Genomic DNA, 143,231 nt, shown 5'->3' with positions numbered 1-143,231 from the left:
TTTAAGTAACCAAAGTTCCCTTTATCACGATACATCACAAAGTCTGATATTCAGAATCCGCATCTTATCTATTTGAATACATTCTATTTCTCACCATCTTACATCAACTAATTAATAATATAACATTCTTATTTTCTATTAATTCCCAAACGTCTTAAAGCATCCCCATTATCATGTGATCAAAATTCACGTGGAAAAAGGACTTATGACCGTTTTTCACACTTACGACCGCTGAAGCATCCTCATGATCACATGATCAAAATTCACATGAAAAAAAGATTCATGACCGTTTTTCACACTTACGACCGCTGAAGCATCCCCATGATAACATGATCAAAGATCATACGCTCGGCAACTGACTCATATTTAGGTCATTTGAAGTGTCCCGGGGGGGTTACGTGATCCCATTTTGTGTCCTTCTGACAAGCAAATATGGCATGGAAATGCCATAAAATGGGGCCAAACTCTCTTAACAAACATCTCAGCGACAAAAATTTGGAGCTCAGTTATGGTCGTAAATGAAGGACTGCCTGTATGTTGATGGGGGGAGGGAAGTAGGGGAACCCCATTTGAAGGGTGTTTGTCTGCTGGCCTTAAATCATAGGGACAGAATCAAGATCACGTGAAGAGTTAATACCACTTTACAAGGCCTTGGTAAGGCCACGCTTGGAATACGGCATCCAGTTTTAGTCACCACAATGTAAAAAAGATGTTTGTTTATTTATTTATTTATTTATTTATTTATTTATTTATTTATTTATTTATTTATTTATTTATTTAAATTCCATTTATATCCCGCCCTTCTCCAAAGACTCAGGGCGGCTTACAAGCTTAGCAGTAGCCTTCATTCTATGTATATGCCTGCTTATTAGGGCTTTCACACACACACACCCAAGCGGCATTATTACAAAGTCAGCTTAATTGCCCCCAACAATCTGGGTGCTCATTTTACCTACCTGGGAAGGATGGAAGGCTGAGTCAACCTTGAGCCTGGTGGGATGCGAACCTGCAATAATTGCAGGCAGCTGGTGTTACTTAAGGAGGCATTAGCCCACTGCTCCACCAAGGCTCTTGGTGAAGGAGTGAGACTCTGGAAAGAGTACAGAGAAGAGCAACAAAGATGATCAGGGGAATTGGAGGCTAAAACATAAGGAAGGACCGGTTGCAGGATTTGGGTATGTCTACTTTAATGAAAAGAAGGAATTAGGGGTGACAGGATAGCAGTCTTCCAGTATCTCAGGGGCTGCCCCAAAGAAGAGGGAGTCAAGCTGTTCTCCAAAGCGCCTGAAGGCAGGAGAAGAAGCAACGGATGGAAACTCATCACGGAGAGAAGCAACCTGGAACTAAGGAGAAACTTCTTGACAGTTAGAACTGGAACAACCTGCCTCCAGAAGCTGTGAATGCTCCAGCACTGGAAGTTTTTAAGAAGAGATTGAACAACCATTTGTCCAAAACGGTATAGGATTTCCTGCCTGAGCAGGAGGTTGGACTAGATGACCTGCAAGGTCCCTTTCATCATCATCATCATCATCATCATCATCATCATCATCATTATTATTATTATTATTATTATTATTATTATTATTATTATTATTATTATTATTATTATATTGAAGTCTGGCTTTCAATTCCTTGCCCCTTAAAAACATGTCTCGATTTGGAACTGATTCGCTTTTGTAAAGATTGTCGGCCCACCGAGGGCCTACCGTGACAGATTTCTTCTTGTGAAGGATATTTGGGCTGCTGTTTCGCTCGATCAAAAGCCCGTCGCCTACTTGGCAAAGGCTGTCCTGCACAAGCTCAGACAGGCCCACATGCCTAGAAATTAAATTCTTCCTCCAAGATCAATGGTAGCGGTTCCTTACCTCCTCCGGTAAAGTTGCTTCCTTTGAGAACATCCTTCCCACGACCAAAAATGTACTCCGGGGTAACTCCATGTTTACTTTGGTGTCTTTTCTCCCACCCTGCAGAGGAGACGTTGTGATGGGACATCAGCAACAGAGCTGTGCTCCACCTCAGGGTAATTTATCCAGCAGGAAAACAGAACAGCCAGCTCCGATCATCTTCATGGAGCAAGATTGGAGATGGGGAAAACTCAAACACGCTCCCGGCTTATAATTTCCTGCAGCCACTTTGATAATCCACCAAACTTCGTCACGGAGAAACGGGAAGGAGAGGCACGTTCCAAGAGAAACTGTCAGAAATCGTACGAAAGGGAGGCACCTTGAAAGCGGCATTCCTCAGCCCCCGGGTGCACAACTGAGGAAGCATCATGTGGCGTGTGATGAAAACGTTGTGGAAATGTACCCTCTTTGCGGTGTGTGTAAAAAAAGAGGTGGGGGGGCTTGGATGGCATGGATGTGGCCACCGTTTTGACTTTTCTGACCCTCCCCTTTGCTCATATTATCAGGAAAAATAGAAGGAAGGAGTGCTGGATAGGATGGATAGGGTCTCTTTACGAAGGGCTGAATAGAACTCTAATAAGTAAACCAAGATAATCGTTTCTGTCTTGGTGGTGGGTTTGGGTGGGTTTTCCTTGTGTCCTTCCAGAAAGGAGCCAACCACTGCCATCCTTTTCACTGTGATGTTGTCGTTGTTGTTGTTAACACACAATCTGAGAGAGAGTTCAGTTTATTTTTGGCTACTATCGGATCCTTCCAGAGAATCTGGGATAAAGATACCGTGGGAATATATACATTAGTAAAGGTAAAGGTTCCCCCGCACATGCGTGCTAGTCGTTTCCGACTCTAGGGGCCGGTGCTCATCTCCGTTTCAAAGCCGAAGAGCCAGCGCTTGTCCGAGGACGTCTCCGTGGTCATGTGGCCGGCATGACTAGACGACAAAGGCGCACGGAACGCTGTTACTTCCCACCGGAGTGGTCCCTATTTTTCTACTTGCATTTTTACCTGCTTTCGAACTGCTAGGTTGGCAGAAGCTGGGACGAGTAACAGGCGCTCACTCTGTTACGCGGCACTCGGGATTCGACCCGCCAAACTGCCGACCTTCCGATCGACAAGCTCAGCGTCCTAACCCACTGAGCCATCGCGTCCCTTAAGGTAAGATAAGATAAGATAAAATAAGATAGGATAAGACAAGATGATGAGATGAGATGATAAGATAAGATAAGATAAGATGATAAGATAAGATAGATAAGATAAGATAAGATAAGATAAGATAAGATAAGATAAGATAAGATAAGATAAGATAAGATGACCTTTATTGTCATTTTTTTTTAGTGTGGGCACAACAGCCCACATCAAAAATGAAATTTGGTTGCCTGCTCTCGAAGTGCACACATACATAACACACATTTAAAACATGCTGTATATAACCTATGTATAGACGTACACCCTTACATATAAGTAACATATTAATATTAATCACCATCCACCTTGAATGAATCCACCTCTGTTACGCGCCACTCGGGATTCGACCCGCCAAACTGCCGACCTTCTGATCGACAAGCTCAGCTTCCTAACCCACTGAGCCACCACGTGCCTTTTATATATACATTACATACGTATATATTATGGAATGTATAGAGTAACATGGCTGTGTTTGCTTGCAACAGTCAGGTGATGCTTAGACTGGATTTGCAATTTTTGCCTCCCAGTGACCTCGAATAGGCAGATTTGTTTAATAACATTACGGCTGTCATCGCAGGATGTAAGCCGTTCCAGGTAAAGCTGCCTTTTGCAATTGACCAACGGCGAATTTGTCAATGCCCATGGTGTTCCGAGTGGCGCTCCAATTATTTTGGGATTGCAGCCGAGCTGCTATTTGTAGGTCTTTGTATTTTGTGATTTTCTCCAGTTCTTCCTCTTCTCTGCTGTCTGCAGATACTACTACGGTGTCCACTCTGCAGACTTTTCTGACTTTCTTATTGATCCCTGGTTAAGTCATAGATGTTAGAACAATTAACCCGTGGAACCACCTGCCTCCAGAAGCTTTGAATGCTCCAACACTGAAAGTTTTTTAAGAAGAGACTGGACAGCCATTGGTCTGAAATGGTATAGGGTTCCCTGCCTGAGCAGGGGGTTGGACTGGATGACCTCTAGTGTATTATTATTATTATTACTGCTAAGCTTGTAAGCCGCCCTGAGTCTTCGGAGAAGGGCGGGATATAAATGAAAAAAAATAAAAATAAATAAAATAAATTATTATTGGTTACCATTAGATGCCCCTTCATGGATTACTGCCTTGTCGTGGCGAAGGGGCTTGCGTAATTCAATGAAGCTATGAGCTATGCTGTGCAGGGCCACCCAAGATGGACAGGTCATAGCCGAGAGTTCTGACAAAATGTGATCCACTGGAGAAGGAAATGGCAACCCACTCCAGTATCTTTGCCATGAAAACCCTATGGACAGTACCAAAAGGCAAAACGATATGACGCTGGAAGATGAGCCCCTCAGGTCGGAAGGCGTCCAATATGCTACTGGGGAAGAGCAGAGGGCTAGTACTAGTAGCGCCAGAAAGAATGAAGCGACTGGGCCAAAGCCGAAAGGACGCTCAGCTGTGGATGTGTCTGGTGGTGAAAGGAAAGTCCGATGCTGTAAAGATTTTTTCTCCATAGGAACCTGGAATGTAAGATCCATGAATCAAGGAAAGCTGGACGTGGTCAAACAAGAGATGACAAGACTAAACATTGACATCTTAGGTATCAGCGAACTAAAATGGACAGGAATGGGTGAATTTAATTCAGATGACCATCAGGTATACTACTGCGGGCAAGAATCCCTCAGAAGAAATGGAGTAGCCTTCATAGTCAATAAAAAAATAGGAAAAGCAATACTGGGATACAATCCTCAAAATGACAGAATGATCTCAGTTCGAATCCAAGGCAAACCATTCAATATCACAGTAGTCCAAGTCTATGCCCCAACCACCGGTGCTGAAGAGGATGAAATTGACCGGTTCTATGAAGCCCTACAGCACTTTATAGAACTAACACCAAAAAATGATGTCCTTATCATCATGGGGGATTGGAATGCTAAAGTAGGAAGCCAAAAGATAACTGGAATAACAGGCAAGTTTGGCCTTGGAGTACAAAATGAAGCAGGGCACAGGCTGATAGAATTTTGTCAAGAGAATACGATGGTCATAGCAAACACTCTTTTCCAACAACCCAAGAGACGGCTCTACACATGGACATCACCAGACGGTCAACACAGAAATCAGATTGACTATATGCTCTGCAGCCAAAGATGGAGAAGCTCTATACAGTCAGTAAAAACAAGACCAGGAGCTGACTGTGGCTCAGACCATGAGCTTCTTGTTGCAAAGTTTAGGCTTAAATTAAAGAAAGTAGGGAAAAGCGCTAGGCCAGTCAGGTATGAATTAAATCATATCCCTGTTGAATATACAGTAGAGGTGACAAATAGATTTAAGGAATTAGATCTGATAGACAGAGTACCTGAAGAACTATGGACAGAGGTTCGCAACATTGTACAACAGGTAGCAACCAAAACCATCCCAAAGAAAAAGAAATGCAAGAAAGCAAAATGGCTGTCTGAGGAAGCTTTGCAAATAGCTGAGGAAAGGAGGGAAGTGAAAGGCAAGGGAGAAAAAGAAAGATATGCCCAATTAAATGCAGAATTCCAAAGAATAGCTAGAAGAGATAAGAATGCCTTCTTAAATGAACAATGCAAAGAAATAGAAGAAAACAATAGAATAGGGAGGACCAGAGATCTTTTCAAGAAAATTGGAGAGATGAAAGGAACGTTTCATGCAAAAATGGGCATGATAAAGGACCAAAATGGCAGGGACCTAACAGAGGCAGAAGAGATTAAGAAGAGGTGGCAAAATTACACAGAAGAACTATACAAGAATGAGCTTAACGTCCCTGATAATCACAATGAGGTGGTCACTGACCTCGAGCCAGACATCCTAGAATGTGAAGTGAAGTGGGCCTTAGAAAAGCTGAGCAACAACAAAGCTAGTGGAGGTGACAGTATCCCAGCTGAGCTATTCAAAATCTTAAAAGACGATGCAGTAAAAGTGCTACACTCAATTTGCCAGCAAATTTGGAAAACTCAACAGTGGCCACAGGATTGGAAAAGATCAGTTTACATTCCAATTCCAAAGAAAGGCAGTGCCAAAGAATGTTCAAACTATCGCACCATTGCACTCATTTCTCATGCTAGTAAAGTTATGCTTAAAATCCTACAAGCTAGACTCCAGCAGTATGTGGATCGAGAACTACCAGAAGTACAGGCAGGATTTCGAAGAGGCAGAGGAACCAGAGATCAAATTGCCAACATACGCTGGATCATGGAGAAAGCTAGAGAGTTCCAGAAAAACATCTACTTCTGCTTCATTGACTATGCTAAAGCCTTTGATTGTGTGGATCATAACAAACTCTGGCAAGTCCTTAAAGAGATGGGCATACCAGACCACCTTATTTGTCTCTTGAGAAATCTATATGCGGGCCAAGAAGCAACAGTGAGAACTGGACACGGAACCACTGATTGGTTCAAAATTGGGAAAGGAGTCCGGCAAGGCTGTATACTGTCGCCTTGCCTATTTAACTTATATGCAGAGCACATCATGAGAAAGGCAGGGCTAGATGAATCAAAAGTTGGAATTAAGATTGCCGGAAGAAACATCAACAACCTAAGATATGCAGATGATACCACTCTAATGGCAGAAAGTGAAGAAGAACTAAAGAGCCTCTTGTTGCGGGTGAAGAAGGAGAGTGCAAAACTTGGGTTGAAACTAAACATTAAGAAAACCAAGATCATGGCATCTGGCCCTCTCAATTCCTGGCAAATAGATGGGGAAGAAATGGAGGTAGTGACAGATTTTATTTTCCTGGGCTCCAAGATCACTGCAGATGGGGACTGTAGCCAAGAAATTAAAAGACGCTTGCTCCTTGGGAGGAAAGCCATGGCAAATCACTAAAAAGCAGAGACATCACCCTGTCAACAAAAGTGTGTATAGTCAAGGCTATGGTCTTCCCAGTTGCAATGTATGGCAGTGAAAGCTGGACCATAAGAAAGGCTGAGCGCCAAAGAATTGAAGCCTTTGAACTATGGTGCTGGAGAAGACTCCTGCGAGTCCCTTGGACTGCAAGGCGATCAAACCAGTCAGTCCTAGAGGAGATCAACCCTGACTGCTCTTTAGAAGGCCAGATCCTGAAGCTAAAACTCAAATCCTTTGGCCACCTAATGAGAAGGAAGGACTCCCTGGAGAAGAGCCTAATGCTGGGAAAGATTGAGGGCAATAGAAGAAGGGGACGACAGAGAATGAGGTGGTTGGATGGAGTCACTGAAGCAGTAGGCGTGAGCTTAGATGGTAGAGGACAGGAAGGCCTGGAGGAACATTGTCCATAGGGTCGCGATGGGTCGAACACGACTTCGCAACTAACAACAACAACACCATTAGATGGATTCCATGGATTTTGGCCTGCACGGAGATAAAATAGCTCATTACAGGTAAGTCCTCGGCTTACAACAGTTCATTGAGTGACCATCCAAAGTTACAATGACACTGGGAAAAGTGACTTATGACCATTTTTCACACTTAGGACCGTTGCAGCATCCCCGTGGCCACGTGATCAAAATCTAGATGTTTGGCAACTGACTCATATTTATGACGGTCGCAGAGTCCCGGGGTCATGTGACCTTCTGACAAGCAAGGTCAACAGAATGAATGAATGAATGAACCTTTATTTAATTTAATTTAATTTAATTTAATAACATTTATATACCGCCCTTCTCCCTGAGGACTCAGGGCGGTTCACAGGGCAGAATAAAATAGTGAATACAAACATTAAAAAAGATTAAACAAATTGCCCTAATTAAAACAGTATAAATACAACACTAAAAACCCCCAGAAAAGTTAAAAAAAACAAAAATAAAATAACCCCAACACTCCCCCTCAGGCTAGGCCGGCTTGTACAAACAGAAATGTCTTAAGATCGCGACGAAAGGAGCGAAGATCGGGCGCCATCCGGAGCTCAACCGGTAGCTGATTCCACAGCTCCGGAGCGCCCACAGAGAAGGATCTCCCCCTGGGGGCCACCAATCGACATTCTCTGATCGGTGGCACCCTGAGGAGGCCCTCTCTGTGGGAACGCACAGGGCGCAGGGAGCTTGATGCCGGCAGCAGATGTTCCCTGAGGTACTCCGGCCCCATGCCATGGAGTGCTTTAAATACCGTTACCAGTACCTTGAATCTCACCCGGAAGACAACTGGCAACCAATGCAGCTCACGGAGCAGAGGCGTAACGTGGGAGTATCGGGAGACTCCCAACACCACTCTCGCGGCTGCATTCTGTACCAGTTGGAGCTTCCGAGTAGTCCTCAAGGGCAAAGTATTGTCAAAGTACAACCATGTATACATTGAGATTGGCTGAGCCTCCCTTCGTGCCCCCACCCCTCAACTCACAGTGACAACAAACCCTCCATCTTATTACACCATGTGAGCTAATTGCACAACGCACCGGCCTCGCAAGTCAATCATGCATAAAGTTTATAAAATTATTTCCCGTTCAAGAGCCTAACAGCCCATGGATAGAAGCTGTTCTTCAGCCTGTTGGTACGGCTGGCTATATTCCTATATCTGCTACCGGATGGTAGGAGAGTAAAGAGATACCGTCCAGGGTGTGAGTCATCCCTGAGAATCTTCCTCACTCTTCCAAGGCAGCGAGCCCTGGCGAGGTCATCCAGTGGTGTCAGGAAACAGCCCACAATGTCTTGTGCTGTTCTCACCACCCTCTGTAATACTTTCCTGTCCGCGGCTGTCAGACCAGCATACCAAACCACAATACCATACGAGAGGACGCTCTCTATAGTAGACCGGTAAAAGAGGGTCATCAGCCGTTGTTCTACCCTGTTCTTCCGCAAGACCCTGAGAAAGTGAAGCCTCTGTTGGGCCTTTCTAGCCACCTGGGTTGTGTTAACTTTCCAGGTCAGATCTTCGCAGAGGTAGACTCCTGGAAATTTAAAGGAGGAAACTCTCTCTACACAGTCCTCCCCGATGTAAAGTGGGGCAGGTTCTTCCTTTTTCCTCCGGAAGTCTAACACCATCACTTAACAACCACGTTACTAACGTATTAACTGTGGCGGGTCACGGAAGAACCGTGGCAAGGAGGTGGTAAAATGGGGGCAAAATTCACTTAACAATGGTCTCACTTAAGAGGAGGAAACGTTGGGCTGAATCGCGGTCCTAACCCGAGGACTACCTGTATTTGCAGCCGATGTGCTACGGTTTTAGCACAGGACAAAAAAAAAAGGGGGGGGGATGTTCTCTTTTTTCTTCTCCACTCAGTCCCTTAAAAAAGGCAGCCGAAACATTTTGCCCAGATTGTACCAACTGCAGCCCAGGTGAAACCTATGGAAAGATCTCTGAGGTAACTTGAGCAGGTAGCTGCCAAAGAAAGAAGGGAGGGGGGAGGAAGGGGAGGGAAGGGAAGGAGAGTGGAGGGGAGAGGAAGGAAGGAAGGAAGGAAGGAAGGAAAAGGGAGGGAGGGAAGGAAGGAAAGGGAGGGAGGGAGGGAGGGAAGGAAGGAAGATTAGAGCAAAGGAGGAAAGAAGGAAAATGAAAGAAGGAAGGATAATGGGAGGGAGGGAAGAAAGGAAAGGGAGGAAAAGGAAGGGAGGAAGATTAGAGCAAGGAAAGAAGGAAGGAAAGGAAAGGAAAGGGCAGGGAAGGAAGAGAAGAAGGGGAAAACTCGCTTGCCAGCACATGAAATGCGTATGTCAAACCTTTTGCGGTTTCATGCATCATGTGGTCGCTCCTTAAGCGCCAGGCCTTTTGCTCATCGGCGGAGCCCATCCCGGGTGACTTGAGTGGGAGGGGAGGAATGGCACAGCTGTGAGGAAGCTCTAATTTTTTTATTTTTATCCCATTTATATCCCGCCCTTCTGCGAAGACTCAGGGCGGCTTACAATCTAAGAAGCACAAATCAAATGTGCTTGGCAATAGCCTTCATTCTATGTATATGCCTGCTTATTAGGGCTTTCACACGCACCCCAAGCGGCATTATTACAAAGTCAGCTTAATTGGCCCCCAACAATCTGGGTCCTCATTTTACCTACCTGGGAAGGATGGAAGGCTGAGTCCTAGGCAGAAAGAACGAGGACTTTCAGACCCTTAAACTCCCTTCCGTCCTTCCCAGCAGGAGCCGAGTTACGGGCATTTTATCTAGGCCAGGGGTCTTCAAACTTGGCCCTTTTATGACTGGTGGACTTCAACTCCCAGAATTCCTCAGCCACGGCCAAGTTTGAAGATCCGTGGTCTGGATCCAAGCCCACAGTTTCATCAAAATGGCCGACTGAGGAATTCTGGGAGCTGAAGTCCACCAGTCATAAAAGGGCCAAGTTTGAAGACCCCTGAGAGTCTGGATCCAAGCCCGCAGTTTCATCAAAATGGCCGACTAGGGGATTCTGGGAGTCGAAGCAAGTTTGAAGACCCCTGAGAGTCTGGATCCAAGCCTGCAGTTTCATCAAAATGGCCGACTGAGGAATTCTGGGAGTCCACCAGTCGTAAAAGGGCCACGTTTGAAGACCCCTGGCCTAGGTAGTCCTTGACTTACGACCACAGTGGAGTCTAACGTTTCGTTGTGTAAGGGAGACCTTTAAGTGAGTTTTGCCCCATTTTAGGACCTCCCTTGCCACAGTTGATCACATGGATCCCGGGACATCAAAGTTGATGACATGAACCTGGGACACTGCAGCCATCATAAATATGAACCGCTTCCTGAGCATCTGGAGATTTTGATCACCACTGTGGGGAATGCGGCAACCGTCATGTGAAAAAAATGTCACAAGACACTTTTCCCAGTGCCCCACTGTAACTTTGGTCACGAAACAAATGGCTCCTAAGTTGAGGATACCTGTATATTACATTAAGTCAGAAATAAAATCCCATTAGGGTGAGATGTGTAAACTGTAAACTAGCTAAATGTGCAGACTACGTGTTAAGTGTGTGCTATTGTGATGCCATCTTGGAAATGCTTATCTAGGTGTTTTGTAGGGAGTGCAATTTGTCTGGCCGGAATAGCAATAAACATACAAAATGGTATAGGGTTTCCTGCCTGAGCAGGGGGTTGGACTAGATGACCTCCAAAGTCCCTACCAGCTTTATTATTATTATTACCCATCTGATAAGCATCTGCACGATTCAGGTTCCTTGCGCCAAACAGCTGTAGAATAACAAGAGTAACAGAATTGGAAGAGACCTTGGAGGTCTTCTAGTCCAACCTCGTGCTGAAGTGGGAGACCATATACCATTCTGGACAAATGGCTGTCCAGTCTCTTCTTAAAAACCTCCAGTGTTGGAGCTTTCACTGCTTCTGGAGGCAAGGAGTTCCACTGGTTGATTGTTCTCACTGTCGGGAAGTTTCTCCTAAGTTCTAGGTTGCTTCTCTCCTTTGTCAGTTTCCATCTGTGGCTTCTTGTCCTGCCTTCAGGCGCTTTGGAGAATAGCTTGACTCCCTCTTCTTTGGGGCAGCCCTTGAGTTACTTGAAGACTGCTATCATGTCACCCCTTGTCCTTCTCTTCATTAAATTGGACATCCCCAATTCCAGCAGCCGTTCCTGATATGTTTTAGCCTCCTGTTCCCTGATCATCCTTGTTGCTCTTCTCTGCACTCTTTCTAGAGTCTCAACATCTTTTTTACATCGTGACCACCAAAACTGGATGTGGTATTCCAAGGGTGGTCCCACCAGTGCAGTATACAGTGGTATTAACACTTCACATGATCTTGATTCTATCCCTCTGTTAATGCAGCATATGACTGCCTTACCCAAAAAAGAAAAACAAATAAGGCCACGGAGGTTTTCTCAGTATCCATACAAAGAAAAACATTTTCAGACATTTAAATACTACTATACTCAACTCCCTCCCTCCACCACCCCCCCCCAAAAAAATCAGAGCAAAGTTTCTATGGTCTGTAAGATTTTATTTGTCATGTGGTTTGTACACGATCCTGCCAGCGGTCAACCCGATCCCATCACGGTGAGAGCTAGGTCCTCAGGAACCGTACATTCTCAGTACACTCAACTCACACATATTTTTAAGTCTCTGGGAAAAATGGAACTCGAGCAATACGGTATCCTGGCGCACAGAACTTTCTAAAAAGTTTTATGCTTCAAAGGTAGACAGAAAAGTCGTGACAATTTCCTTCAACTTGGCTTCTGTTTCCTCAGAGATCTTCCCTTCGGTCCTGTCAAAATAAAAGAAGAAATACAATTTCAACTCTCGCCAATCCACCGTAGTCACGAAAGTCTTGCGTGACGGAGGGGTGTACCGGGCAGGAAGCAAACTTTTTAAATTTTTGCGATCCACGTTGCCCTTACCTGATTGTGGTGAGCAGGGGCTGGTGGTTGCTGAGCACGTGGGCCAAGAAAGCCTGCTCAAATTTGGTGATCTTGCTAGGATCCACCTTGTCCAGATGGCCCCTGACCCCGGCATAGATTACAGCGACTTGTTCCTCAATCGCCATGGGAGCTAAGACAGAGAGAAAGAGAGAAGGTCAAATCCACAGCAGCAAAGCTTGGCCACAAAGCAGGAAAAACCACATCCTGAAATGTGACTGGACCCAAAAGGCGATAACGTGGTCAGGTGGAAATTAAACAGGAATATTTGTTGAGTTCAAAGCTCAAGAGTTTGTATTGCTACCTATACCCAAGAATCTAGTCTGCTAACAGTTGAAGCTAAATTGGCACTAGGTAAGTGGGTTAGGTGGCTCAGTGGGTTAGGACGCTGAGCTTTGTCGATCAGAAGGTCGGCAGTTTGGCAGGTCGAATCCCGAGTGCCGCGTAGCAGAGTGAGCGCCTGTTACTCGTCCCAGCTTCTGCCAACCTAGCAGTTCGAAAGCATGTAAAAATGCAAGCAGAAAAATAGGGACCACTCCGGTGGGAAGGTAACAGCGTTCCGTGCGCCTTTGGCGTCTAGTCATGCCGGCCACATGACCACGGAGACGTCCTCGGACAAGCGCTGGCTCTTTGGCTTTGAAACGGAGATGAGCACCGGCCCCTAGAGTCGGAAACGACTAGCACGCATGTGCGGGGGAACCTTTACCTTTAAGGGTCAATGGAATTCACAGAAGGGAGGGGGGTGCTAGAGTTAAGTCTCTTGTGGCTTTATACATATACATATACACACATATACATATACATACACACACGTTAAATGCTTAACTATCCCTTTAATTCTGTTAGCAATCTAAAAATTTACATACATACATACATATATATATATATGTATATGTATATGTATATGTGTGTATATGTATATGTATATATGTATATGTGTGGATCTTTGGTCATTCGGGTTTTTTCCCCGCGTAGAATTGAAGGTGTAGGAGCAACGTTTCGACGGAATCCCATCCGTCATCATCAGGCTGGTGGCTTCAGCTTCCTTCTTCTGGGAGATGTGTGTGTGTATATATACGTGTGTGTGTGTATAGTCTTCCATCGTGGTTCAGTCCAAGCCAGGAATACACAACATGGCGACTGCTTTAGGAAGAAGGTTGCAGTTTATTGAAGAGGAGAGCCAGACAGGAAGATGGCTCTGGAAGCAAAAAGAGAGCGAGCACATGGAGGGAGTGGGTTTTTATACCCTCTGGAGCCTTTTGTTGGGAGTTGTTTCCTGTTCCTGTTTGAGGCTATTTCCTGTGCCGTGTATTTTGACCTGTGTCCCTTTGGCATCTGTGAGTTAATCCCATAATGTCCAGTCTTAGACTTTGGGTGGGGTTTGTAGATTTTAGGGGTCTTTGTCTTCTTAATCTTCTAGCTGGAGGCCTCCAACCTTCCTGAATGGATGATCACATCTGCATTTCTACAGAGCTGGTTTCTGCTGGGGGAGGGAGACTTGGGGCTATTAAAAAAAACTGGGCATGCTTTTCTGCCTCTTTGTGGGCTGACTTCCCACAAAAGTAAAAGACAAAGCAAATAGGAGGAGACAATGGGGAGGAAAACGGGAGAAGAAAGGGAGGGAAAAGGGAAGAAAAGAGACTGACTTGCGACTTCCCCTGTTGCAGTAGAATAGAGTGTTAATGTTGAGCCTCAACTTTTTACTTTTTCACAATAGTAAAAACTAGCCATTTCTGTAACAACAGATCAATCTAATCGGCGAAACCCAGAATCAAAGTTTCATATATATATTTTTTTCCACCTTAAGCACAGAGTCCAGAAGCGGTCTCCATATAGAAACAAAGGTATTTTTTTTCCTCCATCAAAACAGTCAATTTTGCCATCTCTGCCAGCTCCCTCAGCTCCTGTAACCATTCGTCCATAGTTGGAGGCAACGCGCCGATTGCAAACTGATGACACGCTTAACCCCTCCTTCCTGCTCAGCCTGCTCTTCTCCTACGTACATAACGCTCACAAGAGAGATCCAGGGATATCCCACTCCTCACGAGCCTGTTTTTGTGCCTGATCCCTTTGCCGCACAGGTAACACAGAAACACAGGTAGCCAGGCTGTGTCTCATTTATAATTGTGCAAACCCACAAGGCATAAAACCACAATTATTTTGGAGTCCAGCGACATGCTAAACCAGGGATAATGGTAGAGAATTGCACAGGAAGGATAAGGATTGCATACAGGTGGTCCTCGACTTACAACCCCAAATTTCCATTGCTAAGTGACAGTTTAAACCAGGGGTCCCCAACCCCTGGTCCGTGGACCGGTATTTGGTTGAAGCACACCAGCAATCGGTCCACATGAACAAGCGAAGTCCCATTTGTGGAATGCAGGCAACACACAAAACCATGCACTCTCTGGTCCGTGGAAAAACCTCTCTCCACAGAACTGGTCCCTGGTGCCCAAAAGTTTGGGAACCCCTGAGTTAAATGATATTTTGCTCCATTTTATGACCCGCTTCCTTAATAATCACTGCAGTTGTTAATAACGTGCTTGTTAAGTAAATCTGGCTTCGCCACTGAGTTGGCTTGTCAGAAGGTTACCAAAAGTGGCCCCGGGACATTGCAACCATCATAAAGTACATGCCAGTTGCCAAGTGACCAAATTTTGTTCACGTGACCACATGATCGTTAAGTGGGGAAAACGGTCGTCTCTTTTTTCTGTGCCGCTGTAACTGTGAACGGTTGAAAAGTTGAGGACCACCTGTAGTCAGAGAAATGTCCTGGGCTTGCTTGCACACTTTCTGTTCTCAAGTGTATATATTTTTTTAAACGCAAGTTAATGAGGACTAGAATTCTGAATGGCAACTGGACACGGGGTACACCAAAGGAGTCCTCCTTACCGTATTGCCCTTGTTTAAGCAGCTCGGTCAAACGGACCCCACGGTTGAGCAGCTGTTGAGTCGCGGCATCCAGATCGGACCCGAACTGGGCAAAAGCAGCAACTTCGCGGTACTGGGCTAACTCGAGCTTCATGGTTCCAGCCACCTACGCGATAGGACGATGCACTTAAAGAAAGAGTTCCAGGCAGAGCCTTTTCAGTGTAAATAGCTGCCGCTACTCCTGGAATTGCTAGCCTGTTATCCTCCCAATCAAGTCTTTCCCAGCCAACTGCCTTTCCCCAACTTCAAAGCCTGTCCCTCTCGTTTCAGAACCGTTACAAGAAACATGGAGCATGTTACACCTTCCTTGCTCAAAGCATGTTTGCCTAGAACAGTGGTGGTGAACCTATGGCACGGGTGCCAGAGGCGGCACTCAAGAGCCCTCCCTGTGGGCACCCGCGCCACGTCTCCGAGGTGGCAACTTTCCCTCTTCAACCAGCCGCCCCCCACACAGGTGTCCCTCCCCACCAGCGACAGGTGACCACACCCAGCCAATCTTCCACAATCACCAGAGCCACACCCACCCCATAGGCCACGCCCACCTGGCACCCAGTGATAAATAAGTGGGTTTTGGGTTGCAGTTTGGGCAGTCGGTCTCTAAGAGGTTCGCCATCACTGGCCTAGAAGCCTCCATTTATTCTTTTATGGAAGCAGCTGTTACTAGGAGGACCCAGATTGTTGGGGGCAATTAAGCTGACTTAATTATTACAAATGCCGCTTGGGTGTGTGTGTGTGTGTGTGTGTGTGTGTGTGTGAAAGCCCTACTAAGCAGGCATATACATAGAATGAAGGCTACTGCTAAGCTTGTAAGCCGCCCTGAGTCTTCGGAGAAGGGCGGGATATAAATGGAATTAAAATAAATAAATAAAAATAAAATAAATAAACTAGGGGAAATTGCTTAAAGCTTATTTATCAGAACGAGGACCGTTCTTTTCCTTTCCTTAACTTTTTTTTTTTTTTTTTACTGAGGAGTCTTACTTGAAGCATAAAAAGTCTGGCCTGATGTCATTCTTGCCAATTTTTATACTGTCCCAATTGTAAAGAGTCTGGGAAACCTGCTTGGAATGTTTAAGTTGTGTCCCAAATACATTAAGTGGGTGATAATAATAATAATAAGAGTTGGAAGGGACCTTGGAGGTCATCTAGTCCAACCCTCTGCTCAGGCAGGAAACTCGGTAGCGTTTCAGAGAAATGGTTGTCCAAGTCTCTTCTTGAAAACGTCCAGTGTTGGAGCATTCACAGCTAACCGTGATCGTTTCACATGTACCTGCTTCATGGCCCTTGTCTGGGCAGCCGAACCGACACGAGACACAGACAGACCCACGTTGATGGCTGGACGGATACCTTTGTAAAACAGTTCTGTTTCCAGGAAGATCTGCCAGGAAAGAGATAGTATTTATTTAATTCCCACCTTTTATAATTTTTTTTTATAAACGACTCAAGGTGGCAAACATACCTAACGCTTGATCCTCCCGTTTTCCCCACAACAACCCTTTGAGGGTGGGTTGGGCTGAGAAGCCACTGGGCCAAGGCCACCTAATCAGCCTTCGCAAGCGGGGACTAGAATTCACAGTCAACCCAGTTGCGCCAATTATGACCAAAGACACCAATTTATTTATCAGGTGCATCAGATGTATCTCCTAGTTCAGGGGTCTTCCAACGTGGCCCTTTTATGACTTGTGGACTTCAACTCCCAGAATTCCTCAGCCAGGCACACTGGGAGTTGAAATTCACAAGTCATAAAAGGGCCACGTTGGAAGACCCCTGGTCTGGATCCAAGCCTGCAGTTTTATGAAAATGTCAGACTGAGGAATATATATGTATATGTATATGTATATGTGTGTATGTATATATGTATATGTGTGTGTATACACACACATACATGTATGTATGCATGTATGTGTGTGTGTATATATATATATATATATATATATATATATATATATATATATATATGTGTGTGTGTGTGTGTGTGTGTGTGTTTAAAAAATAACGCTTTTAATTTCTTGTATAATGCCACTTACTCCAAAAGAAAAGCAGGACCCAATCACTCTTCTTACAGGTAGTCCTTGGCTTATAACAGTTCATTTAGCGACCGTCCAAAGTTACAACGGGACTGAAAAAAGTGACTTATGACCTTTTTCCACTTACGACCGTGGCAGCGTCCCCATTGGCCACGTAATCAAAATTCAGACGCTTGGCCACCGACTCGTCTTTATGACGGTCGCAGCGTCCCAGGGGCGTCACACGATCCCCTTTTGCGACCTTCGGACAAGCAAAAATCAACGGGGGGAAGCCGGATTCACTTAACAACCGTGTTGCTAACTTAACAACTGTATAGCAAGAAAGGTCGTAAAAGTCAGAAAAATCTCACTTGATAACTGTCTTGCTGAACAACAGAAACTTTGGGCTCAATTGGGCTCGTAAGTCGAAGATTACCTGTATAAAGCAGATTTAACTATATCCCCCACTTTTTTTTTTAAAAAAAAATGTTTTTGACTTACTATTCCTTCCTACCTTACTGTGGACTTTGTGTAACACTGCCAAAAGAGAAGTATAGCCCAGTGCCTATTGAGACTTTTCAGCCATCTGAGTCACAGTCGTCCCAAAGATGCTTTTTCACGAGGCAAGTGGACTTCTTCGTTGCAACAAATCAATGACCCCTTTTCTTGTAACTGCTGGTGGGATCAATCTTCAGAGTCTCAGACATGGCAGCGCCCCTCAGAAGACTGTTCACCTTGGTGTAGTCAAAATAAAGTCGGAAGGGACCTTGGAGGTCCTCTAGTCCAACCCCCCCTGCTCAGGCAGGAAACCCTGTACCGTTTCAGACAAAGGGCTGTCCAGTCTCTTCTTAAAAACTTCCAGTGTTGGAGCATTCAGAGCTTCTGGAGGCAGGTTCTTCCACTGGTTAATTGTTCTAGGTGTCAGGAAGTTTCTCCTTAGTTCTAGGTTGCTTCTCTCCTGGATGAGTTTCTATCCGTTGCTTCTTCTCCTGCCTTCAGGGCCTTTGGAGAATAGCTTGACTCCCTCTTCTTTTGGGGGGCAGCCCCTGAGAGACTGGAACGCTGCTATCCTGTCCCCCCTCCAGGTCCTTCTCTTCGTTAAACTGGACATTCCCAATTCCAGCAACTGTTCTTTATATGTTTTAGCCTCCAGCCCCCTGATCATCTTTGTTACTCTTCTCTGCATTCTTCTGTGCTCAGGATGATTGCGCAGCTTCCTTTATCAGGATGGTGACGTTTGGGTCACCTTTCTTGAATTGTGAGGCCGGAAGAGGGTGTTTTGGCCCTGCCGAGGGCTGCAGATACCGTCATCCTTAATGGTTCTGCCAGTTTACTGTCCCCAATGGCTGACTCTGTGACTGTGAGGAGATCTACGATTGGTAAGATGTTCTGGTGTTGCTGCAAAATCCAGTCCTTTGGCTAAAACATTATTTTCTGCTTGGGGTGAGCTCTCCGTCGTCCTTTTCCCCAAGACCTGTCACCGTCCCTTCACTCGTCCAGTTTTGCCTTGTGAAAATGCATCTTTGGGGGAAGCAGCGCTGGGTTTTTAAAAAAGCGACACCCCGCTGGGCCCAATAACCGCTCCTCTTGCCAGCTGGCGTGTCATTGGGGAGCCTACCTGCCCATCGGTGATGGAGATCACGTTGGTGGGAATGTAGGCCGACACGTCGCCCGCTTGGGTCTCGATGACGGGGAGGGCGGTCAGGGACCCGCCTCCAAAGGCATCGTTCATCTTGGCTGCTCTTTCCAGGAGGCGAGAGTGGAGGTAGAACACATCGCCCGGGTAGGCCTCGCGGCCAGGGGGACGGCGCAGCAGGAGAGACATCTGACGGTAGGCCACGGCCTGTTGATCAAGAGAGCAGAGTTGCCGTGTCTGTCGCAGAGAGACCCCTTCCCCTTAATTCGGAGGCTCCCCTTCCCCTTGATTCAGAGACCCCTTCCCCTTAATTCGGAGGCTCCCCCTCCCAATTCGGAGGCTGTTGAGCAAGAGAGCAGAGTTGCCGTCTGTCGCAGAGAACCCGTCCCCTTAATTCGGAGGCTCCCCCTCCCCTTAATTCGGAGGCTCCCCCTCCCCTTGATTCGGAGGCTCCCCCTCCCCTTGATTCGGAGGCTCCCCCTCCCCTTGATTCGGAGGCTCTCCTTCCCCTTGATTCGGAGGCTCTCCTTCCCCTTAATTCGGAGGCTCCCCCTCCCCTTAATTCGGAGGCTCCCCCTCCCCTTGATTCGGAGGCTCCCCCTCCCCTTGATTCGGAGGCTCCCCCTCCCCTTGATTCGGAGGCTCCCCCTCCCCTTAATTCGGAGGCTCCCCCTCCCCTTAATTCGGAGGCTCCCCCTCCCCTTGATTCGGAGGCTCCCCCTCCCCTTGATTCGGAGGCTCTCCTTCCCCTTGATTCGGAGGCTCTCCTTCCCCTTAATTCGGAGGCTCCCCCTCCCCTTAATTCGGAGGCTCCCCCTCCCCTTGATTCGGAGGCTCCCCCTCCCCTTGATTCGGAGGCTCCCCCTCCCCTTGATTCGGAGGCTCCCCCTCCCCTTAATTCGGAGGCTCCCCCTCCCCTTAATTCAGAGTCCCCTTCCCCTTAATTCGGAGGCTCCCCTTCCCCTTGATTCGGAGGCTCCTCTTCCCCTTGATTCGGAGGCTCCCCCTCCCCTTAATTCAGAGGCTCCCCCTCCCCTTAATTCGGAGGCTCCCCTTCCCCTTAATTCGGAGGCTCCCCCTCCCCTTGATTCGGAGGCTCCCCCTCCCCTTAATTTGGAGGCTCCCCCTCCCCTTAATTCGGAGGCTCCCCCTCCCCTTGATTCAGAGTCCCCTTCCCCTTAATTCGGAGGCTCCCCTTCCCCTTGATTCGGAGGCTCCTCTTCCCCTTGATTCGGAGGCTCCCCCTCCCCTTGATTCGGAGGCTCCCCCTCCCCTTAATTCGGAGGCTCTCCTTCCCCTTAATTCAGAGGCTCCCCCTCCCCTTGATTTGGAGGCTCCCCCTCCCCTTGATTCGGAGGCTCCCCCTCCCCTTAATTCAGAGGCTCCCCTTCCCCTTAATTCGGAGGCTCCACCTCCCCTTGATTTGGAGGCTCCCCTTCCCCTCAATTCGATGGCTCCCCTTCCCCTTAATTCGGAGGCTCCCCCTCCCCTTAATTCGGAGGCTCCCCTTCCCCTTAATTCGATGGCTCCCCTTCCCCTTAATTTGGAGGCTCCCCTTCCCCTCGATTCGGAGAGACCCTTTCCCCTTAATTCGGAGGCCAAGCCAAGGTTCCAACCTGCTTAGATAAGTCATCGTAGATGATCAAGGCGTGTTTGCCATTGTCTCTGAAGTATTCACCCATGGAACAACCGGAGTAAGGGGCCAAGTACTGGAGGGGGGCAGCATCAGAGGCTGTGGCCGAAACCACGATTGTGTACTTCATGGCATCTGAAAGAAGAGAGATGACCAAGGTCAATGAAGATGGAGGCAGCTTCGCCAGGAGAGGAACTCCCCACCCCCCAACATATTTGATTCCTTACAAGTCACTTTTTGGAACCGAGGTCCAAAGATAATCCAGTTTCTCTCCTTGGCACTCAGCAGCGTTTCATGCTGTCAGTGTCGGGCACAAACAACCGGGGCGCCATTCATAGGCTTGCAGCAGTGAACATTTATTCAAGCCTACACAGGAGAACCCGGCCACGAGGGAATGGCCGAGAGCTCGCAGTGCGACTGTGGGGCACTGGTACAAACTATAAGACATATAGTTCCAAGAATGTCCTCTCAGGAAATTTCTAAGCACCTGGGATGAGCGCACTGTGGTCACACCAGAAGCAGTTAGACCGTAAAGGTCGAATTGTAACACCTATCCCAGAGGTAGACCACCTTGGCTCCTTTATGACTGGTGGACTTCAACTCCCAGAATTCCTGAGCCAGCATGGGGGAACTATGCCCCCCTTCACATGTGGACAACTCCCAGAATGCCTGAGTCAGCATGGGGGAACTATGGCCCCTTCATGACTGGTAGACTTCAACTCCCAGAATTCCTGAGCCAGCATGGGGGAACTATGGCCCCTTCATGACTGGTGGACTTCAACTCCCAGAATTCCTGAGCCAGCATGGGGGAACTACGGCCCCTTTATGACTGGTGGACTTCAACTCCCAGAATTCCTGAGCCAGCATGGGGGAACTACGGCCCCTTTATGACTGGTGGACTTCAACTCCCAGAATTCCTGAGCCAGCATGGGGGAACTATGGCCCCTTCATGACTGGTAGACTTCAACTCCCAGAATTCCTGAGCCAGCATGGGGGAACTATGGCCCCTTCATGACTGGTGGACTTCAACTCCCAGAATTCCTGAGCCAGCATGGGGGAACTATGGCCCCTTCATGACTGGTGGACTTCAACTCCCAGAATTCCTGAGCCAGCATGGGGGAACTATGGCCCCCTTCATGACTGGTGGACTTCAACTCCCAGAATTCATGAGCCAGCGTGGCTCAGCTTGGAAACCTCTCCCTTTCCAATCAGCGTGGCTGGCTCAGGAATTCTGGGAGTTGAAGTCCAAGAGTCATAAAAGAGCAGAATTTGAAGATCCCTGCTCTATTTAATTGGAACAATCACTCTTACAATTCGTTAACTACCCCCATCTTCAACACTTTACTGACCCCCAAAAGCATTATTTCATTACGCGAGCTAAGCCATAAACTAGGTGTGCCCAACATTTTGGCTTGCCTGGCCCACAACCAATGAAGAGGAATTGTCTCGGGACACAGGTAAAATGTTTAATCTAAGTTTGTGTGTAAATAAACTAAAGGTGTATAATCTTGTGGAGTTGCTGCCAAGGCTGGATGTGGCACATAGGACACAGGTTGGACACACCTGTCTTGATGACAAGCCAACCTGATAAAAAGTGAACTTTACAGACATGTTTGAGGAATAATGCCGGTCAACCTAGAACTTTTATATTTAAGGAAAACTCAGAAGATGGAGCCTAAGGCTGCTCTGGACACTACACACTTCGGCAAGCCCAAAGTTTTGGGCGAACGAAAGGCCGCTACCTGTGTCGGTGAGCCTCTTCACCAGCTGAGCAACGGTCGATCTCTTCTGACCGATGGCAACATAGATACAGTACAGCTTCTTCTTCTCGTCGGTCCCCTCATTAAACCGTTTCTGGTTAATTATAGTATCGATCGCAATGGCAGTTTTGCTGCAAATTGAACACGTTCACAGTCAACGTCTCATCGCCCCCAAATTAACTTGGCGGGCTACACGTTCGGTTTCAGGAAAAACTGAGGATCCCCCCCTATTAATTTTGCGTTACAACGACGATGTTTTTGAATCCGATGCCCTGGGGCAAGGGTAGGCAACCTCGGCTCTTTTGACTCATGGACTTCAACTCCCAGAATTCCTCTGGGAGTTGAAGTCCATGAGTCATAAAAGAGCCGAGGTTGCCTACCCCTGCCCTGGGGGATCCCTGTGTAAAGAAAGATTCCCAAAGCTAAGAATTCACAATAGCCGGGGCGACTTCTATTTCTTACCCAGTCTGCCTGTCTCCAATGATCAGCTCACGCTGCCCACGGCCAATGGGCACCAGGCTGTCTACTGCCTTGATGCCAGTTTGCATGGGCTCACGGACGGAGATCCTGGGGATGATCCCGGGAGCCTTCAGACCAACCCTCCTGCGGGTTTTGGAAGTGATGGGGCCCTTTAAAAAGCAAGGCGACAAGAGTCACGCTTTCACATCCGCTCCTCACCAACGGGCCCCCGACCTCAACAGCCACCTGCTTCCCGCACCTACCTTTCCATCGATGGGATTCCCCAGAGCATCCACCACGCGCCCCAGTAGCTCCTCCCCGACGGGCACGTCCACAATGGCCCCGGTCCTCTTCACAATGTCCCCTTCCTTGATCAACCTGTCGTTGCCAAAGACTACCACGCCCACGTTGTCAGGCTCCAAGTTCAGAGACATGCCCTAAGCAAAGAGAAAACTCAAAATGGAGGGGGGTGTCCATTTAGGAAAACCCATAGGAGAGAGATCCAGTGGGACACCTTCCCGAGAAGCCCAGATTCGTGCCAATAAGAGAAGCGGTACATCATAGGTAGTCCTCGCCTTATGACGGTAATCGAGCCCACAGGTTTGCTTGCAAGTCTTGCAAGTCACGAAAGCTAGAAAGCAGGTCGCCGTGTGACCATGCCGTTTTGTGACCGTTTTTTGGGGCGGCTGTTAAGCAAACCGTTGTTCACTCTCCGGGAGTCCCCCCCCTCCCCCCAGAAAGCAGAGGCAAATGTCGGTTTCCAGAAATATCATCATAAATGGCAGCCATGTAACCACAAGACACTGAAAATGGCCAGAGTGGACACACATGAATGCCACAACTTCAAATCCAGGTCTTGAAGATTCGTCTTCAGGATCTGTTCTAGTGTAAGGGTCACTAAGCAGTGAGAAAGGAGAATATTTGTAAGGATCCTTGGTGCTCTCTGGCCTTGGTTGTTTTCTGGCAGACGTTTCATGACCCAAAGTAGGTAACATCATCAGTGCTAGAAGGGAGGGGGGCTTGAAGAGAGGAGGAGGAGGAGGAGGAGGAGGAGACCTGTGGGGTCCTTGGTGCTCTCTGGCCTTGGTTGTTTTCTGGCAGACCTTTCATGACCCAAAGTAGGTAACATCATCAGTGCTAGAAGGGAGGGGGGCTTGAAGAGAGGAGGAGGAGGAGGAGGAGACCTGTGGGGTCCTTGGTGCTCTCTGGCCTTGGTTGTTTTCTGGCAGACCTTTCATGACCCAAAGTAGGTAACATCATCAGTGCACTAAGCAATCTGTCATAAGTTAAGGGCTACCTGTACATTATAAAATATAAGCGAGCACTGCCTTGAGGATATAGTTCCGCAAATATATTCTGCGTATATTGTCAAATGAAAATATTAACGGTTAGCAATCAGAGGTAACACCCAACACCCAAAGGCATCTTCAGACACTAAAGGGGCAAAGCTCCTCCTCAATGTGTTGCTTTAAACGGCATTTCCATCACATTCCTTTCGCACAGTAACAAAATGGGCAGAGAAAAAAATCATTACAATTAAGTTTTCTTAATGCAAACTTGGATATGAAGACTGACCTTCAACCCGGATGAGAATTCCACCATTTCTTCTGCTTGAACATTTTTCAGACCGTACACACGGGCGATGCCGTCGCCGATGGAAAGCACGCGGCCAGTTTCCTGCAGTTCGGCCGATGTGTCGGCCCCCAGAATACGTTCCTCAAGAATGGAAGATACTTCGGCAGTGCCTAGAAGAACACAGACCGATATTAAGGCGGACTTTTAAACAGCCCTGGTTCAAATCGCGTGTTTTGACAGTCAAGGAGCAGGCAGTTCCATCCAACAAAAGAAAACAAAATCAAAGATGGAAGATGAAAAAGTTCCTACAGCAGGCAAACATGGAAGTTTTACAAAGTGGGTCCTGTTTGCTTTCAAGCAATTGTTATAAAAAAAAATCTGAGAACTGGAGATTTTCTCTCTCTCTCTCTCCATCACATCAAATTATATAGCTTCAATAAAGGTGCACATTACGCACCTCTATGAAAGCTATGTACAGTTACTAAAATGAATAAGCTAATTGAGATCATTCTCATTTACACACAAAAAATATATATTCCAATTTGGTATTTTCAAGACAGCCAATTTCTCTGCAGAAGACACCCGAATGTAGAATAAAACTAAATGTGGGCAAGCTGAATAGGGTACTTAAGCTAATACATACTTTATTAGCTTTATCTATTTATTAGCTTTATCTCTTAAGTCTACAAAGCTCACAAGTATTAGCAATACTCAGGATGTATTGCAGTATTTTTGCCTTGGTTAGCTTTAAGAACTGAAGTGCAGTCTATCCAAGCCAGAAATTCAAATAAATTCCAGCAAACTGTGGGATGGTGAACAATTAGCGAGTGAACACAGCATGGCAAATTCTGCTTTGCTTTGGTCATTTAAAAAACAGTTTCATTTCACTCTTGCTGGGACATGAATCCAACCAGCACCCATACTCTGCAACGTCAGGGAAAGTCACTCGGTTGAATTGGGCAGTTATAGAAATTGAACGAAGGAATGAATACCAAAATGTCAAACAACTAAAAAGCTGCAAGAGAAACACATTTAATTTAGAGATAAAGCCAAGAGCTATTTTATTATCAAAAGCAAGACCGCACACTGTTTACCAGTTTTCTGTAGAGTCGTTTTGGAGGCGTGGAAGTTCCTTGTTGCTACAAATGATGTGCCCAAAGCATTCCTCGACACCTAAGACAAAGAAAAACCACAGGGTCTCCCGTTTGAAACTCAGATCTTATTTTTCTGGAAAATTTTTGAGTTAAAAGTTATCATTTATGACCGTACTGCAATACATTATTTATATACAAAACTACACAGTAAGCATTCTTTAAAGCAGCTGTGTGTTTTATGAGGCTCATCTGTCTGCCCTCTGTCAAGGATGCCAGGAAAAAAATGAGGTGATTTTAAAGAGTGGCCCTCAGCTAGGATTTCTCTCCAAAGACCTTTTTAGGAATCAAAAGAGATTAAAGTTGTATGATTTACTTTTAAAAAGCATTTAATAGCATCTCCCCTTTCTGCAAAAGCTTGGGAACAAAGCTTTCAGGTGCATTATTTCCAAATGCTGCTCATTTACAACCCTCATCCTGCAGAAGCTTATTCATAGCCCTCATTCTCTGCATTAACCTTCAGGAAAAAAATCTTACTAATATCCAAACAGGGATCTTAAGGCTCCCTGTGTCTAAAATCTAAAGTGTACCTGTTGTCAGGACCCACCCCAAACCACGTCTTAGGAAGACAAAATTCTTGGAGTCAAATCTATTCCAAAAAGAATCTTTACTATGACATGCTTGGTTGTAGGAAATGAGACAGGACTTAATATTATCCCACGAAGTAAACCCTTATAAAGAGTTCCCGGTTTAACCCCCCTTAACCCCATTTGGTCAGTCCCCCATCCTTTCTCTCATATCATCCATCTCGTGGGAAAAAGGAATTTAGGACCCTTCATGTTTATTGCTCTCTTCCGTGACAAAAGCCAAATGCTAGCCCCCCCTTTTGTTTCCCCAGTTCAAAAGGCTTCTCCTTTCCTTTGAAATGCCTAATACCGGTTCAATACACATCTATTCTCTTCTCTTCGGGAGATGGCAGAATTCCATGGAATAATGTTTGAAACATTCCATTTATGAATATGATATAAATGGATTCTGCCACCTGTGCAGTTTTTGCTGCGCTCCCATTTAAAATGTATTCCAAACGTTTGCTGCTGCTTTAACAATGTCAAAAGCAGTGTCTTTTTAGAGACCAACAAACAATTCAATATACTATGTTGCTGCACTAGACCAGTGGTTTTCAACCTGTGGTCGACACATCCCTGGGAGACCACAATGTCATCACATAAGGGGGCGGCGGTCCGCAAAGGCTTCATACAGTCTACGGCTTTAAAGTATTTAAAGGGGGGGGGGTCTGTGGCAAAGAAAAGGTCAGGAATCACTAGACTAGTCCAATAACATAGTATACTGAACTGATGGTTAGTCTTTAAAGATGCTACTTCTCCACTGCAATAGCTGGAGAAAACGAGGACAGATGCACAGACTTTTAAAGTCGTGGCAACCACCCGAAGGGATAGCGCTAACAAAACCCCTGACTAAATTGTAGCAGCAAAGTCATCGGTGCGAATACTGCCTTAAGTCAAAATTGCACCCAAGGTCAAAAGAAGCTCAGAACTCTCTTCATTGAAGATTTCAAGCCAAGGCTTCCCCTTCCCCACTTCCAGATTTTGAAAGGAAAGAAGCAAATGCTTCCAAGGGCTGCAAATCGGACTTTTCAGGGGGAGACAGCAAGAGGACAAGCCTGCAATGCAGACCCGTCTCCCCCCACCCTCCCAATGCAGAGGGGGGAAAAAATTCCTTTATTTCATTAGAAAATGTGGGTTATCTATGATCCATAGATAACGAATGGCAACAGTAGCAGGTCCTCTTGCCTGAAGACCTCCAAGGTCATCAAAACCCATCAGGCAGTGTTGCGCCTGGTACAGACAGTCCTCAACATATGGCCATGACTGAGCCTAAAATTTCTGTCGTTAAGCGAGACATGGAGCTTTGCCCCATTTTGCAGCCTTTTTTTTTTTTGCCCCCGTTAAGTGAATCACTGCCGTGGCTATATTAGTAACCCGGTTGTTAAGCGAACCTGGCTTCCCCCCCATGACTTTTTACTTGTCAGGAGGTCACCAAAGGGGATCACGTGCCTTGGGGACGCTGCAAACCGTCGTAAGTATGAGTCAGTTGCCAGTCCCCAAATGAGGAGTTACTGAGATTTTAGGATCTGTCTTGCGACAGTTGTTACAAGTTAGCAACACGGTTGTTAAGTGAATCCTCGCAGTGGTGTGAAGTTAGCCACATGGTGGTTAAGCGAATCTGGCTTCCCCCCAATGACTTTTTACTGGTCAGGAGGTCGCCAAAGGGGTATCACGCGACGTGGGGACGCTGCAAAGCGTCGTAAGTCCGAATCAGTTGCCGGGGGGGGGGGTGGGGTGGGCTCTTAATTTTGGTCATGTGACCACAAGGGATGCTGCAAAGATCGGAGAGTGTGGAAAAAAAAAAACGGTCCTAACCAAGTCGCATTTTTCCTCCCGGGCTGTTGTAACTCTGGACGGTCGTTAGAAAGGAACGGTCGTAAGTCGAGGACTACCTGCAGAAGAGGCGCGCGCACGAATGGAAAGTCTCCTTTCCTCCATCCAGCTAGCCGGGAGCACAAGGCCCATCAGCCACGGCGAGAGATGGAAAGCGGGGCAGCCCCAAGCGAGGCTGACCTTCCTCTGACAGAGACGGCGCAGGGACCCCCGACCCCAGCCCAGAAACACGACCCGGGGGAGACGAGCAGGCCTCGCTCAGGCTCTCAAGGGGCTTCTCCCTCCCTCCCGCCCGCCCAGGCTCGCCGGCTGCAGAGGAGCCCGGCGGAGGGATGACCTTGCCGGGGTCACCGCCAGGCCGAGGCTAAAGGCCCCGGGGCGCCGCGAGGCCCAGAAACGGCGAGAGCCGCGCGGGGAGAGGCCGGAGGGCAGGCCCGGAGCAGCAACGGAGGAGGACGACGCCGCCGCCGCCGCCGCCGCCTCAATGTCACCGCCAGGCCCGAGCCCAAGATGGCGGCGGCGGCGGCGTTAGCGGCGTCAGGACCGGCCCTTCTCGCCCCGTCGCTCACCATGCCGGCCTGGCGGGGCAGGGCCCGGGCGAGCGCGGCCACCACGCGCACGGAGAGCATCGTCGCGGCGAGCCGGGCGGAAGAAGAGACGGTGCGGATTCTCGGCTCTCGCTGCACCCGCCGCGGCCTCCGGCTGGCGCTGAGGCACAAAGCAAAATGGCCGCCGCTCCGCCCCCTCTCGGCGGCCGGCTTTACCTCACGCACATAGACCCCCTCAGGCCACGCCCCTTTCCTCCCCGGAAAGTTGCCGCGGCGACGACCCGGAAGCACTCCTGTCCCCTCTTCCTCCTCCTTCTTCGACCCCGCTTTAAAAAAAAAACGCTCGTGAGGATGTCTGTTTGACTTTTCGCCTTTTTTTATATTTTTGTTCGTGTCAAAGTGAGGGAAGGAGGGTTTTTTTAAACATAAAAAATAGCGTTTTTAATAGAAGGACGTTCCCCTCAAAATGGATGGCGCGGAAAAGCCGTAGGCCTCGCGCACCAGGGAGAAAAAAAAAATCGGACACTGGGAAGGGGCGTGGCCCGAATGACGTAAGGGCGGAGCGGGGAAGGCCGCGCGTCGTGGCCACGCCCCCCGAGGCGAGGAAAGAGATGGAAAGGAGCACGTGGGCCGGCCTCCTGTCAACCGCGGCGATCTGCTTGCGCAGCCGCCTGTTCTCAGAAGGTAGCTTCTGAGCATGCGCAGAGATCGCCCTCTCCATGGTTGCTGGTGTTGCTGCTGCTGCTGCTGCATAAGCTGCCTTCCTTTTTTTTCCCCCCTGCAAAAATGAACGATTTTTCTTAACTTTTCCATCCAAATGACGCTCTAGCTCAGAGGTCTTCAAACTCCGCCCTTTTATGACTCATGGACTTCAACTCCCAGAATTTCTCAGCCAGGCATGCTGGCTGAGGAATTCTGGGAGTTGAAGTCCATGAGTCATAAAAGGGCCGAGTTTGAAGACCCCTGCCTAGCTCAATGCTATGCTGTGCTGTAATGCTTTTATTCTGATTGCAGACCACACCTGGAATACTGCAGCCAATGTTGGTCACCATATTGCAAAAAAGATGTTGAGAGTTTGGAAAAAATTCAGAGAAGAGCACCTAAGACGATCCAAGGCCTGGAGACTAAAACATGAAAAACGGCTGCAGGACTTGGGTCTGGCTAGTCTAGAGAAAAGAAGAAATAGGGAGACATAATAGCAGCATTCCAGTATCTGAGGGGCTGCCACAAAGAAAGGGGGGGGGAGAAATCAACTTATTCTCCAAAGCACCAGAGGGAAGGACGAGAAACAATGGTTGGAAACTGATGAAGGAGAGAATCAACCTGGAATTAAGGAGAAACTTCCTGACAGGACAATTAACCAGTGGAACAGCTTGCCACCAGAAATCGTGGGGGCTCCATCCCTGGAGATTTTTAAGAAGAGACTGGACAGTCACTTGTCTGAGATGGCATAAAGGGCTGACAAAATCTTGGTTTCTGGAATGAAAATAAAAAGTTTTTTCTTCCACCACCTATTCCGGCCCAGAACCTTGACTCTTCCCTTTCTTTTCCTCGCAGGGGTTATTTCAGCCGGCCTACGACTCCCAGCAGCCCTTGCGCCTGATGACGTCATTGGCCAGCGACCGAGGAAGGGGAGCGGGAAGTTCGCACTGCAAGCGAAGCCAACGAGCAATGGAGGAAAAGATAGCGAAGGTGAGCGGGGCTGGGACCCTTCGGGGTTATGTCCTAAGAAAGAATGATAATAATAATAATAATAATAAAAATTACAAGGATCGGAAAGGTTTTCCCGAAAACACACACACACACCCATCCTCTGCTCTCTCTTTCCTGGTTTGGGGCCAATTCTCTGCAACTTAAAGCTCCTTGGATTGTGCAGCTCCAGCGTAACAGATAACAACATTTAGCAAATGACGCTCTGCGAGGCTCAAAGCTTTTGGGTGAGATCTGTGGGGATGTAGAAGATTTATCTTTGTTAGAGGAGAGATCTCCCTGTTCACTTCTTCCTTATGCTGGCTGGGTGACTTTGAGTCAATCACCAGGAGACGGTGAGTTCTAGTCCTGCCTTAGGCATGAAAGCTGGCTGGGTGACTTTGGGCCGATCACTAGGAGACTGTGAGTCCTAGTCCTGCCTTAGGTGGAAGGCCAGCTGGATGACTTTGAGTCAATCGCCAGGAGACAGTGAGTTCTAGTCCTTCTTTAGACATGAAAACCACCTGGGTGACTTTGGGCCGATCACCAGGAGATGGTGAGTTCTAGTGCCACCTTAGTTATGAAAGCCACCTGGATGACTTTGGGCCAATCACCAGGAGACTGTGAGTTCTAGTCCTGCCTTAGGCATGAAAGCCACCTGGGTGACTTTGGGCCGATCACCAGGAGATGGTGAGTTCTAGTGCTGCTTTAGGAGTGAAATCCAGCTGGGTGACTTTCGGCCAGTTACTTTCTTGTCAGCTCAGTCCACCCCGCTAGGTTGTTGTTCTTGTGGGGAAAAGAGAAGGGAGAAGGGGGGTATTATGTATGTTTGCTGCCTGGAATTCTTTATAAAAAATAAAAATAAAGGCAGGATAGGAGTAAATACATTAATAAAAATTCTAAAATGCCGTGACGTTGAAACGTGACTCTCGGGCCTACTTGCTTTTCCAAAATGCATTCGTACCCCGGAAGCAGAACGGAGGAGAAAGACGGCTATTTTTTTCCTTTCTGCGACAGGTCACTTCGTGGTTGAAGAAGCTTTTTGGGGACCAGCCGGTTCCTCTTTACGAGGTGAACGCCCGGACAGTGGACATTTTGCATGAGCTGGCCGAATGCAACGAGTCCAGAGATGGAGATGTCAACCTGTTAATCGAAGACATGAAGCAGAAAGCAGTGGAGTACGAGTCAGAGGGTGAGATTGATCCATTTCCCACCTTTCGGGGTTTTGATACATACCTGAAGGTGGTAAACATACTTAATTTTCCCCATTTCCCCTGTAACGACTCTCCTGTGAGGTAGGTTGGGCTGAGTGGCCCAAAGTCACCCAGCCAGCTTTCGTGCCTAAGCCCGGACTAGAACTCACAAGTTGCCTGATTTCTAGCCCAGTGCTCTAACTACAGGTAGTCCTCAACTTACAACCATTTGTTTCATGACTGTTCGAAGTTACAACGGCACTGGAAAAAGGGCCTGTTTTTCACACTTAAGGACCATTGTACAATATTTGTATATGAGTAACATATAAATATTAATCACTGTCCATGTATTCAAGGTGGACTGATTAATATTTATATGTTACTTATGTAAGGGTATATAGCCGGGGTCTTCAGACTTGGCCCTTTTATGACTTGTGGACTTCAACTCCCAGAATTCATTCTATTCTATTCTATTCTATTCTATTCTTCTATTCTATTCTTCTATTCTATTCTATTCTATTCTCCAATTCTTATCCTATCCTATCCTATCCCATCCCCGCAAGCCGAGAGTATCTGTCCTAGATCAAACTGGCTCTCTAATTAGAGTAATTGTGTCAGTCTCAGGCCAAGCATGTGAGGTTTCCTTAAACCACCTGCTGTCTTACCTTTTGTTTCCCCAGGCCTCTTCCTGCAGGAACTTTTAATGGAGAGTCTGAATCTTTCCCTCAGCGGCCTATCGAAAGCCAGCACGAGCTACCTCAATAGCCTAGTGGATATTGCCCTGGCTCTGGAGACAAAGGACACATCTCTGGCAAGGTGGGGTAGCTCTCTTCCCAAGGCGTTTCTGAATGCTGCAGTGCCAGCTCTGAGGAAGGCATTGCAGGCCCTTCAGGATCATGGATGTTTTTTGGAGAGAAAAGTTGGAGAGAATTTAATCCTTCCTTCCTTCTGTCTGTCTGTATCTATCTATCTATCTATCTATCTATCTATCTATCTATCTATCTATCTATCTATCTCATCTATCTGTATCTTTTTATCTACTATCCATCTGTCTGTCTGTATCATCTATCTATAATCTGTCTCTATCATCTATCTATCTATCTATCTATCTATCTATCTATCTATCTATCTATCTATCTATCTATCTCATCTATCTGTATCTTTTTATCTACTATCCATCTGTCTGTCTGTATCATCTATCTATAATCTGTCTCTATCATCTATCTATCTATCTATCTATCTATCTATCTATCTATCTATCTACCTCTCTCTCTCTCTCTCTCTCTCTCTCTCTCTCTCTCTCCTATCAATCTATTTGCTATCTATATCAATCCATCTACCGTCCATCTATCTGTTTGGTATCTCTCACTCACCATCCATCCGTCTATCTGTCTCTTTACCATCCATCATTCTCTCTCTCAACAGTTCTAGCTTTAAAACTTTATTGAAATTCAGATAATCTCTGGTCCGGAATTTGTTTATTGTTTCAGCTTAGAGGTTGAAATCACTTTGGTAGAATCTAGTACAGATTTATTTATTCATCTGTTTCCATTTAGAGGCTTTCCTTCTCAAAATGGTGGCTTATACTTTTTAAAAAATAAAGAACAATAGAGGAAAAGAATCGTCTTCAAACTTATCACATTTTATTTATTGTGGGGTACATATTAGTCTTTTAACGGCTTCTTGCCGACTTCATGACTGAGATGAGAACATCCGATTTTGCAAGCAATTCTAAATTTTTATCCGTTTATTTATTAAACTTTTATGCTGCCTATCTCACCTTAACTCCCTCAGAGTCTAATTGTGACTAGTCGCTAAATACTATGACAGCTCTCAATGTAAAAAACAAAAAACAAATCCTGATTAATTGACCTTTTTGTCCTTAGTTTTATTCCGGCCATCAACGACTTGACTTCTGATCTGTATGGAGCACAGTCCAAAAACAAAGAGCTCGAATTCGAACTCAGCACCCTGAGGAGAAAGCTCACATCAGCGCTTGTGCTGGAAAAACGCCTTCAGGAGTAAGCATACTTGGCGGTTTTTCTTTCTTTGCCTTTCCTTCCTTCCTTTGCTCCCAAAGGCTTTTGCAGAGTTTCAGGCTTTAGAGCAGGGCTCTTCAAACTTGGCCCTTTTATGATTGATTGGTGGACTTCAACTCCCAGAATTCCTCAGCCAGGCACATTGGCTGAGGAATTCTGGGAGTTGACGTCCACCAGTTCATAAAAGGGCCAGGTTTGAAGACTCCTGAGAGTCTGGATCCAAGCCCGCAGGTTCATCAAAATGGCCGACTGAGGGATTCTGGTAGTTGAAGTCCACCAGTTCATAAAAGGGCCAAGTTTGAAGACCCCTGGTCTGGATCCAAGCCCCCCGTTTCATCAAAATGGCCAACTGAGGAATTCTGGGAGTCGAAGTCCACCAGTCATAAAAGGGCCACCTTTGAAGACCCCTGAGAGTCTGGATCCAAGCGCACAGTTTCATCAAAATGGCCGACTGAGGAATTCTGGGAGTCGAAGTCCACCAGTCATAAAAGGGCCACGTTTGAAGACTCCTGAGAGTCTGGATCCAAGCCCGTAGTTTCATCAAAATGGCCGACTGAGGAATTCTGGGAGTTGAAGTCCACCAGACATAAAAGGGCCAGGTTTGAAGACCCCTGGTCTGGATCCAAGCCCGCAGGTTCATCAAAATGGCCGACTGAGGGATTCTGGGAGTTGAAATCCACCAGTTCATAAAAGGGCCAGGTTTGAAGACTCCTGAGAGTCTGGATCCAAGCCCGCAGTTTCATCAAAATGGCCGACTGAGGAATTCTGGGAGTTGAAGTCCACCAGTTCATAAAAGGGCCAAGTTTGAAGACCCCTGCTACAGAATTTCAGCTCTATTGAGCTGAATCCGTCTCAATTGAATGGCATGCTGCCTTTTTTTGTTTTCCAATTGTATGCTATTCTGGGTTCTAGTGATTCAGATGGCCTTGCAGAACCAAACATTGGTGTTAAATATCAGCTCAGAAAAACAGATGGAGGATACTGCTTCTGAAAGCGCCCAGCCTTGGTTGCTAGTGCTAGCAGTGTCAGTCATGTTACCTAGTTGGGCAATGAAACATCTGCAAGAAAACAAGCAACCTCAGAGAGCACCAAGGACCCCACAGTCGTCGTCGTCCTCCTCCTCCTCCTCAAACCCACTCAATTCTCAACACTGATGATGTCACCTAGCTGGGTCATGAAACGTCTGCAAGAAAACAACCAAGCTCAGAGAGCACCAAGGACCCCACAGTTCTCCTCCTCCTCCTCCAACTCCATTCCCTTCTGACGATGTTACCTAGTCAGGTAATGAAACGTCTGCAAGAAAACAACCACGCTCGGAGAGCACCAAGGACCCCACAGTTCAGTCCTGAGCTACAGATCCTTCCCCACAGTCGTCGTCGTCCTCCTCCTCCTCTCCTCCCCAAACCTCACTGCCTTCCAGCACTGATGATATTACCTAGTTTGGTAACGAAACATCTCCAAGAAAACCAACCAAGCGCGGAGATCATCAAGGACTCCACAATCCTCCTCCTCCTCTCCACAAATCTCACTCCCTTCTAGCACTGATGATGTTTCCTAGTTGGGTCATGAAACGCCTGCAAGAAAACAACCCAGCTCAGAGCCTTCTCCCCCCCGCCACAACTTCAACCCTGAGCTACCGATACTCTGTTCTGTTGTAGGGACGTCGTGAAAACCGAAGATCATCTGATAGTGGAAAGAGCGAAAACGGAAAGCCGAACGCAGTATATGAAGTTCCTCATTGAGAAATCCGAAGACATCAAAGGCCAGATTAAATCCGCGGAGGTAAGCCCGGGCAAAGCCGCTAAGGTTTCTGAGGAATGAAATTGATATTTTGGGGTGGGGTAGGGTGGGGAACTGATGGACTGACTTTAAAAAGTATATTTTTAAGTTCCTGCCGGTCCCGATCCCGCCGTCTGAAATTGGGTAGGGAACCTCTGTTTAAAGAGGAGAATTGGAGGACAAACGATTACTCTCTAGCTCTTGCTTGGATTTTGAAGGGAAAAAAGCACGTGCCTTTTTTAGGCTGTACTGCTTCACGTTGGAAAGAACGTCTTTTTATTTTTTTATTTTTAATCCCATTTATATCCCGCCCTTCTCCGAAGACTCAGGGCGTCTTACAAGCTTAGCAGTAGCCTTCATTCTATGTATATGCCTGCTTATTAGGGCTTTCACACACACCCCAAGCGGCATTATTACAAAGTCAGCTTAATTGCCCCCAACAATCTGGGTCCTCATTTTACCTACCTCGGAAGGATGGAAGGCTGAGTCAACCTTCAGCCTGGTGGGACTCGAACCTGCACTAATTGCAGGCAGCTGGTGTTCCTTAAGGAGGCATCAGCCCACTGCTCCACCAAGTCTTTCTCCATTAGAAAGGGCTAGCCTCCATTCCTAGTGTCTGTATACGTGCATCCAGGCCTTTTTTTTTTAGTGGGGGGGGGAAACAATTTTATGGAAATGGTAACCTCCCAGCCATCTACTATCTGCCTCTGGTTCTTTTTTAGCTTTGAAACTCAGACAATCGATAGGAGAGAATATTTGTACTTTGGGATTGAACTGTGGGGTCCCCTCAGAGCTTGGTGGTTTTCTTGCAAATATTCCATTACCCAACAAGGGAACATCCTCAGTAATGCTCAGAGAGTGCCAGTGACTCCATAGGTCAACCCTGAGCCCCAGATGTTCTCTTGTACTGCCTTTCCCTTCCCTTTCCCCTTCCCTTTTCCTTCCTTCCCTTCCTTCCTTCCTTCCTATCTTCTTCCCTTCCCTTTTTCCTTCCTTCCTTTCTCTTTCTTTCCTTTTCCTTCCTTCCTTCCTTCCTTCCCTTCCCTTTTTCTTTCCTTCCTTCCTTCCTTCCTTCCTTCCTTCCTTCCTTCCTTCCTTCCTTCCCTTTCCTTTTCTTTCCTTCCTTCCTTCTTTCCTTTCCTTTCCTTCCTATCTTCTTCCCTTCCCTTTTTCCTTCCTTCCTCTTTCTTCCTCCACCTGCTTCTTCTTCCCTTCCCTTCATCATTTACTCCCTTCCCTTCCCCATCCATTTACTTCCTTTCCTTTCCTGTCCCTTCCCTTCTGCCTTCCCTTTCCCTTTCCCCTTTCCTTCCCTTCATTTACTCCCTTCCCTTCCCATCCATTCCTTTCCTTCTCCATCCATTCCTTCCCTTCCCCATCCATTAACTTCCTTTCCTTGTTTCCTTCCCTTCCCTTCATCATTTACTCCCTTCCCTTCCCCATCCATTTACTTCCTTTCCTTTCCTGTCCCTTCCCTTCTGCCTTCCCTTTCCCTTTCCCCTTTCCTTCCCTTCATTTACTCCCTTCCCTTCCCATCCATTCCTTTCCTTCTCCATCCATTAACTTCCTTTCCTTGTTTCCTTCCCTTCCCTTCATCATTTACTCCCTTCCCTTCCCCATCCTTTCCTTCCCTTTCCTTCCCTTCCCTTCCCTTCTTCATCCATTTACTCCCTTTTCTTCCCCATCCATTTACCTCATTTCCTTTCCTTTCCTTTCCTTTCCTCCTTTCCTTTCCTTTCCTTTCCTTTCCTTTCCTTTCCTTTCCTTTCCTTTCCTTTCCTTTCCTTTCCCTCTCCTTTCCCTCCCCTTCCCCTTCCCTTTCTCCTTCACCCGTCTTTCCTTCCTTCCTTTCTTTTCTCCCTCCCTCCCTGCTTTTTCCAGTTCCATAGCAAAGGGTAGAAGGGGCTTTGACGTCTCTCCGTTTCCTATGAGTAATTCTGTCTGCTTTTGCCCTTCCTTCTCCTCTCCCGGCAGGAACAGCTGTCTGCGAGTGGGCTGGATGCTTCCCTGACACACGAATCGCTGGTGACGCTTTCGGAGGTGGGTGGGATGCCACGCGTGTTACACTACGGCACCAGCTGGCTGGTATTTAACTGGGGCGGCTGGAGGAGACGCTATTCGGCGACGTGGACCCGGGATCCGAGCCTGCTGACTTTAAGCTTTCGATGCCTCTCCGAAGCGTTCAGCGTTCCAGGGGCAAATGCGTCTTCTGCCCAAATTCCTGCGGTGAAATCGGATGCTGAGAGAGAGGGAGGGAGGGAATAATTCGATGGAAACGCTAAAACAAAACGAAACAAGAAAAGCCAAACGGAATGCAAAGGTTTTTCAACTTAACCGTCGTAATTGGGATCAGAATTTCTGTGGCTGGGTAAGGTGAGCGTGAAGAAGTGAGCCAACCTGATCTTACTACAGGTAGTCAGTCCTCAACCTAGGACCGCTATTGAGACCCAAATTTTGGACGCTTAAGAAATGTGAAGTATAAATGAAAGGAAATGAAATAAAAACACAGGTAATCCTCGACTTACAACAGGACATTTAGGGACCGGCGCTGGAAAAAAGTGACATAACCGTTTTTCACACATATGACGGTTGCGGCATCCCCATGGGACACGTGATCAGAATTCAGAGGCTTGGCAACTGACTCACATTTATGACTGTCGCAGCATCCCGGGATCACGTGATCCCCTTTTGCGACCTTCTGAAAGACAAAGTCAATGGGGAAAACATTAACCAGTGGAACGACCTGCCTCCAGAAGTGGTGAATGCTCCAACACTGGAAGTTTTTCAGAAGAGATTGGACAGCCATTTGTCTGAAATTGTATAGGGCAGGGGTCGGCAACCTCGGCTCTTTTATGACTCGTGGACTTCAACTCCCAGAATTCCTGAGCCAGCTATGCTGGCTCAGGAATTCTGGGAGTTGAAGTCCACGAGTCATAAAAGAGCCGAGGTTGCCGACCCCTGGTATAGGGTTTCCTGCCTGAGCAGGGGGTTGGACTAGATGACCTCCAAGGTCCCTTCCAACTCTGTTATTCCATTCTAACCATGACACTAACCTGCAGTGATTCCCTTAACAACTGTAGCAAGAAAGGTCATAGAATGGGGCAAAATTCACTTAAGAAGTGTTTCACTTAGCCACAGAAATGTTGGGCTCAACTTTAAGTTGAAGACTACCTGTGGAATGATAAAAGAACATGAAATAAAAAAAATAAAATAATTATTTCCTCAGAAACTGGCAGATTTGAAGAAGCAGGCAGTTCCTTTAAAGAAGAAACTCGAGTCTTATCTGGATCTCACACCGGTAATTAATTTATTTCTTTCCTTCCTTCCTTCCTTCCTTCCTTCCTTCCTTCCCTTCCCTTCCCTTCCCTCCCCTCCCTCCTTCCCCTTCTTCCTGAGTTTGTCCTTCGTAGACAGGTGTCCTGCACCCATTTTATGGCCACTACAAAGTGAGGCTAGAAAGGAAAGGAGATGAGGACGGACTAAGGGGAACTGGGTTCAAGGAGAGTGAGAAGACAGAAGCAGAAAAAGGAGGGACGGCAGCATTGTTAGTAGCAAAACTATGGCCCTCTTAGGAGTTCTGGCACAGCACAGCTGCCTGGGGGATTCTGGGAGTTGAAGTCCACTCATCTTAAAGCGACCAACATTGAGAAGCACTGTACTAGAGTGTTGGGTATTTAAGCAATGCAGGGAAGCGCTCTCTTTGAATTTTGGGGAGGGGGACCCTAACTCGTGGCACGTTGGAGGGAATCCTGTGTGTGTCGTCTTTACAACTGTGTCTTCCTGTTCTTTCCAGAATCCTTCCCTTGCTCGAGTGAAGATTGAAGAAGCCAAGAGGGAGCTGGTAGGTCTTTCCCTTGGCATTAGAATAGAAGCTGGAAGGGACCTTGGAGGTCTTCTAGTCCAGCCCCCTGCTCAAGCAGGAGAACCTATACCATCTCAGACAAGTGACTGTCCAGCCTCTTCTTAAAAATCTCCAGGGATGGAGCGACCACGATTTCTGGAAGCAGCTTCTCTTCCACTGGTTAATTGTCCTCACTGTCAGGAAGTTTCTCCTTAATTCCAGGTTGCTTCTCTCTTTGGTCAGTTTCCAACCATTGAATAGAATGGAATGGAATAGGAGCTGGAAGGGACCTTGGAGGTCTTCTAGTCCAGCCCCCCCGCTCGAGCAGGAGAAGCTACACCATCTCAGACAAGTGATTGTCCAGTCTCTTCTTAAAAACATCCAGTGATGGAGCGCCTGCAATTTCTGGTGGCAAGCTGTTCCACTGGTTAATTGTCCTCACTGTCAGGAAGTTTCTCCTTAGTTCCAGGTTGCTTCTCTCTTTGGTCAGTTTCGCCATTGCCAGCAATGGGGTGGGCATGGCTTCCGGATGATGCATCCGGCCCGTGGGCCAGCAGTTTGACACCCCTGGTATAGGGTCTCCTGCTCAAGCAGGGGGATAATGAATAATAATAATAATAGTAATAATAATAATTTGGAAGGGACCTTGGAGGCCACCTAGTCCAACCCCCTGCTCAGGTAGGAAACTCCTCTCCCATTTCAGACAATTGGCTGTCCAGTCTCTTCTTAAAGACTTCCAGTGTTGGAGCACTCACAGCTTCTGGAGGCAGGTGGTTCCACTGGTTAATTGTTCTCACTGTCGGGAAGTTTCTCCTTAGTTCCAGGCTGCTTCTCTCCTTGACGAGTTTCCATCCGTTGCTTCTTGTCCTGCCTTCGGGCGCTTTGGAGAATAGCTTGACTGCCTCTTCTTTGGGACAGCCCCTGAGATATTGGAAGGCTGCTATCACGTCACCCATCGTCCTTCTCTTCATTAGACTAGACATCCCCAATTCCAGCAACCGTTCTTTGTAGGTTTTAGCCTCCAGTCCGCTGATCATCTTTGTTGCTCTTCTCTGTACTCTTTCTAGAGTCTCGACATCTTTTTTACATCATGGAGACCAAAACTGGATGCAGCATTGCAAGTGTGGCCTTAAAAAGTTACAGAAATTCGGGGCTCTGTTATGGCTGTTCATTCTCCCTTTTGCCAGAAAGAGCTTCTCCCCCCCCCTTTCATGCAAATAACCTTATGGATGCTGTTTTCCCCTTTGCAGGAAGCCCTGGAGGCCGAGTTTTCGAGGAAATTGGACATGACTGCACTGTCAGTAACTTAACCTACCAAGCGAGCATTTGTGTAATCATTCTGGGCCAACATAACATACCGTATTGTATATAAATTCATTTTCCCCCCCCTCCCTCCAGGACTATGTTATAGTAGTCCGTCTTTCTGAATAAAAACTTTAACGTAAGCATTTGTACAAGCAATTGGGTCGGGCCATTGCCCCATCGCGTGCCTGTGAAATGTTATTGTATCTAACTGGTTCGTAGCAGGATGACTGTTAAGTATCTCATTCCTGACAATAGTGTGTTATTTATAAAATTTATTAGCCGCCCACCTTACCTCTCCGTTAACTCTGAACGGCTTACATTTTTAACGACAAAACTGCATAGAACCTAATTGTTTCAATACGATACCGTAACAAGTCAATCTTGGCTAAAAAGAATTAGATTGGAATTAATTATTCTGTTCATAGAATTAATCAAAAAAAAATATTGAAGGGAGGGGAATAGTTTGGAAAAGTCTAGAAGAGACTATCTTCCATGGTAACTTTGGGTGGCTTACAATATTTTTAAAAAGGTACAAAACCTTTTTTTATCGGGGTCTTCAAACTTGGCCCTTTTATGACTGGTGGACTTCAACTCCCAGAATTCCTCAGCCAGCATGCCTGGCTGAGGAATTCTGGGACTTGAAGTCCACCAGTCATGAAAAGGCCAGGTTTGAAGACCCCTGGTCTGGATCCAAGCCCGCAGTTTCATCAAAATGGCCGACTGAGGAATTCTGGGAGTTGAAGTCCACCAGTCATGAAAGGGCCAGATTTGAAGATTCCTGGTCTGGATCCAAGCCTGCAGTTTCATCAAAATGGCTGTCTGAGGAATTCTGGGAGTTGAAGTCCACCAGTCATAAAAGGGCCAGGTTTGAAGACCCCTGGTCTAGAATAAACAGAATACCTTCCAGATGGCATGAAAATCTCACTTGCTCCGATTCTTCCTAGGAGAGTTAGTCCCATTACTGGAAATGGTTACACATAGAGATTTTTCTTGCAGGGGACCGTTAACCACACTGAACAAATCAAAATTCTTGATTTTGACAGATTCCAAATGCCACGAACATAAGGATTTTTAAAATGTGATTAATCCAGACGTATCAGCCGGGTGATGCTGTGTTCAGGTTTCTGAATTAGGGACTTCACCGCATGAAAATGGTCACAGCTGTTCATGCAACCCTAAAATGTCAGATTAATGGTTTTATTGTGCAGATAGTCCTCATTTAGCAACTGCCTCACAAAGTGATTGCAGCTATGACAGCGGTGAGAAAGTGACTCTGCAACCAGTGCTCACCTTTAAAACAACTTTCATAAACCGGTAAAGAAAACTGAAGTCAGATTATAAAGCACAATTGCAGTTTCACTTAGTCACTGCTTTGCTTAACAACCAAGTTGTTGCTCCTGGTTGCCACCACTAAATGAGGACTTACCAGCATTGGCTTCATTTTAAGATCGTGAGACACTAATTTCATCATCTTTAGAACAATCCTCTGCTAGTTGAACAGATAAAGGTGCTATAAAGTTAATTGAAGAGTAATTAAAAAGCAACATTTTGTGCAATTTCCTTCAACACAAGACAGTTGGTTTAGGTGCCCCAATCAGTGACTCCAAGAACTTCCAACTAGTATATAAATTTCAAAAGCAGGGATAGGATAGGATAGAATAGAATAACAGATTTGGGAGGGACCCTGGAGGTCATCTAGTCCAACCCCCTGCTCAGGTAGGAAACTCCTCTACCATTTCAGACAATTGGCTGTCCAGTCTCTTCTTAAAGACTTCCAGTGTTGGAGCACTCACAGCTTCTGGAGGCAGGTTGTTCCACTGGTTAATTGTTAATTTCCACTGTCAGGAAATTCCTCCTTAGTCCCAGGTTGCTTCTCTCCCTGATGAGTTTCCATCCGTTGCTTGTCCTGCCTTCAGGTGCTTTGGAGAATAGTTTGACCAGGGGTCTTCAAACCTGGCCCTTTGATGACTTGTGGACTTCAACTCCCAGAATTCCTCAGCCAGGCACGCTTGAAGGGCCAAGTTTGAAGACCCCTGAGCTAGATCATTGACAAGTTGGAGTTGAGTTGAAGGGATCCCAAGTGATAAGCATTAGAAAAGGGCCAGTTGACCTAAGCTACCACCACCGACAGGCATGTATCTTGATCCACCTGGGTGACCCACTGGCTGTGTAATCTTTTAGATGGGGTTCACGGTTGTCCCCTTTTACGTTCTTGACTTAAGAAGTCTTAAGCTGCAACTCCCATTGCCTTTTGGGTAGGCTGACTCCAAGGTGCCTGGGACTTGTGCTGCCACATCGACTGGTCCTAGGCGCGTGGGAATTGTAGTGCTGCCACGTTGACTGGTCATAGGCTTGTGGGAATTGTAATGCTGCCACGTCAACTGGCCCTAGGAGTGTGGGGATTGTCACGTCGAATGGTCCTAGGCGTGGGGGAGCTGTAGTCCTGCCACGTCTACTGGTCCTAGGCTTGTGGGAATTGTAGTGCTGCCACGTCGACTGGCCCTAGGTGTGGGAATTGTAGTGCTGCCACATCGACTGGCCCTAGGCGTGTGGGAATTGTAGTGCTGCCACGTCGACTGGTCCTAGGCTTGTGGGAATTGTAGTGCTGCCATGTCAACTGGCCCTAGGTATGTGGGAATTGTAGTGCTGCCACATCGACTGGCCCTAGACGTATGGGAATTGTAGTGCTGCCACGTCGACTGGTCCTAGGCTTGTGGGAATTGTAGTGCTGCCACATCAACTGGCCCTAGGCGTGTGGGAATTGTAGTGCTGCCACGTCGACTGGTCCTAGGCTTGTGGGAGTTGTAGTCCTGCCACGTCGACTGGCCCTAGGCGTGTGGGAATTGTAGTGCTGCCACATCTACTGGCCCTAGACGTCTGGGAATTGTAGTGCTGCCACGTCGACTGGTCCTAGGCTTGTGGGAATTGTAGTGCTGCCACATCAACTGGCCCTAGGCGTGTGGGAATTGTAGTGCTGCCACGTCGACTGGTCCTAGGCTTGTGGGAGTTGTAGTCCTGCCACGTCGACTGGCCCTAGGCGTGTGGGAATTGTAGTGCTGCCACATCTACTGGCCCTAGACGTCTGGGAATTGTAGTGCTGCCACGTCGACTGGTCCTAGGCTTGTGGGAATTGTAGTGCTGCCACATCGACTGGTCCCAAGCAATAGGAAGAGCACGTTACAGCTGACCGGTATCCAATATTGGCCCTGTATGCAAGATTATTTCTCTCCATCCAGTGGTTTACTCTCTCCTTTTGCTTTCTTTGCAAAGTGGTCCCAGGCCGATATCCTTGTTCACACAACTCCTTAATCTGGGTCAAGCAAAACAACCACCACCAAACAGCTGGCTCCCGGTTAACCCCGCCTGCTTCCTTTCCTTTCCTTCCTAACGCGCAGGCGCAGTCGCCTTTCGAACGGCCGCCAGCCGTTGGAAAGGGCGAGCTCTAGCGCCCCGCCTTTCTCCCCTCGTTTTCCCGCCCAATCGCCTCCCTTGCCCCTTGCAGGGGCAGCCGGGAGCCGCCAGGCGGCGCGCGTGCCCAGAGCGCGCCGCCGCCTCGCGCCCTCCGCCGTTCTTTCCGGCCGCGCGCCCGCTTCCTCCCTTGGCGCACTTCCTCCGTCGGGCAGCGCCGCTGTTGCTTCCGGAAGTGACGTCGGGAAAGCTCGAGCTGAGGCGATCCCAGCGGCCTCCTTTCTGAGGTGACATTTTTTTTCCCCCTCCCCGCCGCCGCTACCACCACCTTCCTCCGGCTCCGTTCTTTTCCGGGCAGAGGCAGCGGCGCCGGCCACGCCGGGGGAGGAGAGAGGAGGACGAGGAGCCCCGGCCCCTCATGCTCCAGCTGGGCCTTCCCGCGGGGCCTCAGGCCGGGGAGAGCCTCGGAGGCCGCGGCGGTGGCGACGACGGCGACTCTGGTGAGTGCCTCATCTCCCCTTCTCCGTCGCTTAAGCCTCCCGGAGCGCCTCGGCCTACGGAGGCTGAAACCCCCCCTCAAAAAAAACACCCCACAACGCTTCCCTTCGGTCGCCTCGCTCGCCTTTCCCCCCTCCTCAAGCCGGGCAACCCCCTCCCCGGGCTTCCCTTGCTGTGTTCTCCCTCCTTCAAAGCTCCCGATTCGGATCGCCCCGTCTGAGGCCTGGAGAGCCACTCAGCGCGTTGGGCCGGCCGGAAAACTGGGGGGGGGGCAGGGAGGGGATGAAGGCATAAACTAGGGGCCTTCAAACTTGGCCCTTTTATGACTTATGGACTTCAATTCCCAGAATTCCTCAGCCAGGCACGTTGGCTGAGGAATTCTGGGAGTTGAAGTCCACGAGTCAAAAAAAAGGGCCGAGTTTGAAGATCCCTGGCATAAACCGTGGTTAGTTTAAGAACGGGTGAGCGTGTGGCGCCAATGAGTCACGGGAAGGACGCTGGCGACGGAAGGGCCGTCTGTGGTCCAGTTAGGGCGGGGGGGGGGTTTCTTCCAACTTGGGCCCCTTTTTTATGACCGGTGGACTTCAACTCCCAGAATTCCTCAGCCTGCCTGCCTGCCTGAGGAATTCTGGGAGTTGAAGTCCACGAGTCAAAAAAAAGGGCCGAGTTTGAAGATCCCTGGCATAAACCGTGGTTAGTTTAAGAACGGGTGAGCGTGTGGCGCCAATGAGTCACGGGAAGGACGCTGGCGACGGAAGGGCCATCTGTGGTCCAGTTAGGGGGGAGGGGGGGTTTCTTCCAACTTGGGCCCTTTTATGACCGGTGGACTTCGACTCCCAGAATTCCTCAGCCAGCCAGCCTGCCTGAGGAATTCTGGGAGTTGAAGTCCACCGGTCATAAAAAAAGGGCCCAAGTTTGAAGACCCCCTGTCCTAGACTTTTCCAGACAATTTATTTTATTTATTTTAATTTTATTTTAATTCCATTTATATCCCGCCCTTCTCCGAAGACTCAGGGCGGCTTACAAGCTTAGCAGTAGCCTTCATTCTATGTATATGCCTGCTTATTAGGGCTTTCACACACACCCCCAAGCGGCATTATTACAAAGTCAGCTTAATTGCCCCCAGCAATCCGGGTCCTCATTTTACCTACCTCGGAAGGATGGAAGGCAATTCCCCTCCCTCCAGTGTTGTCAATGTGATTAATTCTATTACCAATTAATTCTAATCGCTTTAATAACGCTTTTTAGCTAGGTTGATTTTTGCAGCATTGTTATTTAGATCAGAAAAAGCAGGGGTCTTCCAACTGGGCCCTTTTATGACCGGTGGACTTCGACTCCCAGAATTCCTCAGCCAGCCTGCCTGCCTGAGGAATTCTGGGAGTTGAAGTCCACCGGTCATAAAAAAAAGGGCCCAAGTTGGAAGACCCCCTGTCCTAGACTTTTCCAGACAATTCCGCTCCCTCCAGTGTTGTCAATATGATTAATTCTATTACTAATTAATTCTAATTGCTTTAATAGCGCTTTTTAGCTAGGTTGATTTTTGCAGCATTGTTATTTAGATCAGAAAAAGCAGGGGTCTTCCAACTGGGCCCTTTTATGATTGGTGGACTTCAGCTCCCAGAATTCCTCAGCCAGGCACGTGTGCCTGGCTGAGGAATTCTGGGAGTTGAAGTCCACCTGTCATAAAAGGGCCCAGTTGGAAGACCCCTGCGTTAGGTCTTTATAGTTACCAGCATGAGCTAACCCCTTGAATTGTTCTTGGAAGCTTATCAGCAATCAGTGCTGCTCACAAAATGTGTTTCATGGGCACGGCTAGGCTTGCCTGTTGCTTCATTCTGGCCCAGTTGTGGCTTTTTTTTTTTTTTTATTGAAAAGTTTTACAATACAGTTTTCCTTTTGAATGGTCTTCCGGAGCAGCGTAGACCCCATTGCAGTGATCAAAGCGGGAGTAACTGCAAGGAAGGTCTCCTCGTCCAGGCCTGATTGGTGCACAAGTGTGTGTGTGTGTGTGTGTGTGTTAGGGTTTGTATAACAGCTTTCCTGGGCACCAGCTGTTTCCAAATACTTCTCAAGCAGGTGCTAAGAGTTTAGGAAGACAGGCAGATTTGCCCATTAGACCTGAAAAGGAAATGCAGCCCATTTAAGGATGAAGATCCTCAAACCCAAAACTTTGAAGCAGCCATAACCGCTCAGTCTTCCTAGGTTTGAGTTTGAACCTGTGTTTCCCTACTCAAGACTTCAACAGCCCCCAAACGGTCAGGCAAGTCCTTCACGTATTGATACTTGACTCCAAGCTGAAGAATTACTTCCCCGAGTGACTCTTCGTAGGTATTAAGCAGGAAGGGTGAGAATGTTGACCCTTGTAGCACTTGGCAACGCTAACTTGAATCAGCCACAGTTCTTCCTATCGGTCCTATTTTCCCCACAGCTAGTCCAGAATAATACAAGCTGCTGAAAGATCAAGGAGGGCCGGGAGAACGTGGCAGCCCTCACCTTGGCTCGTTCACAAGTGCAGCCTGTGCTGACTGGGGAATTCTGGGATTTGAAGTCCAGAGGTCTTGCCAGGGTTGGGGACCCCTCCTGTACTATACTCAGCCTGAAACTCGACTGAAAAAGGTCTAGCAGTTGTTCACTAGGATGGTCAACTTTAACTTTAACTTTTAATTTAATTAAGGTACTGGACAAAAACCTTGAGAATATGGCTAGGTCCGTGTATGAACAGAAAACACCCTATACGTTGGCGATACATAGGGGTTGTTTTTTGCTTGCCAGTCACAGCTCTTTTTGTTGCATCAAGTGCAATAAATCAGTGGTTTAGAAATGGATGTTTTGGGGAAGTTAGAGAATTGCAGCGGAAGTTACAGCAATGTAGACAACTCCTTGGACTGACATATTTCCTTGTTTATGATTGACAACCCTAACCTGTCAATTTGCATTAATGAGGGGCAGAGTGGTGAAGTGGTCAACGTATTAGAGTAAGCCAGGGGTCTTGAAACCTGGCCCTTTCATGACTTGTGGACTTCAACTCCCAGAATTCCTCAGCCAGGCACGGGTGGCCAAGTTTCAAGACCCCTGGATTAGGACAACTCAGGTTCACGTTTAGCCTTGTTCAGGGGTAGGCAACCTTGGCTCTTTTATGACTCATGGACTTCAACTCCCAGAATTCCTGAGTCAGCTGACTCAGGAATTCTGGGATTTGAAGTCCATGAGTCATAAAAGAGCCGAGGTTGTCCTTGTTCATGGAAGCTCAGTGGGTGATACAGGTATAATCACTATCTCAGCCTAACATCTCACAGAATAAAACTTGAAGATTGTATATTGTACAGTACAGAATGTTTTGCGATAAAATCCTAGGAAAAGGTATTTAAATTTAATAACCTCTCTATTGCTTGATTTTGCTTGAATGATATTTTTGTTTGAATGATATTCAGGCTTATAATTTGGCTGTGGATTTTTTTTTGAGACATACACTTTTGAATAATTTATGAAATATTTAAGAGAAATAAAGTTTAAATTTGGGTAATAGTTCGGTTTGAACAAACGTTGCTATTCTGGACAGTCAAGAGTCCATTGAAGTGGAACCGCTATAAGAAATCAAATAAAATTAGTGAAGGGGTTTTATTTATACTTACTATCTTAATAAGTTGTTTCAGTTACACTCTAGCCTGCATTCAGATATTTTCAGTTGCATATCCTCAACTGTGTGATATTTTTTAGTGTCCATGGCACAGTATGAATAGTTTTCTATCTCAGCAAGATCATCTCAGTAGATTTATTCAAGAATGACAAAAATAAGCTTGAACAATATTTTCATGGGTGGAGTTCATTTGATGATGACTTTGTGTAAAAGCTTTCTTGATGTGAAATCAGTGTGAAAAACATAGATACATGTAGAGCTGCTTTGGCACCCGTGACCTACCTTAATGCTTGTGTTTTTAATATAAGAATGGATGTTGTTTTTGTTCTTTTATACAAATTGGTTATAAAATTTGGACAGCATTTAGAGCAATAGATATATAGTTTACTAAAGTGGAGAAATATTAAAATTGAGGAAAAACTTAGAAGAAAATTAAGGAAAGTTTAGGACACGGGTGTTAAACTTGCCACGTCACATGACGTGTCTCAACGTATTGCAATATTTTTGCATTGCCGGCAATGGGGTGGGCACAGCTTCGGTATGAGGAAACCGGTCCCCGGGCCAGCAGTTTGACACCCCTGGTTTAGGAGCTCATTGGTTAATATATAGATACCGAATAATACTTTTATTTTTTCTTAAATGTAACTATTTGCCATCTAAATAACAAAAACATCTACTTCGTAATTCTAATCCTGTTTTTTTTTTTTTGCTTGTATATCAAATACACACTACCCATCTTTCTGAATGATTCTGGGGAGTTTATAGATTAGAACCGTGAAACCTATGTTATAAAAGAGAGCGTTAAAAACACAGAGCTAAAACCAAAAAGGTGGAAAGAGCTCTCTGAAGCCACCAACCAACCCCCAGGGTTGCCTACCGTTGTTGGATCTGCACCCGAGTTGAGAGAGCCGGTTCTTAATGCTCTGCTGGAAAGCCAGAAGCTCACCTCTGGGGCAAGGCATGCCATTTGTCAGGGGCCATGAAGCTTCCTCCTTCCGTTATGTATTCAAGATGGACAGGGATTAATATTTATACGTTACTTATATGGAAGGATGTAGGTCTATACATGTGTTCTCTATAGCACGTTTATTTGTGTGTGATGTATGTGTACACTTTGAGAGCAAGTAGCTAAATTTCATTTTTAATGTGTTTCATTGTGCCCACAGTAAAAAAAATGACAAGGTTGTCTTTCTGTCTGTGTCTATCATCTGTGTCTGTCTGTCTGTCTATATCTGTCTATGTCTCTCTGTCTATATCTATCTATCTATCTATCTATCTATCTATCTATCTATCTATCTATCTATCTATCTATCTATCTATCTATCAGAGTAGGCTCTTTCTCTAGACCAGGGCTTTTCAACCAGTGGTACAGGTACTACCTGTGGTACATTGGCATCTGGCAGGTGGTACGTGACCATCCTAGAAAAGTGGTAGCGGGGGAGGGGAATGAGCTGAACCAGTGGCAGCACCGCACAAGCCTAAGTGAGAGACGGCTGGAGCTGCAAGGTTGTCAGGGCTCAGCGGAAGCGCCAGGATCAATGCCAGGATCCAGCTGGAGTTCAGCGCTGATCCTGGCGCTTCTGCTGAGCCCAGAAGAAGCGCCAATCCACTGGAATGTTGCAGCATGTCCAGGGTCTTGTGATTTACATTCAGAGGCTTGGCAACTGATTATTTACGACGCTCACAGTGTCCCAGGGTCATGTGAAGTGACCAAAACCTGCTGCAACCACCCAGCAGATGGGAGGAATAAAAACCAAACACCTCCCACCCCACCCCTGCTGCCAATCCTCAACAGAAATACTCACAAGAATGAAAACCTCGGACAGGAGGAAGAGCGCCCCCGGGCGGGCAGGCAGGTGTCTTGCTCGTCTGTGGCTTGGGGGGTACTTTTTTCAGTGCCATTGTAACTTCAAACAGTCACTAAGCGAACTGTTGTAAGTCGAGGACTACCTGTACTTCACTTTTTTCCTTTTGGGGGGCGGGTCATCAAGTTTTTGACACCTTGCTAGGCGACTGGTAGTACTCGGATGTTTCCATATCCTAAAAGTGGTGCAATGGGTGAAAAGGTTGAAAAGCCCTGCTCTAGACCAGGGGTAGGCAACCTTGGCTCTTTTATGACTCGTGGACTTCAACTCTATGATGGCTCAGGAATTCTGGGAGTTGAAGTCCACGAGTCACAAAAGAGCCAAGGTTGCCTACTCCTACTCTAGGCGTTGTCAGTTGGAATTCTTTAACTTTCAGGGTCTATAACAGGGGTCTTCAAACTTGGCAACTTTATGACTTGTGGACTTCAACTCCCATAATTCCTCAGCCAATAAATAAACCACTGGTTTATTTATTGACCATTCAAAGTTACAACAGCCCTGAAAAAAGTGACTTGTGACCGTTTTTCACACAACCCTGGCAACATTCCCACGGTCACGTGAACAAAATTGTTTGGTAACTGACTCACATTTATGACGGTTTGCACTGTCTTGGAGTCACATGACCACCTTTTGCGAACGTCTGGTTAAGCCAAGTCAGTGGGGAAGCCGGATTGACTTCACGGCCGTGTTTATTAACTTAACGGCTGCAAGTGATTCACTTAACAACTGGCAAGAAAGACCATAAAACAGAGCAAAATTCACTTAACAAATGTCTCTCTTTAACAACAGAAATGTTGGGCTCAATTATGGTCATAACTAGGACTACCTGTATTGTAAAACTCATGCTTTTTATCGTGGATGGGGTGCCAATCACAGGTGAAAATCACACAATATAGCAGAGGTCTTCAGCCTTGGCCCTTTTATGACCTGTGGACTTTAGCTCCCAGTTATGTAAGTTACATAGGCTCAGCCACTCTCATTAATAAACTGATTTAGGGCTTACCATATCATATGACTCCAACCAAGCCTGCTTTAAATGATCAAATAATCAAGCATAATTAAAATAAACCATACTTTAGCTTTCTTTGGGACTATAGCAATTTGTTCACCCCTGCTACTGTAGTTGTCATGGGTTAGTAAAAAGGCTCTTCAGACTTGGCTCCTGCCTGGCTGAGGAATTCTGGGAGTTGAAGTCCACCAGTCATAAAAGGGCCAAGTTTGAAGACCCCTGGTCTGGATCCAAGCCCGCGGTTTCATCAAAATGGCCGACTGAGGAATTCTGGGAGTCGAAGTCCACCAGTCATAAAAGGGCCAAGTTTTGAAGACCCCCGAGAGTCTGGATCCAAGCCCGCAGTTTCATCAAAATGGCCGACTGAGGAACTCTGGGAGTCGAAGTCCACCAGTCATAATAGCGCCATGTTTTTGCAGACGCCCTGCAGTAAATATAGGCTTCAGTCAGAGGAATATGATGCGGTTGTATTTGGGAGCAAATAAATGTAAGAGTTTCCTTGCTCAGTTGCTTTCCTGCGTAACGAGAATGACCAAGGTTAAGCTTTTAAACCACTCAGTGCAGCTCAAGCAACCCTTTTCTCCTGGAAGATTCCTTTTTTTTCCCCAATGAGTTTGGCGTAATCGCTTAGCAGCATGACTGAGCCCGTAGGGAGAAAGGTTGAAAGTCACAAATTCTGGGTCTGCCTTCCATCGCCCTCCTGCCTGGGTGGAGCCAGCTGGAAGTAATTGCCTGTCCCTCACCTGGCACCCTTCCCCATGGCCCCAACACGGTGGGCTCCCATAACCGAAAGGTGCTTTTCTGGCAGACTGAAAAGAAAAGAGAACAATGTTGTTTTTTTTTAAACAAATAAAAATAAAAACCTACCGTGCGCCTCCCTGGCCCTGAAGTATTGAGGCGCCCAGCTAGACAAGCCAGCTCTCCTTTTTCTCCTCTTCGGGATACAGACCAGTCTTATAAGAAGAGGTAAACAAAATCGAAGGAATTGAAAGAGTTTAAAAATGTCCTTTCGTAAGGAAATACTCAGCGCTGGGGAAATAAGTAAGAGCCGTTCAAATCAGATATTGTAATGTAAAAGTATTTCCCCTAGGGAAATAAATACAAAGCTCCGTGTAAGCCACAAACTGTTGCTAGTCATTCCTAACTAGACAAACCTCTCCCACCGTAAAGGAATTCCAAGTGAAACAAAACACGGAGTTGCTCAGTTGGTACAAAGAAAATAAATATCAGAGACAGAATAGTAGGTTTAGGAGCACATAGCAACTGAAATTAAACTTAACCCGTAATTCCCAGCTAGGCTTCTTCGTTATTTCTTAGAATAAAGTGCTCCTTAGACGCCTTAGCTTTCTGGGGCTTTTGTCGTATCTTTCAGATATTTATTTTATGTTTTATTTTATAATTCTTCTCAGTCCCCGTACTTCGCTTCCATCTACTTGGCTTCAAAAGGGATCAAAACATTTTCTGCATAGCATAAAAGGAGTGGTTGGGGAATATTCTGTCTACCCACAAGATCCCAAGCCAATCCTCACCGGAGAACACGATGCGGAAACAGAGCAACGTGCATTCCTTGTCTGGAAAGCAAGCTGTCATTCCTGGCGATGCCAGGTGGCATCACACACACAAAAAAAGGGCACTGCTGATAAAATTAAATTTAAATGTCAGATGAATGTAATAGATTCTGGGGAAAATGAGTAATCTATAGTCTTTGTAAATCAGCAGCAATGGATTGACTGATTAGGTGCTGTTTCTCAAATATTTTGGTAGCATCTATTCTAGCTTGGCCTCTGCGTCATGTTCTCATCCCCCCCACCCAAATTCATTTCTGAATTATTAGAATGTTGCGGTTCTTGGTATGTGTTAAGTAGTAGCCACTGTAGGTAGTTGGAGATGATTTTGGTCGTCTTAATTTAACTTTTGAAATTGTATGAAATTATGAAAAGACATTTAAAACTTAGGGCAGTTGGACACACCATTTAGAGGCAAAAGAGCTGTACGTACTTTTACGATAAATTAGGCAGTTAATTCCATGTTGTTTCAGAAATTATGTCGTCCCTTTTAGCCAGCATTCATCATTCATTGAGATGGTTTGAATCTTTTGTTCGTTTGGTGGCTTTCAGAGTTTGATACGATGTTATCCAAGGAAATGCGAAAAGGCTGGAGTGAAGGCTGTTATCTAAAGGGTATAGCTTATCTTTGATGAGTTGTGTTTGAGATAACAGTAGCACTTATATACCGCTTCACAGTGTTTTGCAGCACTCCCTAAGCTGTTTAAAGAGTCAGCATATTTGCCCCCAACAATCTGGGTCCTCACTTTATCGATCTTGGAAGGCTGGAAGGCTGAATCAACCTTGAGCCGGTCAGGATCGAACTGCTGGCAGTTGGCAGAATTAGCCTTCAGGACTGCATTCTAACCACTGCACCACCACGGCTCGGGTAGTTTTATTATGTGAAATGGTGGTTTTATTATGTTAATTAAGAAACATGCACACACATCCCGCCTGAAATTAATGAAATGAGATCCGTGCCTAATTCATTAAGCATAAGTGCTAAAAAAATAAAGAGTCAGATAAGGGAGCCTTCTTATGTTTGCATTAGTTCCAAAAAGATTCCTGCAGAGCAACCAAGAGTGCCTTGTTTCAGGGTGTTTTTTAATTTCTTTATTTAGCGTACAGCCCTGAAACAATTATATTTCCCAGAAGAGTTTATGGTGATAATAGAAATGCTGGCAGTCTGTAAAATAGTTAATACAGGTGATATAATTAAAATGCAAAGCTGTGTAGTTTGAGCCATAAACGTAAAGCTGGGTTGTTACTGAGTAATTTTCCAAGTAGTTATTCAGCAGTCTGAACTTTTGTGATGCAATTTGGATGGCTAAAAAAATGCTGTTTCAGTGAGTTTTGAATGCTCCCCTTTTTTCCTATTTTTTCCTTTTATTATGGTTATAAATCTTGATATATTGGATTGCTTTAATACATATACAATAACATCTGTACAGTATTAAAATATTTCCCTTTCTGATGACCCATCTGGGCCTATGAAGAATGCAGGATATTAGTAGCAAATGATGCCAGTAACATTTCTCCCCAGCACTTATATATTGTTTATTTATCGAATTCACAGCTGCTCTCTGTAAGTACACAGGTGGTCCTCAAGTTAGGACTCAATGGACCCCCAAAATTTCTGTTGCTAAGCAAGACAGTTGTTAAGTGAGTTTTGCCCTATTTTACGACTTTCTTGCCACCGTTCTTAAGTGAATCACTGCAATTAATTTAATAACACAGTTAAGTGAATCTGGTTTCCCATTGGCTCTGCTTGTCAGGAGGTCTCAAAAAGTGATCACATGACCCCCCGGGACACACTGCGACCATCATAAATATTGCTAAGCACATTGATTTGTGCTTTAGATTGTAAGCCGCCCTGAGTCTTTGGAGAAGGGCGGGATATAAATGGGATTTTTAAAAAAAATCAATTGCCAAGCGCCTGGATTTCGATTACTTGACTATAGGGATGCTACAACAGCCTTCAAGTTTGAAAAATGGCGATAAGTCACCTTTTTCAGGGCTGTTGTAACTTCCAATGGTCGCTACGCAGTTGTAAGTCGAGGACCACCTGTGTCTAAAATCATACACCCATCTACCTGAAGAGACTTGGCCTCTCGAGTTCCCTTTGAGGTTTACCTCGGTTGAAGGAAATGTCTTCATCGTGGTTCAGTCCAAGCCGGGAATAAACAACATGGCGACTGCTTAAGAAAGAAGGTTGCAGTTTATTGAAGAGGAGAGCCAGGCAGGAAGAGGGCCTGGCTGGAACAACAACAACAAAAGAGTGAGCACACGTAGGGAGTGGGTTTTTATACCTTCTTGGGCTTTTGTGTTTGGAGTTGTTTCTGTGGCATGAACTTTGACCTTAGTCTGAGTGTGCCTTTCTGGTATTCTGATGGTGGTGTGTTAATCCTATTATGTCCCAAAGGTCGTATCCTGCTTCCCTGGGGCTGTGGCTGATGACTCTTAGATTTTTGGTGTTGATTCTAGGGATCTTTCTTCCTAATCCCGGTTTCCTGGTTCCGGTCTTTCTGACAAGATTATCACATCTGCAGAGCTGGTTTCTGCTTGGGGGAGGGAGACTTTATTTTTTATTTTATTTTATTTTATTTTAATTCCATTTATATCCCGCCCTTCTCCGAAGACTCAGGGCGGCTTACAAGCTTAACAGTAGCCTTCATTCTATGTATATGCCTGCTTGTTAGGGCTTTCACACACACCCCAAGCGGCATTATTACAAAGTCAGCTTATTGCCCCCAACAATCTGGGTCCTCATTTTACCGACCTGGGAAGGATGGAAGGCTGAGTCAACCTTGAGCCTGGTGGGATGCGAACCTGCACTAATTGCAGGCAGCTGGTGTTACTTAAGGAGGCATCAGCCCACTGCTCCACCAAGGCTCTTGGGGCTATTAGGAAAACTGGGCCTGCTTTTCTGCCTCTTTTAAGATCCTTTGAGGAAATACATTTTTCTGCCCTTTTAATATTTCCTTCTCTGGGGGGCTGACTTCCCACACCTCCATTTGTATTTCTCTTATCTGGAGCGGCCATAATGAAGCTCGTAAGCCAGGGGGTAGGCAACCCCTTGGCCCTTTTATGACTTGTGGACTTCAACTCCCAGAATTCCTGAGTCAGCAGGGCCAGTTCAGGAATTCTGGGCAAGTCATAAAAGAGCCAAGGTTGCCTACCCCTGCTCTAAGCTAAGTTAGGCAAGTTTTAAATAAATCCAGGTTTATCACTAAGCTGACAGGAGCAAACCTGTGCGTCCTGTTTGGATCTGTGGTTTGCTGGTGGTATATTATTCCTATGCTCTTGCATGGAAATTACAGGAACAAAGAAGTGCTGTTCCGTACAGATTTTCTCTCTTAAGTTTGTAGAAAACTATTCGTGATACCAACCTGGTCTTCTTTCATTTTTCCCTGCACCATTGGGGATATATTGTTTGAGATGCACTTGAAGCGAATCTGAAGTTGCAAATTTCAGTCCAAATCAAATAACCACTGTGCAAGTTTGCTGGCTCTGAATAATATACAGGTAATCCTTGATTTACGACTCTAATCCCTGCTCTCCCTGTTGCAGTCTTTAAGTGTGCCTCAGAAGTGGAAGGGGCCCTGGAGGCCTAGTATATATATTATATATTTTATATTTATTATATTTTTATACCGCCCTTCTCCCGAAGGACTCAGGGCGGTGTACAGGGCAATAAATATAAAAACAGAATACAAAAGTTAAAAACGATTAAATATAATGCCCAAATTTAAAACAATAATTAAAACATATTAAAACCCCTCCCCTACCCCATCAAACCAGGTCAGATTGCTAAAATAAATACGTTTTTAGATCGCGCAGGAAGGAGCGAAGGTTGGGGCCCAGGCTGCAGGACCTGCCAGTTCACATGTGTCTTTTTAACCATTATCAAACAAGCCAATTTTGCATTTTCCCCCTTCTTCTTCCCAGCAATCTTTTAAAGTCCCATATATCAAATGATTAACTTCTGGGGTTTTTTTTGGGGGGGGGGTGTTTATCATCTCTCAAAATCCTTGTCATCTTTATCAAGTTCCAGTTGTACTTTGAAGGGTTGCCTCTCTAGCAAAGTCTGTCATATTTTAATTTTAATAAACAATCCACGACGTACTTTGTGGTATCTCTTATTGTTTTTAAGTAGTCCTCCAGTTTGTAGAAGCAGTATCTCCATCTCTTTCTTATGGATTATAATTTTAGCGTCCTTTACTTTATGATATCCTTTTAAATTTTATTGAGAGCAGCCTGATTCTCTTCAACATTTTTTTTGGTTGCAATATAGTTAACTAATTCACACAGTTGTAAATTTTCTTTAACAAGGCCATCTGGCAGTTTCCTAAGCCTTCAAAGCCTTCCCAGCAATTTATAAACACAGACCCCCTTTCCCACAAGATAAGATATTTTTAGTTGACTTGCACATCTTTCTATAAATCAGTTTCATCCATATTCTTAGTATTTACGAGCTAAAACACTATAGTCCCCTGTGCTGTATATTACCAAAAAAAAAAAAGAAAAAAAAATCTTACAGTGTTGGGAGGCACATATTTTTCTTTCTTTTAAAACAGATTAACTCGCCCAGCAAATACTAGTGTGACAACTTTTGAAAGCCTTTCAATCTTAAAGAAATAGTAAAAAGAAAATTAAACTCCAAGGTGACTTAAAAAGTGAGGCTAGGACAAGCTTTGAGTCCTCAAAAACCCTCCTATATTAACGGCTCGGAGCATGATGGAAACTGTGATTTCCAGCTGAACATAAGCAGCTGGAAAAAACTGTTTCTGCTGTTGAATTACAGACCATCTCTTCCCCCCCCTCCCCGCCAGCTGTTTAGAACAGGGGTTGCCCAAACCTGGCAACTTTTAAGACTTGTGGACTTCAACTCTAGCTGACTGAGGAATTCTGGGAATTGTGGTCTACAAGTCTTAAAGTTGCCAAGTTTGGGACACCCCCTGCCTGCTTTAAAATACATGGGGATGATCTCAGAATTGTCTTTCCTCCCGAGAAAATTATCCGTTGTCTGGATTCCACCCCAAGCTACCTTTTGGCCACAATATCCTCTACAAAATGCAGAGCCTCTTTCCCCCCACTTTATTATAATCCCCAAATGCATTTTCATTCCGTACCTCCCCCCCACGTTGTATAAACTAACCCAGGGCTAGGCAACCTTGGCTCTTTTATGACTCATGGACTTCAACTCCCAGAATTCCTGAGCCAGCCATGCTGAGGGAAAACGGAGAGGATTCCAAGCTGAGCCATGCTGGCTCAGGAATTCTGGGAGTCGAAGTCCACGAGTCATAAAAGAGCCGAGGTTGCCTACCCCTGAACTAACCTATCAGTCTTCAGCTCTCCTCGTGAATCATCCGAGGTCCGATAAAAATGAAAAGGCATGCCTAACAACATAAGCATATCTACCTTTCTGTCTAGTTTAGTATAAATCCCTCTCATTCCTCTCTTTAATAATAAAAGTCTAATTCCATTTAACAATGAACGCAAACAATGAATTAAGCATTACAGGAAATAGTAATGGCTTATTTATGCGCTAAAAATACTGTAGATAATGCAAATAATCCATTGGCCCAATGAAACATTTCCATAAAATAAAAAAAACCCTATCCAGTCAAGATGACCATTAAGCTTCAGACATAGCAATTCATTATTTAACTATAATCCAATAAGCCAATTTTATATTTTTCTTCCATCCAGCCATTTTTAAGTCCCATAGATAAGACTATAACTTCTCTTTTCTTCTTCTCTCTTCCTCTGAGCAGAGTTTAACTGGATGGAATTAATTGTAACCTGCATTTGGCATCTGTACGGGTAGTCCTCAAATTATGACCAGAACTGAGGCCAAAATTTCTGTTACCGACTCAGACATTTGCCCCAGTTTACGACCTTTCTTGCCGCCATTCTTAAGAGAATCACTGCAGTTGTTACGTTAGCAACACGACGGTTAAGTGGAATCTGGCTTCCCGCATTAACTTTGCTTGCCGGAAGGTTGCACAGCGTCATAAATATGAGTCAGGTGCCGGGCAACTGAATTCTGATGACGTGATCCCCTGGGGATGCTACAACCAGTGGTCATAAATGGTGCGAAAAACGGTCCTAAGTCACTTTTTCACTTTTTTTCCCCCCAGTGCCGTCGTAACTTTGAACAGTTGCTAAATGAACTGGACTACCTCTATTACTCAGACTTTAAAAAGGGTTGACCATTTAATTTCTAGTCGCGTGACATTCCTGAACTGCAGCTTGAACTTTGCCAATAGAAAGAGATTCCTGTTTTTAATTGCTGTGTGCATAACAAGGATAATGGGAAATGGATTTAGAGGAAGAGATTATACTGAAAAAGCAGATCACCACCATCAACTCTTCCTCCTCCTGTGTCCTCTCCCGTGTAAATGCTCCTCTGGGTCAGAATTAGACATTTTGTATTTGCCATATTGGGTTTCACTATAAGATATTGATTTTTTAAAAATAAATAAATAAAGATGCTTGTTCAGGAAATGCCCCAAAGATGTCAGCTGTATAATACAGGTAGTCCTCAACATATGACTACAGTCGGACCCAGGATTTATGTGTTGCTAAGTGAGAAATTTGTCAAGTGAGTTTTGCCCCATTTTACGACTTTTCTTGCCACATTGGCTAAGCGAATCGCTGCGGTTGTTAAATGAGTCACACGGTTGTTAAGTAGATCCGGCTTCCCGTTGTCTTTGCTTCTCAAGAGGTTGCAAAAGGGGATCACACAACACCCCACCCCCCCGGGACACTGCGACCGTCATAAATTGGAACCAGCTGTGCCAAGTGGATGAATATAAATCACATGACCGCGGGATGTTGCAACAGTGAAAAATGGTCATAAGTCGCTTTTTTCACTGCCGTTGTAACTGAACATCTACTAAATGAACGTAAGTCGAGGACTACCTGCGGATAATTCATTTCATCAAAATTTGCAAGTTCATCTTGCTACATGATTTCCTTCACACACACACACACACACACACAGACCCTGTTTTAAATAATATCTCTCAGAAGGCAGCGTGAGCAACTGTTTTGTGTGTTGCTTCCCAGCCTGGGGCCAATACAACTAAAAGGCCGAGTTGCTGATTTCCATGTGTCTCACGGCTACGAAATATAATCCTCTGTGTATTTATAGCACGTTTTCAAAAATAGACTAACAAATCAGGGTGAAATAGGTTTACCTAACATAGTTATTTATTTCTTGTAGTAAAAAAAAAAACCACCATTGAAATAATTGTGTAGGATTACAAAGGCTGCACAGTACCTTGAGTAAATGGGTAAGAGGTAATTGTGTGCAATTGATCTGGGATTAATTAGTAAGGCTATACTCCTTCCTTCTGTACCAGCACAAAAGCAAACCACTTTACTAGCCTTTAAATTACAGAGTACAGGTAATTTATAAGTGTACTTTTTTTCCCCCCCCCTTGGCTACTTCATATACTGAATTTGGCCTGGCGACTTGCAGAAGATATATAGCAAAGGGAAGTTAACCTGGCTTAGAGTTGTGAACAAAGTTTTGTCCTTTACGTTCCGGGACTTTTGTTCTCAGACTATTTTCTAAGAGTGCTATATTGTTTTCCTTTTTGAGAAGTCAACTTGGGTGAATCTCCCTGTATTTTCAGTTGTTGTCCTTTTCATTGGCTGCCTCATAGATGAGTGCTGTAGCCCTGTATATTAGTCGTAATAGGAAAGTTTGATAAATTCTATGCTGACTGTAAACTATTCAAATCAACTGAATGCTGCCTTTGAAGGCTGAAGTGCCGTGTTGCTGTAAACATTTGCCTACTTTTCATCATTATAGGTGGCATAATAATAATAATGATAATGATGATAATAAAGTTGGAAGGGACCTTGGAGGTCATCTAGTCCAACCCCCTGCTCAGGCAGGAAACCCTATACCATTTCATACAAATGGCTGTCCAGTCTCTTCTTAAAAACCTCTAGTGATGGAGCATTCATCGCTTATGGGGGCAAGGAGTTCCACTGGTTAATTGTTCTAACTGTCAGGAAGTTTCTCCTTAGTTCTAGGTTGCTTCTCTCTTTGGTTAGTTTCCATCTGTTGCTTCTTGCCCTGCTTTCAGGTGCTTTGGAGAATAGCTTGACTCCCTCTTCTTCTTTGGGGCAGCCCCTCAGATGCTGGAACTCTGCTATCATGTCCCCCCTCATCCTTCTCTTCATTAAAGTAGAGATGCCCAATTCCATCAACCATTCTTCATATGTTTTAGCCTCCAGCCCTCTGATCATCCTTGTTGCTCTTCTCTGTACTCTTTTACAGTCTCAACATCTTTTTTACATCCTGGTGACCTAAACTGCATGCAGGATTCCAAGTGTGGCCTTACCAAGGCCTTGTAAAGTTGTATTAACGCTTCAGGTGATCTCAGTTCTATCCCTCTTAATGCAGCCTAGCACCGTGTTGGCTTTTTTGGCAGCTGTAGCACATGGCCATGCACAGTTAAGCTTACCTAATTTTATACCTTCAAAGTTACGAAATAAAGACTCCTGGTCAATGCTGATTCAAAAGTAGGTATTTCATTTCATCAGCTCAGCCAACCCCAATCGGACTATCACACTTTTCGAAATACTGTCTTTAAAAAAAAACATTGAAAAATGGTGCAGTCGGTTATCAGTTTGGCAGACGCCTAAAACGCCAAGGATTTTACGAATTCAGGACGCTACTTTGGGCTGGCTTTTGCAAAACTGCAGCCGTTGTCCACGTTGCCTTCTGAAACTTATGCTTCTATATTGTGGGAAGCTACAGCTGATATTTATTGTAGTTAAAATGTTCTTCATAAACCAGGGGCACTTGGATTGCTTCCTCCCAGGGTGGATTTGATTTAAACCAACTCGATTTAAATTGTAATTTTTAAAGAGCAGCTGTCATCTCTGACCCACTGTTGACTCACCGACAGTCCCACTCACTTTAATGGGGCGGCTGGTGATGCGGCAGTGAACACCACAAGGTGAGGGACGTGGCAGGCAGCAGGTGAGTGGATGCCTGCTAACAGGCATTGCCATGATGGATCTGAAATGACAGGTGCTCTTTAAATGTAAGGACTTCATTCTTGCTGGTAGTTAGAACCTTTAATGTTATTATTTGCAAACAAAATGAAGGTTTCCTATTTAGAATAATAAGCTGTCAGGTTAGTAAAACAGCGATATCGGAAACGATTTTAGGTTAATCGGTTAATCACACACTGTTGGAAAACTACTCAAATTCTTTTATTTAATTAAAACACTTGGAGCCTGGTACAGATGCATTTCTCTTCAAAAAAACAAACAAACAAAAAACATAGTCTGTAGTGTACGCAGATTTGCAAAGCAATGGGATAAAGGAATATTCCTGAACTTGGTTTTATGATTTGTCTCGTGGTTTACTGTGAAATTGTGTGAATGCATCAGTGCAGTGCGCAAGTTATCTCAGCTTGCAGAGCTTGGATTCATTGAATAGTTTACCAAAAACTATATAACTACATAACTAAGCTCGATTTCATGCTGAATAAACTAAGTTATTAATATATATTAAGTAGAAAACTATCCTTAGATAGATTTTTTTTACTCCCAAAGCGTTTTATTAAAATAAATTTGATAAAAATTTTTAAAAAATCCAATTTCAATAAAAATCCTTTTTAACAAAAAATATCATTGATTATTATCCACCCTGATTCATCCCGATAAACATGGATAGTATAGAAAAGTCTTAAGTGGGCAAAGCAAGATATTATTTGTGACTCCTTGGAAATGAAGAAAGGCAGCCGAAACTTTGTTTTAAACTTTGTATACATATCCATATTAAGAGGCAAGTGGTATTGCACCCTCTCCAAGAATATTGTCCTAAAGTTGCCTTCTCCGGTCATGGCCATAACTTCCTCTTCTTTTGATTGTGGAGTGGATCGGTATAAGGATAGTATAATAACAGCCCTCGCATATCGAGCAATCAGTTATTGCAATTGTTCCCAGCAGTCCCTTAGCAGATCCTTCGACCGTGTCTGACTCTAGGGGACCGGTGCTCCTCTCCGTTTCTTAGCGGAGGGAGCCAGCGTTGTCCGAAGATGTTTTCCGTGGTCACGTGGCCAGCATAGCTATATGCCCGTGGTGGCGAACCTGTGTGGGCACACGCGCTGTCGCCCCAGTCCTAGGCCTTTCAGCTGGGTTTTATAAAACCTTTTCACTTTAGGCCTCCACCGCTGTGTGCAAAAAACAAAAAAAGGTTCAATCAATCAATTTCAACTTCTCGTGGGGAAAAAAAAGATCTCACAAAGTTGGAATTGATTGAACTTTTTAGTCCCACCCAGTCTGCCGTTACCACCTCAGCCACACCCACCCAATGGGCCACGCCCACACAATGGGCCATGCCCACCCAGCACCCAGCGATACATAAGTGGGTTTCGGGGTTGCAGTTTGGGCACTCGGTCTCTAAAAGGTTCGCCGTCACTGCTATATGCCAAAGGCGCATATAGGAGGGCTGTTACTTTCCCACCAAAGTGGTACCTATTGATCTACTCGCATTCACATGCTTTCGAACTGATAGGAGGGCAGAAGCTGGAGCGAGGAAGAGGAACTCGGGTTGCACCCAGGACTCGAACCTGGCTTGTTAGCTTTCCAGCTGACAAGCTCAGCATCTTTAACTGCTAAGCCACCAGAGCCCCCAATGTGGGTATTATTGTTGTTGTTAGTTGCAAAGTCGTGTCCGACCCATCATGACCCCACGGACAACGTTCCTCCAGGCCTTCTTGTCCTCTACCATCTTCTGGAGTCCCTTTAAGCTCACGCCTCCTGCTTCAGTGACTCCATCCAGCCACCTCATTCTCTGTCGTCCCCTTCTTCTCTTGCCCTCCACCTTTCCCAGCATTAGGCTCTTCTCCAGTGAGTCCTTCCTTCTCATTAGGTGGCCAAAGTATTTGAGTTTTAGCTTCAGGATCTGGCCTTCTAAAGAGCAGTCAGGGTTGATCTCCTCTAGGACTGACCGGTTGGATCGCCTTGCAGTCCGAGGGACTCACAGGAGTCTTCTCCAGCACCAGAGTTCAAAGGCCTCAATTCTTTGGCGCTCGGCCTTTCTTATGGTCCAACTTTCACAGCCACACATTGCAACTGGGAAGACCATAGCCTTGACTATACACACTTTTGTTGACAGGGTGATGTCTCTGCTTTTTAGTGTGCTGTCTAGATTCGCCATGGCTTTCCTCCCCAGGAGCAAGCGTCTTTTAATTTCTTGTCTGCAGTCCCCGTCTGCGGTGATCTTGGAGCCCAGGAAAATAAAATCTGTCACTTCCTCCATTTCTTCCCCATCTATTTGCCAGGAATTGAGAGGGCCGGATGCCCTCTCAATTAGTAACGTTATTTTGAAGAGCGTAGGGTGTTGTCCTAGTGCAGGGGAAGGGAACCTCGGCTCTTTTATGACTCATGGACTCCAACTCCCAGAATAGCTGACTCAGGAATTCTGGGAGTTGAAGTCCATGAGTCATAAAAGAGCCGAGGTTGCCTACCCCTACACTAGTGTGATATTTCACTGGGAAGCATGGGGTGGAGAGAGAAAGAGACAGACAGACAGATAGAAACCTAACCTCCTCCACTTAATTTTTTCCGACAATCTGTTGGATTGGAAATAATAAAAAGGCCTGAATATTCTGAGGCTTCTTCAATAAGAAGTATCCAAATCCTTATTTCGTATTTTTTTTAATTCCACGCTGTCATTTTTGGGATTGGATAACCAGAACTTTGATTGATGGGGTAGCCTGAGTTATGATACAAAGTGATTACCGCTTGACAAACCAAATCTTTCGTTAAAGTGGAAAGAAGAGATTTGGTAAAACCGATCTGTTGCTCAGAATTTGAGAATACTTTGGACTGTGAAGAAGACATAATTCAATATTGAATGAAGTAAAACTTTTGAGTATTCACTGGACGAACTAAACTAAAATGAAACCGGACACCTAATGTGAAGGCCAAAAACATAGGAGAAGACCTTAATAGTTGGAAATAATCAAAAGCAATTGGAAAAGAGGCAAACAGAAGACAAAATAGTTAGATGCCATCATAGATGACGTAAATATGAACTGTTAGAATTCAAAGAAGCAGTTATTGACCATTTCTCTCCCCCTCCCCTTTTGGGTCACAAAGAATTGGAAGCTACAAAAGGACTTGGAACATCAAAAACAGCAAAGCTGTTTCCAAAGATCATTATTATTATGTACACCATTACGCGTGCTTCAGTTTTATAAAGCACCCCGAAAGGGATATAGGTTTTAAAAACAGATTTTGACTGTAGTGTATAATTTTTACTTTAAAAAAAAATCAGTCCATTAACCAGAATAGTAACAGGATGTAGTAACAACAGATCTTACCTCCCCTCCACCCCACCCCTCCCTACATGTCATCAGATTTTAATGTTTAGTTATAATTTATGTTTTAATGTTCTGCATAAATACATTTTTATGGCTGTAAGCCACCCAGAATTACCCTGTGGCAAGAGGAGGAGCGAATGAATGAATGAATGAATGGCTTTTTTCCTCCCCAGTTCAAATTTTATACTCTGCTTTCTCTTCAGATTATATAAATCTACCCTGTTGTATTGTGCTATCTACCATAATATGGTTCTTTTCATGCTGCCATCCCCCTGTATATCTATCCCTTATACATTTTCTTTACTATATTCTTATTTTTTTTAAATTTTTTCTATTTCTTTTCTCTTCTGTACCTTTTTATTTTGGGTTCTTTTTTTGTACTAATTTAACAAAATTATTATAAGCATTACGGACAGCTCTTTGTTGCTTGTGAAACTCAGCCTTTACTATTTGGGAGGTTTTGGTTTTCGCTTTCATTACTAAAAGAGCAGGTAATGTGCGTGTCTGCTTAATGTAACATGGAATTGGATTGAAATGCATGAAATCTTTTGTAGGTTGCCACACTGTTTCTTCTGACCTTACAAAAGCATCATTTAAATTGAATTTATTGTAATTTTGAACAATATTTACAGTACAGAGTTGACTTACAGGGAAGAGGAAGTAATTTGTGCCAGGTTCTGCATGTAAGCAATGCAAAGAAGAGAACATGTAGAACTACCTGTAATATCTTTTCTGCAAATATTATTTTCTCTATATAAATTAGGAAAAACGTGAACAGCACTCATAAGCACTAGTAGCTAAGTCTTCCAGATGTAATTTTTTTTGGAAACATTTTTCTAAGTTAATTTATGCATATGTTTCTTTGTTTAGAGAATTTGGTGGGAAACAGCCAGAATGACAACTTTGGACACTCAAGTTTTCTGTCTACAGAGCAGTGACAGCCGAGGCTGAAAAGTAAGGAATTAATTCAACCATATATTCATATTTAAATGCATGCAAAATTTCACTTGCAAAAGCTTTTTATTGGTTCACAGTTCATGTAAGGCAACCCTTTGGATCTGCAGATACCTATGTGCGTCTGCCACGAATCGCTAATTAAGTAATCACTTATCCAATTTAGGCACTGCCCATCAGAGTTACTCTGGTCAGTGTATAGGTAAAAGCATAAAACTCAAGATAAAACTAAAATGGGTCAGTAAAATGGGAGCTGGGTAAAACAAATATTGAATAAGTTAAAAGTTTAAAAAGGCGGGGGGGGCACAACCCCGAGAGTTGCATGCCACTCTGTGAGCCCCCCCATGAGCTGGCAGATAATTAACTGATAATTCAGTTAATAAGTTGATTCCCACCTGCATGCGCCAGCCACTCCGTCTCTCAGAGAGAATAGAATTGAATAATAAACTTCATTGCACATACTTCTCAAACAAAACGAAAGCAAACAGGCTGGTGATGGGATATAGCAGTGATGGCAAACCTTTTAGAGACCGAGTGCCCCCCAAAACTGCCCCCCAACCTGCCTGCTCCACCCTGCCCGCAGGGCCACCCACTGCCTCCACAGCCCGCTGTAGCAGATCGCCCAGGCAGCCCAGCAGCGCCACGGCAGCCACGCCCTTCGCCCCCCCCTGCAAGCATCAACTGCGTGTGACGGGACGCGAGGGCGGAGTCTTGTCCCCACTGCCCGGCTGCCATGTCCTTGGCCGCGCTGCTCTCTGGGCCGCGGTGGGAGGCGGGCTGGGGCAACGGGGCGTGTGCCCACAGAGAGGGCTGTGAGTGCCGCCTTTGGCACGCGCGCCATACGTTCGCCACCCCTGGGATATAGGAAGTAGCGACTGCCTTGTAAAGAAAAAATGTGGGGAAAGAAACTGGAACTGATGTAATAGAAGAGGTATCTTCATGGCGGCGGGGGTGGTGGTGGTGGTAGTCGGAGGGCTGAACACCATTTGTAAATTATCATGAGCAGATTTGCTCAAGATTAGAAGAAGGACTTTATGCCCAGTGGTGTGTCAGAAGGGAGAACCATTGCTACTGTTGAGACTGCATTTCCTTAAATATAATAATAATAATAATAATAATAATAATAATAATAATAATAATAATAATAATAATAATAATAAAAAACAACAACAACAATAATAATAATAATAATAATAATAATAATAATAATAATAATAATAATAATAATAATATAAAGTTGGAAGGGATCTTGGAGGTCATCTAGTCCAACCTCTCTGCTCAAGTAGGAAATCTAAAGGAGGCCACTTGGTTAGTGAGATTGAAGAGGTAAGAGGCAACAGTGAGGAGAGACCAGTGAATGACAACAGGTAGTCCTTGAGTTATGACCACAGTTGAGCCCCAAATTTCTGTGGCTAAGTGAGACAGTAGTTAAGTGAGGTTTGCCCCATTTTACGACTTTTCTTGCCAAAGTTGTTAAGTGAATCGCTGCAGTGGTTAATAATAATAGTAATTAATAATGATGATGATGATGATGATAATAGAGTTGGAAGGGACCTTGGAGGTCATCTAGTCCAACCTCCTACTCAGGCATGAAACCCTATACCACGGGTTGGTAACCCACGGCTCTGGAGCCTCATGCGGCACTTTCAGCCTTCTGCAGCTCCCAGTTTGCACAGAGAGAGAGACAGAGAAAGGCTCTTGCACTTCCCTTCTCTCTCTCTCTCTCTCTCTCTGTGTGTGTGTGTGTGTGTTTGTGTATGTGTGTAACACGCTGTTCTCCGAGAAGCCGACAAGATTATTGGGCGGGGCTCCTGCCTTTGCTGCGTCTCCACAGGAAGCAGGAAACAGCAGGAGAGCCAGCCCAGTAAGAATGTGTGTCAGCTTGTCAGAGAACAGCGTGAAGCCAGCTTGCTAGGTGAGCAGAAGATCAGACAGAGGGAGAGGGGGGGAGATGGAGGGAGAGAGAGGGAGGGAGGGAGAGGGAGGAAGAGAGAGAGAGAAGAGAGAGAGAACTCATGCACAGCAGCCTCTATTTCTTTTTAATTAAACTCTTCAATCAAGTTCCCCCCCCCCCCCGTGAGTGCACACACGTTTTGCGGCTCCCAGTGTTTTTTTTCTCCTCTGGGAAACGGTCCAAGTGGCTCTTTGAGTGTTTAAGGTTGCTGACCCCTGCCCTGTACCATTCCAGACAAATGGCTGTCCAGTCTCTTAAACACCTCCAGTGTTGGAGCATTCACAGCTTCTGGAGGCAGGTGGTTCCACTGATTAATTTTCCCAACTGTCAGGAAGTTTCTCCTTAGTTCCAGGTTGCTTCTCTCCTTGGTGAGTTTCCATCCGTTGCTTCTCGTCCTGCCCTTCGGGTGCTTTGGAGAATAGCTTGACTCCCTCTTCTTTGGGGGGCAGCCCCTGAGAGACTGGAAGGCTGCTATCACGTCACCCCTGCTCCTTCCCTTCGCTAAACTGGACATGCCCAGTTCCAGCAACCGCTCTTTATATGTTTTAGTTTTAGGTTAAGTTAGTTGTTAAGTGACTCTAGCTTCCCCGTTGACTTCTCAGAAGGTCACCAAAGGAGATCACGTGACCGAGAGACCGTCACAAATGCATCTCAGTTGTCAAGTGTCCGGATTTTGATCACGTGGCCTCGGCGATGCTGCAACTGTTGCACGCATGAAAAATGGCCAAGAGTTACCTTTTCTTCCAGTGCCATTATAACTCCAGTCACTGAATGGATAGTTACAGGGCTTCTTCCTGTGTCCATCCAGCATAATTCTTTTCCTTCTTTCTGCCAAGCAGTGAAGAGATATATTACCCTTTCCGGTAATCTAATCATGTCGCGGAGGAACTTTGAAATTAAACAAGTCGCCCGTCCCTGCCGGCGTACAGAGTGTGGTGTATGTTGAGTCTCTCTCTAAATCTCACCGAGGAATCCTGATTAGCAACATTAGCCCAAACATTTTTATTATGAAATGCTTGGAGGAATGGGTCGTTAATCGGAAGGATGGTGGCTTGTTTTTGTTTTTTTGCCTTAGATTTTTGGCAAGCAGAGGGAAAGCCTCCTCGGGCCCAAGGGGCATGTAAATATTTATTTGGTTGCCTCACGTCTACACGCTTCTTCTCAAAACCTTTTCTGCATGGAACCTCCTAACTGTTGTTTCTGGATACGTTGCTTGAAAATAATTGTAATTGATGAGCAAGGAGTGGTTGCAATTGGCAGAGAAGACAAAGGCTCCCCTTGGCTATCTGTTCTTGTAGCACGAGCCGGGGGTCTAAGAGGACCCCTAAATTGTGCGCCAGACCTATAGGGGGGAGGGTTAACCTGCCCAGAGTCCGGTATGTTAATTCTCCTGACCTGTAGGGGCCGAAACCTAGAACTTCTGTATTATTAAGCTTGAGTTGCAGCTGGTTTCTCGCCATCCAGGCCCTTACAGCCTCCAAGCATTGACTCAGTACCCAAATGGCCTCTGTTGCCCAACATGGCATAGAGATGTGTCATTGGGTATCATCAGCATATGGATGATACCAAACACCATGCCAGCAGGTGTCCTCTCTCAGAGGCTTCATGTAGACATTAACTAGGAGAGGAGAAACGTTCTGTAATTCTATCCTATTCCATTCCATTCCATTCCATCCCATTATTCTATTCTATTCTATTCTATTCTATTCTATTCTATTCTATTCTATTCTATTCTATTCTATTCTATTCTATTCTATTCTATTCCATTCCATTCCATTCCATTCCATTCCATTCCATTCCATTCCATTCCATTCCATTCCATTTTTCTATTCTATTCTATTATTCTATTCTATTCTATTCTATTCTATTCTATTCTATTCTATTCTATTCTATTCTATTCTATTCTATTCCATTCCATTCCATTCCATTCCATTCCATTCCATTCCATTCCATTCCATTCCATTCCATTCCATTCCATTCCATTGCAATCCGTTCAATTCCAATCCATTTTTTCTATTCTATTCTATTCTATTCTATTCTATTCTATTCTATTCTATTCTATTCTATTCTATTCTATTCTATTCTATTCTATTCTATTCTATTCTATTCTATTCTATTCTATTCTATTCTATTCCATCCCATTCCATCCCATTCCATCCCATTCCATCCCATCCCATTATTCTATTCTATTCTATTCTATTCTATTCTATTCTATTCTATTCTATTCTATTCTATTCTATTCTATTCTATTCTATTCTATTCTATTCTATTCTATTCTATTCTATTCTATTCCATCCCATTCCATCCCATTCCATCCCATCCCATCCCATCCCATCCCATCCCATCCCATCCCATCCCATTATTCTATTCTATTCTATTCTATTCTATTCTATTCTATTCTATTCTATTCTATTCTATTCTATTCTATTCTATTCTATTCTATTCTATTCTATTCTATTCTATTCTATTCCATTCCATTCCATTCCATTCCATCCCATTCCATCCCATTCCATCCCATTCCATCCCATTCCATCCCATTCCATCCCATCCCATTATTCTATTCTATTCTATTCTATTCTATTCTATTCTATTCTATTCTATTCTATTCTATTCTATTCTATTCTATTCTATTCTATTCTATTCTATTCTATCCCATTCCATCCCATTCCATCCCATTCCATCCCATCCCATCCCATTATTCTATTCTATTCTATTCTATTCTATTCTATTCTATTCTATTCTATTCTATTCTATTCTATTCTATTCTATTCTATTCTATTCTATTCTATTCTATTCTATTCTATTCTATTCTATTCCATCCCATTCCATCCCATTCCATCCCATTCCATCCCATTCCATCCCATCCCATTATTCTATTCTATTCTATTCTATTCTATTCTATTCTATTCTATTCTATTCTATTCTATTCTATTCTATTCTATTCTATTCTATTCTATTCTATTCTATTCCATCCCATTCCATTCCATTCCATTCCATTCCATTCCATATTTTCTGTTCTGTTCTCTTCTGTTCTGTTCTGTTCTGTTCTATTCCATTCCATGCCTCATTCTCTCTCAGTCAAGCTCCTTTTTGAAGTCCTTGGTGCTCCTTGAGTTTGGCGGTTTTCTTGCAGATATTTCATTGCCCAAGCTAGGTCACATCATCAGTGCGCTTTGCATAAGGGCTTGGGGGCTTGACCTCTCCTTCCCCACCAACACTGAGTGATAATGGCCACGGAGAAAGGAGAACCACCGTAAAACAGTGGCCCCACTTCCAATTCCTGGAGCTGGTCCAGCAAGGTACCATGGTCAATAGCATTAAAAGCTACTGAGCGATCAAAATATTCCAATTTACCTGTGGCTTTTTCGTTTTCCCATCACGATTTTTCTGCCCCCACAGAGCCTTTATGTTGGACTCCTTTGTTCACGTCGTCAGCATAAGATTTTTTCTGTTTTTGCAAATCTTGGGTTCTCTCAGCTTAAAAATCTCTCTCCATTAATTGTCTGTAGCTCCATTTTAACTACATTTAGCACTATGAACAGGTACCTGAAGTTAGACTTGGGGACTATTGACTAACTCAATTCAAGTTGCAGTTGTAGCTTTATTATTAGCTTTAATTCTTCTGTTCTACTTGCCTTGTGCACCTGAGGTGTGGCTTTTTATAGCTCTTTCTTCTTCTGGTGGGAGCTTCAGAAGACTTGACTTAATACAGTATATGGCAAGGTCTTCAACTACATCCACTTTATATTTTTATGTCCCCTTTTTGCGTTGGGCAAAACGGTGTGCAAAAATTCCCAGCGTTTTAAAGCAAAGGTGGAAAACAACTCTGCCTGAAGCTTGGAATGTATTTGCCAGTGACAATAAAGTTCCTAAATAAAGTTTGTTGTGATTAGTACGACAATGTAGTCAAGGAATAGTTTAGACAGGAACAAGTTGCCCTGAAAATGAAAAACCCACATGTCTATATGCTTTGATCATGTCTATGTAAATGAAGATTTTCTTCTCAATACAACATGCTGGCATTGCCAAGAATAGACCTAGAATGATGTCACGTCTTTTGCCACACAGAAAAACAAGATTCTCTTTACAGTTTAAGGATGTACTGTGATAGGTTATTATCATCAAGTACAGAATGAAGTTAAATTAATTTTTACACTGGTAACTTACAACCTGTGAATAGTTAAAAAGAAATCTAAAAACCTTAATAACATTGTTAGTAGTATTTAAGTAATGCATGAGGGACGCAGTGGCTCAGTGGGTTAGGACTCTGAGCTTGTCGATCAGAAGGTCGGCAGTTTGGCGGGTCGAATCCCGAGTGCTGCGTAAGAGAGTGAGCGCCTGTTACTCGTCCCAGCTTCTGCCAACCTAGCAGTTCGAAAGCACGTAAAAATGCAAGTAGAAAAATAGGGACCACTCCGGTGGGAAGGTAACAGCGCTCTGTGCACCTTTGGCGTCTAGTCATGCCGGCCACATGACCACGGAGACATCCTCGGAGAAGCGCTGGCTCTTCGGCTTTGAAACGGAGATGAGCACCGGCCCCTAGAGTCGGAAACGACTAGCACGCATGTGCAGGGGAACCTTTATCTTTACCTTAAGTAATGCATATAGTTCATTTTCTTTCTTTCTTTTCCTTTCTTTCTTTCTTTCTTTCTTTCTCTCTCTCTCTCTCTCTCTCTCTCTCTCTCTCTCTCTCTCTCTCTCTCTCTCTCACACACACACACACACACACACACACACACACACACACACTCTTTGCATACACCTGAGAGCCACCAGTCAATAGAAGAAAGTATTGTGTTAAAAACAGCACAACTTATGCTGTCTAGTATTATTGTATACCATACAGTTCTGCTCTGTGGACCAATCAAGGCAGATTACACAATATAGAAATAGAATGTAAGAAAGTACAAGCATAGTTAAAAATTATTTTAAAATTTTAGCATTTTAAAAATGCTAACATCTTTTTAAAAAATCTTAGCGTTTTAAAATGCAAACATCCCAGCAAGCCTTTAAAAAGCAGCAAGTTTATATAGCAGACAAGAACTTTACAAAAACATGCTATCTTATATCCACTTTGATCCTGGTGGCATTCATAATTCTCATGCCCCCATCGACATCGTTATTGTAGGCAGACGTGGGAATTTATTGCATTGCTTGATCAAACTTTGAAAAGACAGCATGCTCAGTTCTAAGATTTCGAGGCCTCTGCGTCGTTTTGAACCATTCTGTTGCTACCTTTTCAACAGGTATATGGAATAACTTGGTTACTGACAGACTGAAGATGGGTAGGCTTGAGTGAAGCATTACTTGATTTGTTACGCCATGACCTGGAAAAAAGAGTCCCTCTGCAGCAGATGGGTGGTTTAAAAACGTAATAAATAAATAAAAATAAACAGAAGTACCTGGATCAGTTTCCAGTTTTTATATCAGACGATATATATCGATCCAAATTGTTTTAACAGCTTCCATTGTTCATTTTTCTTTCTTCTAGGGCAGGGGTAGGCAACCTCGGCTCTTTTATGACTCATGGACTGACTCAGGAATTCTGGGAGTTGAAGTCCATGAGTCATAAAAGAGCCGAGGTTGCCTACCCCTGTTCTAGGGGGCCTAAAAAACCAAGCTTTCCCCCCTATTCTGCTTCCCAAATGCTCCTTTGCTAGAGAATCTAGGCTAAAAAGTGCTTAAAAAGTGCCCAATTTTTTAGAGGCTATGAGAACAGGGATAATGGGTACATTATAATTTCTTGAAATGAATATCTGACAAACTCGTGGGCTATTTAGAGTCTATGAGGGAGGGATTTTTTTTCTTTTTCTTCTAGTTGTAGGTTTCCAGTTAGCTCCAGGGAAACTGAATGGAAAAAGCTGATAGTACCGTACATACAGCTTTTCAATGGTGATGCATGAATTTGGAATAGACTCATCTGATGAAATTACAAAAGCAATATATTTCTTGACTCTTAAGCACCACTCCACCCCATTGTAAAAATAGAGGTAAGCGGAGAGAGTCAGTATTGAAATTATACCCTGTAGAAGAAACAGGTCAGCAACAATCGAGAGAACTGGAACGCACCTGAGCTACATTTCAAATGTTGTTGCAAAAAGTCTGAATACTTATGCTAGTGTGATATTTCATCCCCCCTTTTTTAAATAAATGTATAAAGGTAAAGGTTCCCCCGAAACACGCATGCTAGCCGTTTCCGACTCTAGGGGCCGGTGCTCATCTCCGTTTCAAAGCCGAAGAGCCAGCGCTTGTCTGAGGACGTCTCCGTGGTCATGTGGCCGGCATGACTAGACGCCAAAGGCGCACGGAACGCTGTTACCTTCCCACCGGAGCGGTCCCTGTTTTTCTACTTGCATTTTTACGTGCTTTCGAACTGCTAGGTTGGCAGAAGCTGGGACGAGTAACAGGCGCTCACTCTGTTACGCGGCACTCGGGATTCGACCCGCCAAACTGCCGACCTTCTGATCGACAAGCTCAGCGTCCTAACCCACTGAGCCACCGCGTCCCTAATAAATGTATAGACATTTCTAAAATTCTCTTTTCACTTTGTCGTTACGGGCACTGAACGTAGATTAACGAGAAAGAGAGAAAAAATGAATTTCAACCAATGTGGAATCAGGCTGCAGCAGAGCAAAATTGCCAAAAGTGAAGGGGGGGGTCTGAATACTTTCTTTAATGCACTGTCCACCCTCTGACTTAAGATGGTGAGAAATAGAATATATTCAAATAGATAAGACGTGTATCCTGAACATTAGACTTCATGAAGAATTGTGATAAAGGGAATTTTGGTCACTTTAAACATGGAAATTATAAATGTTAAATTTAAATATTGATGGGAAACTAAAAATTGGGAAAAAACTAATTAGGACATCGCTTGTCCATAAAGACTGAATATTAAAATAACCAAGATATGTATAAGCTAAAAAATGATTGAGAAATGTAAGGATGTTATTTTCATTTAATTAATATAACATGAATGGTATTGCTTTAAACATGAGACGACAGTAAATACTAAGGGGAAAAGAGAAGAAATATTTAACGTGGTACTTTGAGACTTGTACTAAAGAGGCTTGTGTGTCATTGAATTTTCAATTAACTCAGCCACCACGTTGCTTTTTAAATACCTGAATGTAAAATTAGAAAATCAAGAAAAAAAATTTTTTTTTAAATGCACTGTCTATCCTCACAGACCTACCCTGCTCTGTGGGATGATCAGCCTGCTGCTTTTGTATTTTGCGAAATATTGCCCAAAATATTTGCCCTCGTGACCAGCTCAGTTACGTGCTCTGTGTGTGTGTTTTCCCCCCCTTTAGGTTGCTTTCCTTCCGAAGCCGTAGGTGAGTTTGCCCTTCCCCCCCAAAGCTGTGGGTCCATCCTCTGAGACCAGGAGAGACTTAAAAACTCTGAAATGAAGATGGAGGCGGCAGACAGAACAGAAGAACCCATTGACTCCGAAGCCCCACCCAAACTCTCCGGGAAGCAAGAGCCGGCTCTGGGCGAAGAGGGCTCTATAGAACTGGACCTGCCTGCTCCGAAGGAGAGCCGGGCGCCCGGCGAGGATTCCACCGTGCTCGCCTCCATGCCTTGCTTGCTGATGGAGCTGCGGCGGGACTCGTCCGAGTCACAGCTGGCCTCGACGGAAAGCGACAAGCCCACGGCCGGTCGGGTTTACGAGAGTGACTCCTCTAACCACTGCATGCTCTCCCCTTCGTCCAGCGGCCACTTGGCCGACTCTGACACACTCTCCTCGGCGGAAGAGGCCGCTCCCGGCCGGGCCGAGACGGCGGTCGAGGGGGACCCCTCCGCCGTCTCCCTCTCGGCCCCGGGGAGGAAATCGAGGCGGTCCCGGTCGGAGAGCGAGACCTCGACGACCATGGCCGCCAAGAAAAACCGGCAGTCGAGCGACAAGCAGAACGGCCGCCTCGCCAAGGTCAAAGGTCACCGGAGCCAGAAGCACAAGGAGCGCATCCGGCTGCTGAGGCAGAAGCGGGAGGCCGCCGCCCGCAAAAAATACAACCTGCTGCAGGACAGCAGTACCAGCGACAGCGACCTCACCTGCGACTCCAGCACCAGCTCCTCGGACGACGACGAGGAGGTCTCAGGCAGCAGCAAGACAATCACGGCAGAGATACCAGGTAGAGGATGTTTTTTAAACTGAACTGCCCCCACCCCCCCCCCCACCCCCCAAAAAAGAGGCTCCTGCCACCGTTTCTCCGGCTGTCTGTCGTGTTAAATTTAGAAAAGAGCCAAAAAACACAAACAAACCCGTAGAGAAATAATTCGCGAGGAGAAACAAGAGAGCTCGGTGTAAAATACGAGGGCTGCTGCAACCTTATTTATAACGTGACTTTTTTTTTTTCCCCCAAAGGCGGGTAAGGAGGGAGGGGTTTTCCCGGTCCTCTTATTTGCACGATAGTTCACCTTAAAAAAAAATAATAATAATAGCAGTAATCGTAATCCAGACAAATCCTGATAGATGTCGAGTTGTCCGTTGTCGCCTGCCCGTGCTCCACCTTAGATTGCAAACTCTGAAAGAAGTCTCCTTGGCCCGCTATTCCCGTCCTGAACGGGGCTGGCTGCCGTTCTCACGGGCTGCAGCTGTGTGTGTGTGTGTTTTTTTTTTTCTTCCTCTCCTCTCTCCCCGCATCTGAAATTTCAGGAGGCATCTTAACTGCTCTTGCGAGGAGCCCCGCTCCCTTGTTAATGTCGCACTTTCTAGCTCCCTTTCCAACGCACGAAAATATAAGCTTGGCTCGGCTTCGCCGCGGGTTTTCTAAACGGGCAAATAGGTCATTTCAGAGCCCGCGTCAGGAATATTTTGCACACGAGATTGCAAATTCGTATCCCTCCCCCCCCCACCTCTTGCTATCCCACAGTTTCAGAAGAGAGAGAACGCGTTCTGCTGTGTGGATTGCACAATTATCAATTCTGAGTCCTTCGGGAGAAGGGCGGTATAGAAATAGTATTAAATAAATTCCCCCCACCCCACCCCTGCTGCATCTAAATTGAGAAGAAAAATATTTTGGCTGCTCTCGTAAAATAACAGAAGGTGTGTTATTTAATTTTTTTTAAAAAAAAGACTGTTAAGGCCTACATCATTCCTCTAGCTGAAACAGCATGATCAGGAATATGTATCGAAGTACTCGGCATATGGTTATTCTAAATAATTGCATTTATAGCAACCTTAAAATAAAATACTGTTTCAAAATCCTCTGGTTTGCTAATCTTTTATGGGTGAGCACGCATTTATTTCTTTACACAAAAGGAGGTGAGTTTTGTAATTGCAGCCGGTGTTCTAAGTAAATCTGTGCTGGGTAGGTAGACTGGGAAGACTACAATTTTGAGCCCCCTTTCTCGCATGCTTGACGGATTCTGCCTTTGCACGATGTGCGGAGGGATCTGGAAGTTTCCTTTTGAAATGGTTATTTATTTGATGACAGACTACACAAGTCTTGACAGTTGTCTTGATTAGTACAGACCATGATAGTGTATCTCTTGCTGGGCTTCTACCATTTCAGATTGTAAGTCACACAAACTGTTGGTAAGGCAACCCAGTGGGGTACAGTCTCAGATGTTACAGCCCGCCACAAATAAATTCAGTATGGTTTCTGCTGGACCGGTTTTGTTTGAACGTAATTCAGTGTAGCCTTCATTCAAACTGCAGGCCAGGCTAGCTAATTTTCTCTTTGCCTTATGCGCAACGTTGGCTAGGTGTAATAAATTATGTTTGCCTCAGAAAATTCTGAATAGGAACAGAGCTAAAAAATTTTGCCACTGAATAAGGGGCTCTATTTGAACCTGTTTAATAAGACAAAATCTATATTCATTTGTTCATTTCTAATAAGTGTATGAAACAGACCTCAAAAACCTTATAATAATATAGTAATATTCTGATAGATAAAGTACATATAATTCTGTACTATTTATCTTAGTTGATTGAATCTTAGCAAACCTACTTAGTATATATTTTTCTCATTGGCAGATTCAGAAATCGTCCCCTTGGCTTTTTTTTTTAAAAAAATTTCTTTTACATGAAAACTACAGGTGGAATTGTGATGTTCTTCGAAGTGTAAGTCTATTGTATGGAGAATTGTTTTGCTATATAACAAATAGGATGAGGTTGAAATAGGAGACTGTAAATTCAAACAAATGTTGGTGAGCAGGCAATTCAAAGAAACATACCGCCGCATCTTAAATACTATATTTTACATGCTATATTTTCAGCATATGAAGAGACTCCCTTCAGGTGATTGAGCAGGCTGCTGGCATTGAGGGAAATGAAACTGAAAAAATAAAGTGCAAAAAAGCATGTAATCTATTTTTATTTATTTATTTATTTATTTATTTATTTATTTATTTATTTATTTATTTATTTATTTATGGGATTTATATCCCGCCCTATCTCCCGAGGGACTCAGGGCGGCTAACAACAACAGAACTTCAAGGTCTCTGTACAGTAAATTAAAAATAAAAATTTGAAATAAATTAAAATAAATTAAAGAATAGAGTTAGAGTTGTAAACATAATTAAAATCCCTGTCAGTCTAGGTCAGCCAGGTGGAAAAGGAGTGTTTTGAGGCCGCGGCGAAAGGACTGGAGATCTTGGGCCATCCGAAGCTCATGGGGGAGCTGGTTCCACAGGGCTGGTGCTCCCACAGAGAAGGCCCTGCCCCTGGACATTGTCTAGCCGACGGTACCCTGAGGAGGCCTTCTCTGTGTGAGCGTACTGGGCGATGGGAATTCGTTCCCGGTAGCAGATGGTCCTGCAAATATCCCGGGCCTAAGCCAATCTATACCTATTCATTTACATTTTAATATTTTCCCTATAAATAGGAAAGAAATGTCCCCTCCTAAAGTAATCCTGATTAGATTACATTTGGAAAAAAAAGTGATAAAACATGCATGTTTAGTTTTGGATGCTAATATTTTATCTTCTGGGGAGGTACGCATCATAACGTATTTTTAAGGATAAATAAGTTTTGAGTTTTGACAGTAGCTAAAACGGGAACAACAGTGTTAATACGAACTAGTATGAGTTGCTTTCATCATGCAGAGTTTTATCAGCTGGTAGAAATTAGGATCGAAAGCTTTCAACTGCCCTTGGCACAAATAGAGAAATGAGTCTACGGCAATTTAGTTTTTAATAAAAATGACATTTTAAAGGGTAGAAACATTTAGCAACAAGAAATAGCCAGAATTCAATGCTGTCAGTTTGGAAGCATCACAGCCTTGCTGAGAAACGCGGACATCTGCCAAGGGGATGCTAGGTAGGGTGTGCATAATGACAACCTGGGCTTCTTGTGACCGTTATTTACTGCTCAAAAAAAAATAAAGGGAACACTTAAACAACACAATGTATTGTATTTATTAGTAGGATGTCTTATTTTCTGTTCCCTTTATTTTTTTGAGCAGTATATAAATGCCAGAACTTACGTCAGGCCTCTGACGCCAGGACTGAGCGTGGCATTTTGGGCGATGACCTCATTGCACTCACACCATCACGTTGGCGCCATCGCGATTTGTGTCACAGCTCGGGAAGGGTGGTAGACGTGGACTTGGATCTGTAGCACAGGGAAGATGGAAACAGCATTGACAGCGTGCGTAAGGTTTACCCTTCTAGATCCAGGTTAGAGGGAGAAGGCTTCCATCGTCTTCGTTGGAATATAGGCAGTGGTGGGATTCAGCGGGTTGGCACCGCTTCGGCAGAACATTAGCTAATTTTTTGTTGCCGAGGCCCAGAATGGACTTCCGGAAGGGGCATCCACACAGAGAACCGGCAGTTCACTTATTTCAATCCCATCACTCCTTCCTTCCTTCCTTCCTTCCTTCCTTCCTTCCTTCCTTCCTTCCTTCCTTCCTTCCTTTCCCCTCTTCCATCCACCTGTCTTCCTTCCTTCCTTCCTTCCTTCCTTCCTTCCTTCCTTTCCCCTCTTCCATCCACCTGTCTTCCTTCCTTCCTTCCTTCCTTCCTTCCTTCCTTCCTTCCTTCTTTTCCCCTCTTCCATCCACCTGTCTTCCTTCCTTCCTTCCTTCCTTCCTTCCTTCCTTCCTTCCTTCCTTCCTTCTTTTCCCCTCTTCCATCCGCCTGTCTTCCTTCCTTCCTTCCTTCCTTCCTTCCTTCCTTCCTTCCTCCCTTCCTTCCTTCCTTCCTTCCTCCCTCCCTCCCTCCCTCCCTCCCTCCCTCCTATCCATGCTCTCCTTCCTTCCTTCCCCTCCCATTTGTCTTCCTTCCTTCTTTTCCCCCTCCCATCCACCTCCCTCCCTTCCTTCCTTCCTTCCTTCCTTCCTTCCTTCCTTCCTTCCTTCCTTCCTTCCTTCCTTCCACCTGTCTTTCTTCCTTCCTTCCTTCTTTTCCCCCTGCCATCCCTGCTCTCCATACAGAGAACCGGTTGCTCACCTATTTGAATCCCACCACTGAATACAGGTAGTCCTCGATGTGCGGCAGTTTTTGCTTAGTGACCATTCAAACCGGCAGTGGCACTGGAAAAAAAAGTGGCTTGTGGCCGTTTTCCCCGCACTTAAAAACACGGCAGCATCTCTGCGGTCATGGGATACAAAATCCAGATGCTTGACAGCTGACTCATATTTATTGATGATCGTCGGAGTATCCAGGAGTCCTTATGAAGTTAGTCGTTACTAACTTCACCGCTGCAGCGATTCGCCGAACCGTGTCAAGAAGGTTGCTAAGATGGGGCAAAACTCACGGAACGGTCTTGCTTAGCAGTAGAAAGTTTGGACTCCCATCATGGACGTAAGTTGGGGACTAGCTGTGATAACCTTTTCTCTTTTAAGATGAGAAGATAACAAGAAAAGACAGCAGGAGACCTTTTTTTTGGCGGGGGGGTACATGCTAGCAGGGGTAGGCAACCTCGGTTCTTTGATGACTCATGGACTTCAACTCCCAGAATTCCGTAGGCAACCTCGGCTCTTTGATGACTCATGGACTTCAACTCCCAGAATTCCGTAGGCAACCTCGGCTCTTTGATGGCTCATGGACTTCAACTCCCAGAATTCCGTAGGCAACCTCGGCTCTTTGATGACTCATGGACTTCAACTCCCAGAATTCCGTAGGCAACCTCGGCTCTTTGATGGCTCATGGACTTCAACTCCCAGAATTGCGTAGGCAACCTCGGCTCTTTGATGGCTCATGGACTTCAACTCCCAGAATTCCGTAGGCAACCTCGGCTCTTTGATGGCTCATGGACTTCAACTCCCAGAATTCCGTAGGCAACCTCGGCTCTTTGATCGCTCGTGGACTTCAACTCCCAGAATTGCTGACTCAGGAATTCTGGGAGTTGAAGTCCATGAGCGATCCAAGAGCCGAGGTTGCCTACCCCTGGAGCAGAGCTGAAGCATTCGCGCCCTTGCAGACAACGAGGCAAGCAAACTCTGTTTACTTCTATTTTGAATGAGGTGAAAGGCTTTATTATACCTGAGATGCAGTTGGGACTTTTTGCTGACGGATGGAGATCAGTCATGCCTTCTCTGTCCTTTGATAACTCTTTTATCAGGAAAGGGTGGTTTGGAGGCAGGTGTTAAATCCTGGCTTGTTCCGCTGGGACACCGAGGTTGACGGATGATCAAATTTGAATATGGAGAAGGATGAGAGATCGTTTGCCTTTGACTTGGTTGTGGCCAACAAGCTTTGGTTGACCGGCCTGTTGAGCCCAAGTTTGTAAAAACACCTGAATATTGGGCCTTATCCCCAGAGGCACTTTGATGTAGGTATCCAGGGACCGAAAGAGAAATAGGAAATGTGGTGGTTCTTTTACTCTCTGCCTTGTGCGAAAAGATAATTCAGAAGAATGAAACGTAAGCGCACAACGGAAGGTTTAGTAGTCGCTTTAGTTTCCTACAGTTTTTCTTTCTTTCTTTTTTTTCTCGAGCTGACTTATACCAAATTGCATTTGTGTTACGTTTCCAAGACGTGTTCCTTTTGCAGACTGAAGTTTTGTGGTTGGGATTAAGGTAGAATTGTGTCTACGTTACATTCCCTGTGTCTTTGCAGGGAAATTCAGGGTTGATGCTTCGTTAAGTTTCTCTTGCCTGAATACAGCAGCAAGGCTTGTCATTTTGAATTCAGAACAGAATGTGATGATCTGGATTTTTTTCTCTGAAATACGTATCATGGTTTCAGGAGCCATCTGAAAAGTGTGCCTGATGCTCCTACTATTCTTAGCTCAAAATGCATTCTGGCTCAACAGCAGTTCTCCAGATATGGTTGGAGTATGGTTTCATTAACTATGAATAATAATTTGCTAGTTTGTCTTTGGGGAGTTACATTAAAAAACACACACACCCTAGGAGGGCTATAGATCAGGGAAGGTTAGCCTGAATAACAACAACATTTCTTGTAACATACCAACCTTTTGTTGATTTTCTAGATGCTTTCATGGAATTTTATTGGTAGCACTAGAGAAATGGTTTGTCATTGCCTTTTACCAAGTTATTTTTTATTTTTCAATCTATTCTACATTCTGAGATTTCTCCGTAGTCTCCTATTGTTAATTATTCATTCTAACCGTCTTTAACTTTTTTTTTGACAAGACCAAAGTTGACTAGATTTGCTACGGCGTTAGTCTTATATGGACATGTCTTTACAACTGTATACTGCATTAATTTATTTTTGCCTCCTTCGATTGTGCTTTTTTGATTCCTACTTTAGCCTACTGTCCTATATTTTCAGAATAGAATGGAATGGAATGGAATAGAATAGAATAGAAAATATGGAATGGAATAGAATAGAAAATATGGAATAGAATAGAATAGAAAAAATGGAATGGAATGGAATAGAATAGAATAGAATAGAATAGAATAGAATAGAATAGAATAGAATAGAATAGAATAGAATAGAATAGAAAAAATGGAATGTAATGGAATAGAATAGAATAGAAAATATGGAATAGAATAAAAATATGGAATGGAATAGAATAGAATAGAAAATATGGAATGGAATGGAATAGAAAATATGGAATGGAATAGAATAGAATAGAAAATATGGAATGGAATGGAATAGAATAGAAAATATGGAATGGAATAGAATAGAAAATACGGAATGGAATAGAATAGAATAGAATAGAATAGAATAGAATAGAATAGAATAGAATAGAATAGAATAGAATAGAATACCCAGTTTAGCTTCTGAGCCAGATAAGTCAGCCAGATAAAGTTATTTGCTGATCACCCGGCTGCTAAATTTGCATGCCTACATCTTGCCCATTTATTTGATAAAGTTACCTTTATATCAAATGATATATTACCATTTGGCACCCCCCCCCTCAAAGTTCATCTAAATAACCCAATTCTTCAGTCTCTGTGATTTTCTGGTACATCCGCTTAATGGACAATGTACTGTACTCGCTTTTTAACATCTGCAGAAGGCTGTAGCAAACTCAGCTGTAGATTTATGTGGAAAAACACATTCCTCTGCCTTCACTATCATGGCTTTATTTTATAATAGAGAAGGTTAGATTTTTAACGTCTCTAAAATAAAAATGTTAGCTATTACTGTCTCAGATAAAATATGCAGATGGTATGTATATGAAGCCCATACCAAAAGAATGCTGGAAAATAATTTATAGTAACCACTGGAAATAATTAGTGTATTTCAACTTTTTCTTCATTGTTCACTGTGTTCCTCCTGTTTTTCCTCTCTACCCATGCTGATCTGCTCTGTCCTTAGTCATTTTAGTCCCTGACAAAATGCCATGAATTTAGGCAAAGCTCTAAATATCACCAGTAAACAACTTGAAAGTTAAAATTTGTTCACATTTCTGCGAGTGTGATATTAGAAAATTGCATCAGACTTAGTCTTATTTAAAAATCTTGATTTCAGTGGCCATATTCTAATTGTGCCTTAAGTCTGTTAATGTTTCTTTGGGAAGGTCTGGAATTGTGTAATTGATAACTTGTGCGGCATCATAATAACTGCCTCCAGGAGCAGTTTCCCCCCCCCCCCAGAAGTCCACAGAGCAGGTCTCCCAAGATTTGGGATTTAAATTTTTCTCCCATCAGAGTGGTGATGGGCTACCAAATTAGAAGCTTTTAAAAGGGAATTAAGCAGTTCAACAGGATATCAAAGGCCGCTTACTCATGACGACACGGTTGCTGAGAGACAGAATTGGAAGGATAATTTCACGTCTTCGTCATAAGCTACGAAGGGATCTCTGAGGCGCCTTGGTGGGAACCGAACGCAGGACTGGATGGGCTTTGGGTGTGAATGTCTTACTTTCTTTTTAAAGCAGTGTCATTAAAGTTGCTTTGACCCAATTAGTTGTGTACCGCTTCTCCTGTGGATAGTTAAGCCTTTTTTTAAAAATCTTAGAGGCCTCGAGAAAGACAGTGGCCATAAGATGAACAAAACTCTCATGTTTATGGGTAATACGTTGAGGAACAACCAGGAGTGGCCTGTCACCCTCACAACTTACTAACTTCCAAAGGTACTCACCAAGGGATTAATGCAGGGATCTCCAAACACCCCCCCCCCGGTCCGTAAACCTGTACCGGGCCACGACATGCCAGCAACCGGGCCGCACAAACAAGCAAAGCCCCATCCGCGGGATGCAGGCAGCAGACAAAACTACGCACACTGCGGCCCACGGAAAAACCTCTTTTCCACGGAACCGGTCGCTGGCGGCCAAAAGGTTGGGGACCTCTGGATTAATGGATGTGGGATGCTGAACTTGATATCTCTGATTTGCTTTGGGAGGGCTTCTTGTATGTTAAGAAAAATACGAATACAACCTAGATTTGAGATTGTTCTAATAGAATAGAATAAAAATAGAATAGAATTAATAGGATAGGATAGGATAGGATAGGATAGGATAGGATAGGATAGGATAATATGGAATGGAGTAGAGTAGAGTAGACTAGAATTGAATTGAATTGAATTGAATTGAATTGAACAGTACAGAATAGGAAAGAATAGAACAGGAAAGAATAGAATAGAATAAAATAGAATTAAAATAAGAATAGAATAGAATAGAACAGGAAACGAATAGAATTGAAATAAGAATAGAAAAGAATTAAAATTAGATTAGATTAGAATAGAATAGAATAGAATAGAATAGAATAGAATAGAATAGAATAGAATAGAATATATGGATTGGAATGGAACAGATTAGAAAATATGGAATAGTATAGTATAGTATAGTATAGTATAGTATAGTATATAGAATAGAATAGAATAGAATAGAATAGAATAGAATAGAATAGAATAGAATAGAATATATGGATTGGAATGGAACAGATTAGAAAATATGGAATAGTATAGTATAGTATAGTATATAGAATAGAATAGAATAGATAGAATAGAATAGAATAGAATAGAATAGAATAGAATAGAACAGAATAGAACAGAGCTGAGTTGGAAGGGACCTTGGAGGTCTTCTAGTCGAGCCCCCCCCATTAAGCAGCAGAACCTACACCATCTCAGACAGGTGATTGTCCAGTCTCTTTTTAAAGATCTCCAGTGATGGGGCACCCACGATTTCTGGGGGTGGTTTTATTATTATTATTGTTGTTGTTGTTATTTGCTTTCTGTAACGAAGGCTTAAACTGTATACGGGAATTGTGTTAACTTCACTTTCCGAAAATAATTTCGAAAAGTCCAAAAAAGGGTTCTTCTCCTTAACGTTGTGGGGTGGTTTGCGAACGCTTGGCTGAACACGGCGTCGTCTCTGAGGCGTCGTCCCTCGGATCAGCTAGCGCAAGGGTCTCTAGCCGCTTGGCACCAATGCTCGCATGCCTTAAATGTGTGGATGTGAATGACCTTCCTTTGAACCCTGTCTCACGCCATGGCCTCCGTGTCTTTCAAGCTGGCTTCAGTCGTGCTGGGGGATCTGGAGGAGCGACCCGGGAAATCCCAGGATTGCTTGACGGGGGCGGCACCGTGTGGGATAGGAACTGCATAGGCAGCGTCCTAGAAGAGGCCATGAACTGCTTTGCCGAGATGCAGAGGCAGACCGAGGAGAAATTCCGCATGTGGATAGAGAAACTCACCGGCCTCGACACCGACGAAGAAGGCAAGCAGCAGCCGGAATCCAGGGAGTCTAAAGTAGCCTTAGATGGCCAAAGAATCCCCTCAACTCCTCGGGCAGGGATTTTTACGCGGGTGCCGGATGGCCAAGGCCTTCCGCAGCAGCCCTTTAACTCTTCTTACGCCAGCCGTCAAAATCCCGACGCGGCTTTCGAGCTTCCGGAGACTTTGAATAACAATTTCCCAGCTCTCTTCCCCGAAAACGGGAATATCGTGGAATCCGGTTTGAACCCGTCGCCAACTTAACAAGACCCTCCAGCGGCTACGGGTTAACCCACAGATCTCGCCGGAAAAGAAAGAGGGAAAAAAAAGCTGACCGTTGTAAACCAATAACACGTTTTGGTTCCTCCTTTAGGCTTTTTTTTAAAAGCAGCATTTAATTATTTTTTTTTCCCCGTCGCCTTCTCGAGAAAAGAGATGTAATATTTTGGGGGGTTTTTTTGCCGCTGAGGTGCACTTCCTGGCTTTCCGTCGGCAGAGCGTACAAGTTCGGAACCTTTTTTTTTTTGTCTGTATCTTGACTTGCCGGGCCACTCCGTGTGTATCCCTCATCCGCTCTTCTTGCATGCCGGAACTGTTTTATTTGTGAAAAGGAAAAAAAAAAGAAATTGAAATTGAAAGACTCGTAGACCAAATCAGTACATCCTGTAAATATTTTCTTAAAAACAAATGCTAGAGCATCTATAGCGTGCATCTTAAAACAGAATTATAATACTGCTTGTGCCATGTTTGGTTCCTCCATCGCTTAGGGTGGAAATGGGCTGATTTGTGAATTGGAAAGTTTTGGTAAATCATTCACTATTCTCATTCGCTTTCATTCCAGTTTTTGTATTCACAGTATTTATGTTTAGGAGGAATCTTACGTTTTATTTAACAAAACAAAAAAAAGACAACTTACTAATCCTAATGGCCAGAGGAATTGTGAGAGAGGAAAAAATAATAATAGATCTGTCTCTCCAAGGGTTAAATTGATTTGGGAAAATGGAATGAAAGAGATTAAGTGAATGTTTACTACAGAAGCATGCTTAAGAACTTATGCCACCTGTCAAAACAGAATAGTTGTCAGTGTGGCTGTGTTTCATACAATCAAATTGTAACTTTATGCTATCAATTCTGGGCTGTATTGTGAAATAATAGCGGGGCTAGTCTTGAAATTTGGCCAGATGTAAATTACAGATTGAAAGATGCTCTCATTTGCAACCCATTAAAAAAAAATAAATGATCAGGCACTCAATGAACGAATTCGTAGCCTGATCAGTTTGAATTGCTTTTCTTTTAGTCGGCATTTCTTGTGCTGCATAACAAGTCCCTTCCCTGCTTTTTTTCTAATCTTGATGCCAAATGACATTGTGAACAATTCAAGCATTAACAATTGTTATCCTCTTTCTATTGTGTGGTTTATAATTGACGTCCTGGATTGTTTTCCCGGTACCTGCATTGGCTTCCATGTTGGTTCAGATAATGGTAAAAATTTGGACTCTTAAACCCATTTTAGGCTAAATCAGGGGTAGGCAACCTTGGCTTATTTATGACTCGTGGACTTCAACTCCCAGAATTCCTGAGCCAGCATGGGGGAACTATGGCCCCTTCATGACTGGTGGACTTCAACTCCCAGAATTCCTGAGCCAGCCTGGCTCAGCTTGGAAACCTCTCCCTTACCCCTCAGCATGGCTGGCTAAGGAATTCTGGGAGTTGAAGTCCACGAGTCATAAAGCGGCCTAGGCCTAGGCCAAGCAACCTTGGCTCTTTTATGAGTGGTGGACTTCAACTCCCAGAATGCCTGAGCCAGCATGGGGGAACTATGGCCCCTTTATGACTGGGGACTTCAACTCCCAGAATTCCCGAGCCAGCCATGCTGAGGGGAAAGGGAGAGGTTTCCAAGCTGAGCCATGCTGGCTCAGGAATTCTGGGAGTTGAAGTCCACACATAACAATCTAGACCAGGGGTAGGCAACCTGGGCTCTTCTTTGACTGGTGGACTTCAACTCCCAGAATTCCTCAGCCAGCATGGGGGAACTATGGCCCCTTCATGACTCATGGACTTCAACTCCCAGAATTCCTGAGCCAGTGTGGCTCAGCTTGGAAACCTCTCCCTTTCCCCTCAGCCTGGCTGGCTCAGGAATTCTGGGAGTTGAAGTCCACCAGTCATAAAAGAGCCAAGGTTGCCCACCCCTGGGCTAAATGATCAGGGACGCTTCTATCTGTACATTTAAGGCAGGGCTGTTCAAACCTGGCAACTTTTAAGTCTTATGAACTTCAACTCCCAGAATTCTGGCTAGGGAATTCTGGGAGTTGAAGTCCACAAGTCTTAAAAGTTGCCCAGTTTGGACACCCCTGATTTAAGAGTTTAAAATTCTTCTGTGCCCTGAATCATCCCTGCTTCCAGAAGACCTACCTCTGGAAGCAGCATAAGGTAAGATTTTGTTTTGTTTTCCAAATGTTTGCTCAGAGTTTGTTTTCAGAATATCCTTTATTATCTTAATCTTTATCTTTATTAGACTTATATACCGCCCTTCTCCCGTAGGACTCAGGGCGGTTCACAAGGTTTTTTAAAATAACAATACAACAATTACAAAAATTTTATCCCGTCTCCTTGATCTACAAAAATAATCATATTTTCCTGAGTATTTCAAGTAAAAGCGGAAATGGTGTATAGGGACACGTAAGACCCGAAGTAAGTGGCTTTTGCTGCTCTTCCTTTCGTGTTTTTATTTTGTATTTTTAGAAGCATTTTCTAAGTTCTCGTTTTGAGCTATCCCTGAACATCCTTCCCCAGTCCTGTGAGTTGAGTTTAAAATTCAGTGTTCAGTTTACAATTTTCTTTGATGCCTGGGAAAGGCTATTAAGTAAACATCCGTTACAAGTTAGGTTTGTTCTCAAAAGGAAGTCAAAAAGTTCTGATGGTTCCTTATTTGGGCTTTCATGTGAAAGTAATCTATTTTTTAAAATATATATATATATATATATATATATAGAAGCGCTCCTTCAGTATGCTAAAAATTAAAAGATTAAAAATGTCGTGTGTAGTTCAATCTGGTTAAATTTGTGCTGGAAGACTTTCCACAGTTAATGCGATCCTAAGCATGTTTACTCAGAAGTAAATCCTACACAGGTCACTTAACAGCTTTCTGGGTTTAGAAGTTTGCCATCTAAATTTTCCATTGTCAAAGTTGACGGAGAATTAGCAAAAAAAATTGTTTGAGTACTTCCGTATGACTATGCTGTGTGTTTTTCTCAAGGCTGATCCTACCCCGTGGAAAGCCATCCGTGAGACCAAAAAGCCCTTTGCACGCAGTTTGAAACGGCACGCAGCGAATCGATACGCATTCAAAAAGATCTCTAAGATCATGATATTTAAAGCAATACCTTGGATGCCTGTATTTTATAGATATCTTCAGCTATTGCTCATTGATCCATCTTGTTAATTTTGTCTGTGAATGTTTTTTTTTAAAAAGAAAAGCAATTTTTTTTAAAAAAAAAATTAAAAATATGTAAACTGGTTTACTCTACCCTCTCTTCTACGTGACTTATCTTAGGAGAAATAAAGCAGCTTTTTAAAAAGCTGTGTTGTCAGGGTATCTGTTCAAAAGGCTATGCAGGAAATAATATGTGAAACAAATGTGAATGGTTTCTAAAAAAATAATAATAATAAGTTTGGTGTTAATCGTTTTCCATGTATCATATTGATATGGATGTGAATTTGATGCCTTCCTAACCTTAAAAATGTATACATTGAACTGCATTGGTTTTAAACAGTAGGAAATCTCTTTAGTATCTTGACAAGGTCGGTCTGTTTTTTGTTTTGTCTTGAATAAAGCATACATTTGCCATTCTTTTACAAATTAAGAACGTGTAGCGTTTATTGTATTGCAGTTGCTTTGTTTTGCTCTTTGAGCTACAGGTAAGAATTTAGGATTAAATCCAGAGGAGGCTGCCAGCTATCTCTGTCTTCTCAAGCATGCAGAGACCTTGGTTTAATACCATTTTATTGCCTTAATCATGTTCTGAAACATTACGGGAGTATAAGAAATTAGAAACGGTTTTATTGGTAGATTTTTCTCCCCCCGCAATATATAATTTCTGATGGGATTCTAAACTAACATATGAAAGAAACACCTCTCGACAATAACCTTCCCAACTTTTACCCTCTAAAAACCGTTGCAAAACAAACAAACAACGGTTTAAAGGTCGTATTTGCTTCCCACAAGGCCGGTGCAATGTTCCTGTTGGTGCCAGCGAACTGGGTTTTGTTCAAATGCTGCTCTGCAGGTTGTCTCCGACACTTCATTTAGCGACCCTTCAAAGTTACAACGTCAATGGGGGAAAAAAAAGTGACCCAGGACCATTTTCCACACTTAACGGCCACGGCAACATCCCCACGGTCACCTGATCCAAATGCAGAGGCTTGGCAACTGGCGTGCACCTGTGACGGGTGGCAGTGTGCGGGGATCACGCGATCCTCTTTTGCGAGTTCTGACAAGCAAAAGCCAGTGAGTAAGACTGGACTCGCTCAGCAACCGTGTTACTAACTCAACCAGGGCCACGGTTCCCCTCACAGCTATGGCAAGAAAGCATATCTTAAGGCTTTTTTCTTCTCGTTCTCTGGGGTGGGGAGGTGCCAAGACACCCCCCCCCCCAATAACTATATCTTAATTTCAAAGGATATCAGCCGATGGCACGAGCAATTTAAAATTGCAGATGCAGCGTAGCACATGGAACAACCACTCTTGGTTAATCTCGCGAGGATTTTTCCCCCTCTTTTTTTGTGAACATGAAATGGACAATAGCTAACGGATTGCAGAAGGAGGAACCTGCCCAGTTGATGAAATTGGCAGCAAACAAGCAGCTTGCCAGTTTGGCTCCCAGTAACTTGAAGTCTGATTTCTAAAGAAATCTATATTTTATTTATTTATTATTTAGATTTATATACCGCCCTTTCCCGAAGGACTCAGGGCGGTTTACAGGGCAGTTTACAATTTAAAAAGATTACATCATTCCAAGAGAAAAATAAAACCCCCAGTTAAAGTTAAAAAAAAATGCTGAATGACCTGAACAGATGTGAAGAACTAGGCCTCTATGACCTGTGAACTTCAACTCCCAGAATCCCCGAGCTAGCCACTCAAGAATTCTGGGAGTTGAAATCCTGTACAGTCAATATTTCCCCCCCTACCTTCAGAACTATGGCTTATTTTTGCCAATAGTCAGTCAATAGTTTACTCTCCCTTTGTCTCCTGCAAATTCCTCTTTGTGCTTTTGTGTGTGTGTGTGTGTGTGTGTGTGTGAGAGAGAGAGAGAGAGAGAGAGAGAGAGAGAGAGAGCGCTGTTTCGCATCTTGCCCTTGAGCAGCCTCAGAAGATCCAAGATGGTGAAAGAAGACCTGGGTGCAGATCCTTCCGAATTCATCCCCCTTCCCCCCAATTGATAAAATGTTTGGAAGGAGCCCCATCCAGATTTTTCTTCCCGTTGTCTGACGTTACCAAATAGCCATGCCCAGCTTTTTGCAGGGACACTGAATTCAGTAGCGGCTTACCTCTAAGTATTAAGGTTGTCCTAGTAAGCCACGAGTTGAGAACAACACGGAGATGCTTTTTGCAAGTTACAGGCCCGACTCGATTTGCAATAACCCAGAAAGTTTTTATTTCATTGAGTTGGGTTCACAGACAATGGTATTGTCTTCGTCATTTCGGTTTTGCGTGAATCCGGCCAGAAGGACTTAAATATAACTGGAAGAAAACATCCTGTATGATATACTTCATTACCGGTTGCCCAGTCCTGTCAGGTAGGACTCTGGTTTATGATGATTAATTGGAATAGTCAGTAGCCCAGTAAGAAATGCGATCCCCCCAAAAAAGAGTTGAAACACAGATCTTATGCTGAGAAATGTTTTGGGGTTTTTTTGTATTGCCTTGGTTCCCATATTTCACTTAACAACTGCTTTAACTGCAATTTGCTAGTGAGTTACAGTGACTGGTCACACGTCACACAAAGCTGCAGCTCAGAGGAATTTGGGCTTTGCATGAATCTGGACATAATTTGTAAGCTGTGGCTTAACACAAAGTATGAACGGATCCCACTGGTTTACTTGGGAAACTATCATGCACAATGTATGTGATGTATGTTCATACATCACGCTAAGGCAGAGGTCTTCAAACTTGGCCCTTTGATGACTGGTGGACTTCAATTCCCAGAATTCCTCAGCCTGGCTGAGGAATTCTGGGAGTTAAAGTCCACCGGTCATAAAAAGGGCCAAGTTTGAAGACCCCTGCACTAAGCCATAACATGTCTTATATGTAGTGAACAGAAGTTAAAGTATGGTTTATTTTAATTATGCTTGATGATTTGATTATTTAAGGCACGCTTTGTTGGAGTCATATGATATGGTAAGCCCTAAATCACAGTTTATTAGGGACAGTGGCTGAGCCTACGTAACTTACTGCACTAAATTTAAGAGGGGGGGGGGAATCACATGGTTTAGTTCAGTACGCAGATTTAGTTATTGGCTTATTGTCTGCTCCTGACACTTTTCTGCTTTGGCACGCTGAGCATAGTTCACAGCAAAAGGCCTTTTTGAGATGATGGTTCAAAGTCCCGTGATCCCCAGCTGCCTAAGGTTAAGACGTGCAAATTTATTATGTCCCTATACTTTTTAGCATTATTAGAAACGCAGAACGCTGATAGCGGGAAAAGATGTAGCACTCCATCAAATCTTCCCTTCGTGCTTGTTGGTTGGTTGGTTGGTTTTCTTTTTTCATTTGTTACTTCTAATTATTGTTTTTATGTTTTCTTCATTTTTAATTTTTGTCAGATGATGGACATGTGGTTTATCCCAAGCATGTTTAAACTCAGTTCCCGATGATGCACCCCACTCCCTTGCCTGGAAATTGGTCCTATCAGTGGTAACATGAAATAACGGGGATGTTGTTTTGAAAACGTTTCTGAAGAAGTAGCATTTCCACCCTATCAATACAGTTAAGATTATCGTATATCCATTTTAAAGATTTGGCTCGAAACCGTAAAATTGACAAAACTTTTATTTCTTCTGAACGACAGGTTAACAAGCATCAATGTGTTAACACGGTTTGAGTCCTTCGGCAGGCTGTTTCTGCTTGTCTTAATTATATCATGCTAATAATTTTGCATTTGTGAGTCTTTAAAAAAATAATCTGAACAAATGTGAACATGAAGAGTTAAATCTTGAGTTCTACCTGGTGGAGGCCTCCAGATAAAATATTTCCCAGTTTCTAATCATGTTACTAGAGGTGCCCATCTCAAACTCAGATGCCCCCTTTCCTCCCATCGCCATCTTTTCCCACCCATTTTAATCTTTTTCATGGAATTTGTGTTACCTCTGTGCCAAAGGTAAGGCTCACGGTTTCAAAGCCAATTTGTAACAGCTGACCATAATTTTAAGTAATGCAGTGCAAACTTTCCTTCCAAAAAAAAACAACAGAAAAAAGGAAATAGTGGAGAGCGCAGATTTCCGGAAACATCAACACGGACTATCCTAAGTAAACACAATCGTCAAGGTTACGCGCACACTCTCTCAAATGTCAAGACCTCACAGGCACAGTGAGATAGGCTGCAAATACATTTAACAGATAAATAATTTTAGAGAGCTGGTAAATTATGGAAATGCATTTTTTTTAACCTCAGCTAGGCAGATGTCCTGCAGCTTTTGCTTCGTATCATCATCGTTGTCGTCGTCGCTTTCATTTGTTACTGGAAAAGGTCCGTTACCAAACCAAGACGTCCTTTCCCTTTTGCCACTTAGTATAGGTACCTGTTTATAGTGAATTAAAAGGAAACGGTATCCTTGTCGGTCCTATACAACTCTGGGGCACGATGCTCACCTCCGAGGACAATTTCCGTAGTCCAGCTGGAGCCAGGAACGGGAGCTCGCCCCGTTGCGCGGAGCTGGGGTCTCAAACGAAGTCGGCCTCTTTAACCACTGAGCCATCATGCCCCCGGATGACTGAACACCCCAGTATAAATCCCTGTGTCCTATCTGAGCAGGTATACCTTCACCCACCGGCCCCATGGCTAAAGAAAAAAGAGAAATTGCTCTCATTTCGATCACCCTATATAAATGGAAAGTGGCTTGAGATGTCTGGTACCCCACAAACGGCGTTGCAGGAGAATGCTTGACGCCTCTGAGGACCAACTCTCCCTGCTAAGATTGGTGAGAGTTAGAAGCCCAAGAGTTGTGGGGCTGTAGCCCTCCTTGGGGTTGGTTCTTAACAACAACAACAACAACACAATATAACAAACATAATAATAATAACAACAACAATAGTAGTAGTAGTAGTAGTTTGGAGGGACCTTGGAGGTCATCTAGTCCAACCCCCTGCTCAGGCAGGAAACCCTATACCATTTCAGACAAATGGCTGTCCAGTCTCTTCTTAAAAACTTCCAGTGTTGGAGCATTCACCACTTCTGGAGGCAGGTGGTTCCACTGGTTAATTGTTCTCCCTGTCAGGAAATTCCTCCTTAGTTCTAGGTTGCTTCTCTCCTTGATTAGTTTCCATCCGTTGCTTCTTGTCCTGCCTTCAGGCGCTTTGGAGAATAGCTTGACTCCCTCTTCTTTGGGGCAGCCCCTGAGATACTGGAACACGGCTATCATGTCACCCCTCACCCTTCTCTTCATGAAACTAGACATACCCAATTCCAGCATCTGTTCCTTGTATGTTTTAGCCTCCAGTCCCCCAATCATCTTTGATGCTCTTCTCTGTACCCTTTCTAGAGTCTCGACATCTTTTTTACATCTTGGTGACCAAAACTGGATGCAATATTCCAGGTGTGGCCTTACCAAGGCCTTGTAAAGTGGTATTAGTACTTCACGTGATCTCGATTCTATCCCTCTGTTAATGCAGCCTAGCACTGTGTTGGCTTTTTTGGCAGCTGCCGCACACGGCTGGCTCCTATTTAAAGGATTGTCCACTAGGACTCCGAGATCCCTCTCACAGTCACTACTATTGATCAAGGCACCCCCTATACTATACCTGCGCATTTGGTTTTTCCTGCCTAAATGTAGAACCTTACTTTTTTCACCATTGAATTTCATTTTGTTACATAGCGCCCAGTGTTCGAGTCTGTCCAGATCCTCCTGTATCTTAAGCCTGTAACTTCTGCAGTGTCGGCTATTCCTGCCAGCTTGGCGTTGTCTGCAGATTTGATGAGTTCCCCATCTTTCCCCTCACCCAAATCCTTGGAGGTTTTTCTTGCCTAAATGTAGAACCTTGATGGACAGCTCACTTCAGCTGACCCAGGGGTAAGGTTAGGACTTCTTCGTAAAAGTGTTGGAAACGGTCCAGACATCCCAAGAGGTTTTTAACGTGTCGTGTGCTGAGAAAGTTACGGCATCCTTATTCCCATCTTCAGTCTGTATTCTACATATTTTTCTCTCATCGGAACGTGCAGGATATCCAGCAAGGGTTAAAATACAGATCAAAGTACAAAACAAAGAATTAAAAAGTACAAAAACAAGATAGTTCTCAATGGATCCCAACATTTCTGGTACTAAGCAAAACAGTTGTGAATTGAATGTGCCTTGCCCCATTTGGCGACCTTTCTCGGCATCGTCATTAAGCGTTATCGGCGTAGTCATTAAGTCAGTAACATGGTTCAGAGAATCGGGCTTCGTTTGACCGAAGGTCCAAAAGGTGATATCCCACACTCTAGGGCAGGGGTCTTCAAACTTGGCCCTTTTATGCCTTGTGGACTTCAACTCCCAGAATTCCTGGCTGAGGAATTCTGGGAGTTGCAAGTCCACAAGGCATAAAAGGGCCAAGTTTGAAGAGCCTCTGGTCTAGGGATCCTCAAACCGTCATAAATATGGGCCAAGCGTTGCCAAGCTTCTGAACTTCGATCAGGTGGGGATGTTGCAACGGTTGCGTGTGTGAGAAACGGTCGTAAGTCAGTTTTTTTTTTCAGCGCCGCTGTCATTTCAAACTGTCACTAAACGAACGGTTGTGAAGTTGATCTACCTGTAAAACAAATTAGTATATAAAAAAATAATAATAACAGTATCCATGACGGCCGTTCCCTTATGAAATTTAAGTGGGGGGGTGTGCTGTTATTTTTTCACCTAATGAGAGATTTCAACAAACCAACCGAGTGTTGTGTCAGGAATGTTGGTCTCTTTGGACTGGAGAAAATAATGTTAAGTGGGATCGGCGGCCGCAGGCGGTAAAATTGCCTCAAATAAGAATATTACGGCATTCTACAGGGTAGAAAGCCATGTCTTCTTGGGTTTGTGTGTGTGTGTGTGTGTGTGTCTAATTGATTTGACCGCCAGCAAATGTCTCTTTAGCTTTTCCCTTTTGTTGTTCACTGTGTTGCTTTCCCCTGTTCTCTGATTTGTCATAGTCACGACACATCCTTTGGTTGTTCCCACTTAGGATTGGGGGTGAAATAAACCTCGGGATTTATTTTTTATTTATTTATAAAATTTACAGGCCGCCTGTTTTAACTTCAAGGTAACTCTGGACGGCTTACCCAAGTCTTGCTCACATTTTCCTTCCTTCCTTCCTTCCTTCCTTCTCCCTCCCTCCCTCCCTCCTTCCTTCCCTCCCTCCCCTTCCTTCCTCCCTCTCTCCTTCCCTCCTTCCCTCCCTCTCCTTCCTTCTCTCCCACCCCTTCCTTCCTCCCTCTCCTTCCCTCTCCTTCCTCTCTCCTTCCTTCTCTCCCACCCCTTCCTTCCTCCCTCTCTCCTTCCTTCCTTACCTCCCTCCCTTCCTCCCTCTCTCCTTCCCTCCCTTCCTTCTTTCCTTCCTTCATTTCTATTCCAAGGCATGGACACCAATTTCATGTCAGGATTGGTGATGCCTGCAGCACATGCAAAGTCTTAGAGAAGGAAACAAGGGCAGTAATTATCAGCCAATTCCCCTTGATGAGAGAGAGACTTCCGTTTTACTTTTCCCTTTTCTCCCTTCCTTCCTGGAAACATTGAATTATTTGAGAACTTTCCTCCTCATGAATGGACTAGATAGAGGTGCCCTAATTTAACTGCATGGACCCCCAGGACGAGTGGAGCCAGTCCATCCCCTGCAGCTTTTTTCTTTCCTCCGAACAGTTTATGGTCAGTGAAGGTAACAGAATTGGAAGGGACCTTGGAGGTCTTCTAGTCCAACCCCCCAGCAGGAGACCCTGTACAAATAACAACAACGATGACAATGATGATGAAGATCCACTGAAATTAGTATATCAGGAAGGCTCATTGACTACTGGAGAGACCAAACTGGCCGACGGGAAAGACCAAATGAAGAACAGAATAGAGGCGTGGGAAGACAAACCACTACAAAAAATAGCTGGAAAAGCAGATAATAACAAGACCTGGCAACGGCTAAGAGCAGGAAAGTTGAAGAAAGAGACGGAGGGACTAACTCTGGCTACACAAGACCAAGCCTCAAGGACAAACACGTACAAAGTCAAAATGGAGAAGACAGCAACACACAGTAAGTGCCGCCTCTGCAAAGAGGCTGAAGAGACAGTGGACCACCTGGAAAGCTGCTGCAAGAAGATCGCAAGGACTGGCTACAAGCAGCAGAACGACAAAGTAGCAACAATGGTGCCTTGGAAGATCTGCAAGAAATATCATTTGCCTGTAAGCAAGAACTGGTGGGATCATAAAATAGAGAAAGTCGTAGAAAATGATAAAGTTACACTGCTCTGGGACTTCAGAATTCAAACAGACAATCGCCTACAACATAACACCCCGGACTTAACAATTGTTGATAAGAAAGACAAAAAAAGTCTGGATAGTGGACTTGGCAGTGCCTGGAGACAGCAGAATAGATGCGAAATAACTGGAGAAGACAACAAAATACAAAGACCTACAAGTAGAAATAGAAAAACTGGGGCAAAGGCAGGCAAGGGTGGCACCAATAGTAAGAGGCGCCTCGGGTGCAATCCCAAAACAACTGGAGCACCGCTTGAACACCATCATCAGCATTGACAAATTGGCCATCAGTCAATTGCAAAAGGTGGCCTTACTAGGAACTGATTCCATCCTGTCATGATATATCCTGTAATGCCATCAAACATCCACATCTGCCTATCCCAGGTCCTTGGTAAGGACTCGATAGGTAGACAAAAATGCCAAATCCAGTCTGAACATCTGGCTGACTGTGCGATGATCAATAATAATAATAAAGTTGGAAGGGACCTTGAAGGTCATCTAGTCCAACCCCCTGCTCAGGCAGGAAACCCTATACCATTTCAGACAAATGGCTGTCCAGTCTCTTCTTAAAAACCTCCAGTGTTGGAGCATTCACCACTTCTGAAGGCAGGCTGTTCCACTGGTTAATTGTTCCAACTGTCAGGAAGTTTTTCCTTAATTCCAAGTTGCTTCTCTCCTTGATTAGTTTCCATCTGTTGCTTCTTCTCCTGCCTTCAGAGGCTTTGGAGAATAGCTTGACTGCCTCTTCTTTGGGGCAGCCCCTGAGATACTGGAACACTGCTATCCTTTCAACCCTAGTCTTTCTTTTCATTAAACTAGACATCCCCAATTCCAGCAACCGTTCCTTATATGTTTTAGCCTCCAGTCCCTTAATCATCTTCTCTGCTCTTCTGTGCACTCTTTCTAGAGTCTCAACATCTTTTTACTTCATGGTGACCAAAACTGGATGCTGTAGTGTTTTTCAGACAAGTGGTTGTCCAATCTCTTCTTAAAAAAACAAACCTTTTGGGCTGTGTGATCGTTGGATCTCTTTATCAATCTACTCCTTTTGTTGCCTGGGAAGAGGCACTGCTTCCGTCATCCCAGGAAATAAAAGGCAAAGATTCAGCCTTCCTTTTCAAGGAAATTTAGAGATCTTTGAAGGGAATCAGACCGTAAGGCGCGAAAACTACACAGGTGGTCCTCAACTTAACAACCGTTCATTGAGCAGCCTTTCAAACTGGGCGGGGGGTGGGGGAGAAACACACCTGACTTGGGACTGTTTTTTTTTTAGACCTAGGACCGTTACGGCATTCCCCCGTGGTCACATGATCAAAATTCAGAAGCTCGGCAACTGGCATGTACACGTGACGGTTCATGTGATCGCTTTTCCCGACTTCTGATGAAGCCATGGGGGACTCAACCGCCGTCTTACTGACTTAGCAACCGTCTTGCTGAACGACGGCTAGTTTGGGCTCAATTGTGGTCAAGCGTTGAGGATTTACCCGTATGAATTCTCCATTTTCAGTGGCGACATGCCGCTGAACGTCAACTGGGTGGAATTCGGCAGCTCTGGCGTCTTAACCGCTTTTATGCCTTGTTTATATGTCTCCAGGAAGCTCGCTTAGATGGTTTTTGGTTATTACTCTTTATTTTCCTCTTGTAAATCTGTTTTTTTTTTTATTTTACCCACCCCTCCCCTCTCCTTACTGTGTTTCTATTGAGCTCCAGTCTCGCTCTCCTACCGTTGCACCATATATTCATAATTTTTAAGTTATAGAAGCCGGTAGAGACCCAGTCCCCAAGGCCTTCTCTTCCCTTTTTGAGGAAGTGTTGGCTTCCCTTCATTTTCTCTGGAAGGCTGGTTTCCTCCAGCCAAGCGACTGGGGAATGTTCATCACAGCGTGATTGGATTGGGAATGTAGACCTGGGCAACAGGAAGAGAGTTGGGCAAAGCCTTCTTTTGGTTTCCTGAATAATTTTTATGAACGCAACGGAAACACGTGGAAGACTAAATCAGCTTCCTTTGGCATCATCCTGGATTTCTTATTTTAGTTTTATTTTATTTTTTTCCCCCCAAAACTCTCTGGCGGCTTCTCAGAGGTGCTCTTCAAAAATGCACCTGGACGTCCTTGGTTTTTTGGTTTGTTTTTTTTTCTTGAAAAGATTTAGCTTCTAGTTCAAGAAGCTTCTTCAGTTCAGCTTTCTCTCCTGCAAGAAAGATTTATTCTGTGCAGTTCAGAGTCAGATTGTTGGGGGCAATTAAGCTGACTTTGTAATAATGCCGCTTGGGGTGTGTGTGTGTGAAAGCCCTAACAAGCAGGCATATACAGTACATAGAATGAAGGTTACTGCTAAGCTTGTAAGCCGCCCTGAGTCTTCGGAGAAGGGCGGGATATAAATGGAATTAAAATAAAATAAAAATTAACACACATTAAAGGAGACATCCTCCTAGTGGCTACGTTCAGAATGAGGAAAAACAGCAAATCTGGAAAAGTTGGCTTGTGGTCTGGCCGAAGGGTGCCCTTTTGAGAAAGTGCTGAACCGATGCATTTCAGGACCACAGGATCCCAAACCACGTGTGTTTGCTCAAAATACAATAGGAATAATCCCTAATTACTACAGTGGAATCATTCTATGGTAATGGTAGCCTTGAAATGCACTATAGGTAAGAGAACACTACAAATAGAATATCCCAAAGGCAGCATTCAGAGGTACACACAATTCCCTGTAAGCAAAGGCTTATTGGTAAGTTTCCTGCCTGTTTTACTGAACCCCCTTTTTTGTAAACTGTAGGAACATTTGTGCAGAAAAGTGATGATGATGATGATGATAATAATAATAATATAATTATTATTAAGGAGATACCTGGTTGATATCTAGGATGCTGGCAGCAACCCATGTCAACTATTAGTGCCAGTCAGTTTGAGTGTTCAGTTGACTGAGGTTCATGTTTAATGAATAAAAGTTTAATAATAATAATAATAATAATAATAATAATAATAATAATAATAATAATAATAATAATAATAATAATATAAAAATAACATAACAGTGTTGGAAGGGTTAGAGGTCATCTAGGACAAATGGCTGGCCAGTCTCTTCTTAAAAACTCCCAGTGCTGGAGCATTCACGACTTCTGGAGGCAGGTGGTTCCACTGGTTAATTGTTCTAACTGTTAGGAAACTTCTCCTTAGTTCCAGGTTGCTTCTCTCCTTGGTCAGTCTCCCTCCGTTGTTTCTTGTCCTGCCTTCAGGCGCTTTGGAGAACAGCTTGACCCCTTAACCCCTTTGTGGCAGGGTCTTAGAACCTCATTCAATGACCCCTCATGTCTGAATTCTACCATATATTGAATACTGCCTGAATAGAATAGAATAACAGAATTGGAAGGGGCCTTGGAGGTCATCTAGTCCAACCCCCTGCTCAGGCAGGAAACCCTATACCATTTCAGACAAATGGCTTGTCCAGTCTCTTCTTAAAAACTCCCAGTGTTGGAGCATTCACAACTTCTGGAGGCAAGGAGTTCCACTGGTTAATTAATTTTTCTCACTCTCAGGAAATTTCTCCTTAGTTCTAGGCTGCTTCTCTCCTTGATCAGTTTCCATCCATTGTGCCAGATATTCCAGCCTTGTGTTCCTCTTTGCTTCTTTGCCCCTCCCTCCAAGAGGACCTAAGATTTTCTCATGTGTTTTCATCTTACTTGCGAGTCAGAATTTTTTTAAAAAGCAGCATTTTTCGTTCCATTCACCGTGCGAAGGCATGCATTTTTGGTTTCTTTCCTTGTTTGAGTTGAAAACGTGAGGAAAAGAAAAAAGCCGTTGCTATTTTTTCTTAACGGATGAGTCTTAAATTGTTCAGCATGTGAAGTTGTCACTGTTTTATGTGTGCTAAATTTAAGCTTAAGCTGTGTAAGGTTTGCGGTTTGGAAGTGTGGAAGATACAAGAGTTGGCGCCACAGATAAGCAAGTTTATGCTTGTATTTCCTACTGACGGAAGACTTTCACCCAAGTTATTCTCTGGGTAGGTGATCCACTCTGCATGTATATGCATTTTATTCCACATTTTTGCATGATTATACATGTTGAAGTGGTACAATTTTGACTCGGTTCTTATCGTTGACTAAGCCTAATTCGGCCTCCAGAAATCCGTTTGATTCTACTTTGGATAAGAAGTGCTGATCATTAAAGACCATCCACTGAGAAATTGATAAAAGGAGTTACGAACAGCACCATCATTGGCTAGGTAATAAAACAGTCAATATTGTACTTAACCCTCGTATCTTCTGCACTTAAACCTTTTTTTTTAATTGATCATGCAATGTCAGTTGAAGCCCAGTTGCACTGAACTCTGATGACTCGTCAAGGGGAGAAATGGCTTTCATTTTATTAACATTACTCAAACCTGGAGGTCCCTCTTGCAACCTCAACTATTACTTCAGTATAGTTGCCTGCAACATTTAGACAGCCCATATCGAAATGCCATTTTTTTTTTTTGGTTTTGTTAAAGGCTTCTCCGACACTTTGTAGTCATCAGCGTTTATTGCAAAAATCATCCTTTTCCCCTCATCGCCATCTTCACACACCTTCTCATATTTAAACATTCATTTATCCTTTTTAAGTAAAAGTGCTGCTGTCATTTGTCGGAAGTGCATATTTTCAGGAAAAAAAAACCATGTTTGGAAAGAAGTGAGATTTGACTTTCTTCTGTACCTTTCTTGAGTGTCAATTGCAAAAACTGATCTCGGATGTTCTGTGCATCATTTTGCCCCAGAATTTTTTTTTACCTGCCAAACATTTTGAAAGGGACCGGCAAACTCTGGATTAAAATTTTGATTCTTAAAAAAAAAAAATTCATCAGCTAGATCAGGGGTAGGCAACCTTGGCTCTTTTATGACTCGCGGACTTCAACTCCCAGAATTCCTGAGCCAGCTATGCTGGCTCAGGAATTCTGGGAGTTGAAGTCCGCGAGTCATAAAAGAGCCAAGGTTGCCGACCCCTGAGCTAGATGGAACGTCAATGTTTACAGGTTCCATGCCCAAATATCTTTTCTTTCTCAAAGGAAAAGGCTTTTGGGGGAAGTATAAGAGCCCTGGTGGCGCAGTGGTTAGAACGCAGCATTGCGGGCAAACTCTGCCCATTGCCAGGAGTTCGATCCTGACCGGCTCAAGGTTGACTCAGCCCTTCATCTTTCCGAGGCCGGTAAAATGAGGACCCAGGGCCAAATGCTGACTCTAAAACGCTTAGAAGGGGCTGTAAACCAATATGGAGCAGTATCCCTGGCTGAGGAATTCTGGGAGTTGAAGTCCACCAGTCATAAAAGAGCCAAGTTTGAAGGCCCCTGGTTTAAGAGCTGTTGCTGTTGGGTCATCCTCTACTGTAACAAAGAGAAGACTTTGGTTTGATCCAGTAGATCTTCAGCCTTCAAGCCCTTTTCTTATAATACAGTTTATTCTCCATATCATCTCTAGTTATATCAGGCTGAAGCTTAAAAGCCATTCTAACCTTAAAAGTTAGTTTTTAAAGGGGTAGTCTCCAGCTTACCCCAGTTCGTTTGGTGACTGTTCAAAGTTGCAACGGCACTCAAAAAAAAAGAAAAAGAGAGTGACTGACGACCATTTTTCATATTTATAACCTTTGCAGCATTCCCCCTGGTTTCCCTGATTGAAATTCAGACGCTTGGCAACTTAACACACGTTTAGCGTCCCGGGGTCATGTTGTCATGTTTATCCTCCTGCCAAGCCAAGTCAATCCCGGGGGAAGCCGGTCTCGCTTAAGAGCCGTGTCGCTAACTTTAAAACAGTCGCAGGGATTCACTTGAGAGTGGTCGTCAAAACGGGGCAAAATTCACTGAACGACTGTCTGGCTTGGCGACAGAAATCTGGGGCTACCTTGGGATTGTAAATTGAGGGCTAGCTAAGCGGAATCGATCTGAACCCGGTTCTGTGTTTCTTCCCGCGTATGCGATCCCCCCTTTGGCAGAGGCCATCCCCAGCTTTGTGTTGGGAGCCCGTTTTTATGCCGGGATTCTGAGGAAACCATGAGCAAATGTGATCGCTGCCATCTCCCAAGTGCCTACAAGCCACAACTGAGTGAGGGTTAGGGTCTTCGTGAGACAGCAGCGGCTTCCTCTTTCATTATCTGCAAAACCGTTTTATGAGCAGGGCGAGGGCGATACGCTCCAGACAGCTGCTGGTTTCAAAATATTTATTTATTTATTTATTTATTTTATTGGATTTATATACTACCCTTTCCCGAAGGACTCAGGGCGGTTTACAGAGTATTTAAAACCAAGTCAATACAAAAGTTAAAAACAATTTAAAAAATAATAATAATATGCATTTATTATTATTATTATTATTATTATTAATTTTATTTGTATACCGCCCTTCTCCCGAAGGAGGCAGGAGATGAATCCATGGAGGGGAATTACAAACAATGGTTAGTGATGATTCTTTGTCAGTGGCCGGAGAGCAAACAGCACAGGAGGATCACAGGCTCCTATCCTGCCTGTGTGCTTCCCAAAGTGAATTTGATCACGGTGGAAAGCAAGGATGCTGTCCTCTTATAGTCCTTTCTAGTCAAGTGATCAATTTGGTATGCCCATGGATCCAGGGTGCCCAGCCTTGGCAACGTTGAGATTTGTGGGCTTCAACTCCCAGAATCCCTCTAGCAGGAGGACCTATACCAGGGGTGGGCAACCTCGGCCCTTTTATGACTCGTGGACTTCAACTCCCAGAATTCCTGAGCCAACATGGGGGAACTAAGGCCCTTTCATGACTCGTGGACTTCAACTCCCAGAATTCCTGAGCCAGCCATGCTGAGGGGAAAGGGAGAGGTTACCAAGCTGAGCCAGGCTGGCTCAGGAATTCTGGGAGTTGAAGTCCACGAGTCATAAGGCTCTTGCCTTGAGCAGCGGGGTGGACTAGAGGGCCTCCGAGGTCCCTCCCAACTCAATTGGGAGTTTCAAGATGGCGGACGTGCTTGTCCGAGCTCCGTGAGCTCCGTGAGTCCCAGTTTGGAGGTGTCCTTTTGGAGCCCCTCAGGAGCCTTCGGGCTGCCTGGGATGTGGATTGGGGGACGAGGCAGCTAACCTGCGAGCTTTTTCATCTGTCTGCCTTCGTTTGCCTTCTGCCTTCTGCCGCTTGCCGCTTGCCGCTTGTCTTTTTTTTTTTTTTTTTTTTTTTTTTTTTTTTTTTTTTTTTTTTTTTTTTTTTTTTTTTTTTCGGGCCGCCTCTCAGCTGTTCGTCGCCGCCTCCGGCGTTCCCTGCTGTTCTTGCTGTTCTCTGCTGTTCCCTGCTGTGCCGGACCGGTTGGGCTGCTTGCTGCTCTCAGACGGGTTCTGGTCGGCGAGGAGGACGAGGAGGACACTTGCGGGTGCGTTTGGGGTGGCGGTGATGGCGGCGGCGGCGTGGGCGCTGGCGCGGCAGTTTCTCGGGCTGCGCTCGGTGCGGCGCTCGGTGGCGGCGTTTTTTGCTTCCCCGGGCCGTTTCGGGCCGCCCTTAACATCTTCGGGCTGCCTCTGGTTGCCGAGAGAGACGCCTGTGGGTCCGACTTGGCGGCGGCGATGGCGGCGATGGCGGCGACGGCGTGGGCGTTGGCGTTGCCACTGGTAGCGGCGTCTCCTGGGGCCGCATTCGACGGCAGAGATGGCCTGCATCCGGCGACGACGGCGGCAGCAGTGGACTTGGACCGTTCTCAACGACCAGCACTAAGCGGTGGCATTCCTGGGGCCTCTTGGCCCGAATGGCAACACTTGACCTGTTTTTGGGCCACCTCGGCGGCATCAGTGTTTTCTGGCCTATTTGGGCCGCTTGTGGAGGCCAGTGACTGGCTGCGATGTTTCTCGGGCTCTCGGCCCCTCCCGCCGGCGGTGGTGCTTTCATCTCACCCCAGACTGCATCAGGCTGCTTTTAGTGACGCTATCGTCCTCGGGCCGTTTTGGCGGCGGAGAGGGCGACTGAGAGTTATCCTAGCAGCGATGATGCTTCCTGTGCTGCCTCGGACCGCTTGTGTTGGCAACGGCGTCTTTGGACCGCTTCAATGGAGCAACAGGCGGTCTTTATACCACCTTTGGACCGCTCTAACGGCAGTGACGCTTTTAGACCATTTCGCCCATTTTGGCCCGTCTACTCTTCTGCCTGAATATATAATTTTGTCTGCCTCCCCCTCTCCCCTTTGGATTTGGTCGGTCCTGGGTATCAGCCATGGTGGGAGAGTGGCTGACTTTTACATCTGCAGCCCCATAGAGGTGGGAGCTCTATGGGGCATGCCTACCCAGAGTATATCTTTGACCATCCCCAGGTACAGAGTTGCAACTTGCCGTGAGAGGGCGGGGGTGACCTGTTTACTGGGGCACCCAGCTAAGTGGCAGTGCAGCTGGGTGTGGATCCAGATATTTTCTTTTCCGGCCTTCGACCCTCCTATGGACTTGATCATCTCCAGGACTACCTATTCTGGACTTGCTGGACTAACATGCGACAATATACTAGCACGGACTTGCTCGCCCTCAGGGGTGCCCCCCTCGCCTGGGTGCGACCCGCCTCTTTAAATTCTAACCTCGATGAAGGGCCCGAGTTCTGGGTCTCTGAGAGATGGCTGGGTAGGGGTAGGGGCCGTCAACATAAATGTAACAAGAGGCCCCTGATTTTGTTTTTATCAAAATTTTTTACGGGGTTGGGGAGGGGGGTGGGTGATAGGGGTTGTTTGGTTTTGGGGGGCGGCCAATCAACCATAGTTCAGGCCAGACTTGGGTCTGACCGCGCGGGGGGAGAACGAGGGGTCGTTGTCTCCGGGGCTCATGAGCGGGTCGTGGGATTACCAATTCCCACGACGGGGAATGGCAGCAGGCGGATAGACAGGGGGCCATATCGTTACCGGGAGCGCCGTTTCCGCTATTTGCAAGCGGTGGGGCGCTCCGACCCTCTGCTTCTTTCCCGAGGTTCCGGGAGCGAGGATGTGCAGCCTCCTGAGCTCCGGCTGGTGTACCTGAATGCCAGGTCCGTGGTCAACAAAGCTCCCCTTATTAGGGATTTAGTTGAGGGTGAGCATGCGGACCTGGCTTGCATCACGGAGACTTGGTTGGGGCCAGAGGGTGGGGTCCCTTTGGTTGATCTTTGCCCACCAGGCTTCCGGGTGCTACACCAGCCTCGAGCTCAGGGTAGGGGTGGGGGAGTGGCGGTGATCGTTAGGGAGACCTTATGTCCGCGGGAGACCACCGTTCCTCAGATAGTCGGGTGTGAGTCTCTCTTTATGAGATTTGGCTCTGGGGCGCAGTTGGGCTTGCTGCTCGTGTACATTTCGCCTAGTCGCGTAGCGGCAGCCCTGCCCGAGCTGCTCGATGTCCTCTCAGGGTTGGTGGTTGAGTTCCCCAAACTTATAGTTTTGGGAGACGTCAACCTACCATCCCTGGGAGGTTCATCTGAGCTTGCTCGGGAGTTCATGGCTTCCATGACGGCCATGGACCTGACGCAGGTAATTTCTGAGCCAACTCATGAGGGAGGCCACACCCTTGACCTGATTTTCTTATCTGGACGGTGGTTGGATGATCTTGGTGGGGGCTTTCCACTTACTATGCCCCTGTCATGGACCGATCATCACCTCCTGCGGCTGGTCTTCCATTTTGCCACCCCTCGCCGTGGAGGTACGGAGCCAACTAGATGGTACCGCCCCAGACGCCTAATGGATCCTGAGAGATTCCAAGCGGCGCTGGGGTCTCCACCTGCCTCCATTGCTCACAGCTCGGCGGATGCCTTAGTGGAAGCCTGGGAAAGGGCAGCCACTGAGGCACTCGACCGGGTTGTACCCTTGCGGCCCCTGACCCGGCGCAGATCCCAGCGAGCTCCATGGTTCTCCGCGGAGCTCCGGGAGATGAAGCGGCGGAAACGGGGCCTAGAGAGCTGCTGGAGGTCCAGCCGATCTGAACCCGACCGATTGCGGTTAAGAACCTATATTAGGTCTTATCTCGCTGCGATGAGGGAGGCGAGGTGTAATTACTTCTCTACCCTCATCGCGTCCGCAGACAATCGCCCGGCCGCCTTGTTTAGGGTGACTCGCTCCCTTCTTAATCAGGAGGTGAGGGAGGATCCCTTGCAGGGTCGTGCCGAGGAGTTTGGTCAACATCTGTTGGATAAAATCGCTCGGATTCGGACCGGTTTGGACTCCAGCTGGGCAGAGTCTGACGATCAGGACACGGGCGGTCTTGTCAATGTTATCTGGGAGGAGTTCGATTCTGTGACCCCTGATGAAGTGGACAGGATTATGGGGAAGCTGAGTTCCACCACATGCTTATTGGACCCGTGCCCTTCTTGGCTGGTTTACGCAGCTAGGGAGAGGACACGAGGCTGGCTCCAGGCGGTTATATCTGCTTCTTTGAGTGAGGGTTATTTCCCCACCGTCTTGAAGGAGGCGGTGGTGAGACCTCTCCTCAAGAAGCCTGCCTTGGACCCAGCTGTATTGAACAACTTCCGTCCAGTCTCCAACCTTCGCTTTCTTGCGAAGGTTGTTGAGAGTGTGGTGGCGCATCAGCTCCCTCTGGTCCTGGATGAAGCGGATTATCTGGACCCTTACCAATCGGGTTTCAGGCCCGGGCACAGCACGGAGACGGCATTGGTCGCTCTGGTGAATGATCTCTGGAGGGCTCGGGATAGGGGGTATTCCTCTGTCCTAGTCCTATTAGACCTCTCGGCGGCTTTTGATACCATCGACCATGGTATCCTGCTGCAGCGTCTCAGGGGATTGGGAGTGGGAGGCACGGTTTTTCAGTGGTTCTCCTCCTATCTCCTGGGACGCTCGCAGTCGGTGTTGGCAGGGGGGCAGAGGTCGACCCCTAGGACTCTCGCTTGTGGAGTTCCTCAGGGGTCGGTCCTCTCGCCTCTCCTGTTCAACATCTATATGAAGCCGCTGGGTGAGATCATTCGTGGTTTTGGAGTTGGGTATCATCAATATGCTGATGATACCCAACTTTTTATTTCGACCCCAAACCACCCCAGTGATGCCCTCGCTGTGATGTCCCGTTGCCTGGAGGCGGTTCGGGTCTGGATGGGGAGGAACAGACTTCAACTCAACCCTGACAAGACTGAGTGGCTGTACATTCCGGCTTCCCGAGATACCTGGGATGTTCCACCTCTTTCTATGGGGGGTGAGCTTTTACCCCCTGTGGATAGGGCTCGCAACTTGGGAGTCCTCCTAGATTCACGACTCACTTTGGAGGATCACATAGTGGCCGTGACTAGGGGGGCTTTTGCCCAGGTTCGCCTGGTGCGCCAGTTGCGGCCCTATCTGGATCGGGAGGCCTTGTGTACGGTCACTCATGCGCTCGTGACCTCTCGCCTAGACTACTGTAACGCTCTCTACATGGGACTTCCCTTGAAGACTACTCGGAGGCTCCAACTGGTACAGAATGCGGCCGCGAGAGTTGTCTTGGGAGTTTCCCGGTACTCCCATGTTACACCTTTGCTCCGTGAGCTGCATTGGTTGCCAGTTGTCTTCCGGGTAAGGTTCAAGGTTTTGGTTATGATCTTTAAGTCCCTACATGGCATGGGTCCGCGATACCTCGAGGACCACCTGCTGCCGGCGTCAACTCCCCTCCGCCCTGTGCGCGCCCACAGAGAGGGCCTCCTCAGGGTGCCTCCTGTCAAGGAATGTCGACTGGTGGCCCCCAGGGGGAGGGCCTTCTCTGTGGGTGCTCCGGCGTTATGGAATCAACTGCCGGTCGAGCTCCGGATGGCATCAGACCTCCGATCCTTCCGTCGCGGGTTGAAGACCCATTTATTTGAACTAGCGGGTCTGGCCTGATGGGGGTACTTGGGTTTTTTATTGGTTTGTTTTAGTATTCTGGTTTTAACTTGGGCATTAATTTAATTATTTTTTAATGTTTGTATTGGTGTTTATATTTATGCCCTGTGAACCGCCCTGAGTCCCTTTGGGAGAAGGGCGGTATAAAAATCTCAATAAATTAAATTAAATTAAATTAAATGAAGGGGCCATAGTTCCCCCATGCTGGCTCAGAAATTCTGGGAGTTGAAGTCCACGAGTCGTAAAAGAGCCAAGGTTGCCTACCCCTGGCCTACACCATCTATTTTTTCTTTTCTTTTCTTTTTTTGGATAGACATCATCCAATTCTCTAATTCCCTTGACAGAATGAGGGATCTGTGCTTTGATGGGAAGGATAACTTGTCTTGTTTCATATATTCATTTCCTAAGTTTTTACGTTAAGCATTTTATTCATGTGCATATATACCATTGCAACCGTTCATGTTGGTGTTCTGTTCATTTTGAAATGCTCGCGTCAAACTGCAGTAGATCTTTCCCGCGTGTCTCTTTTGCAGTGGCGTCACTGATCCCCGTAGCTTTCCTTTCCTTTCCAGATGGACCTCCGGTCGTGCCCCACTACGACATCTCAGACACGAACTCAGACCCCGAAGTGGTGAACGTGGACAATCTTTTGGCAGCCGCCGCCGTTCAAGAGCACAACAGTTCGGTCGTTAAGCAGGACGCCGAGCCAACATGGAGGTCCAGGGGGCTGCTAGAAGAGCTGAACGCTGAGACAAGTGGGTAGAACGCATTTGCGTGGGTCTTGCCGGGATCCTAAGTATTACGATTCTAAGCATTATAATATAAGTATTAGTACCGCTTTATAAAACCCCAGTGAGGCCACACTTGGAATACGGCAGCCAGTTTTGGTCACCATACTACAAAAAAGATGATGAGAGTTTGGAAAAAGTTCAGAGAAGAGCCACTAAGATGATCCAAGGCCTGGTGGCTAAAACATGCGAAGAACGGCTGCAGGACTTGGGTTTGGCTAGTCTAAAGAAAATAGGAAATAAGGGAGACATGATAGCAGCGTTCCAGTATCTGAGGGGCTGCCACAAAGAAGAGGGGGGGATCAACTTATTCTCCAAAGCACGAGAGGGAAAGATGACAAACAATGGTTGGAAACTGATCAAGGAGAGAAGCAACCTGGAATTAAGGAGAAACTTCCTGGCGGTGGGGACAATTAACCAGTGGAACAGCTTGCCACCAGAAATCGTGGGCGCTCCATCACTGGAGGTTTTTAAGAAGAGACTGGAGAGTCACTTGTCTGAGACCGTATAGGTTCTCCTGCTTGAGCAGGGGGCTGGACTAGAAGACCTCCAAGGTCCCTTCCGGCTCTGTTCTGTTCCATAGCAGCCTCTGATACTTCCCTTTCCATGCGGAATCACATAATCCCAGCCTACCTGCTCGACTAATACCTGCAGAGAAAGACATCTGTCTACCTCAGGGGTCTTCAAACTTGGCCCTTTTAGGACTGGTGGACTTCAACTCCCAGAATTCCTCAGTTGGCCATTTTGATAAACTGCGGGCTTGGATCCAGACTCTCAGGGGTCTTCAAACTTGGCCCTTTTATGACTGGTGGACTTCAACTCCCAGAATTCCTCAGTCGGCCATTTTAATGAAACTGGGGGCTTGGATCCAGACCAGGGGTCTTCAAACTTGGCCCTTTTATGACTGGTGGACTTCAACTCCCAGAATTCCTCAGCCAGGCACACAAGTCCACAAGTCATTAAAGGTCCAAGTTTGAAGACCCCCTGACATAATGTGAGGGGAAAATAATGCTAACTCAGAAAGAGCTAAACTGGTGTTTCTCAAGCACGGCCATTTTAAGAGGTGTGGACTTCAACTCCCAGAATTCCCCAGCCAGCTATGCTTTGTCCTCAACCTGCTCTTCTACCTTGTGGCATCACATAATGCAGGGGTCTTCAAACGTGGCCCTTTTATGACTCGTGGACTTCGACTCCCAGCATTCCTCAGCCAGCGTGCCTAGCTGAGGAATTCTGGGATTTGAAGTCCACAAGTCATGAAAGGGCTGAGGAATTCTGGGAGCTGAAGTCCACAAGTCATGAAAGGGCCAGGTTTGAAGACCCGTGATCTACCTGCAATACAGGCAGTCCTTGACCACAATTGAGCCCCAACTTTCTGTTGTGAAATGAGACAGTTGTTAAGTGAATTTTGACCTTCCTCGCCACATTTGTTAAGTAAATCCCAGGAGTTGCAGCCAGTTTAAATGAGCCTCAAGGTTTATTGCAAGCTTAAGCTCTGTACAAGAATCTGACCGACTAACAGTCAAAGGACACGAGCGGGAGATAAGAGAGTCATTCAAGGTGGGCTGGATTTCCTGTAGATCTCTTGCGGGCGCTTAGGGACTAGTGACTTATGATGCGTTTGAGTCCCTCCCTCGGGCTCAGCCTGGTCATCTCCTACAGTTAAAAGTTAACCGCACGCTAATCTGGCTTTCCCCATTGTCTTCGCTTTTCAGAAAGGTCACAAAAGGGGAATCCTAAGACCCTGGGACATGGCGACCGACATACATATGAGTTAGTGGCCGAGCATCTGAATTTTGATCATGTGGGACCATGGGGATGCTACAATGGTTGTAAGGATGAAAAACCGTCACAGGTCACTTTTTTCCCCCCAGTGCCGTTGTAACTTCCAACAGTCACTAAATGAACTGTTGTAAGTCAAGGACTATCTGTGAAATGGCATGCCTTTCAACCCCAGAAGGTGTGAGTCATATAGCTCCATACTGCTGAATTCATTCAACTCGTTCAGGGCTGAAGGCCGGGACCTCAGAATGACGTCTGTGGTTCAAAAAGGGGAAGAAATTAGTGCAGGTTCGAGTCCCACCAGGCTGAAGGTTGACTCAGCCTTCCATCCTTCCCAGGTAGGTCAAATGAGGACCCAGATTGTTGGGGGCAATTAAGCTGACTTTGTAATAATGCCGCTTGGGGGGTGTGTGAAAGCCCTAATAAGCAGGCATATACATAGAATGAAGGCTACTGCTAAGCTTGTAAGCCGCCCTGAGTCTTCGGAGAAGGGCGGGATATAAATGGAATTAAAATAAATAAATAAAAAATAAATTCAAGAGACCCTGACGAAAAAAAATAATGGAATGGAATAGAACAGAACAGAACAGAAAGGAATAGGAATAGGAATAGAATATAGGAATAGAGAATAGAATAGAACAGAATATAGAAATAGAATAGGAATAGAGAATAGAACAGAATAGAATATAGGAATAGAGAATAGAATAGAGCTGGAAGGGACCTTGGGGGGTCTTTTGGTTCAGACCTCTGCTCAAGCAGGAGAACTTGGATCTAATTATATAATTAAATTGACAAAATTACAGTTAATATTTTTTTTAATATTTTAATTCCATTTATATCCCGCCCTTCTCCGAAGACTCAGGGCGGCTTACAAGCTTAGCAGTAGCCTTCATTCTATGTATATGCTTGCTTATTAGGGCTTTCACACACCCCCAAGCGGCATTATTACAAACTCAGCTTAATTGCCCCCAACAATCTGGGTCCTCATTTTACCTACCTCGGAAGGATGGAAGGCTGAGTCAACCTTGAGCCTGGTGGGACTTGAACCTGCACTGATTGCAGGCAGCTGGTGTTACTTAAGGAGGCATTAGCCCACTGCTCCACCAAGGCTCTTTGAATATGATCCTCGCCTGTACTTAAATCATCCCTTTGGTCACGTTAAAAAGTTACCCTCTGGGAGAAACCTTTGGAGGACCTCCAGGGGCTGCAAAAGAGATCCTGGGCAAGTCCCTGGGCTCTGCGCTTTAGTCCAAACATTGAGTAGGCTTACTTCAGAGCCTGAGCTGAGTATGTGTGAGGGAGGACTGTACGTTTCTTCCCTCGCTTTCAGGGCAGCGAGCTCCCCCAGGCTTATCTGGACATGTACTTTTGTCCATATGTTTGCCCGGCCTACTTCTCCAGAAGCAACCCTTCAAGGTTGCAATAACAGGAAATACCAAGATTATTTTAAAAAGCAGGAATGTCCTTGAGTCAACTTAGGCCGTGCCTATTATGCCGAGCCGAGCTTTCTTAAATAACGGTCCATTTTGGTCCTCCCCTGCTGCAGAGGAGAGGCAGAAATAGCAATCGCACTTAAGACTTACATACCGCTTCACGGTGCTTTACAGCCCCTCTCTAAGCAGCTTATAGAGCCAGCGTCTTGTTCCCCCAACCATCTGAGTCCTCATTTTACCGACCTCGGAAGGACGGAAGGCTGAGTCAACCTAGAGCCCCGTCAGGATTGAGCTCCAGACTGTGGCCAGAGTCTGCCTGCAGTAACTGCATTCTAACCACTGCACCACCAGAGAGGGACGGAGGGAGGGAGGAAGGAAGGAACAAAAAGGGAAGGAAGGAAGGAATAACTGCATTCTAACCACCGCACCACCAGAGAGGGAGGTGTTCTGTACCAGCCTACTACCGGCCCTGCAGAAAAGGCAGGGACAACCCCTTTACAAAACGGCAAGAGGCTGGAACTAAGCCTGCCAAATTTATTAACATAAAACAGAGCAGACAGAGCAAACATAAACCATGAAACAGGAACTATTCAAACGGTTGCCTTCAGCAAACCAGCCCTCCCACACATTCCCCTTTTAAACAGTTCAGGGCGTGGCTTCTCTCTGCCTCCTTCCCAGGTGCCCCATTGCCTTCCTCTGTTTACTCCTGATTGACTGCCTCCTGCGTCGGGCGTCCTTGAACAGGGCCAGCTGTGGGTCATCTTCATCCACGCTGTCAGGCTCACACAGCTGGGTCTGCGTCGTAACGAGATGGGAGGGAACTGGCTGCGGGCTCTGTGGAGCCTCAAGGCTATCCTCAGCAAGCTCTCCAACACCCCCCTCCTCCTCTGAATCGTCCAACCCAACTGCCGAACCCACAGGCTGACCCTGAATCACAACACTATCCCACACCATAGGGCCCTTCCCCCGGGTCTGCCGATCTGGATGCGGTCGGGATGGAAATTGTTCATGAAAAGCGGTCACCAAAGCAAGGGCATGAACGGCGGTCACATCCTCCCAGGTGAACTCCTCTGGTTCGTAGCCTTTGCATTCAATCAGGTACTGGAAACGACCTTTCAGCCAACGGGAGTCCCTGATGCTGGCGACCTCGTACTCGGGGGTGCTGTCTCCATCACGAGGTCCTGATGGGGGAGGTTCCGCTCGGCGGAGTGGACAGGCCAGTTGCTCGGGGACCAACAGAGACCCATGAAAAACTGGGTGCACGCGCAGGGAACGTGGCAGAGTTAAGCGATAGGCAACTGGATTGATGACAGCCTCGATTGGGAACGGTCCTAAATATCGGTGATCTAACTTTCTCATCGGCCGTGTTGACGGTAGGTTCCTGGTGGACAACCAGACCCAATCTCCCACTGATAGTGGAGGCGTATCCCGCCTTGACCGATCAGCAAACCTTTTGTAATCGGCCTTGGCCTTCTCTAACTGACGTTGCACCAATCAATGGATCGCCTGTAACTCTGCCATGAAGTCGTTCGCTGCCGGCTCCGGTGAGTCCACGGGAGAAAGGGGGAAAAACCGGGTGTGATATCCCACATTGGCCAAGAACGGTGTCATCTGTGTGGAGGTGTGCTGTGAATTGTTGAATGCAAACTCAGCTATGGCCAGATAGTCCACCCAATTGTTTTGCTGCAGATTGACATAGCAGCACAGATATTGTTCCAGAATACCGATGACCTTCTCGGTTCCCCCGTCAGTTTGAGGATGATGCGCAGACGAGAGGCAAATCTTGATATCCAACGCATGCATCAACTCCTGCCAGAAGCGGGCTGTAAACTGGGCCCCCCTATCAGAGACGACTCTATCAGGGAGGCTGTGCAGCCGAAACACCTGCTGAATGAACATATGACTAGTGGCGCGGGCTGACGGTAAGCCTCGACAGGGGATGAAATGCGCCATCTTGGTCAGCATGTCCACCACCACATACACTGTCATAAAACCAGAAGACGGGGGTAAATCCGTCAGAAAGTCCATGGACACAGCCCCCCAGGGTCTTTTGGGTGTTGGCAAGGGCTGCAGTAATCCAGGCGGGGCCCCTGTCGCTGACTTGGCCTGCCTGCATGGGATGCAGGAAGCAACATAGGACTGGACGTCGTGTCGGACCCGGGGCCACCAGAAGGTACGGGAGACCAGGTTCAGGGTCTTGAACAGGCCAAAATGCCCTGCCGCCGGGTTATCGTGACACTGGCTGAGGATGAGTCCCCTGAGTGGCCCTCCCGGAACGTAGAACCGGTCACGATAATACAAGAGTCCATCCGTGACCGTCCAAGGAGAATCTGGCCCCACCTCCTCCTTCCGCTGAGCCACCCACACCTCCTGCTGCTGTGCCTCCCGGATCCGAGCCCGTATATCAACTGGCTCCCGCACTGCAGCAAAAGACTCGACGGGGATCACTGTCCTGGGCAGAAGCTTGTCTTCCACTCGGGAATATTCGCGCTTCCTGGACAGAGCATCCGCTCTTTGATTGTGCCTGCTAGGTATGTACTGAACTCGGAAGTCGAACCTCGCAAAGAAAAGAGACCACCGGATCTGGCGTTAGTTCAAATTCCGAGCGGTCTGCAGGCTTTCCAAATTCTTATGGTCCGTCCGGACCTCGATTTGATGCCGCGCTCCCTCCAGATGATGCCTCCGGGCCTCAAACGCCACTTTGATGGCCAGCAGCTCCTTCTCCCAGATTGTATAATTGCGCTCCGAAGGGTTCATTTTTCGTGAATGGTACGCGCAAGGGAAGAGGGTACCGCTGGGCGTCGTTGCCTGGAGTAACACCGCCCCAATGGCAATGTCGGAGGCGTCCGCCTCCACGACAAACGGCCGTTGCGGGTCAGGATGCTTCAAGATGGGCTCCTTCATGAAGGCTTCCTTCAAGCCTGGAAAGCCCGTTGTTCTGGAGCGTCCCACTGAAACCGAGTCTTCTTCTGCAGGAGCCGAGTGAGGGGGGCTGTCAGGGTAGCAAACCCAGGGATGAAAGCTTGATAATAGTTGGCAAACCCAAGAAGTCGCTGAACATCCTTCACATGACGTGGGGCTTGCCAACTGCAAAGACTCGACCTTACTCGGCTCCATGACGATGCCCTCAGGAGAAATGTGATGACCCAAAAAATTGATGATCACCTGGTAGAACTGGCCCTTCTCCAATTTAGCATACAGCCAATGTTCTCGGAGTCACTGCAGGACCTGACGGAGATGTTGATGGTGCACCTCTCGCGATGGGGAGTAGATCAGGATGTCGTCCCAAGTAGATCACGACAAACTGATCTAACAAGTCCCGGAAAATATCGTTCATGAAATACTGAAACATGGCGGGGGCGTTGGTCAGTCCAAATGGCATCACCGTGTATTCAAAATGTTCATATCAAGTACCAAACACCGTCTTCCACTCATCACCCGACCGAACTCTGACAAGGTTGTAATCTCCATGCAGGTCCAGTTTCGTGAAGATCTTAGCCAGTCCAAGAGTTCGGGTCAGTCCAAGAGTTCGGGTCAGTCCAAGAGTCAGTCCAAGAGTTCGGGGATGAGGGGCAGCGGATAACGATTGTGCACTGTGATGGTGTTTAATTTTCTATAATCGCAGCAAAGCCGCAATTCACAAGACTTCTTTTTGACGAAGAGCACGGGTGCAGACACTGGCGAGGACAAGGGCCGGATGAAACCCCAAGCCAAATTCTTCTCCAGAAAGTCCCGCAACGCAGCCAACTCAGGGTCTGACATGGAGTACAAATGCCCCACTGGGAGAGGTGCATCAGGTACTAAATCAATGGGGCAGTCATAGGGCCTGTGTGGGGGTAATTGATCCACCTCCGTCTCGCTGAACACATCAGCAAATTCAGTAAGTTCGGAAGGCAAAGAAACCCCTGGGGAACCCTCCATCTGGCCAGCACAGATAAGGTGGATGTGGTCCACGCACTGCAAGCTTGGGAAGGTGACCAAGTTCTGTGACCAATAGATCTGTGTGTCATGTGCCCGGAGCCACGCCAGTCCCAAGACCACGGGGAAATGCAGATCTGAAGTAATATAAAACTGTATGGCCTCCTCATGGGAACTGATGGCCATACATAACGGTTGCGTGGCAGTCTTAATTGGCCCAGACAGGAGCACTCGACCATTGATAGTCTCCACTAACATGGGCGGTTCCACTGGGCACTGGGGAACAGCCCATTTGGCCACAAATGCTGAGCCCATAAAATTTGTGGCCCCAGAGTCAATTAACGCATGGATTGGAATCCCCTTCGGCTTGCCGGGGAGGATCAGACGTGCCTCCAATATCAGATGCCGTGGAGGTCCACAGGCAGCATCAGAAGGACGTCGCTTGGTGTTGTGGGACGCCTGACCTAACACACCTTTTAGATCGGGCTCGGGGCATTTTCCCAACAGAGGAGTAGGGGGCTTTCTCGGGGCAGACTCGGTCACTGATGTCCGTTGTCGCTTCTTTGGGCAGAAGGCAGCCAAATGCCTAGGGTCCCCACAGTAAAAACAAACCCCCCTCGAACGTCGCCTGTTCATTTCTGCCACCGATAGACGAGGCCTAGCAGCACCTAGCTCCCTTGGCTCCTCCCTTTGAACTGGGGTCTCATGCACAACAGGGGCTGCAGGGGTCTCTGGGGTGGCATGGCGACTCCTTTGCTGCTGCAGCCGAGCGTCGATCTGCAGACAGAGATGGATCAGCCCATTGAGATCTGAGGGAATATCCAAATGGGCCAGCTCATCCAACATCTCCTCCGACAATCCATCCTGGAATGCATCCACAAGCGCAGCCTCATTCCAGGCGGAATCCTGGCTAAGCAGCCGAAAATCGCTGATATAGCCCTGTAGGGGGCGTTGACCCTGCCTCAGAGCTTTCAAGCATCGAGTAGCGGTCTGTGTCTTTATAGGGTCCTCATACATCAGACGCATATGATCACAAAACCCCACAAAGTTGTCCAACAATGGACTAGGTTGAGCCAGCAGAGGCGTGCCCCAATGAGCTGCATCACCAGAGAGAAGGCTTAACACAAACCCCACCTTATCCCGTTCAGTGGGGAAATCAGCTGCTCTCACGCTGATAAAGAGCTGGCATTGCCCCAGGAAAGCAGGAAACATCTCTGGATTGCCATTAAATTTATCCGGCATCGCATCTTGGCATTTTCTCCTGGATGGTGGTTGTGGTGGTGCAGCATGGATCTGTGCTTGTAATTGAGCCACCTGAGCTGCCAACAAAGCGAGTTGCTGGGTGAGCTGGGCATTCTTAGCACGTAGCTGCTCCATAATAATAGTAAGGGGTGGGAGGCTGAAGGCAAACTGTTCTGTTCCAGCCTATGACTATCAGGGACAAACCCTTTTTATAATCAACAGGCTGGAAGTAACCCAACCAAATTTATTTACAAAAGTTAAACGAAAAGTTCAAACAAGACTTAAACCAAAAAGGTTAAACAAGAGTTAAACAGTAACAGACCAGGACTTTCGCAGAAGCTCTTCAAACGGTTGCCTTCAGCAACCAGCACCTCCCACACATTCCCCTTTTAACAGCAGTCCCAAGGTGTGGCTTCTCATTGCCTTCTCCCGAGTTGCCTCATTGCTTTCCTCTGCTCAGTTCTGCTAGATTGCCTCCTGCTCCTAGCGTCCCTGAACAGAGCCAGCTGTGGATCATCTTCTTCCAATCCTTCATGCTCACGCAGCTGGGTCTGAGGAGGAAAAAGACGGGAGGGGCCAGGCTGAGAGTTCTGCGGTGCATCAGAACCTTCCTCTGACACCGAAGGCTCTCCAAACCCCTCCTCCTCCTCCTCCTCCTCTTCAGAATTGTCCGACTCAGCTGCCGAAACCACAGGCTGACGCTGAATCACAACAACGTCACAAAAGGGCCAAGTTTGAAGACCCCTGGTCTGTATAGTCACTAACAGTTAGCACAACGCAAAAGAGTTTTTACAGGATTATACTTCTAACGCAGCATTCTTCCAATGTGTCTTGGTGGTCAAATCCTCCCCAAGTGCATTTTTATGAGAGATACCTGGCGTGTTAACTATGACCAGAACAGAGGGCTGACGATCGTCATCCAGATTCTCTCAATTTATTTAAATGACTTTTGTAGGGCACCCTTGTGTTCAGACACACGCTTACCCATAACGTGGTTTGCTGGCTTTCTTTGGTTTGGCCATTGCTGCTTGCAAACTGTGATTTCTACTTACTGTGAAGCCAACCTATCAGGGCTGATTGGACAAGCCGCCATTAAGCATGTAGCTCCACGCTCAAACCAGTCCTTTGTGGCCTGGCCAGGAGGAGTTTTTGGAAGTTTCAATTCATCCTAAACATTCGTTGCCTGTGGGTTTGTGACAGCTCTGATTCTTTTAGAACCGGTAGAAGGGAATAGCTGTAGAACAGTGGGGTCCTCGGTGCTCTCTTGAGCTTGGTGGTTTTCCTGGAGACGTTTCATTACCCAGCTAGGTAACGTCATCAGTGCTAGAAGGGAATGGGGTTTGTGAAGAGGAGGAGGAGGACGACGACTGTGGGGTCCTTGGTGCTCTCTGAGCTTGGTGGTTTCCTTCCAGAGGTTTCATGACCTAACTAGGGAATATCATCAGTGCTAGAAGGGAGGAGGAGGAGGAGGAGGAGGAGGAGGAGGAGGAGGAGGAGGAGGAGGAGGAGGAGGAGGAGGATGATCACCGTGGGGTCCTTGGTGCTCTCTGAGCTTGGTTGTTTTCTTGCAGACGTTTCATGACCCAACTGGGTAACAACATCAGTGCTAGAATGGAATGGGGTTTCCTCTTTGTTAATAACAGTGCATGTATACAAGTAGTCCTCAGTTTACAACAGTTTGTTTACTGACCATTCAAAGTTACAACGGCACTTAAGAAAAATGTGACTTCTGACTGTTTTTCACACTTACCACCACTACAGCATCCCCATGGTCATGTGACCTAAATTTGGATGCTTGGCAACTGATTCGCCTTTATGAGCGGTGTTTGCTCTTGTTAATAATAATAATAATAACAACAACAATAATGAGGAGGAGGAGGAGGAGGAGAAGGAGAGAAGAGAAGGAGAAGAAGAAAACAAGAAGGAACGAATGAACCTTTATTGTCCAAGTACAACCAGGTGTACATTGAGATTGGCTGAGCCTCCCTTCGTGCCCCCACCACCACCACAACTCACAGCGACAACAAACCCACCGTCTTGTTACACCGTGTGAGCTAATTGCACAACACACCGGCCTGGCAAGTCAATCATACATAAGAGTTATTTTCCGTTCAAGAGCCTGACAGCCCATGGATAGAAGCTGTTCTTCAGCCTGTTGGTACGGCTGGCTCTACTCCTGTATCTCCTACCCGATTCAGGAGAAGAAGGAGGAGGAGAAGGAAAAGAAGAAGAAGAAGCTTGGAGGTCATCTAGTCCAACCCTCTTCTCCGGCAGGAAACCCTATACCATTTCAGACAAGTGGTTATCTTCTTCTTGTTAGCTGCGAAGTCGTGTCCGACTCATCGCCACCCTATGGACAACGTTCCTCCAGGCCTTCCTGTCCTCCACCATCTTCTGGAGTCCATTTAAGCTCATGCCTACTGCTTCAGTGACTCCATCCAGCCACCTCCTTCTCCGTCATCCCCTTCTTCTCTTACCCTCAACCTTTCCCAGCATTAGGCTCCAGTGTACTCTCCAGTGAGTCCTTCCTTCTCATTAGGTGTATTTGAGTTTCAGCTTCAGGATCTGGCCTTCTAAAGAGCAGTCAGGGTTGATCTCCTCTAGGACTGACCGGTTTGATCGCCTTGCAGTCCAAGGGACTCGCAGGAGTCTTCTCCAGCACCATAGTTCAAAGGCCTCAATTCTTTGGCGCTCAGCCTTTCTTATGGTCCAACTTTCACAGCCATACATTGCAGCTGGGAAGACCATAGCCTTGACTATACAAATGTTTATCTAGTCTTTATTATATACCAATCATTTGCCCTGTCAGCGTTGGTGGGAGCGATTTTGGTTGCTGCTTAGATTACGCTGTTGTTTATTGTTTGTTTGTCTGAGCTGGTAGCTCCTTAATTGGGGTCTGAGCCTTCTAGCATTGCTGATATAATCTAGTTTGGTAGTGAAATGTTTGCAAGAAAACGACCAAGTTCAGAGAAGACCAAAGGCCCCCTAATTCTTTTGTAAGCTGTAACTTCCTTTCTTTCGACGTTGAGATCCGGCATGGAAGTTGATTTCTTAATTTTCTTGCCACGTATCATCCTTGCTTGGTTTTCTAGGGCTTCGGCACTTTTTCACGAGGAAGACTCATTAGTGTAGCTAATTAGAAGAAAACTATAGTTTCAGGAGCAGTTTCTTTTAAATTTGATATCTCAGTGGCTCGGCTGAATATTATATTTGTAAGCCACAGTACATCCAAAATGGAAAAAAAAGACAGGCTGGGAATTTATTTAAATTAATGCCGATGCGACTGCTACTCCCAGCTGTATTTTTGGATTTGTGACTTTCCCATCAGTCGAAGGGAAATGCAATAAATTATCTCTTCTTTTCAGAATGTAATGCAATCCGACTGTTCAGTTTGCACCGGATCATTCTGCTTTGTAGCAAATTCTTTTTAAGAGTTGCTGGCGGTACATAAATGTACTTACCCCTTATATTTGTCTGCTGCTATGGTTTTCAGACAGCACCATCCGTCTGCTTTTCTCTACTGTCTAGAGACTCAGATATACAAGAAGAAACACGGGTTTAGAGCTTGCATTGATCACTTTCTCAAATAGAGGTTCCCATATACTCCCCTGCCACTTTAATAATAAAGTTGGAAGGGACCTTGGAGGTCATCTAGTCCAACCCCCTGGTCAGGCAGGAGACCCTATACCATTTCAGACAAAGGGCTGTCCAGTCTCTTCTTAAAAACCTCCAGTGTTGGAGCATTCACCACTTCTATGGTGTCTATCACTGCTATCATGTCCCCCCTTGTCCTTCTCTTCATTAAACTAGACATACCCAATTCCAGCAATCGTTCCTTGTATGTTTTAACCTCCAGTCCCCTGATCCTCTTTGGTGCTCTTCTCTGTACCCTTTCTAGAGTCTCAACAACTTTTTTACATCGTGTTGACCAAAACTTTGACTTAATGATCTTGGGGTTTTCGACAGCTACTGGGATTGTCTTGCTGAGAGACACAGTCCCATGATGTCACACTCTATGGCAATTCTGACCCCAGTTGCCATCATAATGTGAAGACTATCTGTATTTGGTATGTTGGCTGTCTTGATAAATACGAGGGCAGTTCGGGAAATAAAGCTCTGTTTGGTTATCAATGACAGACACTCGCCGATACAGAACCTTTATTGTAGACATTAGAAAACTACAACATGACTTTACTTTTTGACACAATTGCCTGTCAATGCTGCTAACATCGGATGTTTTTGCTTTGACAACAGATCGAGATGCAACCATTTTCTTCTTATGTTTTACTCTTAGAGTTAGAGTTAGAAGATGACGCTGGGGGGAGGAATGTGCTTGAGAGTTTAGCTAGACATAACAGTGCTGAACCTAGTGTGAGAACCAAGGTTATTGAAATAAGAGATGATAACAATTGGTGGGCTGGAGAGCTGGAGGGGAAGCCTGTGCTTCAAACTAATTGGGGAATGTGATTTATGACTGTTAATCGAAGGAGGGAATTGTGCTTTGATACTGTGTGCTCAGGGCAGGGGAATTCAGTTTTTGGCTTCGATTATGTTAGTGCCGACGCTGTGCTACTCAAATAAAAATTCTTTTAAGGCAAACAACGCCTCAAAGTTCTTTGAAGAGTTTCATCTGTCGGAACCAGGACATCGCCATTCAAATTGAGGCTCTTGTCGTAACGTCCTACAAGGTTTGAAATTCCTTAGTAGTTGTCGCTCGGCGCCAAATCCGGGCTATGGGGGTTGGTGATCAAAAACATCCCAACGGAACTGCTTCATGTTCTTGGGTACATTCTAGCGATGTGCAGGCAAGCATTGTATCGTGAACCAACACGACACTGGAAGTGATGCCATAGAAAATCCCTCGCAATGGGAAGATGCCAAAGGAGTACGGCTAGTGAAGTTCATGGAGCATGGTTGGACCATCAATTCAGAAGTCTACTATGAAACGTTACGAAAACTCAGACGCGCCCTCCATAACAAGCGTTCAGGGCCTGCTGGCTTCCGGTGTGGTGTTGGTTCATGACCAAGAACTTTTGAAGCGGTTCCGTTGTGATGTATTTGATCACACACACACACACACACACACACACACACACACACACACACCTAGCCCAGATTTGGCGCTGAGCAACGACTACTAAGGCATTTCAAACCTTGTAAGACGTTACGACAGGGGCCTCAATTTGAATGGCGATTGTGTCAAAAAGTAATGTAGTGCTGTAGTTTTCTAATACGTATATTAAAAATTCTGCATCTGTGAGTGTCTGTCATTGATAACCAAACGGAGGTTTATTTCCGAATTGCCCTTGTATTTATTTAGAATATTTATATTGCTGCCTACTCTCTCATGGTGACACAATAGCAATAGCACTTAGACTTATATACCTCTTCACGGGGCTTTACAGCCCTCTGTAAGTGGTTTACAGAGTCAGCATATTTGCCCCAACCCTCTGGGTCAAATCCAGACTGTGGGTAGAATTAGCCTACAATGTGTCTGTCATTGATAATCAAATGGAGGTTTATTTCCAAATTGCCCTTATACATAAAAAAGGCAGGATAAAAATATAATAGATAGTCCTTATAACCATAATTGAACTCAAAAGGTCCTTTGCTGAGCCAAGGCAGTTGTTAACTGAGTTTTGCCCATTTTACAATCTTTTATTATTACTATTATTATTATTATTATTATTATTATTATTATTATTATTATTATTATTATTATTATTATTTTTGCCACAATGTTTAAGCCAGGGGTAGGCAGCCTTGGCTCTTGTGACTCGTGGACCTCAACTCCCAGAATTCCTGAACCAGCCATGCTGAGGGGAAACGGAGAGGTTTACAAGCTGAGCTGTGCTGGCTCAGGAATTCTGGGAGTTGAAGTCCACAAGTCATGAAGGGGCCATAGTTTCCCCCATGCTGGCTGAGGAATTCTGGGAGTTGAAGTCCACCAGTCATGAAGGGGCCATAGTTCCCCTATGCTGGCTCAGGAATTCTGGGAGTTGAAGTCCACCAGTCATAAAAGAGCCAAGGTTGCCTACCCCTGGGTTAAGCGGATCCCTACACTTGTTCAAATGAATCATGAGGGTGCTAAGCAAAGCTAGCTTCCCCCATCGACTTTGCTTGTCGGAAGCCAGCTGGGAAAATTGCAAATGGGGATCATCTGACTCCAGGACAGTGTGATGGTCGTATATAAATGACGGTTGCCAAGCGCTCACGTTTTGACCACAGGTCACCACGGGGATACTGCCACACTGGTGAGTGTGAAAATCAGTCGTAAGTCATTTTTTTTTCAGGGCCGTTTTCAAAAGCCAGGGTGGCACCGTGGTTAAAGGGCAGTAGCACAGGCAATACTCTGCCCACAGCCAGGAGTTCAATCCTGACGGGGTTCAAGGTTGATTCAGCCTTCCATCCTTCCGAAGTCAGTAAAATGACCCAGATTGTTGGGGGCAATACGCTGAGTTTGTAAACGGCTTAGAGAGAGCTGTAAAGCACTGTGAAGCAGTTGTCCTTCCTTCCTTCCTTCCTTCCTTCCTTCCTTCCTTCCTTCCTTCCTTCCTTCCTTTTCCTTCCTCCCTCCCTCCTTCCCTCCCTCCGTCCCTGAAGGCGCAGTGGTTAGAATGCAGTTATTGCATGCAGACTCTGCCCACTGCCAGCAGTTCGATCCTGACGGGGCTCCAGGTTAACTCAGCTTTCTGTCCTTCCGAGGTCAGTAAAATGAGGACCCAGATTATTGGAGGGGAGGGGCAAGATGCAAACAATCCTTCTACATGGTAAACCACCCAGAGAGGGCTGTAAAGCGCTATAGGGCAGTATATAAATCTAAATGCTATTGGTATTGCTCTTGGCTATTGTAACTTTGAAGGAATGGTTGTACGTCTGTAGTGGCAGTGGTGATAATGTTGGTGTAAGAATGTGTAAAGAATAGAGTATAGAGCTGGAAGGGACCTTGGAGGTCTTCTAGTCTGGCCCCCTGCTCAAGCAGGAGAACCTATACCATCTCAAGACAGGGGATTGTCCAGTCTCTTCTTAATAATCTTCTTAATAATAATCTTAATAATCTCCAGTGATGGAGCGCCCACGATTTCTGGTGGCAAGCTGTTCCACTGGTTGATTGTCCTCACTGTCAGGAAGTTTCTCCTCAATCCCAGGTTCCTTCTCTTCTTTGGTCAGTTTCCAACCACTGTTTCTTGTCCTGCCTTCTGTTGCTTTGGAGAATAATTTGACCCCCCTCTTCCTTGTAGCAGCGCCTCGAATATTGGAAGACTGCTATCGTGTCTCCCCTGCTTCTTCTTTTCTTTAGACTGGCCAAACCCCGCAGGCGTTCTTCGTATGTTTGAGTCTCCAGGCCTTGGATCCTCTTAGTTGCTCTTCTCTGAACTTTTTCCAAACTCTCAACATCTTTTAGGTGACATGGCTGCGGTCATAAAAGTTGGGATACTCCTCTGAGGAACTTGTTTTGCACTGTTTTTCAAACTACGCCCTGTAAGTCAGGCTGTCCTAGACTTACAAGCCTTGCAGCTGTGCTCTACTGAACAAGATCTTTGATTTACCTGAACTGCGAATCTGTTCCAGCTGCCGAGTCTTTAGTTGACTGATGCCTGTCGGTTTCTCTCCCGTAGATCATCTGGATGCAGAGTTCCTGGCAAGCAGCAAACTTCCCACCAGCCACGGCCAGGTCAATGAAGAAATTAACGTTGCCTCCTCTGACAGCGAAGTGGAGATTGTGGGAGTCCAGGAGCATGCAAGGTGCCCGTTACACTTTTTCTGTTTGCTTCTGCTTTTTGACGTGGACTCTAATCAAAAAGCTGGAATAAGTTTTCAAAATGAAAAACGCTAGGCTTTGGGGATTGTGTTTCTGTTGCCTGCAGGTGGCTTTCCCCAAGAGGCGAGGGGGAGGGGGGGCTCTTTCCTCGTTTTTCCTTCAAGGCATTTCATTTCTCATCCGAGAAGCTTCTTCAGGTCTGAAGAGTCAGAACCGAAGAAGCTTCTTGGATGAGAAGGGAAACGTCTTCAGGGAAGAACAAGGAAAGTCCAGTTGCCTCTTGAAAAATTCAGAGCTGAAGAAGCTTCTAGAATGAGGCGCGAAACATCTTCGAAGCAAAACGGAGAAAGTCCAGTTGCCTCTTGAAAAATTCAGAGCTGAAGAAGCTTCTAGAATGAGACGCGAAACGTCTTCGAAGCAAAACGGAGAAAGTCCAGTTGCCTCTTGAAAAATTCAGAGCTGAAGAAGCTTCTAGAATGAGGCGCCAAACATCTTCGAAGCAAAACGGAGAAAGTCCAGTTGCCTCTTGAAAAATTCAGAGCTGAAGAAGCTTCTAGAATGAGGCGCGAAACGTCTTCGAAGCAAAACGAAGAAAGTCCAGTTGCCTCTTGAAAAATTCAGAGCTGAAGAAGCTTCTAGAATGAGGCGCAAAACATCTTCGAAGCAAAACAGAGAAAGTCCAGTTGCCTCTTGAAATATTCAGAGCTGAAGAAGCTTCTAGAATGAGGCGCGAAACGTCTTCGAAGCAAAATGAAGAAAGTCCAGTTGCCTCTTGAAAAATTCAGAGCCGAAGAAGCTTCTAGAATGAGGCGCAAAACATCTTCGAAGCAAAACGGAGAAAGTCCAGTTGCCTCTTGAAAAATTCAGAACCGAAGAAGCTTCTAGAATGAGGCGCGAAACGTCTTCGAAGCAAAACGAAGAAAGTCCAGTTGCCTCTTGAAAAATTCAGAGCTGAAGAAGCTTCTAGAATGAGGCGCGAAACGTCTTCGAAGCAAAACGAAGAAAGTCCAGTTGCCTCTTGAAAAATTCAGAGCTGAAGAAGCTTCTAGAATGAGGCGCGAAACGTCTTCGAAGCAAAACGAAGAAAGTCCAGTTGCCTCTTGAAAAATTCAGAACCGAAGAAGCTTCTAGAATGAGGCGCGAAACGTCTTCGAAGCAAAACGAAGAAAGTCCAGTTGCCTCTTGAAAAATTCAGAGCTGAAGAAGCTTCTAGAATGAGGCGCGAAACGTCTTCGAAGCAAAACGAAGAAAGTCCAGTTGCCTCTTGAAAAATTCAGAACCGAAGAAGCTTCTAGAATGAGGCGCGAAACGTCTTCGAAGCAAAATGAAGGAAGTCCAGGTGCCTCTTGAAAAAAGCACCTTTTGGACAAACAATGATTGAGATCCTCCATAGACACTTCAGATGGCTTGTTTCTTTTCAGATTTAATTTCAGACGTAGAGACAGCATTTATCTAGCAGATTTAAAACAAAAAAAAAACACCACATGGGGTTCTGGGCTTAAGAGAGTACACATAAAAGTGCTCGGCGATTGTGTCAAGCTGCTTCCACCTCCAAGCATAAAGTCAAAGCAGAGTCACCTTACAGGAGAGAATTGCAAGAAGTAAAAATGATTTTGAAACTAAACATTAAGAAAAGCAAGATCATGGCAACCGGCCCTCTCAATTCCTTGCAAATAGATGGGAAAGAAATGGAGGGAGTGACAGACCTTATTTTCCTGGCCTCCAAGATCATGGGGATGCTCCCTACGGTGGTCGCTGTGAAAAACGGTCCCGACTTGGGGTTTTTTTTCAGCGCCGTTGTTGTAACTTTGAACTAAACGAACGGTTGTAAGCCGTTAAGACTGCCTGTATTATTTACTAGTTTTTAAAACCACCCATCCAGCGTGGGACTCCGGGCCAACGTGCCCTTGACCAAGGCATAACCTGCATTCTTTCCTGTGTGTCGCTTAACAGCGAGACACCGGTGAAGCGGGCACAGCGGCGCCTGCATTTTCTGCGTCGCATGATAAAAGCACGTCTTCCTTCCCCTGTCCTGACCACTTTCTACAGCGGGACGATCAAGAACATCCTGTCGTATGGCATCACAGTCTGGTTTGGAAGCATCCCTGCTTTGGACAGGAAGGCGGTGCAGAGAGTGGTGAGGACGGCAGAAAAGATCCTTGGCAGTTCCCTCCCTCCCATCCAGGACACAGCACAGAAGCGTTGTTTGAAGAGGGTCCATAAGATTATCTTGGACACGACACACACTCTTCACAACCTGTTTTCCTTGTTCCCTTCTGGGGGGGAGGGGGGCTCCGTGGTATCCGAAGCAGAACATCCAGATTCAGTCCCAGTTTTGTCCCATACAGTATCAACCTTGTGAACTCTCAAGCTTCCTCCTTCCGTTATCTATTCAAGATGGACAGTGTTTAGTATTTATATGTTACTTATATGTAAGGGTGTAGGTCTGTAGATATGTTGTGTATAGGATGTTTAAATGCGTGTCATGTATGTGTACGCTCAGAGAGCAAGCAAAGTTTCATTTTTGATGTGTGTCGTGCCCAGAGTTTTTTTTTTTTTTTTAAAAAAAGACAGCAAAAGGTTATCTACTCCCGCATGGGCGTCTTCACAAACGTGCGTCTCCCTTTGCTTTGATCCCAGATACGTCCATCCTCGTGGAGGTGTGATCCAGAGGGTGTCTTCCCGCAAACACGGCTCAGGACTGCAGTGTCCCCGGCAGTCGGATACATGGACAGGTGTGGCCCCTCCACAGAATTGGTCCTCGCCTCCTGAAGTGGTCGATCTGACGCTGGACGACGACAGCCGGCGGAAATACTTACTGTAATGCAGTAATTTTTCACTGTGGGGTTTCGTTTTGTTTTTTTGTTGAGTTGTGTTTTTTTTGTTTTTTTTTGTTTTGTTATTTAGTCCTTTCCCTTTTTTGCGGCACAGAAGTTTCCGGATACCTTGCCTCGGGTGTCCAAAGCATCTTATCTGCTCCAGGTGTTTCGGAAGTCAGACTGCCTCTGGAAAGTTTTTCCCCTTTGTCTGCCTCTGCCCCCCCCCCTCACCCCCTATTCTTTCGTCTTGGAAAGAGCGAGACTTGGCCAAAAACAAAGGGAACTTCCCCCTTTGGTGGGAAGGGTAGCGCGCGTGCGCGCTGTTCTTCGGAGACCTGGCTTCCGCCTTTTTATCTCCCCCCGTCTTTTCCTCGGAGCGCGCACGCGGCTCGTGGTTGGCGAAGGCCCCAGACCTGCTCAGCCCCACCCTGTAGAGAGAGCCGTACAGCTGTTTTCGAATTCACCGCGGAAGCCCAGAACGTGCCCGGTTGCCTTTCGTCCCGTCTCTTGCAGCGGAAGCAATTAAAACACACTGCTGGCCCAACAGGCTCCTGGTTCTGAGTATCCTCATTGTAACATCATTTGGGGAATTGGGGGGGGGGAGGAAGGAAGCTTGCAAGCAGCCAGTCAGGACCAGGAATCTCCGGGTGGCAAACAGATTCGGCGATAGAAGGACCAAGGTTGGGTCCGCCAAAGGCCAGCGGCCTCCACTGAGCAGCTCTTCCTTTTAAAAAAAACAACAACAACCAGGAGTTAATTTTCGGCTGCACTCAGCTTTTGAGTTTTAGAGTAGTGCGTTTTCTATTATTTCCTCCGTCCCTCTTTTTCACCCCCTCTCCTCCTCCCCCTCCCCAATACTACTGTATTCCTACCGGTCACTTGGCTTGTTAAAGGTCTTTTTTTTGTTTTTATTTTATTTGGGGGGGGGGGGTCTTTTAAAACGAACAAGCACAAAGAGCTCCTTTCCGATCTCGGCTGTATTTTGCCGAGGCGGCTCAGTGGTCCCAGGTTGTAGCTGCAATCCCATACCTGTGGGGTTGTCGATACAGCGATGGTAGGTTTGTGAGAGCCTGGTCTGCCTTCGGGCAAAAAGGTGGAAAGAAGCCATGAAACAGCCGCCCGCTTCCAAGTTCTGCCCTTACTGAGAAACCTGAGGTGGGATCTGCCGGTGCCAAGCGCAAACTCCGCTTTCAGGATTTATTTATTTATTTTTTCCTTCTTCCATGACCAGAACAAGCTCTGCTCCCTCTGTAAATTGGAAGCGGGGGAGAAAAAAAACAGGGAAGAGACTCGGATCCGTGCATCCCTAGCACATCGGAATGCACCGGGGTGGCACCCCTGCGGGAACGCGCAGTCTTCCTTTGGCCTGTATTAATTAGAAAGTTTTCTTGGAAAACGTTCGCAGGACATGTCCGTTGCACAAACAGATAGCCAGAGGAAGAACGTGTGTGTGTGTGTGTGTGTGTGTGTGTGTGTGTGTGTATGCGCGCGCATTCATTTCAACACCTATTCAGAAACAACCTGCATCCTGTTAGCATACATTCTCTCTATCAAGTGTGTCAGGTTTTCCTCGAGTCTCTTCAGCTCTCTCGGATCCTCTCCGGGATTCTTGACCAGAAGGATGCTACGTGCTTGTGGAACCTCTCCTGCAGCTTTAGACTCGGTTGTCTTCTGCAGAAGTTCACTTTTGCTGCCTGATGAGGTCAACCTTTAGGCCACCTTGGCTCTTTTATGACTGGTGGACTTCAACTCCCAGAATTCCTGAGCCAGCCGTGCTGAGGGGAAAGGGAGAGGTGTTGAAGTCCATGAGTCATAAAAAGAGCCAAGGTTGCCTGGCCTAGGCCTAGGCTGCTTTATGACTGGTGGACTTCAACTCCCAGAATTCCTGAGCCAGCCGTGCTGAGGGGAAAGGGAGAGGTTTCCAAGCTGAGCCATGTTGGCTCAGGAATTCTGGGAGTTGAAGTCCACCAGTCATAAAAAGAGCCAAGGTTGCCTACCCCTGGCCTAGTGCAGAGGTTTTCAAACCTGGCTCTTTTATGACTCGTGGACTTCAACTCCCAGAATTCCTGAGCCAGCCGTGCTGAGGGGAAAGGGAGAGGTTTCCAAGCTGAGCCATGTTGGCTCAGGAATTCTGGGAGTTGAAGTCCACCAGTCATAAAAAGAGCCAAGGTTGCCTACCCCTGGCCTAGTGCAGAGGTTTTCAAACTCGGCCCTTTTATGACTGGTGGACTTCAACTCCCAGAATTCCTGAGCCAGCCGTGCTGAGGGGAAAGGGAGAGGTTTCCAAGCTGAGCCAGGCTGGCTCAGGAATTCTGGGAGTTGAAGTCCACCAGTCATAAAAAGAGCCAAGGTTGCCTCAGGGGGATAACAGAGGCAGTTATCCTGTGCCTAAGGGCGGGTGTTATTGGGCAAGCCAGCCTCAGATGCTCACAAGTGTCAGGAAACAGCAGTACAGACATATCACATCCTTCACACACACACACACACACACACACACACACACACACACACACACACCATAAAAAACATCCTTTGAATCTCCTGACAGCTTGCATGCACGACCAGGAAATGATTCCACTTACGCGACGCGTCCTCAGAAACTGGCCTTTTTTAAGCGACCATATACTGAGAATGGTAGTTTAAAGGAAGCTTGCTCTCTTCCTTGCACACACCCCCTCCCCCACCCCTTTAGAAAGTCAAGGCTCACAAATCGGGGAGAATTTCCCCGCCAGCTCAGCTCGGTAAAGAACTGTGAGAGAAAACAACCTTAACGTTTGCTCAGGTTAAAAAAAAATAAAATAAAAAAATCCCAGAAACATCATCCCGTCTCCTGTTAACGTTCACAAGCGTGTGCTAAAACACGCATTCCTCGCCCGCCCCCCCTCAGGTAGATCCAGGCCTTTGCATGTCACAAGCCTGTTCAGTTAAAAGTGCTGTCGGATGTTCAGACGTGGAGAAGGCTTCGTTATTCATCCTTAAAAGGACAAACGATTTAACAGCGAGAGGTGGCCGAGGAACTCTTTAACAATGGAAAGGACACAATTGCAGCCTTCCTGGTTGCTTGGGAGGGGGTGTGTGTGTGTGTGTGTGTGTGTGTGGGAGGGAGGGTCTCTTCGAATTACTAACTTCTGATCTTAGAGTTGGCAGCTTTTGCTTCCAACGACCCCATTATATCCAATGTTAAGTGGAGGCAGCGTTCCTCTGAACGTACTGCTAGGCCAGGGGTCTTCAAACCTGGCCCTTGGATGACTTGTGGACTTCAGCTCCCAGAATTCCTCAGCCAGGCATGCCTGGCTGAGGAATTCTGGGAGCTGAAGTCCACAAGTCATCCCAAGGGCCAGGTTTGAAGACCCCTGTGCTAGGCTAACCGTACCCAAGCACACACATGCACACTCGGAGAAAACCAAGCTCCTTGTGGGATTCTCCCCCACCCCCTGTTTACACTAGAATCATAACACACACACACACACACACACACACACACACACACGTTGATTTTGGGGTGTAAAATAAGTCCCAAACGATTTGGGAAGAATTGCAATCCCACATCTCTTGACTCTCAAGGAAGTCTCTTCCCCTTCTTGTCCTTAAGCGGGCATGGACACCTTGTGAAACTTGAATCTTACTTCCTACAACAAGTAGGGCGGGAGGGTCTTTGTTCTCCCCCCCCCTCCCTCCATTCAAAAGAGACACTGGCCCTCGGTAGCGGTGACGGCACACAGGGGCCCATAATGCAGTGTTCACAACCCGCAGAAAATAGCACAGCATCCCAAAGGCCTCAACCCCATCCTTCATCTTGAGGTTCTTCAAACAAACGGCCGTTGTGTGACCAGACCAGGTTCTTCTCAGCCAAAGAACCAACCTCTTCTTCTTCTTCTTTTTTCCCCCCTCTATAATTACATCTAGCTATACATCTAGGGTTGGTTCCACCTTTCTCACCAGGAGGCAATCCCATAATTTTCCCACGGAGGGGGGGGAAACATCCCTTGTCGCTCTACGGGATAGCTTGCGCCACGTCTAAAGTAGCAGTGAGCCTGGCGGGGTCGCAATGGTTCCTTCCCAGGGCGGAAGCAGATCCGATGGGGTGTCTGAAAACTAGGCGGGAGTGAAATCTTTGCGCTAGTTTTAATTGAGTTTCTTCCCCCCCCCTCCAAACCCAGAAAAAGGGGATTTTTTTCGTTGTTTTTTTTTTTAAACGAAGGAAAGCTACATCTCTAACTGACCTACTGATTGAATAAATCCATTATTTAGTCCCTTCATGTTGTTGGCCAGTATCAGAAGCATCAGGGGAGCATACAGATGGATTATTACCCTTTCAAACGAAGAGGGGGGGGGCAAAAAAAGCTATTTTTTAGTTTGTATTTGCTGTGACTTCCATGTATATATATATATATATGTATATATATATATATATATATATATATATATATATATATATATATATATATATATATATATATATATATATATATATATATATATATATATATATAAACTGACTGCATTCTAACCAAACTTCTTCCAATTGTGCACTGTGTCTGTTCTAAAGGAATCATGAGGTTTTTTGTTAGCTCGGGAATCGTTTTTTTTTTTTTTAATTAAAAACACTACATCTTTTTTCCCCCTCTCCCTTGAAGGACTTTAAAAAGTTTTTGTTTTTTTAAAGGACGAGGAAGAAAGAAAAAAAAATACAATCACTGGATAGCTAAAGGATTTAGAGTTTGATTTTTTTTTATTATGTTAATATTTTTGCTATTTTTGTTCTATCTTATTTTCGGCGAGAGCTGGCAACCTGTTTTCGATTTGTCTTTTGCTCTATGGAAAAGTGAGATTGTAGCCATTGTATGGTTAAGAATCAATGCACTTGATAATTTTAGCACAGGCTTGCCAAGCTGGCCCTCTTCGGTCCGGCTGTCAGCTGGATTTTCAGTAAAGTTGGCATTTTCGGCTGCAAAAAAAAAACACACAAAAAAAACAACCCCTGATTTCGCTATAAGCATTTGGCAGCAAGCTATTGATTGGGCTGCTAATTTTCTCTCGACAGGCCTGGTTTTAACAGTTCTGTTCACATCTTCTGCAAGGAAGATTTTTTTGTGTGGGGGGGGGAGGGAAAGTTAAAATTTGTGTAACTGCTGAGTTTAAAAAGACAAAAGAACACAAAAAAGTTCCTTTTAACACATGTTCTTCTCTCCATGTAATATTTAATGGTCTGGAGAAAAAAAAGAGTGATATATATATATATATATATATATATATATATATATATATATATATATATATATATATATATACGCGTATACATAATATATGCACGTGTGTGTGTGTACACACACACACATATGTGCAAGATGAGATTTCTGGGGATTTTGTTTTGTTTTTTGAAACAAGTCTGTAGCATAAAGTTTAAACTATTTTAAAGGAAAATAATAAAATAGAGTGAATTATTTAAACAATACTTTCCTTCGTAGCCTGTGAGGGTTTTTTGTAGCGACGTTTTTTTCCTTGGGGAAAAGTCTTCCGGGGTGGTTTCCATACATGGATTTGATTGATTGATTGATTGATTATATTTATATGCCGCCCTTCTCCCTAAGGACTCAGGGCGGCTTACAACCATAAAAACTAAAGAACATGAAAATACAAAATTTAAAAAAGAATTAAACAGTAGATATGTTCAATACATAGTAATTTAACCCCATAAAACCAGATTTAAAACCATAGTCAGTCCAGGCCCGCTTGTTGGAATAACCAGGTCTTTAGGTCACGGCGGAAGGACCAAAGGTCAGGAGCCGTCCGCAGCTCCGGAGGCAACTCATTCCAGAGGGTCGGCATGCTCACAGAGAAGGCTCTCCCCCTGGGGGTCGCCAGCCGGCATTGTTTAGCCGACGGAACCCTGAGTAGGCCGACTCTGTGGGAGCGAACCGGGCGATGGGAGGTTGACAGTGGCAGCAGGTGGTCTCGCAAATACCCCGGGCCTAAGCCATGTAGGGCTTTAAAAGTGATTACCAGCACCTTGAATCGCACCCGAAAGACAACCGGAAGCCAATGAAGCTCGCGCAGGAGTGGAGTAACATGGGAGTATCGAGGAGCTCCCATAAGTACCCGCACGTCCGCATTTTGCACCAGCTGAAGCCTCCGGGTGTACTTCAAGGGCAGCCCCATGTAGAGAGCGTTACAGTAATCCAGGCGAGAAGTGACAAGGGCGTGGGTGACCGTGCATAGGGCATGTCGGTCCAAAAAGGGGCGCAAATGGCGCACCAGGCGAACCTGTGCAAAGGCCCCCCTGGTCACAGCAGTTAAATGTTCTTCCAAATTAAGCCGTGAATCCAGGAGGACACCCAAGTTGTGGGCCCTTTCTGAGGGGGGCAATAGCTCCCCCCCCATAAGAAGAGATGTAACCTGTTGGACAGTACGAGATGCTGATATCCACAGCCACTTGGTCTTGGAGGGGTTGAGCCTGACCCTGTTCCTTCCCATCCAGACCCGCACCGCCTCCAGGCACCGGGACATCACGTCAAGGGCATCACTGGGTTGGCTCGAGGTGGAGACGAACAACTGGGTATCATCCGCATATTGGTGATACCTCACCCCAAAACCACGAATGATCTCACCCAGCGGCTTCATACAGGTGTTAAACAGGAGGAGGGAGAGAACTGACCCCTGGGGCACCCCACAAGAAAGGGGCCTCGGGGTGGATGTCTGCCCCCCTGCCAATACAAACTGTGAGCGGCCCGAGAGGTAGGAGGAGAACCGCCGTAAAACAGTGCCTCCCACTCCCGACCCCTCGAGCTGTCGCAGCAAGACACCATGGTCGATGGTATCAAAAGCCGCTGAGAGGTCAAGTAGGACCAGGACAGAGGAGCAACCCCTGTCCCGGGCCCGCCAGAGATCATCTACCAGTGCGACCAATGCCGTTTCCGTGCTGTAACCGGGTCTGAAACCGGACTGGTACGGCTCCAGATAGTCCGCTTCATCCAGGAATTGCGGAAGCTGACACGCCACAACAGCGAAGGTTGGAGACAGGACGATAGTTATTCAACGAGGCCGGATCCAAGGCAGGCTTCTTGAGGAGGGACCTCACCACCGCCTCTTTTAAGGCGGAAGGGAAGACACCCTCCATCAAAGAAGCGTTGACAACTGCCTGGAGCCAGCCCCCTGTCACCTCCCCGGCGGGCGAAACTAGCCAGGAGGGACATGGGTCCAGTATTTATTTATTTTATTTATTTTATTTTAATTCCATTTATATCCCGCCCTTCTCCGAAGACTCAGGGCGGCTTACAAGCTTAGCAGTAGCCTTCATTCTATGTATATGCCTGCTTATTAGGGCTTTCACACACACCCCAAGCGGCATTATTACAAAGTCAGCTTAATTGCCCCCAACAATCTGGGTCCTCATTTTACCGACCTCGGAAGGATGGAAGGCTGAGTCAACCTTGAGCCTGGTGGGACTCGAACCTGCACTAATTGCAGGCAGCTGGTGTTACTTAAGGAGGCATTAGCCCACTGCTCCACCAAGGCTCTTGAATAAACAGGTTGTAGCGCTCAGTCTGCGCATAATCCTGTCCACATCATCCAAAGATACAGGGTCAAACTCACTCCAGATGGTAATAACCAAGACCTGCCCCTTCCACTCCGCCGGATTCCACCCAGTCGGAGTCCAAACCAGACCGGATCTGAGCGATTTTGTCCTGCAGATACTGTACAAATTCCTCAGCCCTACCCTGCAAGGGGTCATCCCTCGGTCGCTGATTAAAGCATAAAGCAGGGATGGGGACCCATGGCCCTTTAGGACTTGATGGCCCTTGTGGACTTCAACTCCCAGAATTCCTGAGCCCGCCAGGGTCCTCAAGTCATCAAAGGGCCATCGTTCCCCATCTCTGCCGTTTCCCCTCTTTATTTCCAAACCGTCGCCAATGCGCCGGGCTTCCGTGAAGATTCCAGATCGACTCGCTACCCTCGTCCATCCAGAGGAACTGGAGCTCCGTGAACTGAAGCCTAGAGGTCAGCTCTGCCTTGGGACCAATAGCGTGATACCATTGGGATCCGCCCTCTTTGCAGACTTGATCACAACATTTCTCCACTCTACCACTAACAGATAGCCGTGGGGTCCTTGGTACTCTCCGAGCTTGGCTGTTTTGTTGCAGATGTTTCATTGCCCCAACTAGGTGACATCAGTGCACTGATGATGTTACTTACTTGGGTGATGAAATGCCTGCAAGAAAACAGCCAAGCTCAGAGCACCAAGGACCCTACAGTCCTCCTCCTCCTCCTCCTCCTCCTCCTCCTACTACTACTACTACTACTACTACCCCACTCCCTTCTTGAAATGATGATGTTACTTGGGTAATGAAACGCCTGCAAGAAAACAGCCAAGCTCAGAGCACCAAGGACCCTACAGTCCTACTACTACTACTACTACTACTACTACTACTACCCCACTCCCTTCTTGAAATGATGATGTTACTTGGGTAATGAAACGCCTGCAAGAAAACAGCCAAGCTCAGAGCACCAAGGACCCTACAGTCCTCCTCCTCCTCCTCCTCCTCCTCCTCCTCCTCCTCCTACTACTACTACTACTACTACTACTACTACCCCACTCCCTTCTTGAAATGATGATGTTACTTGGGTAATGAAAGGCCTACAAGAAAACAGCCAAGCTCAGAGCACCCAGGACCCTACAGTCCTCCTCCTCCTCCTCCTACTACTACTACTACTACTACTACTACTACCCCACTCCCTTCTTGAAATGATGATGTTACTTGGGTAATGAAACGCCTGCAAGAAAACAGCCAAGCTCAGAGCACCCAGGACCCTACAGTTCTCCTCCTCCTCCTCCTCCTCCTCCTCCTCCTCCTCCTCCTCCTCCTCCTCCTCCTCCTCCTCCTCCTCCTCCTCCTCCTCCTCCTCCCCCCACATGCCCCATTCCCTTTTATTACTGATGATTTTACCTAGTTGGGCAATGAAATCTGCAAGAAAACAGCCAAGCTCAGAGCACCCAGGACCCTACAGTTCTCCTCCTCCTCCTCCTCCTCCTCCTCCTCCTCCTCCTCCTCCTCCTCCTCCTCCTCCTCCTCCTCCTCCTCCTCCTCCTCCTCCTCTCTTCAAACCCCACCCCAAATGAGGTAGGCTGGATCTCATTCAATCAAACACGTTCTTGCAGCGAGAACGATCAAAGAAGGTAAATGCATCCTAATAAGGCCCGATGCACTCAGAGGGGACAAAACACTCATGGTCAAAAGAGAACGGGACGGTGGGAGTGGAACGGAGCGTCCTGGAAAAGGGTACACGTGAAAGCCCAGCAGGAGCATTCCCCGTGGGGCAGCACTGTACAATTGCATTCATCGTGGCTAATGCAGCTGGTCCTCTCCTGGGAAGGCTGTTCTATAACAATAACAACACTAGAGTTGGAAGGGACCTTGGAGATCATCTAGCCCAACCCCCTGCTCAGGCAGGAAACCCTATACCATTTCAGACAAATGGCTGTCCAGCCTCTTTGTAAAAACTTCCAGTGTTGGAGCATTCACAGCTTCTGGAGGCAGGTTGTTCCACTGGTTAATTGTTCTGACTGTCGGGAAGTTTCTCCTTAGTTCCAGGTTGTTTCTCCCTTTGATGAGTTCCCACTTTTCGCTTCTGGTCCTGCCTTCTAAGCCAGACCGTTGTTCAGTGAGTTTTGTCCCATTTTACAACCTGTCTTGCCACAGTTGTTAAGTGAGTCCCTGCAGTTATTAAGTGAATCGTGCGGTCATTGAGCAAATCCTGGCTTACCCCGTTGACTTCGCTTGTTGGAAGCCGGCTTGGGAAGATTACCAAATGGTGATCCCAGGACGCTGCAACTGTCATAAATACGAGCCAGTTTCCGAGGGTCTGAATTTTGATCACGTGACCACGGTCGTAAGCGTGAAAAACGGAATCAATTTTTCCAGGGCCATTGTAGCTTTGGATGGTCACTAAACAAACGCTTGTAAGCGGGGGACTACCCATATAAGTTCATTAAGTGGCGCCAAAGTTTGAAATATTGCTAAAACTTTTGAAACCTCCGTGTATGAACAAGTCTCTGCCCCAAAGGGGCTTTCTCAAAATTTGGGACTCAGTAGTTGAATTCTTACAGTGTTTTACTTTATTTATTTATTTATTTATTTATTTATTTATTTATTTATTTATTTATTTATTTATTTATTTATTTATTTAATTTAATTTATATACCGCCCTTCTCCCGGAGGACTCAGGGCGGTGAACAGGGCAATACATAAAAACTAGATACAAAAATTAAAAATTATTAAAACGTGATTAAACAATGCCCATAATAAATTAATACAAATTAAAATTGAAGTTCATTTATAAAAATCCCACCCCGTCCCATCAGGCCAGGCCAGCTTGTTTAAAGAGATGGGTTTTAAGATCGCGCCGGAAGGATAAAGTGTACATGCACACTTTATCTTTCAGATATATATATATTTGTATAGCTTTATTTTTTTCATATTGCAAGCCTCCCAGGGGCAGCCAATAAATTTTACAAACAAATAAACAGTCTATTGCAGAGTTCCCCAACCTTTTGGGTACCAGGAACCGGTTCCGCGGAGAGATGATTTTACGCGGACCGGAGGGTGCGTGGTTTTGTGTGCTGCCTGCATCTCACAGATGGGGCTTTGCTTGTTTGTGCGGACCAGTTGCTGGCATGGCGTGGTCTGGTAAACGGGTCGACAGACCGGGGGTTGGGGACCCTGTTCTATAACTCTTGTCCTGTAACACAGAGGTCCCCAACCTTTTTGGTTTGTTGGCCCGGAAAGGGAGGCAGGCACCATTACGTGTGCGTGCGCATGCACAAATGGGCCACGTGTGAGCACGTGCAGACGGGACCACGCAAGCGTGAATGCCACAAATGGGGTGGCACTAGTGCCAAAGGGATTCTCAGGGTGGCACTAGTGCTGGCGGGACACACGGAGCAGGGCAGCGCTAGTGCCAAGGGACGCTTGTACCGGTGCTAGTGCGAGTGTGGGAGGGTGAGTGCATGCACACACGTGTGTGCACTGGCCATCCCTTCACGCGGCCTGGTGGCCAAGGGACCACAGCCTGGTAGTGGGCCGTGGCCCACAAGTTGGGGACCCCTGTGCTAAGGAATGAACACACCTCTAATGGTATAGCTAGATGTAATTATAGAGAAAGACGGAGAAATCACAAGGATCGTAAGATAGCCCAGGGGTCCCCAACCTATGGACCACGGAGTGGGCTGCGGGCTCTTGGCGAGCGGGCTGCGGAAATGGCTGGCCGGTGCACGCGTGCATGGGCACATATTGCCCCCCTCTACACTCACACTAGCACCCGCGGCCCTGTTTGTGCATGCATGCGTGCACCAACGGGTCTGTTAGTGCCACGTGGGTTGCACGCCTGTTTGCACATGCGCGAACAGGGCACTGCTAGCCTCCGTGAGCAGTGCGTGCCTGTTCGTACATGGACACGGCGCCAGCACATGCCACATGCGTGAACAGGGCCGCTAGTGCCGCGCCAATTTGGTAGCTGCTCTCCTTCTCGCCGGACCGCGAGCCCAGAAAGACTGGAGGCCTCTGCATGTGATGCAACCTGTTTTTACTCAAAAGTACGTTTTGGGGAGAGAGTAGCCTGAGAGCCGAATGACTGCAGGAAGTGAAATATCAGCCTTCTAGAAAAAAAATACACATAGTCCTTGACTTACAATCACAAACAGGACCAGAATTTTTGTTGCGAAGCAAAGTGGTTTTCAAGTTGAGTTGTGCCCAATTTTATCAACTTTTTTTTTTTTTTGGCCACAGATGTTAAGCGAATCGCTGCAGTTAGGTGCAGTGTGCAGTTGGTTAGCAAATCCAACTTGACGTTGCTTGTCAGGAAGCGATGGCACGAACCTAGGACACTGCAACAGTCACAAGTACATGCCAGTTGCCAAGCATCTGGATTTTGATCATGTGACCAAGGGGACGCTGCAACGGTCATAAGTATGAAAAACGGTCATGTCCCCTTTTTTTACTGAACGGTCAGTAAATTGGTTGTTAAGTCGAGGGCAACCTGTGTAGGTTAAATCAAAGAAAAGATTAAATAAAAAGGAAGCCATAAAAACGATGCAGACGGTATACCTGGAGAAGTGTTAAAATATAGCGTATTTGTTTAGAGAGTGTTGGAGACAGTTACTTGAAAACTTGTAAACGTAACTTTTGTAAAAAAATATATATTCTTATATTTCTTTTAAAATCATGACAAAGAAACAAAAATACCCCACCAAGATAAAAATACATGCATTGTCAAAAACAAAAATAAAATAAAAACCTGCATAGAAAACGTTTTCTTAAGTGAAAAAAAAACCACAATAAAAGAGAAAAAGGGTATGCATATCGTTTTTCAGCTGTAAATAGTTAACAATTCTATAAAAGTTATTGTAATAATGTAACCGTTATTCACGAAGATATCTCTTGCTAATCCATTTACTTAACTCTCCTTTTAAAAAATAGTTATATATATATAAAAGTGACTTAATGCATATGTGAAGGCTGCAAATGTTGCCCTTTCTGTACATTTAGAGGAAAAAATACCAAAATTGCAAGATTAATTTGTTAACTAAGCCTGGGCAAGGGTTTGGCAGAATTCTAACTGAAAAGGTAAAAGAGGGGAAAATCAGCAAAAAATATACTTTATGCCAGACAAGGGAGTAGCAAGATTAGATGTTTGTTTTTCAGCAATTCGGTTGAAAAACGTATGAACACAAGAAAGAAAAGTTGGTATAGATTTGTTAATTTAGAGCATATGTACAATAAAGTGAATAAACTTCGGTTATGGAAGATTTTGCGCCAGTATGAGGAGCTACGTGCTGGATATAATAAAAATGCATCAACGTGACTGCACTATGATGAAAGTAAAACCTGTAACCATTGGAACAGTTAAGTTAGTGAATAGTTACTAAATAGAATAGAATACGTCGTCACTGTTAGATATTTCCTTGTTTTTTAAATATATTAATGGAAAAGGATATTAAGTGTGCTGCAGCTGCCAAAAAAGCCAATACAGTGCTAGGCTGCATTAATAGAGGGATAGAATCAAGATCATGTGAAGTATTAATACCACTTTACAAGGCCTTGGTAAGGCCACACTTGGAATCCTGCATCCAGTTTTGGTCACCAGGATGTAAAAAAGATGTCGAGACTCTAGAAAGAGTGCAGAGAAGAGGGACAAAGATGATTGGGGGACTGGAGGCTAAAACATATATAAGGAACGGTTGCTGAAATTGGGTATGTGTAGTTTAATGAAGAGAAGGACGAGGGGTGACAGGATAGCAGCCTTCCAATCTCTCAGGGGTTGTCCCAAATAAGAGGGAGTCAAGCTATTCTCCAAAGCACCTGAAGGCAGGACAAGAAGCAACGGATGGAAACCAATCAAGGAGAGAAGCAACCTAGAACTAAGGAGAAACTTCCTGACGGTGAGAACAATTAACCAGTGGAACCACCTGCCTCCAGAAGCTGTGAATGCTCCAACACTGGAGGTTTTTAAGAAGAGACTAGCCAGCCATTTGCCTGAAATGATATAAGGTTTCCTGCCTGAGCAGGGGGTTGGACTAGATGACCTCCAAGGTCCCTTCCAACTTTATTATTATTATTATTATTATTATTATTATTATTATTATTATTATTATTATTATTATTATTTATTATTATTATTATTATTATTATTATTATTATTATTATTATTATTATTATTATTATTATTATTTTCTTTTCTTGTGGTTCATACAGTACGTTTTTCAACCAAATTGCTGAAAAATCTTGGCACTCCCTTGTCTGGCATAAAGGATATTTTTTTTTTTTTTGCTGATTCTCACCTCTCTTGCCTTTTCAGTAAGGAAGACGGCGGAGGCCTTTTGAGTGCTGATGGATCCTAAGACGCAGGGCAAAACTACACCAAGGCCCCTGGGCGCTCCTTTGGGTGGGTGGGGGGGTCTCCCCCTCCCTCCTTCCCACTTCGGTCTCCCAAGGAAAAGCACATTCTCGGTGGATTTTTTTATCCGAACCTTTATTAGCACTTCCGCAGCATCCCTGCCGCTTGCTTTATGTCTCCCAGCTTGGCGGGGTACTGAATTGGCGAATGCTTCTCCACCCCTCAGCGGCTTCATCCTTTCCACCTCTGCTCCTCAGCTGACTCAACTGGGACCCCTCGCTCCCCACGGCACTTGGAAGAGTCAGACATAGACTCTTTTTAATCTCCCGAAGGTTTTCCCGCGTTTCTTTTTTTTTTCTCCTGCAAAACGGCCCCCCAAAGAAGGAACCCCAGAAGACAGAAGAGCAGGGGAGACAGGATAGAGGTCTTCCAATATTTGAGGGGGTCTCACAGACGGGGACCGCAGCCAAGAAATTAAAAGACGCTTGCTCCTGGGGAGGAAAGCCATGGCAAATCTAGACAGCACACTAAAAAGCAGAGACATCACCCTGTCGACAAAAGTGCGTATAGTCAAGGCTATGGTCTTCCCAGTTGCAATGTATGGCTGTGAAAGTTGGACCGT

The 143,231-nt window shown here is 45.6% G+C and overlaps 3 protein-coding genes across 6 annotated transcripts; 2 read left to right on the top strand and 1 right to left on the bottom strand.

Moving 5' to 3' along the window:
* Positions 1-11,890: 11,890 nt before the first annotated feature.
* ATP5F1A (ATP synthase F1 subunit alpha) lies at positions 11,891-28,643 on the bottom strand. Its single transcript, XM_083354852.1, has 12 exons — positions 28,437-28,643; positions 25,412-25,490; positions 24,318-24,487; positions 23,006-23,179; positions 22,746-22,912; positions 22,266-22,414; positions 20,507-20,658; positions 18,873-19,097; positions 16,519-16,626; positions 15,213-15,357; positions 12,303-12,453; positions 11,891-12,169 (listed from the first exon to the last, which is right to left on the bottom strand). Exons 1-12 carry the CDS (start codon positions 28,494-28,496, stop codon positions 12,088-12,090), a joined length of 1,662 nt encoding a protein of 553 aa, XP_083210978.1. The 5' UTR covers positions 28,497-28,643; the 3' UTR covers positions 11,891-12,087.
* A 1,356-nt stretch (positions 28,644-29,999) lies between these two features.
* HAUS1 (HAUS augmin like complex subunit 1) lies at positions 30,000-40,401 on the top strand. Its single transcript, XM_083354894.1, has 9 exons — positions 30,000-30,107; positions 31,122-31,296; positions 31,978-32,113; positions 33,184-33,318; positions 34,995-35,118; positions 37,090-37,155; positions 38,342-38,413; positions 38,909-38,956; positions 40,207-40,401. The coding sequence occupies exons 1-9, from the start codon at positions 30,018-30,020 to the stop codon at positions 40,264-40,266; spliced, it is 906 nt and encodes a 301-aa protein (XP_083211020.1). The 5' UTR covers positions 30,000-30,017; the 3' UTR covers positions 40,267-40,401.
* Positions 40,402-43,925: 3,524 nt separating this feature from the next.
* On the top strand, positions 43,926-131,708 carry ARK2N (arkadia (RNF111) N-terminal like PKA signaling regulator 2N). 4 transcript variants are annotated; one of them, XR_014491472.1, is made up of 7 exons: positions 43,926-44,169; positions 65,458-65,541; positions 74,809-75,630; positions 109,533-109,733; positions 125,758-125,884; positions 128,541-130,546; positions 130,708-131,708. XR_014491472.1 is itself a non-coding variant. In XM_083354869.1 (6 exons), the coding sequence occupies exons 3-6, from the start codon at positions 74,904-74,906 to the stop codon at positions 128,722-128,724; spliced, it is 1,221 nt and encodes a 406-aa protein (XP_083210995.1). In that variant the 5' UTR covers positions 43,926-44,169; positions 65,458-65,541; positions 74,809-74,903; the 3' UTR covers positions 128,725-131,708. The 4 variants fall into 4 exon arrangements, 3 of the variants coding, with proteins under 3 accessions (XP_083210995.1, XP_083210993.1, XP_083210994.1); XM_083354869.1 differs by having other exon boundaries at positions 109,551-109,733; positions 128,541-131,708; XM_083354867.1 differs by having other exon boundaries at positions 128,541-131,708.
* Positions 131,709-143,231: the final 11,523 nt, after the last annotated feature.

This window comes from Vipera ursinii (assembly GCF_947247035.1).
Source record: "Vipera ursinii genome assembly, chromosome: 2".
Classification (NCBI taxonomy): Eukaryota; Metazoa; Chordata; class Lepidosauria; order Squamata; family Viperidae; genus Vipera; species Vipera ursinii.
This window is presented reverse-complemented; position numbering and strand designations above follow the sequence as displayed.

Excerpts from the sequence above, each read along its gene's own strand:
- ATP5F1A (XM_083354852.1), bottom strand. The coding sequence starts at position 28,496 with ATGCTCTCCGTGCGCGTGGTGGCCGCGCTCGCCCGGGCCCTGCCCCGC. Across the intron at positions 16,627-18,872 it reads TCTCCATCACCGATGGGCAG|ATCTTCCTGGAAACAGAACT; the intron begins GTAGGCTCCCCA and ends CTTTCCTGGCAG. Across the intron at positions 12,454-15,212 it reads GCTTAAACAAGGGCAATACG|CTCCCATGGCGATTGAGGAA; the intron begins GTAAGGAGGACT and ends TCTCTGTCTTAG.
- HAUS1 (XM_083354894.1), top strand. The coding sequence starts at position 30,018 with ATGACGTCATTGGCCAGCGACCGAGGAAGGGGAGCGGGAAGTTCGCAC. Across the intron at positions 33,319-34,994 it reads CTGGAAAAACGCCTTCAGGA|GGACGTCGTGAAAACCGAAG; the intron begins GTAAGCATACTT and ends GTTCTGTTGTAG. Across the intron at positions 35,119-37,089 it reads GCCAGATTAAATCCGCGGAG|GAACAGCTGTCTGCGAGTGG; the intron begins GTAAGCCCGGGC and ends CTCTCCCGGCAG.
- ARK2N (XM_083354867.1), top strand. The coding sequence starts at position 74,904 with ATGAAGATGGAGGCGGCAGACAGAACAGAAGAACCCATTGACTCCGAA. Across the intron at positions 75,631-109,532 it reads AATCACGGCAGAGATACCAG|CTTTCCTTTCCTTTCCAGAT; the intron begins GTAGAGGATGTT and ends TGATCCCCGTAG. Across the intron at positions 109,734-125,757 it reads AGAGCTGAACGCTGAGACAA|ATCATCTGGATGCAGAGTTC; the intron begins GTGGGTAGAACG and ends TCTCTCCCGTAG.